This window comes from Bufo gargarizans, chromosome 3 (genome assembly GCF_014858855.1).
Source record: "Bufo gargarizans isolate SCDJY-AF-19 chromosome 3, ASM1485885v1, whole genome shotgun sequence".
NCBI classification, from domain to species: Eukaryota; Metazoa; Chordata; class Amphibia; order Anura; family Bufonidae; genus Bufo; species Bufo gargarizans.
The window spans coordinates 160720320-160864498 of record NC_058082.1 but is presented as its reverse complement, the minus strand read 5'-3'; the positions used below and the strand labels follow the sequence as shown (position 1 = coordinate 160864498).

The 144179-nt window shown below is 44.1% G+C and overlaps 2 protein-coding genes across 5 annotated transcripts; both read left to right on the top strand.

Annotated features, from left to right (window-relative positions):
• The first annotated feature begins 43543 nt into the window (after nucleotides 1-43543).
• On the top strand, nucleotides 43544-63079 carry PRPH (peripherin). 4 transcript variants are annotated; one of them, XM_044286046.1, is made up of 9 exons: nucleotides 43544-44108; nucleotides 48073-48133; nucleotides 50095-50190; nucleotides 52575-52739; nucleotides 53011-53136; nucleotides 54075-54295; nucleotides 58035-58084; nucleotides 59866-59945; nucleotides 61854-63079. In XM_044286046.1, exons 1-9 carry the CDS (start codon nucleotides 43594-43596, stop codon nucleotides 61899-61901), a joined length of 1362 nt encoding a protein of 453 aa, XP_044141981.1. In that variant the 5' UTR covers nucleotides 43544-43593; the 3' UTR covers nucleotides 61902-63079. The 4 variants fall into 4 exon arrangements, with proteins under 4 accessions (XP_044141981.1, XP_044141979.1, XP_044141980.1 ...); XM_044286044.1 differs by having other exon boundaries at nucleotides 61851-63079; XM_044286045.1 differs by having other exon boundaries at nucleotides 59863-59945.
• Nucleotides 63080-68969: 5890 nt separating this feature from the next.
• On the top strand, nucleotides 68970-126250 carry LOC122932811 (trophinin associated protein). Its single transcript, XM_044287436.1, has 17 exons — nucleotides 68970-69094; nucleotides 70449-70762; nucleotides 84838-85030; nucleotides 85119-85273; nucleotides 87658-87751; nucleotides 95194-95306; nucleotides 95405-95562; nucleotides 101884-101948; nucleotides 107943-108088; nucleotides 109404-109488; nucleotides 112810-112910; nucleotides 116545-116661; nucleotides 117090-117173; nucleotides 120012-120071; nucleotides 120804-121104; nucleotides 121596-121777; nucleotides 125838-126250. The coding sequence occupies exons 2-17, from the start codon at nucleotides 70511-70513 to the stop codon at nucleotides 125865-125867; spliced, it is 2136 nt and encodes a 711-aa protein (XP_044143371.1). The 5' UTR covers nucleotides 68970-69094; nucleotides 70449-70510; the 3' UTR covers nucleotides 125868-126250.
• The last annotated feature ends 17929 nt before the right edge of the window (nucleotides 126251-144179 follow it).

Here is a 144179-nt window from a genome sequence, read left to right as displayed (position 1 = left end):
TTTGTAATGACCTCTATTGATTACACAAGGCTTGATGGATCATCAGAAGAAACAGCCGCAGTGTGCTGGCGCCACACTCTTCCCCTAAGGGTTAAGTCTGCTAAACATCTCCAGTTTGTCTGGAGAAATCATCAGACTATACAGCAGTGTTCATATAATATCTGATCAAATCATAAGAGGCAATACTGATATTATCCAGTGATGACTGGTCGTTGTTGCTACTGTGACTGTGGGCTGATGTCACCAAGTTCCATGAGACAGAGCCTGACAGCAGTGGTGGTGTTGGGCTGCTGGACCTTGCCTCCTGTATGTGCTGTGTTGGGGTTGCCAAGTTGTGCTGCGCCAAATTACGAAAAAAGAGAGGTTACAGCCAGCTCACCTTCATGTCCTATGTAGCGGTGCACGGGGTGGACTCAAGCCGGTCCTCAGTAACGATCCACAAAAATAGAAAAAAGGCTCCAGCACCAAACATGGAAGTTGCAAATAATCCCGTTCTTTATTCGTCACCAATAGTCAGGTAGATACAATAAACAGTGGCACTGCGCCAAATTACAGTAGGAACCCACTCAACAGAGGACAACTGGACATGAGAGTGGATCTATGCGTTTTCATCAAAATGTGTATGAAAGGCCTCAATGGAGTTAAAAAAAAAATACAAATTATGCATAGAGGCAATATGGATGTGTGACACATAGAAAAAAGAGGAAAAGATATTCACAATACCCAATCTGATTCACGCAAATCAATAAATTAACTAATTCAAAAGTCGTGAGCCTTAAAAAAACACTTTATTGATAATCCTAAAAATAACATACTTCAAAAAAAGTAAGTAAATAAATAAATAACCAAAATTTGTCAGAATTGTATATCATCGCGTGTAATAGGAATAGGTCTACTGGATAAGTGGGTAATGGGATCAACTATCCCTGATTCACCCTATATATCCCTTAGCCCAGATATACGCCCAGATGGTAGGGGCTCCCTGTCCTCATGCCTATCCTAGATACGCCCTATCGATACCCTATATGATGTCACAAATAAAGAACTAATGTCAGTTAGACATTCCCACACCCCGATGCATTTCCCCCAAAACACTGGGTTCATCAGGGGGTTATAAAGGGAAAAACAACAAAGAAAAAGACAGTGGATATAAAAATGATTCAGCAAGATATGCCCATATGTATTGATAATACAACATCTACAGCAAGAGGAAAGAAAGTTCATTAGATACTTATAATCTCTTTCAAATTAAGCAAAGTCTCGCCCAAACAGCAGGTAAGTACAAACCGGATTCCAAAAAAGTTGGGACACTATGCAAATCGTGACTAAATACTGAATGCAATGATGTGGAGGTGCCAACTTCTAATATTTTATTCAGAATAGAACATAAATCACGGAACAAAAGTTTAAACTGAGAAAATGTACCATTTTAAGGGAAAAATATGTTGAATCAGAATTTCATGGTGTCAACAAATCCCCAAAAAGTTGGGACAAGGCCATTTTCACCACTGTGTGGCATCTCCCCTTCTTCTTACAACACTCAACAGACGTCTGGGGACCGAGGAGACCAGTTTCTCAAGTTTAGAAATAGGAATGCTCTCCCATTCTTGTCTAATACAGGCCTCTAACTGTTCAATCGTCTTGGGCCTTCTTTGTTGCACCTTCCTCTTTATGATGCGCCAAATGTTCTCTATAGGTGAAAGATCTGGACTGCAGACTGGCCATTTCAGTACCCGGATCCTTCTCCTACGCAGCCATGATGTTGTGGTTGATGCAGAATGTGGTCTGGCATTATCTTGTTGAAAAATGCAGGGTCTTCCCTGAAAGAGATGACGTCTGGATGGGAGCATATGTTGTTCTAGAACCTGAATATATTTTTCTGCATTGATGGTGCCTTTCCAGACATGCAAGCTGCCCATGCCACACACACTCATGCAACCCCATACCATCAAGAATTGACACCTGAGACAATTGGACGACCCTTTAGAGGGGTAGAGACTATATGGATGTGTGACCCATATCTTTATCTCCACAGTCCAATACTAAAATTGTACTGCATCACACTAAAACACATACCATTCATGCTATTTGCACATAAACTTAGGTACCACAAACAGAGAATACCAGTTAGGCTTAGTTCACATCTGTGTTGTATGGCCAACTTGAAGATCACTCACAAACTTCAACTTGTTGTTCAGCAGGTATATCAGAAATGGTGGCTAATACAGTTCTAAGATTTTGCAAAAAGGCTTGAGACTTCAGCTATATCGCTTCCACTGTTTTAAATTATAATGCATACAAGACATTATTTTGGATTGAAATCTAAAATGCACATGCCTTTAAGTGCTCTGCAGTTCAACCCGCTAAAGTTAGCTGGATGCCATAATTTGGAAATTGTATTCTAGATGAGTATGAAAATGTCTTATTGATCTATGACATCTTCCCTGTAGATGTAGGAGCTTTTATTAATACGTTTATGGCTTCTAAGCTCCACAGTCTGGCGATGATGCCCTTGCCCTGATTATATATTGTATGCACTCTAAATGGCTCGGATCCTTGATGACGATCACATCCAAGGGTGGACTGGAAACTTAAAGGGGACTTTTCACTGGTCCTGACATTACAATATTAGTACTTGGCAGTGTAGGGCATGATCAGTAGATGTTCGTGTACAATTTATTTTTTTCTGATACACTGCTCCGTTCCCCTGCTTTGACCCTTGTTCTCTTTTGCTGCCCTGTATGCTAATTAATAGCATTGGTACAGGGAGGAGGAGACGGCCCTGTTTCTTAAGGGGCATCTCCTTCTCCCTGGCTGTGAGATGCCCAATCGCAGCAGAGCGCGTCATGGCCGGGAAGAAGTTGAGCTGTTTTTCACAAACAATTGAACCGGACCCGGCTAGAGAACTATAAGACTTGAGTTATTACAAGTAACCAGTCTAGCCACTTTGGGGGTCATTTATCAATCTGAAATATGCTTACATTTCAGGCGCAGATTGCGGCGCAACAGCAACATCTGCGACTTCTCCCCATTTACGCCAGGTCTAAAATTGTAGGCATGGCGTAGGCGGGGCGTAGAAAAAGGTCTAAATTTAAGACAACTTTAGAAGTGGTGGAGGATCCACTGAAGTTATGACGAGGCCAGTGTCTTTTCATAACTTTGGCGGAACTACCACCAGCGTCTAAAACGCCGGTCTTAATAAATGTGCCCCTATGTTTTTTTACTGCGTTACCCATTACCCACAGAATAATTTACCAGATAAACACCATGCACCAAAGTCCTGAGGCCAGCAGAGTACCAAGAAGAGAAGTGAATCAGATAAAGATGCAATTATAATTCTCTGTTATCCAAAGTTTTTACGTTGCCTAATTATATAATGATACACAGCAGTGAGGTGAAAGGAATCATACTTTAACACTACCCTAAAATACTCTAATACAGGGGTGCACAACCTGCGGCCCGGGGGCCACATGCGGCCCTTGATACCATTTTGTGCGGCCCCCAGCCATCTGGTAACAGACATGTATGCCTATGTCTTGTGGCTGCTCACATGCATTTTTCATGTATTCTTCCATTAGATGGGAGTCCTGGAGGTGTAACTAGACATTTATGATATATAACTGTGTGTACAATAAGCAATAAATACAGTATTTCACTTGTTAATACCCCTTTAACTTTTATTTTCGGCCCTTGTTATTCCTTCAGTCTGACAATGTGGCCCCCACCCAGAAAACGTTGTGCACCCCTGCTCTAATATATAATGTTAACCCCCTCAGGACCCTGCCATTTTTCACTTTGAGGACCAGGCCATTTTTTGCAAATCTGACATGTGTTGTGGTGATAACTTTAAAACGATTTTACTTATCCAAGCCATTCTGAGACTGTTTTCTCATCACATATTGTACTTCATGACAGTGGCAAATTTGAGTCAAAATATTTCATTTTTATCTATAAAAAATACAAAATTTACCAAAAATTTGAAAAAATGCACAATTTTCAAAATATCAATTTCTCTGCTTTTAAAACAGATAGTGATACCTCCTAAAATAGTTATTACTTTACATTTCCCATATGTCTACTTCATGTTTGGATAATTTTGTAAATTACATTTTCTTTTTTTGGGACGTTAGAAGGCTTAGAAGTTTAGAAGCAAATCTTAACGTTTTTAAGAAAATTTCTAAAACCCAATTTTCAAGGACCAGTTCAGGTCTGAATACTGTGTAATGAAGTCAGGCGGCACAGCGTACTAGTTAAGGGGTGCTCGGTTTGTGTGGACGTAATCCCAAAATCAGAAAAATTAAAGAAAACTCTTGCTGGTGATAGATTTATTGGTCACTAGTGTTGAGCGCGAATATTCGAATTGCGATTTTTTTTCTCGAATATCGTAACTTCGAGATTTCGCGAATATTTAGAATATAGTTCTATATATTCGCGAAATCGAATATTCTTTTTTTTTTTTTTTTTTTTAAATTGTTATATTTTTTTCTTTCCCACTTCCCTAAAGTTGTTCTTTCCTGTCCTAAGGATTCCTGGCTTCCTGGCTGCTCCAGTCAGTGCCCGTTGCCGCTTCTGCCGACTTCCGTTCTCATGGAGCGTCCCCATCACCATGGGAACGTCTCCATATACTAGAATGTACTGTCGGATTTGAGAATTACGTTGAAATCGCAATTCGATTAATTCAAGTTATAATAATCGAATTGCGATTTCAACTTGGACCTGGTTTACTATGGTTGGCTTGGTAGAATTAGCGAATATGACGAATGTATTCGTCATATTCCACAAAACGAAGATAACAAAGTATTCTCCATCTTCGTTTTAGCTACCTATTCATCAACTTCGCTAATTCTAGAAATCATATAGGAAAGTTTACTATAGAGACAGCTAAGTTTAATTCGCTATGTGATTATATTACTTAGCTTTTTTTTTTATAAATAGAATCATTATAATAATCAAGTATTTAACTTCAGGTTTTTTTTTTAAAAAAAAGCAAAGTAATATAATCGCATAGCGAATTAAACGTAGCTGTCTCTATAGTCAACTTTCCTATTTGATTGCTAGAATTAGCGAAGTTGATGAATAGGTAGCTAAAAATGAAGATGGAGAATACTTTGTTATCTTCGTTTTGAGGAATATGACGAAAACATTCGTCATATTCGTCATCTTTGCTAATTCTAGATATCAAACCAATAGGAAAGTACTAGCCTTAAGTTAAAAATCGCAATACGCGATTATTTAAATTGCATATTATTCGCGATAAATGAAATAATTACGAATATTCGATTTCGACTAATATAATACGAATATTCAATCGAATATTCGAGAAATATCGCGAAATCGAATATGGCACCTCCCGCTCATCACTATTGGTCACTCATATTAGGGCGACATCACCCTAATATGAGTGACCAATAAATCTATCACCAGCAAAGATTTTTGGGAGTGCCGTTTTTTTTTTCATTTTTCAGTTCAGGTCTGAAGTCACTTTGTGAGGCTTACATAATAGAAACCACCCATAAATGGCCCCATTTCAGAAACTACACCCCTCAAAGTATTCAAAACTGATGTTACAAACTTTGTAAACCATTTAGGTGTTCCACAATAATTAAATGAAAATGTAGATGACATTTCAGAATTTCACTTTTTTCCATTTGAATCAATTTTTTCCTGTAGCAAAGCAAGGGTTAACAGCCAAACAAAACTCAATATTAATTGCCCTGATTCTTTAGTTTACAGAAACACCCCATATGTGGTCATAATCTGCTGTATGGGCACACGGCAGGGCGCAGAAGGAAAGGAGCGCCATATGGTTTTTGGAAGGCAGATTTCACTGGAATAATTTTAAGTTGCCATGTCGCATTTGAAGACGCCCTGATGCACCCCTAGAGTAGAAACTCCCAAAAAGTTTAGAAACTACACCCTCAAGGTATTCAAAACGGATTTGACAAACTTTGTTAAAATTTTAGGTGTTCCACAAGAACTAATGGAAAATGTCAGAATTTAACTTTTTGGCAGATTTTCCATTTTAATCCATTTTTTTCCGCTAACAAAGCAAGGGTTAACAGCCAAACAAAACTCAATATTTATTACCCTGATTCTGTATTTGTGATCGTAAACTACTGTACGGGCCCATGGCAGGACGAAGAAGGAAAGGAGCACCATGTGGTTTTTGGAGTGCAGATTTTTCACTGGGATAATTTTCAGTTGCCATGTCACATTTGAAGACCCCCAGATGCACCTGTAGAGTAGAAACTCCAAAAAAGTGACCCCATTTTGGAAACTACGGGTTAAGGGGGTAGTTTGTTGGGTACTATTTTAGGGTACATATGATTTTTGGTTGCTCTATATTACATTTTTTGTGAGGTAAGGTAACAAAACATACCTGTTTTGGCACCATCTTTATTTTTAGTTTTTTACAGTGTTCATCTGACAGGTTAGATCATGTTCTATTTTTATACAGCAGGTTGTTACGGATGCCACAATACCAAATATGACTGTTTTTGGTTGTTTGTTTAAGTTTTACATAATAAAGCATTTTTGAAAAATCCTGTATTGTAATACATTGCATGTCAGCTTGTATGCTGACAGCCTAGGCATCAGGCTTGCCTTCTCTGCCATTGGGTCCCCACCACTGCAGCGCGGGGACCCGATGCAGATGTGGAGGGCACCCATACACTCCGCAAACCCTCTGTATGCCGCGATCAGCTTTGGCCGTGGCATACAAGGGGTTAATACGCCGGCATCGGTGTCTTTACTGATGCCGGCGTATGCAGCAGGGGCCCGGCTGTCAGTGACTGCCGGGTCCGTGCCGCTGATCAGGCGGGTGCAGGCCATGTACGGCGCTGGTCCTTAAGGGGTGATGTATACCTTTGGAGTAATTTTTTATTATTAATTTACATGCGTTTTAGGCTACTTTCACACTCACGTTTGGCACGGATCCATCATGGATCTGCACAAATGCATCCGTTCAGATAATACAACCACACGCATCCGTTCAGAATGGATCCGTTTGTATTATCTTTAACATAGCCAAAACGGATCTGTCTTGAACACAACTGAAAGTCAATGGGGGACGGATCCGTTTTCTATTTGCCATATTGTGTCCGTGAAAATGGATCCGTCCCCATTGACTTACATTGTGTGCCAGGACGGATCCGTTTGGCTCAGTTTCGTCAGGCGGACACCAAAACGCCGCAAGCAGCATTTTGGTGTCCGCCTCCAAAAGTGGAATGGAGGCGGAACGGAGCCAAACTGATGGATTCTGAGCAGATCCTTATCCATTCAGAATGCATTAAAGGCAAACTGATCCGTTTTGGACCGCTTGTGAGATTCCTGAACGGATCTCACAAACGGAAACCAAAACACCAGTGAGAAAGTATGATGGGGGGGGATTTTAATTAGGGGGGGGAGAGGAGGGCCGCACTGGCCACCAATGAATTTAATACTGGGGAGGGAGTGGGGGCCGCACTGGCCACCAATGAATTTAATACTGGGGAGGGAGGGGGGCCCGCACTGGCCACCAATGAATTTAATACAGGAGAGGGAGGGAGGGGGGGGCCGCACTGGCCACCAATGAATTTAATACAGGGGAGGGAGGGGGGCCGGACTGGCCACTAATGAATTTAATACTGGGGGGGAGGGGGGTCTTGCCCCTGCTGCCTGGCAGCACCCGATCAGGGGGCTGAGATCCGCACAATTAACCCTCAGGAGCGGCATCCTGAGGGGTTAATTGTGCGGATCACAGCCCCCTGTAAGAGATCGGGTGTTGCCAGGTAGCAGGGGGCAGTTATGTACCCAGTTCTTAGTATATTCTAACTTGAAGCATCCCCATCACCATGGGAATGCCTCTGTGTTAGAATATACTGTCGGATCTGAGTTTTCACGACGTGAAAACTCAGATCTGAAAAAGATGTTATGCAGACGGATCCGTTCTGAACGGATGCAAGCGTTTGCATTATAGGTGCGGATCCGTCTGTTCAGATACCAGACGGATCCGCACCGAACGCAAGTGTGAAAGTAGCCTTGCACGGTTTAGCTTTTGAGAGAGGGCTAGAGAACAAGAAATCAGACAGCCGGTCTGATTGGTTTATCAAAAACTGTCTTTCTGCAGCTGGCAATGTAGTGTAAAACATAAAAGCTGTAGAAGCCAAACACTGCAAAATATTTAATAAAAACCTATTTCAAATGTTTTAGCCCAGAATACAGATACATCAATAATACAAAAATGGCTTCAAACATGTCCATACCTTTAACTTCTAATTTCCTATAAAGAAGAAGAAATTCCATTAGGAACTCTTTATTCCTGATTGCTTCACTATGTCACTGTTAGGTCTTCATATCCTGCTGTTCCCTTTGAGCGTAGACGCCGCCCCACTTACCATGTCATCCGGTGTCCTATTCACAGACGTACTCTCCATGCTGCTGCCTCCTAGCTCCTGCCTGATGCTCACTTAGGGCGTGGACTCTTAAAGGACCCATGATGTACCGGTACGGCATGGATCCCGAGTCCTTAAGGACCCATGACGTACCGGTACGTCATGAGTTTAAAGTGAGATTGCGGCGCCCCAGGGGTTAATCCGCACAGGATGCCGGCTGAAATAATTCAGCCGGCATCCTGTCACAACCCTGGGGGGGTCATACGACCCCCCCCGTATCGGCGATCGCAGCAAACCTGTTATAAACAGCTGACATCTGTGAATGGATGTCAGCCGTTTAACCCTTTCCATACAGCGGTCCGGAAAGAGTTAACAGTAAGATGCGGCTCCCTCCCTCTCCCATCGGGGGGCTGCTGTGCCTTTGCAGCCCCCCGACAGGATGGGGTGACAGAGGGAGGGAACCTCTGTCCTTACCCTTCCCCGTCTGCGAAGTTGTGGCCACAACTTTGCAGACAGGGAAGGTTCCCATGGCAACAGGACGCCTTCTCAGGCGTCCTGCTGTCCATGGTGCTGAACAGATCTGTGCTAAAGGCATAGATCTGTTCCGACAAAGTGTAAGTAAAATACAGTACAGTGCAATATATATATTGTACTGTACTGTATTATACAGACATCAGACCCACTGGATCTTCAAGAACCAAGTGGGTCTGGGTAAAAAAAAAAGTAAAAAAAAGTTAAAATCAAAAAACACATTTATCACTGATTAAAAAATAAATAAAAAAAATTCCCTACACATGTTTGGTATTGCCGCGTCTGTAACGACCTGATATATAAAACGGTCATATTACTTTCCCCGCACGGTGAACGCCATAAATAAAAAAATAAAAACTATGAGAAAATTGAAATTTTGCCCACCTTACTTCCCAAAAAAGGTAATAAAAGTGATGAAAAAAGTTGCATGTACGCCAAAATAGTGCCAATCAAACCGTCATCTCATCCCGCAAAAAATGAGACCCTACCCAAGATAATCGCCCAAAAACTGAAAAAACTATGGCTCTTAGACTATGGAAACACTAAAACATGATTTTATTTGTTTCAAAAATGAAATCATTGTGTAAAACTTACATAAATAAAAAAATGTATACATATTAGGTATCACCGTGTCCGTATCGACCGGCTCTATAAAAATATCACATGAGTTAACCCCTCAGGTGACCACCGTAAAAAAATTAAAATGGTTTAAAAAAAGATATTTTTTGTCATCTTACGTCACAAAAAGTGCAATAGCAAGCAATCAAAAAGTCATATGCGACCCAAAATAGTGCCATCTCATCCCGCAAAAAATGAGACCCTAGTTAAGATAATCGCCCAAAAACTGAAAAAACTATGGCTCTTAGGCTATGGAGACACTAAAACTTTTTTTGTTTTAAAAATGAAATCATTGTATAAAACTTACATAAATAAAAAAAATTGTATACATATTAGGTAACGCCGCGTCCGTGACAACCTGCTCTATAAAATTACCACATGATCTAACCTTTCAGATGAATGTTGTAAATAACAAAGAAAATAAACTGTGCCAAAAAAGCGATTTCTTGTTACCTTGCCGCACAAAAAGTGTAATATAGAGCAACCAAAAATCATATGTACCCTAAACTAGTACCAACAAAACTGCCACCCTATCCCGTAGTTTCTAAAATGGGGTCACTTTTTTGGAGTTTCTACTCTAGGGGTGCATCAGGGGGGCTTCAAATGGGACATGGTGTCAAAAAAACCAGTCCAGCAAAATCTGCCTTCCAAAAACCGTATGGCATTCCTTTCCTTCTGCGCCCTGCCGTGTGCCCGTACAGCGGTTTACAACCACATATGAGGTGTTTCTGTAAACTACAGAATCAGGGCCATAAATATTGAGTTTTGTTTGGCTGTTAACCCTTGCTTTGTTACTTGAAAAAAAATATTAAAATGGAAAATCTGCCAAAAAAGTGAAATTTTGAAATTGTATCTCTATTTTCCATTAAATCTTGTGCAACACCTAAAGGGTTAACAAAGTTTGTAAAATCAGTTTTGAATACCTTGAGGGGTGTAGTTTCTTAGATGGGGTCACTTTTAGGGAGTTTCTACTCTAGGGGTGCATCAGGGGGCTTTAAATGGGACATGGTGTAAATAAACCAGTCCAGCAAAATCTGCCTTCCAAAAACCAAACGGTACGGTACAGTAGTTTACGGCCACATATGGGGTGTTTCTGTAAACGGCAGAGTCAGGGCAATAAAGATACAGTCTTGTTTGGCTGTTAACCCTTGCTTTGTTAGTGAAAAAAATGGGTTAAAATGGAAAATTAGGCAAAAAAATGAAATTCTCAAATTTCATCCCCATTTGCCAATAACTCTTGTGCAACACCTAAAGGGTTAACGAAGTTTGTAAAATCAGTTTTGAATACCTTGAGGGGTGTAGTTTATAGAATGGGGTCATTTTTGGGTGGTTTCTATTATATAAGCCTCGCAAAGTGACTTCAGAGCTGTAGTGGTCCCTAAAAATTGGGTTTTTGTAAATTTCGGAAAAATTTCAATATTTGCTTCTAAAGTTCTAAACCTTGTAACATCCCCAAAAAATAAAATATCATTCCCAAAATAATTCAAACATGAAGTAGACATATGGGGAATGTAAAGTCATCACAATTGTTGGGGGTATTACTTTGTATTACAGAAGTAGAGAAACTGAAACTTTGAAATTTGCAAATTTTTTGTAAATTAGGTATTTTTTTAATGCAAAAAAAAAATATTTTTGACTTCATTTTACCAGTGTCATGAAGTACAATATGTGATGAAAAAACTATCTCAGAATGGCCTGGATAAGTCAAAGCGTTTTAAAGTTGTCACCACTTAAAGTGACACTGGTCAGATTTGCAAAAAATGGCCAAGTCCTTAAGGTGAAATAGGGCTGAGTCCTTAAGGGGTTAAAGGCACGCTCTCCAGCAGTTTTTTTTTTCTTTTTCTAATGCTATTGTTATTTACCTGCATTTATTCTGCATTATCTCCTGCCTGTATTCCTGACGTGTTTCAAGAGTGTGTCATTCTCCTGTGTGCCCCTGCACTTTCAAGTTCAGTTTGTGTTTAAGTTAACCCAGTCTGTCTACCATCTCTGTGCTTCAGTCTAGTCCACAGCCTGCCTGTCTTGTGTTTACCTGTTTACTACTCCATCTGCAAGCCTTTCCTGTGTCTGCATTAACTGCGCTGCCTGGATCTCTAAAAACCAGCATTCTAGTCTTGGTGACTGTTCAGACTATACCTGTGTTTTCGAGCATTCTTGGTGCATTTTCTGTACCCTGAGCTTGTTGGGGCTTGCACCAGAGTCCCTGTGTCACAAACAGGTAGGGATAAGTGCGGCCCTAACTCCACCCACACCTCTATCCCTACCTACTTGCACGGTCCGTCCTAACCGACGGGGCACAACTGGGCGGCAGTCTCTAGCTTACGTACGTGCAGGGGCCTAAGGAAGGGGAGACACAACACAGGGAGGAAACTATAAACAAAGACAGACAACACGAAAGCGAGAGCTTCCCAGGCCAGCACCAAAATAGCAATAGAATCAATGGCGCTGAGATCAAGAGGCAGGAGATCACGCAGGCACAAAGGGGTAATACAAGATCGAAGTCAAATACAAGCCGAAGTCAGGAGCCAAGATATCGCGTCAGTACAAGGTCGAAGTCAAATACAGTGCCAGAATAACGCCCTTAGGCTTCAGCCCAAAGCCAAACCAGTTAGTTGGCACAGTTGGTTCAGACTCACTGATTCGTAACAGTCACTCTTCATGTCTCTTTTTCACATTACTATGCTGTCCATTGGAAAGGTAGACAATCTAGCAAATGTAAGTGTAAATGTAGTGCAATAATTGTTCAGCTCTCATGGGAGATGGCTATGCAACATCTGACTCATTTACTACAACACTACTTATTGAAAAAACACTAAAGTGCCTTCCTTTCTGCTTCAAGTTCAGCTAAGTGGATCCATTGTATTTTATTTTCGACATGGGAACTTCCATGAGTTTCACAAAGCTCTAATTACAATTAAGTCATTACCTATTAACCATTACCTATCACACAGGGGAGCCGCTTCACTTTAATGTGAAATGACTAAAGTGGGAATAATATATTGGCTCCAGGGGAATATCCTTTAAAAGATGAGGCTCATCCCCAATATTTTAGTGAAGCGTGTTATAAATGGAGAGGTTCCTCTATAAAACTTTGGATCCTATAAAGAATAGCATACCTCCATAAAATTGTAGCTCAGTATCCTGTAATGACAGGATTCTTCCATATTCCTGTAGTGGAGCTCCTCCAAAAAGCATTAGATGAGAGGATCCTGTAAAAGGGCAGGTTTCTTCCTAATCATGTTATGGAGTATACTATTAGGGTACATCCTCAAGGGCCTTAGTTTGCTACAGAAAATATCCATTGCAGATTTGCAATGGAATCTGCAGCAAAATCTGCTGGTTTTACAGGAGCATTGCATTGTGGATTTGCATTGGATTCTTCATATGCATTGCAAATCTGCAGTGAAAATCTGCAAAATAGATTGGCATGCTGATCAACTTCCACTTATTTTTCCTGCAGCTCGTGGACGAGATCTCATGCACTTTGCCGTTACTGTAAATGCTGTGTTTTTCTGGCCCATGTGCACATACCCTAAAGGAGTCTCCATAAAACCATAGATTAGGATTCTGTAAAAGATGAGGTTTCTTTATGATGCTGCTGTGAAGAATACTATAAAGTTTTTTTCCCCCCATGATACTGTGATTGAATGTCCTGTAAAGGACAAAGGTTCTCCATAAAACTGTAAAGTATCCTGTACTGGATGAGTATTTTCCTTATTACTGCAGGAGGATATCCTGTAAAAGTAGTGTTCACTCTGTGGCAGAGTATCATGAAAAGGAAAAGGTCCCTACACAATACTATGGTGGATTATACCATATAGGATAAGGTTCAACCATATTATTGTAGTGGTGTATCCTGTAAATAAAGAGCTTTATTCACAATACTGTGGTGGATTATGATTTAAATAGGGAGGTTCCTCCATAACACTGTATGGAAGCATCCTGTAGATATGGCTACATATTCTTCGGTAATAAGTTATGGTGTATGATAAACATGTTTTTTGGATCATTCTCACAGTAGTCTTTCTAAGCCTTCTCTAAGTCTTGTATGCCTGACAAATGGGCAAACTTATAACTTTTCCTGGCCCTTTTTTCCACATCATGCTACTAGTCTATGCAAATGAGATAGAGGGACCTTTTGGGACTTCTCAGGCTCCAATACCAGATGGTACTGTGACCTATGTGTCCCTTATAGTTACGCCACTGCTTAAAGGGAGTCTCTCACCAGAGAATTCATTGTTAAACTAGGCACAATGTCCTGTAGGCCTACCTCAGCTGAATGCAATAATACCTTTCACTTAGCTTTCATCTTGGAGAAAAAGTACCCTGAAAATCAATCGAGAAAGGGGCAGGAGGGTCTGGAACAGGAAGCAGGAGGAGCCCTCAGTGCACTTAATTGCTCATTTGCATATGGAATAAAAGTACTTTTTGTCTAGAATGCAGCAACAGATCAATTAAAGGGGTTGTCCGGGATCAAATATATATATCTTTTTTAAAGTGTACTCACTATTAACGGTTGATTAAAGTTCCCCCCATATGTGTTGAGGTATTTTCGCCACTTCTACATGGCTCCGATGGTCCCCCACGCATTGTTTACATATATGTTTATCTTTGCCTAACTTCCTGCCGCACTGCACTGTGGGTTCCAGCGCAGCGCGGCATCATGTGGTTACAGCTAACTATCATCTCCTCCGTAACCCCTCATTAATATTCCGCCTCCTTCATTCATTAGAAAGTGCCATGCCTGGTGACGTCACCGGGCTGGAGGGGAGTGGCTTAGCGCAATGTCTTCCAGCCTAGTTACCTCCCCTCCCTGCGATCTGAATAATTGCAGAGGCTGTTGGTGACGTCATCGGGCTCCCTGCGAAGCGGAAGAAGAGGCTTCGCTCTGCAGCAAGGGACCCGGTAAGTCACTGACTATGAGAAAATAGGCACTTCCGGCTGAGAATTTGCAATATGAAAACGGGGCATCAGACATGTGTGGCAAAGGTAAGATAGTCATGCGTGTAATATTTGTTTTACTGTTGTACATTTAGAACAATGTACCCAATCCCGGACAACCACTTTAAAAATATATTATTACATTCAGCTGAGCTAGCCCTACAAAGCATTGTACCTGCTTCCCTTAAAAGTGGTTGTCTCATCTGAGACCAATGTCAGATAGATGAGTTTCCCGTTGTGCTTATAAATGGGTAAGAAAGGTGATCTTGCTCCATACAGATAGACAACATATTGTTTCTTTGACCTTTGAGTTAAAGGCGTAGTCTCAAATGAAACATTGGTGGCCTATTGCTAGGAAAAGCCACCTATGTCAGATAGGTGCGAGTTCCACCTCTGGGACCTGCACCTATCTCCAGAACAGGAACCCTGAAATGAGTGGAGAGCAGCCCGTCTGCGCCGCCACCCTACATTCATTCCTATGGGACTGCAAAAAATAGCCGGGCGCTGGCTTGGCTGTCTCCAGCATTCCCATTGAAATAAATGGAGTGGTGCCCTGGAGATAGGTAAAGGACTCATAGTTGGGACTCACACATATCTGACTAGTGTTGATCGCGAATATTCTAATCGCGAATTTTTATTGCGAATATCGGCACTTTGAAAATTCAAGAAGATGTAGAATATAGTGCTATATATTGGTAATCGCGAATATTCTCAAATTTTTTTTTTCCATCAGTAACCTTTCTTCTTGCTTGTGGGCCAATGAGAAGGCTGCAATATCTTTGTCAGAGCTTAGCAACATCCCTAGCAACCAATAGGAAAGTTGCCTACCCCCTTACTATATAAGAACCAGCAGCCATTTTCTGCAGTTTTTTTTTTTTTTTTTTGCAGTTCTGAGAGAGAGCAGTGACATTGCTGTGCTCTGTGCTTTCATCTGGATCCTATTCCTTATCCAATTACATTAGATAGTTAGTTAGTTAGCTTATATATATAATACAGATAGTTAGTGGGAGATAGTCAGTGTAGGTTAGAGAGTGATATAGTGTAGCTGATAGGTTCCAGTGCAGGGTGTTAGGTAGTGTGATAGGGATTACTGTTTCTCTGCTGTCCATACATACAGTACATGCTACAGACATAGTGCTGTGATGTCACAACAATATTTAGTGCACCAATCAGTAATATCTACTCATACCTGATAAAATGTGAAGTTGCATGTATTGCGCAAAAAATATGCGCATCATTAGTGCCAATTTGCGCAATCGTGAAAATAATGACGTGATCACAAATTCTAGAATTCGCAAATTTATTGCGAATATTATGCGAACAATTGGCTAAATATTGTGAAAACGAATATTGCCTATGCCGCTCATCACTATATCTGATATTGGTGGTATATCCTAGCAATATGCCACCAATGTCTTAAATGAGACAATCCTTCTAAGGCCGAATGCACACGGCCGTTTTTCACGGCCGTGAGCGGTCCGTGGAACCGCGGCCTGGATTCCTGCTGAGAACAGGAGCGCACGGCGTCATTGGTTGCTATGACGCCGTGCGCTCCCTGCTGCCGCCACAGTACAGTAGTACGCTGGTATAGATCATACCAGTGTATTACTGTACTGTGGCGGCAGCAGGGAGCGCACGGCGTCATAGCAACCAATGACGCCGTGCGCTCCTGTTCTCAGCAGGAATCCAGGCTGCGGTTCCACGGACCGCTCACAGCCGTGAAAAAAGTCTGTGTGCATTCGGCCTAACTCAAAGGTCACAGAAACAACATGTTGTCTATCTTTATAGAGCGAGTACACCTGCTTACCCATTTGTAAGCAGTACAGTCTAACAATTCTTACCATTTAAAGAACTAGTCAAACATTTAAAAAACAAAAACCCTTACCAAAAGTTTTACTCTTACCACCTTCAAACCAATGTATGAAAAAGGAAGTTTCTTAGGACTGCAAGATTAACTTCTAACGTTGGCATAGGCTTCTTAACTATCGTCAGCCACAGTATAAGAAATAGTCTTTTCTACTTCTCTTCCTACAAGACAAAGCCACCAAATCACCTTGGAACCCTCTAGTTATTAATTCACTGTGGCCACTGAGTGAGCACAAAAGGGGCCGTTCAGCACACAAGATTTCATTCACTGGGGAGACAAGCTTGAAGAGGATGAAGGATTTCTACTGTCTCCCAGTACATCCATAGAGAGTTCCCATCACTGTTTACTGGGGTCAGGCGAGAAATCCTGGCTCCGTTCTTGTACTTGGTCCTTCCTGAATTAGCACTGGGTCTTTGTTTCTGTCCTCAGCATCACTGCAAATAAATCTTCACAGGGTGCGTATTTGCAGAGGTCTTTAGATCTGCTACTCAGTGATCAGAGGTGGCAAAGTTTCCTGGCAACTGACACAATGCTTGCTCTTTTCTCTTCTCTGTTGTACCCTCATGCACCCATATATCTTACTATTACATTTTATTGGTAAGCCTTGCCTTTCCACACGCCTCATTTACTTTATTAACCCAAAACAGCAGTTATTTTAATTTGGTAATAAGCTGGCTCAAAAACATCAATAATTAAAAATGTGCTTACCATCAAGGGATAGGTATTAGGGTGCAGAGAGGACAGTTTCACCTGACCCTGATGCCCTAGGGGGCCCAAAGTCCTCTCTGACACATAAGAAAACACCAGAATCATAAATTGCACATGGTAAGTTGTGCTCCCCATCTTAGTAGCTTTAGTTTAAGTCTCTACTTGTTATCCACTTCTATTTGCCATCCGGCCTCAGCGGTGGCAGTGGTCTCACTACAACTACAAAAAAAAAGGGGGTCAGTCAGCACTTCTCAATGCGCAGGTCCACGTTGCCATGGCTAGAAACATACAGAAAAAAAAGACAATGCAAAAGCACTCTGCAAACTAAAATAAAGTACAATAATACCATAATTATAGAAAACATTTTGGTGCTAATGCTAAGCTTATTTTGCTAATTTAAGATTCTTGGCAAATACATTTTGTACACATTTATTTGGGCCCATCTGTCAAACGTCAAGGGGATCTCTATAAGACGGGAACCTAACACTAAATACTACCTGTTATGTGCCATAATGGCCACTATAAAATTCAGGGAGTGCAAGTTCCACATGCATGCTGGGTCCACTCTGCTTTTTACCATTTTTGGTGCCATAACAGCCTCCATTAAATCCAGGGATGCAGGTACCAACATGCATGCTGAGCCCACTCTACTTCTCCTGGTGCCAAATGGCTTCAAATAAATACAATGAGAGCAGGCTACAGTTTTATACTTGCTCTAATTAAAATCAGCCTATGGGGCAGACAGGCTAGTCAGGGGTGCAAGACCAACAGGAGTCAGCAGAGTGGACCCAACATGCATGTGGAACCTGCACTCCCTGAACTTTATGGTGGCCATTATGGCACATAACAGTAACAGGTAGTATTTAGTGTTAGGTTCCCATCTTATAGAGATTACCTTGATGTTTGGCAGACGGGCCCAATTAATTTTGTGCAAAATGTATTTGCCAAGAATCTCAAATTTGCAAAATAAGCATAGCATTAGCATCAGAATGTTTTCTATAATTATGGCATTATTGTACTTTATTTGTGTTTGCAGAGTGCTGTGGCAGTGGTCTCACTACATCTCTGCACATGTCACGTCTGAGGCCACTAATTAGTTATGCAGAAGAGTTGAACGGCACACCTCTAGAGTGAAGGCGGTGCTCAGTGGTACTTTAAGTCTTCATAAATTCAGAATAAACCATGGCACTCTAAGTTCTGTTGCATTTACTTTTTATTTTATTTCGTTATAATTTTTAATCCATCCAGAAGAAGAAATATTAGATATAGTAATATAGATATAGACACGAGAGAAATCATAAGTAAAGATTTTTTTCGAAAGACATATAGGGTGTATTAACAATGGATAATATAGAATGTTACATGATGCCATAGCGGAGAAAGTAACATAATCGTATTTAGAGAAAAACTTTATTGTTAATGCTCTATATTATCCATTGTTAATACACCCATATGTCTTTCGAAAAAATCTTTACTTATGATTTGTCTGTTGTCTATATCTATACCATGCCGTGAACAAGGTCCAGGGTGGACCGAAACGTTGGCCAGTGACTAAATATTATTTCTTCTGGATGGATTAAAAATTATAACTAAATAAAATAAAAAGTTCTTGCAACAGAACTTAGAGTGCCGTGGTGTCACGATCCCTCCCGTGAAAAAGGTTAGAAGATCTGAGAGACTGGCTGCACGTGAGGTTATCTGACAGCCTCTCAATTTTCACTTGTTGCGGTGTTGTTGGTAAAGACCACACCTCTTGTCTCAGGTGCAGCTTGTGGTTATTACTGCTCCTCTATTTAGTCTGGACTCACACTTATTACCATGCGGTTGATATTATCTGCCTGGAGTTGGAAAAGCTGGTGTGTGGTTCTCATCTGAGTTCCAGCTTATCCATTTTTTATTGAAGATAAGTGTACTTCTCATTGTATTTTGTTGTTCCCATTTGCTCGTTGTTTACTAAGCCTCAGGGAGATGCTGGTTCGTTCATCTGGGAAGGAACCAATAGTCTCAGACCCTGTCACTACTCCTAGGGCTATTCAGGGTTACTAGGGCCTAGGTTTCCATGTATGAATATTCCCACCTTCAGGGTCTATTCATACTTACAGGAGTCAGGGCTAGGTTTAAGGTTTCCTAGGTGGTTATCATTTCCCTTTCCCTAGCCTTGAGGCCTAGTTCCTGGTAATTTTCTTTTTGTTGTCATTCTGGTGTTCATCCCCTTGCCCTACATTGTGACACGTGGTTTCTTCTGAATTTATGAGGCCACTGATTGACCAGCAGTGGTAACTTGCATGTAGAACGCTTGTCACACTTCATAGAAACATAGAAACATAGAATGTGTCGGCAGATAAGAACCATTTGGCCCATCTAGTCTTCCCAATATACTGAATACTATGAATAGCCCTTGGCCCTTCCGGTTTAGCAGGAATCGGTAATAGAGAAGAAGGGAGCTCAGTGCTTGAACCAGAGCGCCGATGACAGGTGAGTCTTTTTTCAACCTCTATACCATCTAGAAAGGGGTTTCTGGTCTTGGAAAGCCCCTTTAAAGACTCTCTTGTAGACGAATATGCAATGAGTGAGCAGATTACACTTCCTACATTGTACCATCTTACATCACTGTGAGGCAATAAAAATGGACACAATATGAATCAGTTTCTACGGAGAAACGAAATCATACCATGGGAATATCTGTTTTTGGTGACGTCATCGGGCTCACCATTAATGGCTGTCAGTGAAACATAGGCCCTGCTGTGCTGGTCACGCTTGCATTGCAGATGGGTGTCACACCGAGATTTACCCAAAAAAAATTTAAACAATGACTACTGACTAAAATTGTTAAAAACGTACATTCTTGGTCCCCTGCTTGGCCCAATTCTCGGCTTAATTATTGTATCAGGCAGTTATGAAGACTGTGTTAATTGATGTTGCGTAATGTGGTCAAATTTAGAGTTTTGCTACTTGATTGGCAAATGAGAAGAACATTAGCAGCCTTCCATTTGTGTTGCTCAGAACTGACTGTCTGATGTATTTAGTCTAGAAATTAATAAAGCAAACTCATCTTGGCCCACTTTTGGCAGTATGCCCGGGTGTTGCCAGTGCAGAGACATATTATTGCTGAGAATGAATCAGCATCCTGAAAATCTACCCATAATCCTTTAGGAGTGCTTTCTGCAAATCATCTTAACCCTTACTGGAAAAAAAATATTCTGCATTGCGGTCATATATTGTAAGCATGGCAGGAAGAGACGACATCAAAGTGACCAACATCTAGATAATTACATATTTCCTTTCAATTACTGTAAAACAACTAGCGCTAGTTTTTAATTGCCATTTTTCATTCTAAAATGAGTAACTTCAAAATGTAGCGACAGTCAAGTTTGCTCATCATTAAAGGGAACGTCCAGGCACACTCTCCCTCTTGATCTGACATCAAGTATAGAGAGGTGGTCAAGCTGTTGCACAATTGTCCGACATCCAGCGAGTACAATGCACGAGTTGAGTTAGTAGCACACTGTTGCTCAGTTCATATCTGGGGATCAGATGGTTGCCTCGAAAAAACGTGACCATGGTTCATCTTTGTGAGCAAAAAAAACTCCGGTTTGTTCCATTTCGATGACCGGACACAAAACCGCAGCTTGCATCAGTTTTGTGTCTGGTCACAAAATGAAACGCTGCCGGAATGGAAGACATCCTGATACATCCTGAACGGATCTCTTTCCAGTCAGAATGCATGGGGACAAAACTGAACCATTTTGGTCCGGTTTCAGATCCTCTGCCGGATCTCAAAACTGGACAGCCAAAATGCAAATGTGCCTTATTTCTACACAGGGATCGCTTATCTTGGAGGATCAGTTAGATAAAAATCCAATCTATTGTAGCACATTTTGACTGTCCCCATTGACAAAAATTTTTGTAGATCCCATTGTAATTGGTTGGATCCACCAAGAATATTTGATTTTCCTCCATTTTTAAGAGATCCGAAGAGGCTGAATACAAACTTGAATGAATGTACTGTGTTTCTACTATAGACCAAGGGATCTGTATGCAAACTGTAGCTGGCCACAGGGACATAAAAGAACAATTTGCACGTCTGTCCATTGCACTTATATGACTTGCTTTGTTTGTGCGTTGTGCAATGGGAATGAGCTATGCAAATGTTTTTTGGAAGATGCTGGAAGGCTACTTCCACACGTTTTTCCGCCCTGATTCTTGTGCGCAAAAACCACAGCATATTACAGAACCAGCAAAGTGTATGAATTTAGATAAATCTCATGTACACTTTGCTTTTTTTTTTCTTCCGTGCGGAAATTGCACATTTAGAAATCCGTATCATGTGAATTGTTTGTGGAATGTATGGTGTGGATTTCACTGTTTTCAATGGAAGGGTGAGATCTGCAACAAAACTGCATTAAATCTGCAATAAAATCTGCAAGTAACATGTGGATTTTGGTGCGGATTTGGTGCGGAAACACACAGGAATCCGCACTGTAATTCATGCACAATTGTGCAAGTCTTGCCCACACCTGTGTGCAGGTAGCCTAACTACAACAGACAAGCTTCTTTTAGGCAAATGTACAGTAGATAGCAGGTTAACGGGATATTCCTGATGGTACTGTCATGGAGCAAGTTTTTTGGTGGGATAAATAAAAAATGGTAACATAAAATGAGTATAAATACAGTATATAAAATTATGGGGCACATTTATTAAGACCTACGTTTTAGACGCTGGTCTTAATAAAATCCTAAGCTCGTGATGGACAGTGATGGTCAGTTTGCAGTGTTCGCCAGCGAACACATGCGGGCTGCCATCTTTAGTAAGGTAGACTCACCCGTCCGGCGATGCACCGGTAAGCCCTTACCTGTGCCTGTGCCGGGAGCCGGTCTGAAATCAAATGCAGTCACCGGGAGCAGGCAGTTCCGAGAACAGCCGCCGGGGGCCTTCATCGGGCTGTTCCCTGCTCGCACTATTCCTGCAATTTTAAATCTGGCGTGAGTGGGGAAAGGTCGCAAATAGTGGCGCAACTAACCGTTGCGCCTCCATCTGTGCCTGAAATACGCCTAATGTAGTAGTACTTTTTATATTCTATATTTTTTAGTTATAGCAATGTCTAATGCACTAAACTGTTCCACCACAAAATAATGTAATGTAATTCCTTATTTCATTTAATCTAGTTCTATGCAGAATGAAGATTCAGATATCACAGAGGTCTATACTAGTGACAGTGACCCCTTTTATCCCACTCCTCTCATTAACAAGCACAGCTGTTACAGCTCCCTGCTCTCCCCTTTTTTGGTTTCAGGCTTCTGATCAATGGCCATTTAGCAGGGTGACAGATGTGCTCGTGCCATTAGAAAGCTCCCAGGAGGAATCTATGAGGAAAGAATCACTTATGTGATGGCCAAAATGCCATTGAAGAAAAATGGTTAATTTTTAAGATGGTGTTTTTATAGAACACTACAATATAACCTTGAAACCAAAGGAGAGTAGCAAAACATCAAATTAAATAAATGGATGGAGCTTTTGGCAAATGAATTGTCTGTAATGTTTGTGATATGAAATTTCAAGTGTAATATTAAATGTGAAGATGTAGCTGAGGTTTCCTGCACACAGAGTCTGAACAGCGGCGGGTCCCGATGTCTCTGCAGCACAAAGCCATAATAACCTTATAATAGAAATGTTCTCCTCTCTAATCCCTACCCAATAATATGCCATCTGATGGAGCATGAACAACCTTGTGTATGCCCCCACCGCTGTGGATTCTAAAGGCAAGACAAGATAATCGCTTAAAAAAAATCATATAATTGAGGGCAAGTGATCAATTGCCGAGTAGGGTAAAAGCATTGAACTATCGGACGACTATCGATTATTGTTTAGTTTGTTGTTCTTGGAATCTCTGATGTAGACACCGAAATTTTAGTTTGTCATCCAGAATTCCACAAGTGTAAACTGGTATCATTGACGGCACAGACAATTCCACAGAGGGTGTGGAATCGTTACACCACTCATGTCATGTTAATTACTTCAGCTGGAAATACATGCGTAAACCACAAAAGGGTGCGGATTCAAAATGTGTTCACTCCTTCTTCAAGTGTGCTCTTATTGGACAAATTGAAGTGGGAGGAAACACTTCAAATGTTTGTTTTTAATTTTCTCGCTTCTTAACTCCGAGCAAATATTCACTCGCCACTGAACACCACAGTCCTCCAACGAACGAACATTTCAAATCCAATATTTCCTTGGCAAGGCAACGTTTTTGCCCACAAGCTCATCTTGCAACCACATGGTCTCAACTGAAGACAAAATAGAGATTGCATACAGGAGAGAAGGTGGTCGTTGGTGGTAAGGAAGATGGAATAAAGTGTCTTAACGCACCTTTTTAACACACCCTTTTCACACCTTTAAGGGTATAACACAATCGCCATTTTTCACAAACACCACCCACACAGTCAATTGTCTTTTCGTGTAAATGCTACTGCTTGCCTGACAAGCGATCTACTACATGATCGCACATACACAATACTCTGCGCATCTAAAGTTTTCTCGTTCGATTGTTAATGACTTGAATAATGAATCACTCATCGCTGGATTGAATCAATTATTCACTTGTTTAGGTTTGCATTGAGATGAATCATCAAATAAGTGAACAAATGGGTTGAATTTTAACCAGTGTAGAACATTTGGAAGAATGAGGATACATATAAAATCCATTTATTTGGTAATTTGTGATCACTCTTATTTTTTTCTATTTGTATCTGTTTACATTGCTTCTAAGTGACACTCATGTTAGTATGGTGGGAAATAGATACCTGTGTGGAACTCCAAGGAGCAACGAGGGTGTTGCCGTTACTCCTAGAGGCTCAGCTCTCTCTGCAACTGCTGTCCCCTCTGCACTTTGATTGACTGGGCTAGGCATGAAAGTGGAGAGGACGCACCAGTTGCAGAGAGAGCTGAGCCTCTAGGTGTAATGGCAACACCCCCGTTGCTCCTAACAGTTCATCTGCATATGTAAAAACTTTTCTCAGCAATGTGGACACACATGAACATGGCAGCAACACAGATGCCTTCAGCTGCCAAGTGCACATGAAACAGGTCACCCAGTTTCATAGGTACAAATCTGCTGACATATGCCTTTTAAGCTTATCCTTGATAATACAATGATCCAAATGTGTGAGTTTTTGTGTTACCCACCAGAAGAAGGAAGATATTTCCAACCCAGGGGACACAAGAATTAGACAGTGTGGGGGCAGGAGGTCATTGGAGAAACCAAAGATTGCAGTTTGAATTTGAATCTGGCTTTTCTTCATAGAATAGCAGAACAGTATCTACAGTATCTCACAGAAGTGAGTACACCCCTCACATTTTTGTAAATATTTTATTATATCTTTTCATGGGACAACACTGAAGATCTGACACTTTGACACAATGTAAAGTAGTCAGTGTACAGCTTGTATAACAGTGTAAATTTGGTGTGCCCTCAAAATAACTCAACACACAGACTTTAATGTCTAAACCGCTGGCAACAATAGTGAGTACACCCCTAAGTGAAAATGGCCAAATTGTGACCAATTAGCCATTTTCCCTCCCCGGTGTCATGTGAGTCATTAGTGTTACAAGGTGTCAGGTGTGAATGGGGAGCAGGTGTGGTAAATTTGGTGTTATCGCTCTCACACTCTCTCACTGGTCACTGGAAGTTCAACATGGCACCTTATGGCAAAGAACTCTCTGAGGATCTGAAAAAAAGAATTGTTGCTCTACATAAAGATGTCCGAGGCTATAAGAAGATTGCCAACACCCTGAAACTGAGCTGCAGCATGGTGGCCAAGACCATATGGCGGTTTAACAAGACCTCGCTACGGTCGACCAAAGAAGTGGAGTGCACATTCTCAGTGTCATATGCAGAGGTTGACTTGTCAAAATAGATGTATGAGTGCTGCCAGCATTGCTGCAGAGGTTAAAGGGGTGGGGGGTCAGCCTGTCAGTGCTCAGAACATACGCCACACACTATATCAAATTGGTCTCCATGGCTGTCATCTCAGAAGAAAGCCTCTTCTATGTTGCACAAGAAAGCCTGCAAACAGTTTTCTGAAAACAAGAAGACTAAGGACATGGATTACTGGATCCATGTCCTGTGGTCTGATGAGACCAAAATAAACTTATTTGGTTCAGATGGTGTCAAGCGTGTGTGGCAGCAACCAGGTGAGGAGTATAAAGACAAATGTATGTTGCCTACAGTCAAGCATGGTGGTGGGAGTGTCATGGTTTGGGGCTGCATGAGTGCTGCTGGCTGTGGGGAGCTACAGTTCATTGAGGGATCCATGAATGCCAACATGTACTGTTACATACTGAAGCAGAGAATAATCCCCTCCCTTCAGAAACCGTCCCGCAGGGAAGTATTCCAACATGATAATGACCCAAAACACACCTCCAAGACGACCACTGCCTTGCTAAAGAAACTGAGGGTAAAGGCCAAGCATGTCTTCAGACCTAAACCCTATTCAGCATCTGTGGGGCATCCTCAAATGGAAGGTGGAGGAGCACAAGGTCTCTAACATCCAACAGCTCCGTGATGTCACCATGGAGGAGTGGAAGAAGATTCCAGTGGCAACTTGTGAAGCTCTAGTGAACTCCATGCCCAAAAGAGTTAAGGCAGTGCTGGAAAATAATGGCGGACACAAAAAATATTGACATTTTGGGAACAATTTGGTCATTTTCACTTTTGTTGCCAGTGGTTTAGACATTGATGAATTATTTTGAGGGCACACCAAATTTACACTGTTATACAAGCTGTACACTGACTACTTTACATTGTATCAAAGTGTTATACCTTCAGTGTTGTCTCATGAAAAGATATAATAAAATATTTACAAAAATGTGAGGGGTGTACTCACTTCTGTGAGATACTGTAAGTAATGATTTACATTTGATGTTTTGTTCGGATTTGATCTTTGTTCCAAAAAGGGTTTGTCCAGGAAATAGGGGAGAATATCTCAGCCTCCACATGGACCCAAAATTGTGCTGTTAAAGGTTTGCGTATTAACAGAAGCTGAGATAATCTAGTCAATCATTATTATTTGATAAAGTTCAGGAAGGAGAGGTTCCCAATTCTCTTAGGCTCCATTCATGCATCTGCAAGTGTGGTCCGCATCTGTTCCACAATTGTGCGGAACGGGTGCTGACCCATTCATTCTCTATGGAGACGGAATGGATGCTGAGAGCACACTATGTGCTCTCCGCATCCGCATTTCTGGAGCGCGGCCCCGATCTTCCGGTTCGCAGGTCCACAAGAAAATAGAGGATGTCTTATTCTTGTCCGCAGCTGCGGACAAGAATAGTACTTCTCTATTTAGTGTCAGCCATGTGCGGCCCGGTGTATTGCGGATCCGCAATTTGCAGATCCGCAATACACCATGGATGTGTGAATGGACCCTTAGGCAGAACATGATGGAGTTTTTAACATCTCCCTAACTAGATAGAATGAGTGAGATCTTAACAAGCTTCCCAAGTTTGGATAGGGGAACTGGAATTGGTAGTGATGAAATAAGTAGAGTAGGTGAGAAAGGACCACTATTTGTATGGCATGGATTTTAACTAGCCATGATAGAAAGGCGAGTCCAATTTCTTCAGGTTGTCTGTAATGGACTTTAACATTGGAGGGTTGTTAGTCTAGTAGAGACTGTCTATAGGTGCTGTTATGGAAAATTCTAAATATAACAGGGGACAAATGGCATAACAAAAATCCAATGGGTTTTTGTGAGCATTGGAGGAAAATTACTGACAATATTTGGTGCTATTGATATTTAGAACCTGAAACCCTGGAAAACTATTCCAGTAATCTAATAATGTTTGGGACAGCAGTACCGGTAAGTGATTTAATGAGAGATAACATTAGGTCGTCAACAAGTAGGCTGACTTTGTATTCTTCGTACCCAATGTGAGCACTGGAGATAATGAACATACTTTTTAAAGGCTAAGACATCATTCATTATTTTTTAATTCCCACTGATGCAAATAAATTGTACATAAAATGCAATGAATAATGTAGACATATATATTATGAAGTGAAGGACATTGAATGAAGGACATTACATGAGTTATCCCTTTCTGATAGCACCTTTCTTTTAGAAGGTCCTTCTCCAAAGCATCACTGTAAATGACATAGGATGCGTAAGATATCATTTTCTTTTGACAAAATAAGATTGAGTGAAATTAATTAGTATCACTTCAAGGAGTATTGAAATACATGTACATAGATGTAAAGTAATTTTAACCCCCGCTCCTCCCCCAACCATCATAGAGATAAAGGCCAAAAGGCAGCATTATTAGTTCCTATTTTTTTGTTTACTAAAAGGGGGTTCTTTAAAGGGAACCTGTGACCTGCAGTATGCTGCCCTGCCTGAGGGCAGCATATTGTAGTGACAGACCCGCTAATTTCAGTGGTCTGTCACTGCAGTGAGGGCAGTCAATACTTTTAGAGTGCTGACCTGCCAACCCCAATAGCGAGCGCCATCTGGTCAAATGCTGCTTGCTGGTCCGCCCTCCCCCACCTCCGGGGTATGACTGACAGATTTATCTCCTATGTACAACCTTTACTCCCTCTATAAGGGTCCATTCAGACTTCCGTAAGTGTTTTGCAATCCGCAAAACACGTATACCGGCCACGTGCGTTCTGCATTTTGCAGACCGCACATGGCTGACCCTATGCTACAAATGCCTATTCTTGTCTACGATTGCAGACAAGAATAGGACATTCTCTATCTTTTTTTGTGGGGCTGCGGAACGGAACTATGGATGCGGACAGCACACGGTGTGCTGTCCACATTTTTTGAGGCCCCATTGAAATTAATCTGCAAAATAGCGGAACGGTTGCGGAGCCAAAATTAGGGACGTGTGAATGGACCCTAATTAGAACGGGAAGCTCCCATATATAAGTCACTTCTCCCCCTGTAAACGGAAGGGGGGGGGGGCCGAGTGGGTGTTCTTGATAGTCATATTTGGGGGTAATGTCAGTTATTTCATACCCAGCTCTCTGACCCATACATCTTCCTAGCCCTTCTGCCTAATTACAGGGAGTGCAGAATTATTAGGCAAGTTGTATTTTTGAGGATTAATTTTATTATTGAACAACAACCATGTTCTCAATGAACCCAAAAAACTCATTAATATCAAAGCTGAATATTTTTGGAAGTAGTTTTTAGTTTGTTTTTAGTTTTAGCTATTTTAGGGGGATATCTGTGTGTGCAGGTGACTATTACTGTACATAATTATTAGGCAACTTAACAAAAAACAAATATATACCCATTTCAATTATTTATTTTTACCAGTGAAACCAATATAACATCTCAACATTCACAAATATACATTTCTGACATTCAAAAACAAAACAAAAACAAATCAGTGACCAATATAGCCACCTTTCTTTGCAAGGACACTCAAAAGCCTGCCATCCATGGATTCTGTCAGTGTTTTGATCTGTTCACCATCAACATTGCGTGCAGCAGCAACCACAGCCTCCCAGACACTGTTCAGAGAGGTGTACTGTTTTCCCTCCTTGTAAATCTCACATTTGATGATGGACCACAGGTTCTCAATGGGGTTTAGATCAGGTGAACAAGGAGGCCATGTCATTAGATTTTCTTCTTTTATACCCTTTCTTGCCAGCCACGTTGTGGAGTACTTGGACGCGTGTGATGGAGCATTGTCCTGCATGAAAATCATGTTTTTCTTACCTTGCAGACTTCTTCCTGTACCACTGCTTGAAGAAGGTGTCTTCCAGAAACTGGCAGTAGGACTGGGAGTTGAGCTTGACTCCATCCTCAACCCAAAAAGGCCCCACAAGCTCATCTTTGATGATACCAGCCCAAACTAGTACTCCACCTCCACCTTGCTGGCGTCTGAGTCGGACTGGAGCTCTCTGCCCTTTACCAATCCAGCCATCTGGCCCATCAAGACTCACTCTCATTTCATCAGTCCATAAAACCTTAGAAAAATCAGTCTTGAGATATTTCTTGGCCCAGTCTTGACGTTTCAGCTTGTGTGTCTTGTTCAGTGGTGGTCGTCTTTCAGCCTTTCTTACGTTGGCCATGTCTCTGAGTATTGCACACCTTGTGCTTATGGGCACTCCAGTGATGTTGCAGCTCTGAAATATGGCCAAACTGGTGGCAAGTGGCATCTTGGCAGCTGCACGCTTGACTTTTCTCAGTTCATGGGCAGTTATTTTGCGCCTTGGTTTTTCCACACGCTTCTTGCGACCCTGTTGACTATTTTGAATGAAACGCTTGATTGTTCGATGATCACGCTTCAGAAGCTTTGCAATTTTAAGAGTGCTGCATCCCTCTGCAAGATATCTCACTATTTTTGACTTTTCTGAGCCTGTCAAGTCCTTCTTTTGACCCATTTTGCCAAAGAAAAGGAAGTTGCCTAATAATTATGCACACCTGATATAGGGTGTTGATGTCATTAGACCACACCCCTTCTCATTACAGAGATGCACATCACCTAATATGCTTAATTGGTAGTAGGTTTTCGAGCCTATACAGCTTGGAGTAAGACAACATGCATAAAGAGGATGATGTGGTCAAAATACTCATTTGCCTAATAATTCTGCACGTAGTGTATAAAACATAATTAATATTAGCTAATACACAAGCTTATTTGCTCTTTCAAAGCTCAAAATGGAATATGAATTTTTTATTTTAATTATTGGCATTTTTTAGTTTGTTGCTGGAACTTTATGTTTTATGATGTGTAAAAGTGGATGTATTGCAATTGGTTCAAAGATCAATGCGAGGGGGTGGAATAAATAGCAGAGTCTAACAGGAAGGGATATGGTCCATTACCAGTAAGCAGCAGCTGTCTGTGCCTCTCCATTAGCTGTAATTGCAATGGTCTGGCATGGATGTTCCCTGAGGAGGATGTAATGCATTTATTCTGGCATCAGTTTAGCCATTTTTCTTCTCCTCTTTTATTCTTTTCTTTGAGCCAGCTCCTCTACTAATATCTGTTCCCTGATAGAAATGACAGTAATAAATGTCCAATAATCTTATCCAAGTAATGGTTTTAAACGAGGCACATGTCTATTATACAATCTAATCCTACATTCTCTATCGATATACACAGCTCCTTTCAAAATCCTGCTGGTACATTGACTGGAAAAGTCAGACACATGGTGATCCTTTTATTATTATTTTTTTTAAACAAACAGCTGCCCTTATGATACAAACCCTTTAAGTGGGTTCCCCCATTCATCCTTTTATACCAAAAATCCAAAAAGGCAGCTGTTTTAGTAATTTTTCAATGTTTCTAGCATAAAAACAGTATTTCTCTCATATTTTCTCACATTTTTTATTTCCATGTGTCTATCTTGATGCTGTTACTGGAGGGCTCTGGGCAGAATCAGTCTCCTTCCTCCTCTGACAGCTGACAATATTTTGCTGAAGGAGCTTTTAACAACAAATGGCGGTATTGCCCACTCCAACCAATCAGATGACTTATTTCATTTTATAACATGTGCTGGAAAAATGACGTTCGAGTGACTCATAAGGATATTCTGCAGAGAATATCTGGAATCAGCCTTTATTACAAGGGGACCAATAGGCGTGTAGTTTCCCTTCCCCAGCCCAGTAAAATACCCATACCATAGGGGAAGGTGGTCTTTGTAGCAGCTCTGTAGCCTAGTAAACAAAGGGGATCCTTACTGGGGTACTACCCTCTATTACAGCCATATGCTCTAAGGTTGACCACAACTTAAAATAAAATACAATTTAGCACGTTTACAGTCAGATGTGAACATGGACTGGCACAGGCTGTGAATTTTACAAGTAGTCACCAGTAATGCTTAGTATAAAGTGTTCCATTAACATCCTACATCCTACAACGTGAACAGGATTTATCTTCATGGTGCAGTGTTCTGTTTACTGTTCCTTACTATTGTAAGGCCCCTTTCACACGAGCGAGTATTCCGCGCAGATGCGATGCGTGAGTTGAACGCATTGCACCCGCACTGAATCCTGACCCATTCATTTCTATGGGGCTGTTCACATGAGCGGTGATTTTCACGCATCACTTATGCGTTGCGTGAAAATCGCAGCATGCTCCTCTTTGTGCGTTGCAGTGCGATAATCCACGCAACGCAGGCCCCATAGAAGTGAATGGGGTTGCGTGAAAATCGCAAGCATCCGCAAGCAAGTGCGGATGCGGTGCGATTTTCACGCCTGGGTTCTAGGTGACAGTCTATTCACTGTATTATTTTCCCTTATAACATGGTTATAAGGGAAAATAATAGCATTCTGACTACAGAATGCATAGTATAATAGTGCTGGAAGGGTTAAAAAAATAAAAAAGTTAACTCACCTTATCCCCTTGTTCGCGTAGTTTGTTCCCGGTCTGTTCTTTGCTAGCTGTGGGCTTGGGCTGAATGACCTGTGGTGATGTCAGATCACATGCTCCATCACCACGGTGATGGACCATGTGATTGGAGCATGTGATCTGACATCACCACAGGTCATTCAGCCCAAGCCCACAGCTAGTAAAGAACAGACCGGGAACGAACTACGCGAACAAGAGGATAAGGTGAGTTAACTTTTTTATTTTTTTAACCCTTCCAGCACTATTATACTATGCATTCTGTAGTCAGAATGCTATTATTTTCCCTTATAACCATGTTATAGGGGAAAATAATGCAATCTTCAGAACATCAATACCAAGCCCGAACTTCTGTGAAGAAGTTCGGGTCTGGGTACCAAACATGCGCAATTTTTCTCACGCGAGTGCAAAACGCATGACAATGTTTTGCACTCGCGCGGAAAAATCGCGCATTTTCCTGCAATGCACCCGCCTCTTATCCGGGCAAAAAACATGACGCCCGTGTGAATGAGGTCTAAGACTACAGTCCCCAGCATGTCCTGATGATGTTAGAACATGCTGGACATAGTAGTTGTAGAACCATTGTATCTTCTTAGGCGGTAAAGGGGTACTTGGGCACCCTCAGACACTGGGACATGGGTATGACTGCTCCCTGTAGCCTCATAGCTACATGTTGGACTAAAAAATATACTTGTTTGCAAATCTAAGTACGTATGACTATGAAATAGTTCACTCAGGGTACTTTCACACTTGCGGAGGAGGATTCCGGCAGGCTGTTCCGTCGCCTGAACTGCAATCCGGACGCAAACTGATGGCATTTGTCAGACGCATCCGGATATGTCTGACAAATGCATTGCAATACCGTATCCGTCTATCCAGTGTCATCTGGAAAAACGGATCCGGTATAAATTTTGTTTTGCATTTTTTTAAGGTCTGCGTTTTGCCAGATCCGGCACTAATACATTTCAATGTAAATGAATGCCGGATTCGGCATTCCGGCAAGTGTTCAGTATTTTTGGCCAGAGATAAAACTGCAGCATGCTGCGGTATTTTCTCCATCCAAAAAACGTAAAAGGGACTGAACTGATGCATCCTGAACGGAATGCTCTCCATTCAGAATGTATTAGGGCAAAACTGATCAGTTATTTTCCGGTATTGAGCTCCTCAATACCGGAAAACAAAAACGCTAGTGTGGAGGTACCCTTATATGACTATGAAAAAAATCTGGTGCTGGATTTTTAAATTGCAACCATTCTGAGTATTCCGAAACAATTTAAATTATATTTGATTCTCTTTATGTCTAAAGAATGCTTTATAAAGTGACAGCATTTGTGTAGTTTTGATACAAGTGCTTTTTTTAAGGACTGCTGGATGACAAACAAAGCAGCTGCTGTCCCTGGACTGGAGTTGCGCTATAGTCTGCATTTACCATGTTGACCACAGGTCATCAATATCAGATGGGTGGGGGTCTGAATCCCTCTCCCATCCCCTATCCAACCGGCTGTTTGAAGAGGCTGAAAATGGGATGAGCAGTTGTAATTACACTGCATTGCCGCTAAAAGCTAGACGTGCCGTTAAATAATGGAACGGTATGAGCGAGCAGCCTCTTTAAACAGAGGGAGTCGGGAGTCGGACCCATGCAGATCTTATATTGGTGACTTAGGGCTCATGCACACGACCGTATTTTCTTTCTGTGTCTGTTCCGTTTTTTTTGCAGCCCGTATGTGGAACCATTCACTTCAATGGGTGTCTCAAAAAAAAAACTGAAATGACTCAGTGTGCATTCTGTTTCCATATGTCCGCAAGTCTGTTCCGCAAAAAAAATACAACATGTCCTATTCTTGTCGTTTTGCAGACAAGGACAGGCATTGTTACAATGGATCCTCCAAAAAACGGATGTCATGTGTTTTTTTTTTTTGCGGATCCGTGTTTTGCGGACTGCAAAATACATACGGTCGTGTGCATGAGCCCTTAGGCCCCTTGCAGACGAGCGTGTCCGGATTATGTCCGGATGCACTGTGGATGCATTCAGTGACAACTGTGCGATTTCGCAAACAAAGCCATTTAGTTTTGTTTGCAATCGCGTTCAGTTGTTCAGTTTTTATCGCGCGGGTGCAATGCGATTTACAGCATTTTGCACGCGCGTGATAAAAAACGGAATGTTTGCCAGCAACATCTCTTAACAACCATCCGTGAAAATCGCATCGCATCCTCACTTTTTTCACGCAGCCCCATTCACTTCTATGGGGCCATTGTTGCGTGAAAGTATAGAGCATGCTGCGATTTTCACGCAACGCAAAAGTGATGCGTGAAAACCACCGCTCATGTACACAGACCCATTTAAATGAATGGGTCCGGATTCCTTGCGGGCGCAATGTGTTCGCATCACGCATTGCGCCCACACGGAATTCTCGCTTGTGTGAAAGGGGCCTTATACTGAGGATAGGTGATCAATTTACTAGCACTGCGAAACTCCTTTAACCTCTCAAGGACACAGGGCGTACCTGTACGTCCTGTGTAGTTCTGATCACCACTGCGGGCACCCTGAGACAATGCGCCTGTGGGTCCTGTGACCCCCCCCCCCCCCGTGTCAGCGATCGCAGCAAACCCCAGGTCAATTCAGACCTGCGATTTGCTGCGTTTCTGGGTTATTCGGGTCTCTGGGGACCCGATAATCCGGAACAGGATGGTGATCGGTGGTGTGATAATACACCACCAATCACCATCCTGTGATCCTGAGAGGTGATAGTGACATCACCTCTCAGGATCGGCTCTGATTGGTTGCAGGGGCAGGCGCTTCAAATTATTGCAGCGCTCCTCTACTCCTCGTTTTGTGGCTGGGAGCTGAGGAGAGATCCCCAGAGCCAGCACCCCCATCTGTGCCCCAGCACCCCCTTCTGACCATTCACAGTAAAAGGTATTTAGGGAAAGGCTAGGGACAGGTTAGGTTAGGCAGGGATATTCAGGGAAAGTTAGTAAAAAAAAAAAAAAAAAAAAAAGACGTGTTTGATTGCATCACCCTAAGGCTACTTTCACACTAGCGTTCGATCGGATCCGTTCTGAACGGATCCGATCATAATAATGCAGACGGAGGCTCCGTTCAGAACGGATCCGTCTGCATTATTTTTAGCATATAACAGCTAAGTGTGAAAATAGCCTCGTACGGATCCGTCCAGACTTTCAATGTAAAGTCAATGGGGGACGGATCCGCCTGAAGATTGAGCCATATTGTGGCATCTTCAAACGGATCCGTCCCCATTGACTTACATTGTAAGTCTGGACGGATCCGCACGGATCCGCACGCCTCCGCACGGCCAGGCGGACACCCGAACGCTGCAAGCAGCGTTCAGCTGTCCGCCTGTCCGTGCGGAGGCGAGCGGAGCGGAGGCTGAACGCCGCCAGACTGATGCAGTCTGAGCGGATCCGCTCCATTCAGACTGCATCAGGGCTGGACGGCTGCGTTCGGGTCCGCTCGTGAGCTCCTTCAAACGGAGCTCACGAGCGGACCGACGAACGCTAGTGTGAAAGTAGCCTAAATCGGGTGTCTGGACTGTGTGACGCTAGACCCCCCCCAGGGGTGCTGCAGCTTCCACCGCCCTAGGTCTAGGGCCGGTGGCTGGACTCCGGTCAGTGCAGCTGAGATTAGGACATTTTGGGGCCTCGTGCAGCATGTCCCCCCTAAGGTGATCCTGCCTATGACCGCCTGTACGAAATCAGGCCGGTCATCGATCTCTTTGGGGCCAAATTTGTGCAGGCCTATGTACCTGGAAGGGAGGTTGTGGTTGATGAGTCTCTTATTGCTTTGAAGGGGAGACTAATTTTCCGCCAGTACTGTATGTTCTCTCTAAGCGGGCGAGGTATGGCGTGAAGCTGTACAAACTTTGTGAGAGTACCTCAGGGTACACTTACAAGTTTAGTGTGTACGAGGGGCGAGATTCCCGTATTGAACCCCCAGAATGGCCCCCCACTCTGGGTGTTAGTGGGAAACTTGTGTGGGACCTTATGCACCCACTGCTAGATAAGGGTTACCAGTGTACGTGGATAACTTTTATACTAGTATCCCCTTGTTCCGGTCCCTCGCCGCCAGATCCACGTCCGCTTGTTGGACCGTGCGGAAAAATCAACGCGGCCTCCCTACCCACCCCCCTCCAGGTACCTATCCCCAGGGGTGAGACCCATGCCCTTACCAGTGGAAACCTGTTGCTGGTCAGATATAAGGACGAGAGGGATGTCCTTGTACTGTCCACAATTCATGGTAACGGCATCACCCCTGTCCCTGTGCGAGGTACCGCGGCAACGGTCCTCAAGCCCGATTGTATCGTCGACTACAATTGGTATATGGGAGGAGTTGATCTCTCTGATCAAGTCCTCAAGCCATATAATGCCATGCGCAAAACCCGGACATGGTACAAATAAGTTGCGTTCTACTTGGTACAGGTTGCCTTGTACAACTCTTTTGTACTGTCCCGGAGCGCTGGAAACACAGGGAAATTCCTTCAGTTCTATGAGGCGGTCCTCAAGGTCCTGATCTTTTCTGACCGGGAAAGAGCAGGACGGAGTACCTCGGGAACTGGAGGCGCCCCCGGATCGTCCCTGGCCAACACTTTCCAGGTGTGGTCCCCCATACTGGAAAGAAGGGACGGACCCAAAAAAAGTGCAGAGTGTGTCACAGGAGGGGGGATACGGAAGGACACCACCACTCAGTGTGACACATGCCTCGATCATCCGGGCCTCTGCATTTACGGTTGCTTCAGGGAGTACCACACTTTCATGGAGTACTAAATTTATAGTTCCCTTCGCCAATTTTAGCCACTGGCAATCGGAAAAAAAACTATGGTTCTCAGACTTGAGACACTAAAACAAAAACAAAAAATATCAAACATATTATTTAGTAAAACTAAAATAAATTAAAAAAGTAGACATATTAGGTATCGCCGCGTCCGTAAGAATCTTCTCTATAAAAATACCCCATGACCTAACCCCTCAGATGAACACGGTCAAAAAAATAAAATAAAAACGGTGCAAAAAAAGGTATTTTTTTATCACATTACACTGCAGAAAATTGTAATAGCAAGCGATCAAAAAGTCATATGCCAATAAACCGTCCTCTTATCCCGCAAAAAATGAGCCCCTACCCAAGAAAATCGGCTAAAAACTGACTATATAGACTATGGAGATACTAAAATGTATTTTTTTTTGTTTATAAAAAGATAATATAGTGTAAATTGAGACTTCCGGTTCCGGCGCGCGCATGGAGAGACGCGAGTAAAAGGCGCTCCGCTCGGCAGGCCCGATTATCTAGTGAACTGCCGCATATCGGGACCGTAAGGTACCCCCAGAACCCCCTAACAGTGTCGGGGGCATCTATGGAGAAATTCATTGTCAGAGGCGGTTCACAGAAGGAGTTGCGGGCAACACTCCCTACAGGTGACGACCTGAAAGCGAAGGGCAAGATGGCGCCGGTGGCCGAGAAAAGACACAGGCTTACCCGCTCAACATCGCAGTCGACCCAGAAAAGCACGGAGGCATCGGGTTCCGATGAAGAAGAAGGGGAGTGTGGGCTCACCGCGGCGGAAGAGTTGACAGCCTCCTGCAAAACTATGGCCATAGAAGTGGCTAAACTCCTTGCGCCGGATATCAAAGCTTCCCTGGAAGCCAAGGTCTCTTTGGCCCTGCAACAACTGCAGTCAGAGGTGGCGCAGCATACTCAGATTGCTGATGTGGAGCAAAGGGTGGTAATAGTGGAGGAAGAGCTGGAGAAGGCCCAGAGTAACATTAGAGACCTCCTGCGCAACAATCAGTACCTGAAAGAGAAGATGGACGATTTGGAGAATCGCTCCAGGAGGAATAACCTGCGAATTATCGGCCCTCCAGAATCGATCCCTTCGAATCAGCTGGCGGATATTTGCGAGGTGGAAATCCCGCAAGCCCTGGGGCTGCGAGGCACTTGTACCGTTGAGAGAGCGCACCGCCGCTACCTGCAGGGTCTCAATCAAACAGCGTGAGGCCGAGAGCTGCGATAGTTAAATACGCAAACATACGCAAAGATAGAGTACCGACAATGCGAGTAGCCACGTGGAACGTTAAGGGCCTACGGTCCCCGGCCAAACGCATGGCGGTGCTACGCCATCTCAGAAAACTCAAGATAGATGTGGCATTCTTGCAGGAGACCCATTTAGAGGAGGCAGATTTCTGTAGGATGCAAAGATTGTGGGTGGGGCAGGTGGTAGGTTCACCCTCAGTGGGCAGGAAGGCAGGCATCATGGTCCTGTTTCATAAACGTTTACGCTACGAGATTTTTTCTGTATCTACTGACAAACAGGGGAGATGGATGCGACTAAGCTTAGATTCTCCGGTGGGACAGATAGTTCTACATAATGTCTATGCGCCCAACACCTCCCAGACGGACTTTTACAGATCCTTGGAGAAGGACATCCTAGGGGAAGACTCGTAGATGCTATTAGTCGTGGGGGATTTTAATAGGGTGCACAACGAACAGGAGGATAGGAAGAGGGGGCCTTCGATATTATTTCTCAGTAGAATAGGGCTCAGACGTTGCTCCCCCTGATACAGAACACGGGCCTATGCAATACCTGGCGTTACCATCACCCAGTGGATCGCGAGTATACTCATTATTCTCATGCCCAGGGGTCATGGTCCCAGATGGACTACTTCTTGACATCACCGAGGGTGCTGTCCAGAGTCAAACTGGTAGATATTTCAGACTTTAATCTCGGACCATGCCCCAGTGGTTATGGAAATTATGGACACAGTTCCCAGAGGTCAAGATTTTACATGGAAAATGCCTCAGCACTTGTCCAAGGACAAGGATTTTATAGACAAGCTAAAAGGGTGGTGGTGGGAATACTCGCAGGATAATGCGGATCAAGCGCCAAACCAGAATTTATTCTGGGATGCGGCCAAAGCGGTTCTTAGGGGCCGGATAATGTCCTATTCAATAGGGAAAAAGAGGGAAGCGAAAAAAAAAGTTTGAAGAGGCCACCCAGAAGGTACGAGAGGCGTACACTGAATTCATACAAAATCCCACAACCCACAACAAAGTTCTATGGGTCACGGCCAAACACAGTTTTGACTACTGTCAGGAAAGACAGGAGAAGTGGTTTGGGGATTACCAAAAGGCTAAGTTTTTCCGGGTAGGCAATAAGGCGGGGCGGCTGTTGGCAAATTTAACGCGCCCATTCGTTAAACAAACGGCCCTATACCCCCTAAAAGACTAATCGGGTAAGTTATGCTCTCAACCAAAGGATATTGTTGAGATACTGGGCGACTATTTTCAAACATTATACACGAGGGATCCTCCCAGACCTCAGGAAGCAAGGAATCTCTTAGACATGGTGGACCTGCCACGTCTATCCACTGAGGCGTTGGAATCACTGAGTCGTGACGTTAGCGACGAGGAATTATGGATGACAATCAAAGCCCTATCGAACTGTAAAGCCCCGGGACCGGATGGATTCCCGGCGGAATTCTATAAGGCCATGATCCCAGAACTATCCCCGACGTTGACTGGTCTGTTCAATAACATCATAGCTGGGGGAAACTTACCTGAGTCGGGTAGGATGGCTTACATTAAGATTCTTCCAAAGCCGGGAAGAGACTTGACGCAGCCCAGCGCATACAGACCAATCTCCCTGATCAATCAGGACGTGAAGATCCTGTCCAAAATTTTGGCCAATAGATTAGCCGACTGTGTACCCAATCTAATTGGTTCGCACCAGGTAGGGTTCATGAAGGGTAGATCTGCAGTAACTAATATACGCAAAGTTTTAGCAGCTTTGGACAGTTATAGGGGCCCCAATAATGAACCTTCTCCAGCGTTGTTGGCAGTAGATGCCGAGAAGGCATTCGACAACGTCAACTGGCAATGGTTGGACATGGTGCTGGATAGGGTTAATATCACGGGACGCTTCAGAAATTTCCTGAGGGAAATTCTATGATAACCCCCAGGCACGAGTGAATTTACTGGGCTTTTTATCCAAACCAATCACGCTGGAAAAGGGTACGCGGCAGGGATGCCCCTTGTCCCCTTTACTCTTCAACCTGGCGATGGAGCCCTTGGCGAGATGGTTGATTAAGTCTGACACCTTTGAGGGCATAAAGATAGGGGCCAAAGTGCTGAAAGTTAGTTGTTTTGCAGATGACATCCTGTTATATCTTAGATCCCCGGAGCTTCAGCTAGGGAGGACGCTAGAGGCTTTGAACCTCTATGGAAGTGCCACAGGCTATAGGGTCAATGCGGAAAAAAGTCAGCTACTCTTCCTAGATCACAGGGCCCCCGTAGCAAGTAATTTACAAAACAGGGTAACAATTCGGAGGGACTATTTGACCTACTTGGGCATTAAAATTGGACGTACCCCAAAGTCAATATACACTCTGAATTACCCCCCTCTCTTCCTCAAAATAGAAAATGAACTAGAGAGATGGCAGGATCTTCCCCTGTCGGTGTGGGAGGGCACATTTAATTAAAATGGTAAGCTTCCCGAAGCTACTCTATCCGCTCCAGACAATTCCACTGCTGCCCAAACACACAGATGTAGTTAGGATGCAGAGAGCTTTCAACTGCTTCCTCTGGAAAACTAAGATGCCACGCATTGCCTATGCCAAATTAACGATGCTGAAAGATGAGGGGGACTGCAATTACCGAATATTCGCCACTACAACCTGGCGTCGCTATTTAGACATGTACGAGACTGGGTGTGGGGCACGGGATACTATTCAGCGATTGTTTTTGAAAGAGAATTAGCTGAGGGGGAGAATCTTGAGGCTTTGCTTCATTCCAGGCTGAAAGACATTCCGGTGTCAATAAGACAGTGCATACTATTGAAAGATACCATAATGGCGTGGAAGGTGATTAGGAAAATTTATGGCCTTCCCTACTATTTGTCACCCAGATTACCATTATGGTCGCTACCGGCGTTCCCCCAGGGTAGAGAGAACACTATGTTCCAGTCGTGGAGGGAAAAAAACATTATGCGGCTCAAGGACTTGCTACACACTTCCGGTCTCCACTGGCTACCTTGGGAACAGGTAAAAACGCAGTTTGACTTCCAGGATGCCCACTATCTCCCCTATTTACAAATTAGAAGTTATTGTAGGGCCCAGGCGTTCTCTGTAGGAGACTCAGAGAAGCTAGCATGGTTTGCGGCCTTGCTGGGCAGGGATGGCTCCCATATGCCCCTCTCTGAATTACATAGGCGGCTCCACAGCATTCATGAATAAGAGGGTTGGGGAGGGAGAGGGGTATAAAATTGTAAAATTGTGATTTGAGGAATCAAGCCTTCACAACTGCTTGTACAATATGCTTTGATGCAATTCTTGTATGCTGTACTGTGTTCATGACTTTGCTTGTGATTTCTCATTTCAATAAAGAGATCTTTAAAAAAAAAAATATAGTGTAAATTATTTTTTTAAAGTAGACATATTAGGTATCGCCGCATCCGTAAGAATCTTCTCTACAAAAATACCCCATGACCTAACCCCTCAGATGAACATGGTCCAAAAAAATTGATAAAAACTGTGCCAAAAAAGCAATTTTAATCAGTTTTTTTTCCAGTAACAAAGCAAGGGTTAACATCCAAACAAAACTTTATATTTATTACCCTGATTCTGCAGTTTACAGAAACACCCTATATGTGGTCATAAACTGCTGTATGACCAAATGGCAGGGCGCAGAAGGAAAGGAACGCTGTATGGTTTCTGGAAGGCAGATTTTGATGACCTTTTTTTGGCACCATGTCCCATTTGAAGCCCCCCTGATGCACCCCTAGAGTAGAAACTCCATAAAAGCGACCCCATCTAAGAAACTACACCCCTCAAGGTATTCAAAACTGATTTTACAAACTTTATTAACCCTTAGGTGTTCCTCAACAGTTTATTGCAAATGGAGATGAAATTTCAGAATTTCTATTTTTGGTAACCTTGCCTCACAAAAATGTAATATAGAGAAACCAAAAATCATATGTACCCTAAAAATAGTCCCAACAAAACTGCCACCTTATCCCGTAGTTTGCAAAATGGGGTCACTTTTATGGAGTTTCTACTCTAGGGGTGCATCAGGGGGGCTTCAAATGGGACATGGTGTAAATAAACCAGTCCAGCAAAATCTGCCTTCCAAAAACCACAAGGTGCACCTTTCCCTTTATGCCCTACTGTGTGCCCGTATAGTAGTTTAGGGCCATATATGGGGTGTTTCTGCAAACTACAGAATCGGGGAAATAAATATAGCATTTTGTTTGGCTGTTAACCCTTGCTTTTTACTGGAAAAAATTGATTAAAATGGAAAATTTGTAAAAAAAATTAAATTCTCAAATTTCATCTCTATTTGCTAATAACTCTTGTGCAACACCTAAAGGGTTAACAAAGTTTGTAAAATCAGTTTTGAATACCTTGAGGGGTGTAGTTTCTTAGATGGGTTCACTTTTATGGAGTTTCTACTCTAGGGGTGCATCAGGGGGGCTTTAAATGGGACATGGTGTAAATAAACCAGTCCAGCAAAATCTGCCTTCCAAAAACCACACGGCGCACCTTTCCCTCTACGCCCTACTGTGTGCCCGTACAGTAGTTTACGGCCACATATGGGGTTAAAATGGAAAATTTTCCCAAAAATCTAAATTCTGAAATTTTATCTCCATTTGCCATTAACTCTTGTGGAACACCTAAAGGTTTAACCACGTTTGTAAAATCAGTTTTGAATACCTTGTGGGGTGATGTTTCTAGAATTGAGTAATTTTTGGGTGGTTTCTATTATGTAAGCCTCACAAAGTGACTTCAGACCTGAACTGGTCCTTAAAAAGTGGGTTTTTGAAAATTTCTGGAAAATTTCAAGATTTGCTTCTAAAGTTTTAAGCCTTGTAACATCCCCAAAAAATAAAATGTAATTCCCAAAATGATCCAAACATGAAGTAGACATATGTGGAATGTAAAGTAATAACTATTTTTGTAGGTATTACTATGTATTATAGAAGTAGAGAAATTGAAACTTGGAAATTTGCTAATTTTTTCCAAATTCTTTGCAAAAGAATTTGGTATTTTTTTTATAAATAAAAATGAATTATTTGACTCCATTTTACCAGTGTCATGAAGTACAACATGTGATGAAAAAACTGTCTCAGAATGGCCTGGATAAGTAAAATTGTTTTAAAGTTATTCACACATAAAGTGACACTGGTCAGATTTGCAAAAAAATGGCCTGGCCCTTATGGTGAAATATGGCCGTGTCCTTAAGGGGTTAAATTAAAATGATGCTCGATAACAATTATGCAGCCTGGAATATAATTTTGCGCCATCATTTTGGCTCCTTTAAACGTACATATAAAGGGGGGACATTTATGAAGGCTGTTACTCCAGTTTTGTGGCATTAAAATGTCATGTATTAGCTGACGCAACAATTGGCTTCCCATGACACTTTCAGTTGTGGAGTAAAAAGTTGGTCTTTTTCGGAATATATATCACATTTAAGGTGCATTTATGAGGTGTGGCACTATTAAATGCCCCCTGGCATACAATCACTTAAAAATGAGAAACCACATTGCATGTGCGCCGAAATTAAAACCGTTGCACCATCTCATCAATTTGGCACAGCACAAGAAACCAAAGGCAGACTTAAAATTAACGGAAAAAATAGTGCAATTTTTTAAATGCCCCCTTATGTGTATAGATTGGAACTTTTCATGTTTCAATGTGAACAAAATAGATTATAAGCTACTGAAGATTTGCCACATCTGACCCCAAACTAAACAAATCTGTTCTGATATTTTTATTACATTTTGGTTTCCTTACAAATAATATTTAGAGATGTTAAGTGCTGGTCTTCAAAAAACAGTTCCTAAATTTATTGCAGGATGTTATATGAAGATGCAGAAATCTGCAACATCATCGGCTACTTTTCTGTAAAATGGCTTGAACAAAGTCCCAAAGTTGCATCTCAGCAGCACTGGCAAGCAGAATGTGCAGAGATGCCAGTAGCAGACAGTGTGGGTGTGGTGGGATGGAGAAGCAGGCCCCCTCCTCCCTGAGGCCAGGATAATAGATCCATGTGGTCCCACAGGGAGGGGCACAATGATGCTTCCAGCAGTCTTATAAAGCAGCGTGCTTGAGACACAGACTCTCTTCACAGCTTCTCAGCAGACCAAGTGTACAGCATCGCTGAAGCAACTTGGAGCGGCAATATCTCACTCATCATGAGTCACTCTGGACTAAGGAACACTTCTACTTCTTACAGACGCACTTTTGGGGCTCCTCTTCTATCCCCAATGTCTTACTCCTCTTCTTCTAGATATTCAACCTCAAGGCACTTGGGGAGCCCCTCCCCAGGCCCCTCCAGTCGTTCCTCATCAGCCTACCGGGTGAGGTCCAGCACCCCAATCCGGGTCACAGACAGGGTGGACTTCTCAGTGGCTGAGGCCCTCAACCAGGAGTTCCTGACCACACGTAGTAATGAAAAGGCAGAAATGCAAGAACTCAATGATCGCTTTGCCAGTTTCATTGAGAAAGTCCGTTATTTGGAGCAGCAAAATGCTGTGCTGGTGACTGAGATCAATCAAGCCAGGTCTAAGGAGCCCACAAGGGCTGCAGACCTGTGCCAACAAGAGCTGAGAGAATTGAGAAGACAGCTGGATGCCCTGGGCAAGGACAAGGACCGTATCCAGGTAGAAAGAGACAACTTGGCTGAGGATCTCAGTTTTCTCAAGCAGAGGTGAGAGGCTGGGGACAGGGGTGGCAAGAGTCTCAGCAAGAGCTACAAAAATATTCATATCATAAAATTGGTACTCTTCAACAGATGGATGATGGGGAACATGTGTTAGACTTTGGTAGAGTGATGGTATTAAAAACTCAGTGATAACATACTGTAGCTTGAAGCATAAAAGTGATATGTGTCATGTCACCTAGTTGTAATACATTCTGCAAAACATTCATGTGATTTGCCATGCGGCAAAGACATTTTTCAAACAATTTTTTTGTGTCACGAACACAAAACTTTATATACATGAAACCAGTTGAATTACTGATATTGGCTAATCACTTATTCTAATAGACCCTGTAACATGTAGCATGCATAAAACAGCATTAATCTTTCTTAAGATACATCATACCACAGAAGGATGAGCATTGCCAACAGGTAACAATATCTAGAACACATGGGGTGTGGTTCTCCGTAAAGATAGAAATACAGCATTAGACCTGTCTGTCAGCCCATCCAGTATAATTTGTATTCTAGCAACTAGGGAATAAAAAAATAGAATAGAATAAGATATAGAATAAAAAAATATATACCTAATAGTATATGTATTACCACAGAGGGATGAGCGCCGCCAACAGGTAGCCATTGCTAGAACACATGGGGTGTGGTTCTCTGTAAAGATGGAAATGTAGCATTTGACCTGTCTATCAGCCCCTCCAGCTAAGTTTGTATTCTAGAAACTAGGGAATAAGAATATAAAATATAGAATACAAATTTTTATATTCCTAATAGTATATGTATTGCCAAAGAGGGATGAGCGCTACCAACATGTAGCCATCCCTAGAACACTCGGGGTGTGGTTCTCCATAAAGATGGAAATTTAGCATTGGACCTGTCTATCAGCCCCTCCAGTATAGTTTATATTCTCACAACTAAGGAATAAAAAAGAGAATTAAATAAAATATTGAATAAAATAATAAAATATCCCTAATAGTATAGGTATGGCCCATTAGAGTTGTTTGTGCAGTTATTATAGATGTTTTGACATAATTTTACTCAAGTTTATTTTGTCCTTAATTTCATTTTTGCGTTAGTGTCAGATTCTAATAACTTTTTGAGTCCTAACTTTTCCTAGTAAGTTCCAATTAGAGTTCTTAAGAATGTAGCCTGAAGGTGTATTCATTAATAGGAAATAACTAATGTGGAAACATTGATTTGTTAAAGATGTCCCATACTTTTGGTGTCTCAGGTACTCATACTTGTGAATGTATTACCATAACATTAAGGAAGCATTTGTGCTTTTGTTCTCTTACTTTTCCCATGGAATATCTCACCCACCAGGTCACTGAGAAGAAAGGGACATGTTTAGTATGCACTTTAGTAAAAGCTGACTCCACGACATAGATCTGCCATTATTGATGCCATGGAGATTGGTATTTTTTCCACTGAATTAAGTAAGAAAGCTGATTTATCATTTTAGCCTCGCATGGGGCACTAAACCTTCAGTCTACCTTTTCTCTGCAGTTGAGGGTTAGCACTTTCTGCCTAGACCAACCACTTAGGCTGAAGAGCTTCTTAAAGCTTGCTTAAAGGGGTATTCCTATCTCAGACACTGATGTCATATGACTAGTATATACTATCAATGTCAGATAGGTGGGTTTTCCACCTCTGGGACTTGTTCCTATATCCAGAACGGCCCCCCAAAGGTAATGGAGACGCACGGACTTGGCTATTTCCGGTAGTCCCATGGGACTTCTTAAAAACACCTTTTGCAAGAAAATGGGGTGGGGTGGGGTGGGGATGCCATCCAGAACCTTCACCACTCCTGAAAACGAGACTGTCCTCAAATTATTTTTAGTATAGTAGTGACTGTGCATGAGCTGTTATTAAAGTCAGATTACCCCTTTATAGTGCTAGATCTGGTTAATATTATTAATTACTTTTGTATAATAACCTACTGCAGTACAGTATACGCCATGTTTTATATTATATGGTGCATCATATCTACTGATGCCAGGGGCGTAGCCATAGGGGAAGAAGGGGAAGCGGCTGCTTTGAGGCCGGAACTCAGAAGGGACACACCCAGGAAGAGAACTAAAAGATTTTATTGTCAAGACCCCCTCTACAATATTATAAAATTACATTATATGCCGAGACACTGTAGGAAACGGACGGAGCGGCTGCCAAGCCTTCTCTGAGAGAGCGATCTTGACCAGCCGCAGGAGTGGGGGTTGCACGGGAAGAGAGGGGTTGCAAACAAGTTGATGGGGAGGCGTCCAATTCAAGAATTTGCTGTGGGGCCCAGTCATTTCTCGTTACGCCACTGACTAATGCTTTGTATTGGCCAAAAGGACTTCATTTATGCAAGATGGCACGCAGAGCATTGTGCTAGATCCCGTCGGACAGCAGACAGAAGAAAAGCCTCAACACGACGTCACCTAACATGACACAATGTCACCTAATCATAATAATGATTTGAGTTAGTAATGAGAGATCTCTTAAAGGGGACCTTTTACCACTCCTTACGTGTCTGTTTTCCTAAATAATTTTATTTCCCATGCAATAATGATTCTGGGGCATTTTTTCACATAACTAGTAGTCCCGTTCCTCTGTTATTGCTACTAGAAGTTTATTAATGAATTTGCAAACAAGTGTTACTTGGGTAACATCCTGTGGCAGATTAATTAATAAACGTCTAGTAGCTAAGGAATGAAACATAGAGTTATATGAAAAATGCTCCAGAATTATTGCACAAGGAATACAATTATTTAGTGAAACAAACATGCTGGAAGAGGTGACAGGGCCTGTCTAAGGCCTCATGCACACGGCCGTTGTTTGGGTCCGCATCCGAGCCACCGCTTTGGCTGCTCAGATGCGGACCCATTCATTTCAATGGAGCCGCAAAAAGCGCTCAGTGTGCTGTCCGCATCCGTGGCTCCGTTCTGCGGCACCGCCAAAAATATATAACATGTCCTATTCTTGTCCGCAAAACGGACAAGAATAGGCAGTTATATCAATGGCCGCCGGTTCCGCAAATTGCAGAAGGCACACGGGCGGCTTCCGTTTTTTGCGGATCCGCAGTTTGCGGACCGCAAAAAACAGCACGGTCGTGTGCATGTAGCCTAAAGGGAATGTGTCAATGAATATTTATTCCCTTAGCTAAAGGGAATTTTGTAATTCTACTTTCTGAACATGATTATGGGGTGGCATCTTGCCTGAGATGTTCTTTACAGCATTTAGACATGCTTTACAGCAGCCACCATTGGCCATAGACACAATGGAGGAGATTTATAAAAAAAACTGGTGCAAAGGAAAACTGGCTTAGTTTCCCATAGCAACCAATCAGAGTCCACCTTTCATTTTTCAGAGTTCCTATGGAAAATGAAAGGTGAAGTCCTGTTGGTTACTATGGGCAACTAAGCAAGTTTTCCTTTGCACCAGATTTGATAAATCTCCCCCAATGTCTTATTTCCAAAATCACAGCATTCTGGAGCTATTGGTGTTTTGTCATATCACATCACCTTCTCTATAGGGGAAAAATGGCATTCAAAATTCATGTGTATAAGGACCTTAAAACACTTAATAAACGTGCCTCATGGTATGTGTTCCAGAATTCTGACTCAATTTGAATCTTAATTCTGGAGCATTTTGCCCCATTTTGTTTGCACCATTGTGTTGAGTCAATCAACTGTAAAAACTAGTGGTCTATACTGTAGTATGACAGTAACCAGTCTGACCAGTGACATAGCATGGTGTGCTCATCTATCGCTGCGTTTTGTCTTTTTTTATGGGCAGATTGATCATTACTGATCACTTTCAGGGTGTGGCAGAGGGTTTCTCCTTGAAGATCTGGCAGATGTCCAGCCAAACTGTCTGTGCTAGACATAATAGTCGGCCAAAGGACCATTAGCATATAAGAACAAAAATAAAATAAAATTAGATATATACATTTCTCACTGTCCATTTACATTTTCTGTAGACTAGATGAAGAAGTCCACAAGAGAGAAGATGCTGAGAACAATTTAGTTCTGTTCAGGAAGGTAAGTGATCATCGGTGCAAAAATCCCAAATGAGCCTTCCAATAATGACTGTAATATCGATACATATTTTATCATGTATTTACTATGTATAAGTCACTGATGGCATACCGCTCAAACAAGTTCCCATGTTCTTCCATTTAATTACCATAGACATAACAATTGTCATAGACAAGTAATTTAGTAATGAAGAGATTTAAAGCATTTTGAATCCACTAATATTAAAGGGGTTGTCCAAGTTATATTTATTGATGACCTATCTTCAGGATAGGTCATCAATATCAGATCGGCTGGGGTCTGACAGCCGGCACCCCCGCCGATCAGTTGTTTGAAGAGAAGGCGTGCGCCGTGCCAGCGCTGCCTCCCCTTCACTGTTTACCTTCTCGCCGTTGCATCTGCAGCGGTGAACAGGTGTAATTACACCCAAGCCGTCTCATTCATTTCAATGGTATGGATTGTTTCCATACACTTGTAGAGGAGCGATCCATACCATTGAAAAGAATGGGACGGCTTGGGTGTAATTACACCTGTTCACTGCTGCAGATGCAACGGCGAGCAGGTAAACAATGAAGGGGAGGGAGTGCTGGCACTGCGACCGTCTTCTCTTCAAACAGCTGATCGGCGGGGGTGCCGGGTGTCATCAATAAACATAACTTGGACAACCCCTTTAAGCATACATGATGATTATAAAGCTATGTTCCTTCTATTTCTGGTGCATGTTTGACATATACACAGTATATGCCAAATGTGTAGGTGTTACGGCTGAACACATTGCCCATTGACCCCATAATGCTTGCTATAGTTTTTTGGGTGGATTCTCTTGTATTAGAAAACATAGTTGTCTATGCCCCACCATACAGTGAGATAAAAGCTGTGTGTGCTTATCTTCCCTTTTAGCCTGAGTTCACCATATCCAGCATATTTGGATACTGTCATTCACCATTGACTATGATGAGATTTGGACAGTTTTTGGCATGAGTGCCGGGTTTCAGCCAGACACAAACTAGTGCATGCACTGTTTTTTGTCCGCCCAAAACCCAGCACTCATACCGGAAACTGGCCAGATGCCATTATAGCCAATGGGGTCTGGTGGTGAGTGGCAGTATCCAGCTATGTCGAATACGATGAACTTCAACTGATAAATCCCACCTGGACCTTCATTGCAAACTGCTAACAATTCATTCTTAACTTCTAGTAGCAATAATAACGAAAAGCCACATTAGCGAGTTATAAGAATAGATACTTCAAAATTATTATTACATGGGGTGATGCAAGTAGTTACTAAAACAGACTTGTCAGGAGAGGTGACAGGTCCTCTTTATTTAAATTCCTTTTTTTTCCTGACAATACTTAGTGGACTTGTTTGATTTTGTGTAATGCTTGGAATTTCTCCATGTCCATCAGCATCTCTCCCATAGGGCATGTGTGCTTTCTCCACTCCGCACCTACACAGACTAATCTGTCCCCAGCCTATTACAATGGTTCCCTGGGGTATATATTGCACTCCTATGCAGGGGGGGGGGGGGGGTGCCTGAGCAATAAGCTTCCTACTTTGGTTCCTGCAAAAGTTAGCGTACACCTTTGCAGGAACTAGACAAGCTAGGATTCTAATTGCTCAGGCACCTACTCCTCCATGTAACGGCCTGGTGGCTCCTGCAGTGAGCCCCAGATACCTGTACAGGGGTAAAAGGGTGAACACTAGTGGACCACTTGGATAACCCCTCAGGAGTCAAATCCTTTTAGAGCACAGTGGATCCACAGACACTTTGTTACATTTTGTCAATCCCTTGTTATTTATGGCTCCTAGCTTTGCAGGACCAATTTACTAATTCTCCATGTTCTCTACAGTATAGATAAATGTTAAATAACCCATTTTAGAACTGGAAAGTATGTGGCCACAGTGACAGTGTATTACATTCTCATTTAATATATTTCTAATTACTAATGTCCCTATTATCTGGCAGGATGTAGATGATGCAACCCTCTCCCGCTTGGAGCTTGAAAGAAAGATTGAATCTCTGATGGATGAAATAGAATTTCTAAAGAAACTTCATGATGAGGTATATCTGTAACACTCATAGTCACCTAATTATTAGTTTTGCTACAGCTCTGTCTTGCAAAAATTGCTACAATATCATGGCCAATGGTCTTTCAATATCGTGGTCTTGCGCTAATATAAAAAGGGGCGTCACTATAGGGGAAGCAGGGGAAGCGGCTGCTTTGGGGCCCTGACCCAGAAGGGGCCCAACCAGGAGGAGGAGGACTAAAATATTTTGTCAGAGCCCCTCAACAGTATTACACAATGAAATAATATACAGTGACAGTATAGACAGTGTACAAAATAGATGGAACAGCTGCCGGGCCTGGTCTAAGAGAGCGATCTTTACTAGCCACAGGAATGGGGGCGGCATGAAAGGAAGGGGTTGCGAAAAAATTACTGGGGGAGGGGGGCCCCATTCAAAAATATGCTCTGGGGCCCAGTAATTTCTAGTTACGCCACTGAATATAAAAAAACATCAACTTTATGTAGTTAAAAAGTTCTGGACACGGCTGTCTCCTTCAGTTGCTTATACTTTAAATGAAGTCGCAGCAAGTATGCTCAAATTCCATTCTATTCAAATATCATCTATTCTGTGGACAGGTGATGAATATTTGTTCCAGGGAATCTCATTTAAACTCCAGATCCCGTGCTTTGACATAGCATTGAAGAGGTACTCCATCAAACTTTTTGCCTGCCCTGACCTCTGACTATTTACTGGTGTGCACAATCTCTGTCTGCCCTGACCTTGGCTTGTCCCCGACTACAGTTTTGCCTCATCATCCCAGTGGGTCAGCAGTCACTTAAACAGAGACTACTTCAAGATAACGACCTGGTGTTTCTCCTGCTACCAAGTCCAGATCCCTGTATAGGGGTTAAAGGGTGAAGACCTGGGGATTGCACTTGGAAGTAGCTATGTGCCAAATCTGTTTGTGACAAAGTGGGTCCACACTCACTGTATTACATTTGCATCCATACATTTTGAACCCTTTCATTATGGGCAGTTGTGTCATGCCATCCCCAGTCTGACTTCCAGCCCAGTGCACGCTCTTCTATGTAGACAGCAGGTCAGTCTCCCCTGTGTGGCTGACTTCCTGTGAACTACAGGATCACATCTTCATCTATGAAATCCCTTCTTGCCTCTCTGATGCACCTCCTCTCCCACTTCTTGTTCCTCTGTATATCTGCCTAGACGGCTGCATTTAAGCCTTATCTAGGGCACTAGACGTGCAGTGGTATGGTAGGTTATAAGTTGCGTTTTTTACCGCAACATGTAAACGCACAGCTTGAGGGTATTTATACCTAAAGGGCTTTTAGACAAGCCGATGCACAAACAATTATTATGATCAAAGTAAATGCCCCTGATCATTTCCATGATTGTATGGGGATATATGATTATTGTTCATCTCCATACGAAGTGGCTGTGCATGCCCAGCTGTCAGGGTCACAAGAGTACCGGAGGATCCTTCAGTGGGCCCAAACTCAAATACCATAGCTCTAATACTATAGCGGGCCTCAAAGGTCCAGGGAAAAATAAAATAATTCTTTGGAGTCAGTCACTTGTCTCTAGAGTCAATTTCTTTGACTTAAAATTTATTAGACTTTATTGATAATAAAGGGGTTGGGCCACGAGAATAATTTCCTCCTGTTGGCCCAAGGAACCTCAGTCTGACACTGGCTCCATTCACTTTAGTAGAGCTGACTAGAAGTGAATTTAAAGAGCCACAGCCATGGATAACCACATCTCCATTGCCAGCCGGATGCGTCAGGGCCCTGTTCTAGAGATAGGAGATGGTCCCAGTGGATATGCCATAAATGTCCTAGATTGAAATTCCCCGTTAAGTGGTGAATAGGTGAGCAGTTGCACATGTAATCGCCATCTACATATAACCAGACCACTTGTCTGCTCCATGACTCAAATGTTCACTGGCATCTTGAGATTTTTAAATCCTCATTTATAATTTTTCTAGGCATACATTTTTGTAGGCATACATTGGATATTTGAAGTCTGCACAACTTTTTATTTTTATTTTAGAGGGAGTTGTGCAAATGTATTTATTATTTATTTTATGCACTTATATAGCGCTACTATATTCTGCAGCGCTTTACAGACATTAGCATACAACTGTCACAATCTAAGGTCCCTATCAGTATGACTTTGGAGTGTGGAAGGAAACCGGAGAATCCGGAGGAAACCCACGCAAACACGGGGAGAACATACAAACTCCATGCAGATGTTGTCCTTGGTCGGATTCGAACCCAGGACCCCAGCGCTGCAAGGCACCAGTGCCAAACACTGTGCTGCCCTTCTATGAATATTTATACGTTTTTTTTTTTTACAAATTGTGTGCGCTGTTTGGCATATACTATTAGTATACTGAAGTTTGTAATGTCATCCCAAAACAGGAAATCCAAGATGTGCAAGTCTCTGTAAATGTACAAACCGTTCATACAGAAATTGAAGCAGCCAAGCAACCTGACTTGACTTCTGCTCTTCGAGATATTCGCAGCCAATATGAGAGCATTGCTACCAAGAATCTGCAAGAGTCTGAGGAGTGGTATAAATCCAAGGTAAATGGAAAATGTGGACAAGCTATTCTAATAGCCCATTAATAGACCAAGTATCTGTCTTTGTCTGGGGAATGGAAGGGGGGGGGGGGTAAATGTGATTTAAACTGATGTGATACCATTCATGGTAATGTCACTTACAACATTACCTTTTAATTTTTAATCATCCCAGTCAGCCTAATGTATAAGCTATGATGTAATATACGGTAGAGAAGTAAGTTATCGATGGGCATTACATATACAAAAGTAATTTCTTCTGTTATCTGTCGTATAGTTTGCTGACTTGTCTGATGCTGCAAACCGCAATAATGAGGCATTGCGTCAAGCCAAGCAGGAGATGAACGAATCCCGACGACAGATCCACAGCTTGACCAGTGAAATTGATGGACTTAAAGGGACAGTGAGTATTTTCTTCTCATCACGCCTACTTTTATGTGTTTCTGCCTCTATACCCATTGTTCTGCGTTTTAAAGCAATAAGCAGACAGTGGTCCTGACAACTAATGTAAAAAGCTACCCCCAAATCTTCATAATAGAAAAGCAAACCATAGTCCTACTGACATGCAGTAGATACAGAATCTACATAGTATACATCACACCTTTCAGCTTATTTTCCTGAAATCCTGTTCCTGAAATGAAAACAAGGCATTTTCATACAGCTGCCATTAGGGGGAGTTCAGTGCAAAGAGATTTTCACAGCTTCAGTTGCATGGTAACTGTGAATTCCAATGCACTGAGCTCCCCCTAGTGGTGGCAGCAGGCAGCCGGATTTCTAATACGTGGGAAGCAGGAGCGTTATCAGTGTGTTTATGCCAGTTCTCTTGCAGTTCTCCAGTACATTGAGAAATATGCTGTTCAGAATGAGGACGATATTTATAAAGCACCTGTTCCACTGTTTCTAACATAGAAGTTAATTAAAGTGGGTGAGGCGGAGGACATGTTTTTATTATTACATTTTACAATTTTTCTTATAAAAATTTTCTTCCACTTAATAGAAAAATCAATTAATCAGAAATCTGGCTATTCACACTTTGCATTTCACATTGCCTGACAATGTTTGATGCACACGTACTGGGAAACTGGGTGGGGCAAGGGGGGACCAAATTAAGTTTTGCTATTGGGCTCTATAACACCTTTGTATGCCCCTGGCTGGTATACATGGTTTAGCTTTTTTATGTAGTATGGAATAGTGCAATCTTCTGTGGTGTGCCATACAGAGGCATCTAGTAATACAAATATAACTGCACAGTATGCATTTGTGACTATGGCAGCCTATTGGCAAAATATGCCATTGTATGTCATATGTTTATGTGGAGGCCTGTTTTATTGTCCTGTATAGAATGAAGGTCTGATCCGTCAGATGAAGGAGATGGAAGAACAATTTGGGTTAGAAGCATCGAATTATCATGATACCATTGGACGTCTGGAACAGGAAGTGCACCATATGAAAGAGGAAATGGCTCGTCACTTGAGAGAATACCAAGACCTCCTCAATGTCAAGATGGCATTGGATATTGAGATTGCAACTTACAGGAAACTCCTGGAAGGCGAAGAAAGCAGGTAAAGATTGACAAGTTGGTGCAAGATAGTCTATGCTAACCCAATGTAGCCTAATATAACAATGTATACATGCATACTGTGCATATATACGGATATGCGGAATGTATCTTGTTATGTCAGAGGACAAGGAACACAGCTGTATCTGTATTTATAACTTAAAGGGGTTCTCTGGAGCTTTACCTAAATTCTCTGTTTGAGCTAACTTGTGGAAGGAGCAGAGTTTCAACAGTACTTACCCTTCTGTCATCAGATGTGATTGTTTCTTCCTGTTGAGCCACATGTACATTACACAGCTAATCAGGAAGACATAGGAGGACTTCCAGTTAGTACTTGAGGGGAAGACCCTGCAGCCATTCAGGTGGTCACGTGATCCCATTGGAGATTGCAGAATCATCAATGTGACAGAAGGGTAAAGGCCCCTTTACACGGGACGATATTACAGCAGACTGTCTGCTGATCACAAGCGGAGGAGACTGTTGAATTTACATGCCGTCGCTCTTCCCCATAAGGACTTACACCACATTAAGGGCTGTTTCACACGAGCGGATGCCGTGCGTGACATCCACTACGTGAATGACAGCCAAGACCCGATGCGGACAGCAGAAGCACGGAGCATTAACATGATTGATAACGCTCTTTGCCTCTCTTTTGTAGTAAAGAGATCATAGAGAGGCACGGAGCATTATCAATCATGTTAATGCTCCGTGCTTCTTCTGTCCGCAGCAGGTCTTGGCTGTCATTCACGCAGTGGATGTCACGCACGGCATCCGCTCGTGTGAAACAGCCTTAAATTTACACCACCCGATCATCACTAATGATTGTTACTATGATTCTCAGCCAGTGTAAGGGGCCCTTAAAGGGGTTGTCTCATCATGGACAATAGGGGCATATTGCTAGGATATGCCCCCATTGTCTTATAGGTGCGGGTCCCACCACTGGGACCCGCACCTATATCGAGAACGGAATCCGGCAAGGTGGTGGCTGGATGACTCCGGTCCGGCCACCAGCGAGCCGGCTCCCCGTAGAAGTGAATGGGGCTCCGTTCTCGATATAGGTGTGGGTCCCAGTGGTGGGGGTACCACCTAAAAGACAATGGGGGCATATCCTAGCAATGTGCCTCCATTGTCCATGATGAGTCAACCCCTTTAAGTAATGCTGAAACTCTCTTCCTTTCACAGGTTAGCTGAAAGAGAGAATTTGAGTTAAAAAAAAAAAAAAAGGAGAAATCCTTTAAGGATATTTTTTTAGCTTATTACTTAAAGGGAACCTGTCACCGGGATTTTGTGTATAGAGCTGAGGACATGGGCTGCTAGATGGCCGCTAGCACATCTGCAATACCCAGTCCCCATAGCTCTGTGTGCTTTTATTGTGTAAAAAAACTGATTTGATACATATGCAAATTAACCTGAGATGAGTCCTGTCCCTGACTCATCTCACGTACAGGACTAATCTCAGGGTAATTTGCATATGTATCGAATTGTTTTTTTTACACAATGAAAGCACACAGAGCTATGGGAACTGGATATTGCGGATGTGCTAGCGGCCATCTAGCAACCCATGTCCTCAGCTCTATACACAAAATCCAGATGACAGGTTCCCTTAAAGATATTTTGATAAAATATCATTAGGATTATGTCACCCTTCTAAATGTGTGTCCAGAGTACAGCAGTTGTAGATTTTAATATGTTTAATATTACATAGAATTATTGTAATCTGAATAATATCATGTAATGAGGGTAAATAATTAAAGTCCTACTCAAGTTTTCTAGTGGGTAGATGTCTAAAATTTTCCCATTTTGGGCCAAAATCTGCAACTTTCCCCCCTTTTTATGTTAAATTCTCCACTTTTCTAAAAGGAGGTCAGAGTATGGGTGGAAAAGGCAGGTAGTGGGTGAGACCTATATGGCCAGACACATTTAACATGGTGATGTACATTGCAGCAGAAATCTACATAAGCTCTTTGCCAGTGCAGATTTCATTGTCTGGCACACATGCCTCCTGAAAATGTGCCAAAATTATTAAAATGTATGTGCCCTTTAATAAATTTGAAACATCATGCATCATATCTTTCTATTAAGACTAGTGTAAAAAATGCCAGGCCTAATTAATTCTCCCTAGTGTTTCTCTACAATAAGATGATTTATACCATTGTTATCCAATATCCAATATTATACATAAAATCATCCCTCAAGTTACAATATTAACTGGTTCTAGGACAACTATTATATGCAAAAAATGTTGTAAATTGACACCATATCTCTATTGAAAACTAGTCATTCCAAAAAAAGGTAAAATGAAAATGTAGGTAAAAGGACTCATGCACACGACCGTTGTGTATTTTGCGATCCGCAAAACACGGATGGCGTCCGTGCGTGTTCCGCAATTTGCGGAACGGCACGGACAGCCTTCAATATAAATGCCTATTCTTGTAGGACATGTTATATATGTTTTAGCGGGGCCACGGAACGGAGCAAACAACAAGGTAAAAGAGGAGAGAATATTTAAAAGAAAAACTGCTACAAGAGGACATAGTTTTAAATTAGAGGGGCAAAGGTTTAAAAGTAATATCAGGAAGTATTACTTTACTGAGAGAGTAGTGGATGCATGGAATAGCCTTCCTGCAGAAGTGGTAGCTGCAAATACAGTGAAGGAGTTTAGGTATGCATGGGATAGGCATAAGGCCATCCTTCATATAAGATAGGGCCAAGGGCTATTCATAGTATTCAGTATATTGGGCAGACTAGATGGGCCAAATGGTTCTTATCTGCCGACACGGAGTGCTGTCCGCATCTTTTTCAGTCCCATTAAAGTGAATGGGTCCGCATCCGAGCCGCCAAAACGGCAGCTCGGATGCGGACCAAAACAACGTCCGTGTGCATGAGGCCAAAGTAAGCAGAAAAACAATGCATTTAATGAAAGCCCTTGCATACAGTATAAAATAAAAAGACAGGAGCTTCCTTTGAGTCTTGTACAGTACACAAAGTGTACCAGGGGTAACATGGAGCCGCCTCTACCAGGTGCCCGAAATGTAAGCACCCTAAAAAGTTCTGTACTTTTTGGGGACATAGGGGACACGTCAGTCTCAAGTTCCTCTGCACTGCTTGAGGAAGCACAGGCCTCTACATAAGTTGAGCTCTTCATCGATGTGCGACAGACTTTATTCTACTCCAACCCTCTTGCTGGCATAGATTTAAAGGGTAACTGTCATGTTTTCATCAAAAAATAAATTTTAGCATATGTTACTGCTGCAGCAACATTATGCATAAAGCAATCTTTAGTTTCTGCACATTCCTTGAGTTTTTCCCTTAGTTACAGCTGATTAAGCATTTACAATATGAGGACCTTCTCAAGATGGCTCCTCTGTCCGTTCTCTGAGGCCAAAACTGCTTTCCCTCACTTCCCATACACACTTGCTGTAGCCAGCAGCTCCCTGCCAGCCAATCAGATTAGATTACTGAGAGACACGCCCTTCTCACTCTGAAGCCTAATGCAGGCATGCAGTGAGAAGGACTCCCCCTCCGTCTTCCTGTCTTCTAACCGGAGACAGAAAAGCCATAGAAACGTTTAAGAGAGCAGTGGAAAGGGACAGATGACATTAATGAAAGTCATTTACCACACAAATGGCATGCAACAAAATTACCAACCTATTTACGCCACAAGAGTGACGTAAATAGATCAGTAAATGCCCCCCATATTCTTTTTAAATCTGATTTCTCATGCAAGCTTTGTTCTTTTTCAGGATTGTTGTACCGATTCATTCCATGACCTCTTACAGTATCAAAAGCCCAGGTAGGTGATTCTCCTCCACAGTTGTACTTGAAAGCCATATTGTAAAAGGTAACACCTTATGGAGAGTGAAAAAGCGTTCACCTCAATATATCTCATAAATCTAAAAAAAATCTGTGTTTTACTGTGTTCTTAAGGGCGTTATTATGGAAATCCCCTGGTTTTTACCCTCTAACCCCTATACAGGGATCTAGACTTCACTGCAGGTGAACAACCAGGCTGCCAACTCCTAGAGTAGTCTATGTGTGATTGACAGCTGACACATGGGGTCAAGAGACACTGGTGCAAAGCACCGAGGGATCCGGCTGAACTGTAGTCAGTCTGAGATCAGGGCAGGCAGTGAAGGTTCAATACAGAGGTCAGGCACAGGTTAGGCAGCAGAGGGTCAGAATCCAGTAAATGGGCCTATCGTAAAGGGAGCAGAGGAAGGCCGGTACTCATGCCCACCTGGGAGAGTGGGTCGGCAACAGGCACAGGCTACCAATATAACACTGTGGTTAATATATTCATATTCTTGCTTTGAAGTTTACTCATTCTGTAAAGATAATTCAGTACAGAGGGTAAGAGTTGGTATTGAAGGTGTCCCGCAGCCATTTACAATACAGACAGACTAAACATTGCGGCTGAACTGCAAGTACCACACGACTATGCCGTGTGGTCGTAACTTAAAGTCTGCCACATGCGATTTGGCCGACCAGTCGTTTAGTCATGAGTTTATTCGTACAAAAGATCCCACCAGCAACAGGAGAGACTAAACTGGCCAATTAGGGAGCCAGCTTCAGTCACACAACATAACCATAACAATACTAATGTAATAAAAGTAGTCCCTATTCTTATGTACAGTATTTCTTTAGCTAGTCATGCAAATCAAATAGAAATAGGCCAAAATCATAGATTTTAATTGAATCAGCCAACAATTTTTTTAAACTGAGTGTGCTATATCAGACAATATCAATTGTTGCCATAAAGTAAAAAAAAAAGGGGGTAATAATACAAGCCTAACAGGTACATATTGACATAAAAGTTACAGCCAACAACGTAGATATCATAGGAGAGAAGGACTGGGCATAATAGATTTCCGCAGAAGATACTAAAAGGGTCTTGCAGCTCTCCTTCTCTCATGTCTATGGCCGCCTTCAAAGGTGATAATTGTCCCATAAAAAGGTATCACCGATCACCCAATTAGCGAGCCAAACGATTGTTCATCAGGTGAATTGCCTATGCAGCACATTAAGTCATCATTTCTGGGCAGCAAATCATGCTGTGTAAATAGCAATCTGCTACCCAGAAACAAATATTCTGTATGAGTACGAGTGATTGCAGTATCTATCACTTGTCACCATACAGTGGAGGTGATTGATGAATGTAAATGCAGCTCTTAACACCAATGACGAGCAGACATTCCCTGATTGCCTATTCAGTCGGCACGTGTAAATGCGCCCTGAGGTAGGTTCACTTCTGCAACACGAACAGAGTAGTGGAACTTACAGTGTCCGCCATAGCCAGATACTGCTGCACACCACTGTGGGATTTCGGCAGGATAAATACCGCGCCATGCTGTAGTATTTCTCCCACTGAATACTGCCATTTATGCCGGAAAGCTGCCCTGGGGATCCAGCGATACCATAAACTTCAGTAGTCCGTTCCTCTACCAGAACAGACTACCACAGTTTGTGCCGGATATGTGGACATGGCCATAACTGATCTTCTAAATACTTTTTTTTGTTGGTTCTCAACCATGTTACTACTGAAATGAATCATGCTTTCATGTTATCTTTCAGCAGCTCATGAAATAGACCATAGCTCTGAAGTTCACACCAGGAAAACTGTTGTGATTAAAACTATAGAGACTCGAGATGGAGAGGTGAGCTCTAATGTCTACATGTCAATGCCAAAATAATGTGTTTATTAACCCAACATGCCATAAAGTTCCTTAGCGGTTTTTCAAATGTAAATTAATGAAAATGACTACTATTCCCATATAGAAATGTTGGATTGCTGAAAAACTAGGCGTACAGTTCTTGCAAATATGTAAATGATTACAGATGAGGTCTGATTAGACACTGGGTGTAAAAGCGCTTTCCCCAATCTCCTAGAGGAACTCTCTCTGAGGCTACTTTTGGGTAGTGTACCTCTTGGTGAGAGATCATTGTCTGCTAGACATGGCTCTATGATGCACTTAAAGAGGACCTTTCACTAGAATAAAACATCTAAACTAACTATACAGACATGGAGAGTGGTGCCCAGGGATCTCCCTGCACTTACTGTTATACCTGGGCGCCGCTCCGTTCTCCCGGTATAGCCTCCGGTATCTTCATAGTTAGGCTCCACCCAGTGGAACCTGCCAGCGTCTCATTCTCCCATGCTGTAGCGCTGGCCAATTGCAGCGCTCAGCTCATAGCCTGAGAGAAAAAAAAAGCCTCTCTATGAGCTGAGCACTGCGATTGGCCAGCACTACAGCATGGGAGAAGGAGGCGCCGGCAGGTTCACCTGGGTGGAGCCCAACATATGAAGATACCGGAGGCTATACCGGGAGAACGGAGCGGCACCCAGGTATAACAGTAAGTCCAGGGAGATCCCTGGGCGCCGCTCTCCATGTCTGTATAGTTAGTTTAGATGTTTTATTCTAGTGAAAGGTCCTCTTTAAAGACATTTTGCCCAGTTGACTTTGAGAGGGGGTGCATGATTGGACTGAGAGAAGCAAAATGGTCATTTTGACGAACTGCTGCTATCTAGGACGTTCTGACCTAGCTTTTGGGAGCAGCGACTGGACCCGCCAGGAAGACGGCAACAGGAGGTGAGGCTGGGCCATGAGTGGAGGAGAGTGTTGCAGAGATGGCTAACAGCCGCCACTGCAATAACAGATTGCAGAAGAAGCTTCAATTCTGGGACCATGGAATGGGGACTGAAATTATGTCATCTGTAAAGTTTACAGAATTAAAGGCAATATCTGCCTTTTTGTTACTAATGATCTATCCTTTGGATGGGTCATCAGCACCTGATCAGCAGGGGTTTAACCCCCAGGACCCCACCGATCAGCTGTTTGAGAAGGCACTCGCAATTGAAGTGAATAGGGCTTAGCTGCGCCCAAGCCATGTGACCTATAGTCGTGACATCACTGGCCTGCAGGAAGCAGCGAAAAGGCTGCAGCATTACTGGAAGTGCAGATGCCTTCTCAAGCTTCTGATCTGCAGGAGTCAGATGCTGATGACCTATCCAAAGGATAGATCATCAGAAAGAAAGTAAGAAAAAGGTGAATAACCTCCTTAAATTGTATTAGTACATTTTATTTGAGAAACCACTCAGGAACTTTTTGTGTCATTGTATAACCCCTTTAATGTCATAATTTCAGAAAGTGGCCTAATTTAGATTACTAGAAGCAGTGCTGTTTATTTTGCCCAATTTTGGAGAATTTTAGGATTAATTGCATATTATGGAAAGTTTTAGAACACTTTCCTTTACAACATTCTATGGCCTTAATGCATAGGGTGAAGGCACCTGCCAACTAGCTGGTCACTGCAGTACAGGTCGCCCAGCAATTGACTTTTATCAATGGCATTTGACATTGAAAATGTTGCATTACATTGCACTTATTGGATACCATGTAGCACTTACTGTATTTGCATTGAGTTGCTTTTTGCAGCAGATGTCCACTTTGCCTCATAATATGAGGGGTTGATGTCCATATGCTTTTCATAACAACTTTAAAGCATCTTTTCTTATAAAGTGATATGTTATAAAACAATATTTCATCTGTCTTTGCATCTAGCAGGTTGTGACTGAATCCAGGAAGGAGAAGTCTTCTGAAGGGGAGAAGTAAAATACCCATGTAACACCCCTAAATAGTCCACGGAGCAGCTTGTGCTACACTAAATTAGAGACCTTTTTAATTTTGAATGTCATTTATGTGGCATTCTGGTGTCACCAATATTTGTTTCGGTCATGGTAAAACATCTCTAAAGTGCCTATGTCCCATAATTGTGTATGTCTATATAGTCTAATGATTTCTCAGACTATGAATATATGTACATGTGTTTACCCATTCATCTTCTCACCTCCTGAGAACATTTCACCAAGTTTTAAATGTAACTGTTATTTAATACATGGGTGTACAGTGGACGCAAATACTGGATATATTACATTAGTGTATTCTATGAGAGGAAGGTAAATATCACAGCTATAGCAGTATGGCCTCACTTACCTGACTAGTTGATTTTAAGCTGCTTTCAATGGGACAGCGTCTCATTTAGACCGGAGTGAGACAGTGCCACAGACATGGAAAATATAACTAAAAAGTGGCCCCTTGTTGTAGATGGGCCCAAATTGACAGAAGACGGAGCAAATCAAGTAGGCAAAGCCAGCAATACCGTAGTGCAGAACAATATACTACTCCAGCAGAACCAAATGCCACAGTACAGCACACAATACTGCCACTTGTGCTACAGTATTCAACCTTATTGCCATCCTGAGGACAGTAATACAGTTGAATTCAGGAGGGCACCTGCTGCTGTTGGCTAGGTGCATAGGAGAGAATCAGATCGTAATGTACCCGGCTGGCAGCCCTCTAGGCAACAGGGAAATTTCCTTGTGGGATCTATGGCCAGCCTGCCTTTGGCCACAGAACTCTTCTGTGCGGTGGTGTCTCTCTTTGGTCTCAGGAAGACACTGTCCTGTTGGAAACTATGATGCAGCCTGGTCTCGTGGGAAGTCTAAGTTCTTGCGAGATCACGCTGCAACAGGAGTCACTTCAGATTAACATAAGTGGCAACAGGAGTCTCGGGGGACATTACTCCAAAACAGGTGTAATGGGAAGCATGGCCAACTAGAAAATACAAATAGCTCCCTTTTTTGGATTGGTGACAGGTCCTGTTTAAATACAGCTGTAAAGCAACTTTGGTGCTATATATTTCCTTCCTGTCTGTACTGAATGGGACACTACCCTTTAGCATTATAGTAATGTGCATTACATGTGCCATGTCTGCTTAACCAGCTAATAAAACATTTGCAGCAACTAAGTAAAAGGAGTCAAATCACTTTATTCTTCTGGATGTGTGTATATTGTCCTGAAAGGTTTTTTTTCTATTCAGGTGAAGCAAAATAGGGTTTATGCTGACCAGCAATCCATACATTTAGTGGGGAAATTATAGAAGAAACTTTCCTCCATCTGCCGTAATTAATAAAACTAAAAATATAACCCTATTGTAAGTTAAATGGTATATGGCATGTTTTACTTTTACATGTATGACAATATTGCACAAAAACGTATGCCAAAATGTTTTACTATGCCTGTGTCTTTATTTTAACAAAAAGAAACACATGTAGTGTAAAGGGGGACAAATACTGTTTTTAGTACTTTTATTTAAGGGATTTACCAATATTTTTACATTGATGACTTATCCTTAGCATAGGCCATCAATATCTGATTGGCAGCGATCGAACACCCCACATCCCCACCAATCAACTGTTGTACAGTAGCTTTGGGCATAAATTCACTTGAATGGATACAGAGCAGCAGTAACCGGCTCTGTCCGCTGTACAAAGGATGGAGCTTGTGTAGTTCCAGCCCCAAACCTATTCCCACACAGCTGGATGATGGGGGGTGGGAAAAACGACTGGAAAACTCCTTTAAATAAATCTAATGATGCCACTGTGTCCATTAACATCCGGCAAATATTTAGGGTTTATTATATGCAACATATACATTTTTTAAATGGAAGCCAAAGGACATATGAAGAGATATGTGCAGTGAGCCTCTGTGGGAGCTGGTGTAGAGGATGGGAGTAGTAGCGGCCCTGATGTGCGGTTGTTGTGTTATGGTGTCCTACCTCTGGCCGTTGCTCCCTGGAGTCAGTTGCAGTAAAAGTTATAGTACTGAAGCATGAGGCCAGAGTTAAACGTAACAAGGTCCTTTACTAAGCGCAACATAGAACTTGAGACACATAAAGTAGCAGCAGGCTTTACTGCAATTCTTCTCTGGCACCAGCTATGGTGGCAGGTTGGAAGGCTTCAGTTCTGCATTTAGATAATACTGGCCTAGTGGTTGCTTGGTGATGAGTGGCGAGTTCTATTCCCTCACTTCACAGCAGTATCTTCAGTATGAGTCTTGAGAGTGGGTGCTCTACAAACTGCTTCCCAACTCTCTACCAGCTACATCCAAACTCTCTGGCAGGAGATCCTGGCCCCCGTATATGGTTCCTAGGAGTTGGTGCTCTATGAGCTACTTCCCAACTGCCCCACTATCAGGATATGACCTCTCACATCCTCTCTCCGCCTTGCCCTCCTCTAGACTGACCCACTGCTCTCTAGACTTTCCTCCTAGCAGAAAGTCGGACCAGCCTACTATCCCAGGAGGGGTGGAGGAGGGAGGTTAACCCTGTTACAGCCAGCCATTGACAACCAGTACCTCCCCTGCTGAATAAAATGACATGATACAAATTATATTACATAGCATTGCATTGAAATACATATAAGAATGCAGCAATGCAGACCCCTAGTCTGGTGTGCTACATATGTGTATTTCTTAACATAGGTCAATGTTCCAAGTTGTGAACTCTTAAGCGTAAATTATTAATGAAGGGAGAATAAGAGCTCATGCACATGACCATATGCCCTCCGAGACATACGCACCTTGAACAGGCCATATGTCCCGGAGCGGCATACATCGTGCGCATGGGAGTGCACAGCATCATAGGTTACTTACTATGATGCTGTGCGCATCAGGCCGCCCGCGGGACTATTGTCCCGCACTCATATGATCTTATGAGTGCAGGACAATAGCCCCGTGGGTTGCCCTATGCGCACAGCATCATAGTAGCCTATGATGCTGTGCACTCCCGTGCTCATGATGTATGCCCCTCTGGGACATATGGCACGCTTACGGACCGTATGTCTCAGAGGGCATACAGTCGTGTGCATGAGCCCTAAGGCTAGGTTACATGGTGAGTTTGGCTGTGACAAGTGTTGCACCACCAAAAAACACTGCCACAACTGAAACCTCAGAATCCCCCCCCAAAAAAAACAGCAGTGTATTTTTAGGTGATATGTTTTTAACCACACAGTCAAAACTGCATGAAAAAGGTGTTTAAAACCGCACTCAGTTCCCAGGTTTGCTGCAGTTTTGTATTCTGGTTATTTGACATGCATTTTTTCCAGGTTAAAAATATAAGATAAAAGATTTCACTTATATAAACTGCATGGCCAATAACCACATCACAGAACCACTGTATTTATGGTGAAACCAAGTGAGTTTTCAACAGCATTTTTTACTGCATGGTCAAAATAATTTTATTTAGCCACAATTAATAGGCAGCTTTAGCCAAACTAATAGGGGGTGTGAGCATTAAAGGGGCTGTCCGAGTTATGAAAAAAAAAAATATAGCACTGTAAGGCCCCATGCACACGGCCGTGTTTCACGGCCGTGTGCGGGCCGTGGAACTGCGGCCTGGATCCCTCCTGAGAGCAGGAGCGCACGGCGTCACTGGTTGCTATGACGCCGTGCGCACCCTGCTGCCGCCGCAATAGAGTAATACACTGGTATGATCTATACCAGTGTATTACTGTACTGTGCCGGCAGCAGGGAGCGCACGGCGTCATAGCAACCAGTGACGCCGTGCGCTCCTGCTCTCAGGAGAGATCCAGGCCGCGGTTCCACGGTCCGCACACGGCCGTGAAACACGGCAGTGTGCATGGGGCCTAAATCTGATGGGCAGAAATATATAACTAAGCTAAGCAAGTTTTAGGCAAAAAAAATATACATTTCCTGATTTCCCTGGTTCTCTTCTGGCCGTTTGTTTACCTACAATAACAACAATCTCTGCCCCTCCCCCTGTTCTGCAAAGGGAGTGGGTAAATCTGCCCTGAGTGACATGTCTGCCTGTTGGCATACTCAGCAGCATGTTGTATTTGTAGGACTACAAGTCCCAGCTGTACAATGACACTGTGTACAATTACAATTGTGCAATGCTCTGCAGAACGCCTTTGTCAGCTCCTGTGACCAGCATTTGTCTTCTCACTGCCTGCAGCTACTCAGTAAAGCCTTCAGCCCTGAGTCTATGCAGCTGAAGGGGGTTAATGTTTTTCCTTAAAGGGATTCTGTAATGACATTTGAGGCCTATAACCTAAACATATGGCCAGGTCCCTACTAATAACCTGAATCCGAAACTGTCATTAAATGTGCTTGTGGCTCTATTAGCACATAAAACAGGTTTCTATAACCTGTCATTCACCTACCTAAGGTGCCCAAGGGGACGTTGCTTCATACAGGGTGCCCGGCTGCAGCCATCTCCGTCTGGTGCCCAGCGCCGCCCTCCCTTTCTATAGAGCCGCCTTCCTCACCTCAGCGCCGCCTCCGAAATCGTCCGCTCCCTCAGCCAGATCCCGCACACTAGGTATAACCTGATGCGCCCGTGTGGACTCCTGGCAGCGGCCTCGTTGAGCGAAGTGCGCATGCGCCGTCCTTCGCTCAAACCTGCCTTGACCGCCTTATTGCAGCCATCCTCTCACAGCCGCATGGGATCTGGCTGAGGGAGCGGACGATTTCGGAGGCGGCGCTGAGGTGAGGAAGGCGGCTCTATAGACAGGGAGGGCGGCGATTTCTAGTGGGAAGGCGGCGCTGGGCACCAGACGGAGATGGCTGCAGCCGGGCACCCTGTATGAAGCAACGTCCCCTTGGGCACCTTAGGTAGGTGAATGACAGGTTATAAAAACGCATAAAAGTGCGCACTTTCGGTTGTGCTCCGGCTCCTCCATGTGGCGATCGGAGAAGCCAGAGTGCGTATGCAGTAGCCCCTGTCTTTATGAATGACAGGAGGCTGCTGCACAGTATTTCCTATGGAGCCCTTGCCTGTAATAGGGCTCCATCGGAAAGTAGTAAGTGCATTGGAGTCTAATAGCAATCAGATGATTGATTGTTATAGTTCCCTATAAAAAAAAAGTGTAAAAAAAAAATATATATATATAAAAATTCAAATCACCCCCCCTTTACCAAAATACTAAAAATACACATCATGGGTGTCACGGTGTGATTAAACGCCCATAGTATAAAAATATATTTCCCATACGGCAAACAGCAAAATGGAAAAAAGCATCCAAATGGGCGATTCACCGTTTTTGGTCGCTTCATTTTCTACAAAAAAATAAATAAAAAGTGATCAAAAAGTCATACACACCCGAGAATGGTATCAATGTAAAGTTCAGATCGCCCCGCCAAAATGAGCCTGCATACAGCTCCGTACACATAATTCCCAAAAAGTTATAGGGGGGCAAAATATGGCAAAAAATAAAAATAAAAAAATTTCCACATTTTTTTTTTTTTATCACTATCAAAACGCAAGATAAACTATATATATATATAAAGTATCGCCAGATTCGTACTGACGTGTAGAATAAAAGTAACCGGTCAGTTTTATCGCACATCGAATGTCGTAAATGAAAAACCAGCAAAACTGTGGTGGAATTTTTTTTTTTTTGCAATTTCACCCCATTTTTTCCTGCTTCCCACTACATCATATGCAATATTAAAGGGCTTCTGTCACCCCACTAAACAGTTTTTTTTTTGTGTACTTATAATCCCTATACTGCGATTTATCCATACATAATGTAATTAATCATTTTGGTCCAGTAGATTCTGCTAAAAACGTACTTTTATAATATGCTAATTACCTGTCTACCAGCAAGTAGGGCGGCTACTTGCTGGTAGCAGCCGCATCCTCCTATCCTAAAGACGCCCCCTCCGCATGTTGATTGACAGGGCCAGCGAACGCGATTGTCCTCTGGCTGGCCCTGTCTGCTATCAAGATCTCGCGCCTGCGCTGTAACGGTATTCAGTCGGCGCAGGCGCACTGAGAGGCGAATGCTAGCTCGGCCGCTCCATCCTCAATGCGCCTATGACGTCATCAAGTACACCCGGAAGTGAAGATGCCGGCATCTTCTCTTCCGGGTGTACTTGATGACGTCATCGGCGCAGGCGCATTGAGGATGGAGCGGCCGCCTCTCAGTGCGCCTGCGCCGACTGAATACAGTTACAGTGCAGGCGCGAGATCTTGTTAGCAGACAGGGCCAGCCAGAGGACAATCATGTTCGCTGGCCCTGTCAATTAACATGCGGAGGGGGCGCAAACAAACAAAAAAAACTCAGGGCCTTAACCCTTCGAGGACCATAAGATTGCAGTCATCAATATAAAAATAATTATATTTTTTTCCCTTTAAGAATGTATTTGAACATTAAATAAAGCTAGATTAATCAGATGATACAGGCAATTAAAAACATGGGACAAATACGTCCCTTGGTCGGTCCTCAAAAGGTTAAAACAGCTGTGTGAATAGGGGCTTAGCCTAGGACAGCATAAACTATACAGCTCTGCTCGCATGTATAAGATTACTGTCTAGGGCCTTTTGCTAAATGTACATAAACAGTGGCCAACCTCTACGTTCATTAAATACGTATCTTAAAACAATTATATATATAGCAAGCAAGCACAGATCGTGCTGCAAATAGTGAGAAATTAAAGTACAAAGTCGGCTAGAAATTCTTCATTTTTTAAGGAACACACCACACAAATACACGTGCTCGACTATATAAAAAAACGGAAAGTCTAAAACTTTATTGAAAACCACGCGGAGAAAACAGGAAGTACTACGCGGCGCACAATCCTGTCGAGAGTTGGAGTACAGTCATGTCGTTCCTCGGCTTCACAATTTACACTGCGCCTGCGTACACCGCCCAGCACTGCCTGTAACGGTTTCCAGAGTGATCAGTTTTTCCCAGGCAGCGGCCAATAAACATATGGTCACGTGATCTTCGTACGCCCTTCGTCACAGTCTTTTCTGGATGCCGATTGGTCGTAAGCGACGTGACGTTATAAAGTTTTTTTTTCTTTCTTCAACCAATCAGAGAGCGCAGCTTTTTACAAATTGTGAGACGTGCTGTGGGTCTGAGTTCTGAGACTCGGTGTACGGCAGGGCCGGTACCGATGCTGGAGCCGGTTGGTGCCTGCAGGAGAGGCGGTTGGATTAGGTTTGTATGAACGTTAGTGGTTTTCTTCTGCCTTGTGCACGTCCCATATAGTGGTCATCAGCCGTATATAGTCACCCCCCCCCCCTTTTAAATGCCCAGCTGGTGCCTTCTGAACTGACCCCCACACATGAGAGAGGATGGCAGCAGCTCTTGCTGTGAATGACCCAGAACCTGTGGTGCCCTTGTACTTCTAGTGCACGGTCATAGCTTTGGGGGTCCTCGCATGTAATTCATGTGTGTAGAGGGCACTTGTCTCTGATTGCCATGCATGTGTGTTGTGCATGTGGGTCCAGTGTCCTATGTCGGAAGTGTGTGTTGCAGGTATGCATTGGGGAGTTCTTCCTACTGAAAGCAAATGGCATTGATCATGTAGAGCAAGGCGTTTACTAATGTATTGTGATTATCCGTATTGCCTCCTTTGCTGGCTGGATTTATTTTTCCATTGCATTATACATATGCTGATTGTTTCCAGCGGTTATGACCACCCTACAGTGCAGTAGCGGTGGACGTGCTTGCACACTATGGTAAAAAATAATAATTTTGGTCGATGTGCACTCCTGGCCATCAGAGAGGCTGGCGCCTTTTCTTAGTGTGCAAGCACGGCCACTGCTGCTATTGCAGGGTGGTTGTAACCATGGAAACAAGCAGTGTATAATATGATTGAAAAATGAATACAGCCAGCAAAGGAGGCAATATGGACAGTCACAATACAGTACTAACTGGCTTTTATTAAAGAGGACCTTTCATCGGTCCAAACATTGTGAACTAAGTATCATGACATATACAGCGGCGCCCAGGGATCTTACTGCACTTACTATTATCCCTGGGCGCCGCTCCGTTCTCCCCTTATGTCCTCCAGTATGTTCGGGGACTTTGTTATAGTAGGAGAGGAGACTGCCCTTGTTCTGCTGGGTGTGTCCTGTGCGAGCGGGCGCCATGTTTGGGGATCAGACTTCTGCTGTACATGTACGGCGGAGGTCCTTAAAGGGTTAAGGGAAAGTATAGTGAATGTAGGCAGTGGGATTGCACCAGGGGGAAAAAGAAACCAATTGGGTTAAAGGTCTCATCCTAGACCAGGAAATCTAAAATGCAGGATGATGTGCCCTACTGATAGAGTATACAAAATACTTGGGTGGCTAATTGGAGTATATCCAAAACTACACCGCTAGATAAGTCAGATGTACAAGCAGTAGTACCTACTAGTACTCTGTGTTAATGATTTATTTTTTATTCTTTTTATGTACACATAAATGCTCTGCAGTATATCTTGAGACAGCATTATGCGCTTATTTCATACTTTCATTAGCGTGTTAGGTATTTTATGAACCTTTTTTTTTTTTCATTATCCTCACAGATATTTTGCAGGTTGATTTGAGCCTTCATGTGAAAAGTACATGAGGTGTCTACAGGTTGGAAATGCAATCCTACAATGAAGCTACACTGGGTATTGACTGGACGTCCTGTGTTCTTCAGAAAAACGCCAGGATGAAAGGAAAGGAAAATGGGTTAAACGCCCCAACATGTCTACAGCCGGGTATACAAAAACCAACATCGGAGAAGCTTGTGCCGCAGGACACTTTGACAAGCAGACTGCCACTTCTCTCAAAATCAAAGAACCCACCAGATTTCCAAAAGCTGCATCAGTCCTGGCAGGACCAGTTTCAGAAGGTATGAAAGGGCAACACTCAAATTTAAGTCTTTTAATTGTCCCTTCCATCCCGCTGAGATTGCTTGTGTTTTTCCTGTCCCTACTGGATGGGGCGAAGGCATTAAAAAGTTCCTTCTCACTCCAAAAAAGAGGATCCTTTTGGAGATTCTGGGTGAAAAACAGGAAGTTGGTAGCTCCCTACCCTCTTTATGGAGCTTTGTTTTAGGACTGCAATACTTTCCTTGCCCCTCTGGTCCTGCTGCGGTGCTCCAGAGTGATTTATGTAGTCAGGCTCAAGGTCTACTTGGTCCTAGGCTTTGATCCCAAACACCACGATTGTTTGGTGTAGTAAGGTCTCGGAATGTAGCTTTTGATCTCCCATTCTGGTTGGCTTAGGTGGAGCATATATCTAATCCTGGCCTGTTGTAAGATGTTTGAGTTTAGCATTTGAGTCTGTGAAGGTTTGCTCTGGTGGATACAGTCAGATTAGACCTGTGTATGGGACCACACCCATGGCTGCAAGTTGTTAAAGCAGTTGTCCTGTTTCAATTACTGATTACCTGTCCACAGGCATGAGTCCGGATCCCAGTTCTTTGAAGAGAAAGTGGTGCATAGGCCTCTTTCACACTTGCGTTGTCCGGATCCGGCGTGTACTCCACTTGCTGGAATTACACGCCGAATCCAGAAAAACGCAAGTGTACTGAAAGCATTTGAAGACGGATCAGTCTTCAAAATGCTTTCAGTGTTACTATGGCACCCAGGACGCTATCAAAGTCCTGGTTGCCATAGTAGGAGCGGAGGAGCGGTATACTTACCATCCGTGTGGCTCCCGGGGCGCTCCAGAATGATGTCAGAGCGCCCCATGCGCATGGATGACGTGCCATGCGATCACGTCATCCATGCGCCTGGGGCGCCCTGACGTCACTCTGGAGCGCCCCGGGAGCCGCACGGATGGTAAGTATGCTGCTCCCCGCTACACTTTACCATGGCTGCCAGGACTTTAGCGTCCCGGCAGCCATGGTAACCACTCTAAAAAAGCTAAACGTCGTATCCGGCAATGCGCCGAAACGACGTTTAGCTTAAGGCCGGATCCGGATCAATGCCTTTTCAATGGGCATTCATTCCGGATCCGGCCTTGCGGCAAGTCTTCAGTTTTTTGGGCCGGAGCAAAAAGCGCAGCATGCTGCGCTATTTTCTCCGGCCAAAAAACGTTCCGTTCCGGAACTGAAGACATCCTGATGCATCCTGAACGGATTTCACTCCATTCAGAATGCATTAGGATAATCCTGATCAGGATTCTTCCGGCATAGAGCCCCGACGACGGAACTCTATGCCGGATGACCATAACGCAGGTGTGAAAGCCCTTATATGAGCTCTGCATTCTCGTTACTGTTACCTTGGGCTGAGGAAGGTCTGGGTCTAATAAACTGTAGGAGGACCTATTCCTTTGGGGGATAAAGCTTATATTACACCTGCTGATCTTCAAGCTTCCTTCCCAGCAATGGTGCAGGAGACCACTGCTGTTACATGCAGCGATCTCCTCCTCAGTATGGGGGGGGGGGGGGGGGGGGGAACCAGTGATCACTTATGCCATCGCTTGTCTTCATATTGAATCGCTGTTTTCCAGCAGCAGATTGTCATTAGGCAGCAGCATGATCTGCTCCTAGAGGCTCCATTCTCCCACCTTTTGTCTCCTCCCTCCAAGTCCTGATTGACAGGGCCAGGCAGCGCTTGCATCTGTCTGCCAGCCCTGTGCTCTGGAGAAATCTCAGCGCGGTGAGGGAAAGATGCTCGAAGGCTGCCAGCTTCCTCACTGCGCTAAATACTAAACAGCGCAAGATTTCTCCAGAGCACAGGGCTGGCAGACAGATGTGAGTGCTGCCTGGCCCTGTCAATCAGGACATGGAGGGAGGCGACAAAAGGTGGGAGAACAGAGCCTCTATTGGCAGGAACAATGCCCCCCCCCCTTGCTCCTAGAGGCTAATTATCATATTATAAAAGTTAGATTTCTGGCGTAACGGGTGCATAGATAAAAGTAGGAATAGGCTAGTTGCGTTTAGCTGACATTAGCACATCACTTATGTCAGCTGGCTTAATAGGGTTAAATCTATGTCGGATCCGTCCTGCGGCTATTTCGCCTTGCCGCCGCACCGTCCCCATCGACTATAATGAGGGTGGAGCTCTGGCGCAGCACGGCGAAAGGCTGCCAGACTAAAATTACTGCATGTCAGGCTTTTTAGTCCGGCGGCTTTCGCCGTGCACTGCCATGCTGTGCCGGAGCTCTGCCCCCGTACCAATTATTGTCAATGGGGACGGTCCAGCGGCACGGCGAAATAGCTGCAGGATGGATCCGACATGGTGAACAGCCTGTCGGATCCGTCCTGGCGCAAGTGTGAAAGTAGCCTTAGACAGACTCTGGGGAAGCGGGCACAGCGGAAGTTTTACCGATTTTTGTTCCCATTGATAAGCAACCCAGATTGCCTACCAAACTCAGAAATTATGGATCTAATGGGCTCAATTGATGAGGCTAGATCACTCACATACAACAACATATCGTCTGCCTTGTTGAGATTCGTTCCTCCACCTCGCCTCTTCTGAACCCCTACATGAGCAGCGTGGTTCTTAACAAGCATGCCTCTATAGCCAGGGTAAACAGACAGAGGAAACGGGGCACCCCGTCCTGTCTCTCTCCAAGGCTATTGCAGGGGACAGACCTCCATTAACCCGAATTTTAGCCCTGGGACCATTGTACAGCAATTTCACCCATCCCAAGAACCCTGGTCCAAACCCTATCTTAGTCATGACCGCCCACAAGTATTCCCACTCGATGCTGTCAAAAGCTTTGGCAGTGTCGAGCGAGAGCACAGCACCGCACCTATGTTCCCCACCCCCTCCCAACTGAAGGTTAAGAAATGGGTGGAAAATAATAACTGATGCTACAGATAATGGGCACATAGTAATTAAATTAATGTAAGTGAGGCAGAGAAGTGAACGTGCTTCTAAAATTACCTTGATATATTCTGGGTAACAGGACAAACCTCATAATAGCCAAGATGTGGAAAACTGGCACTTGCGTAACACTAAAAGATGTATGGAACAGATAGACCAACAGGGATGGTGCAGGTATTTTAAGGTATCTCTGGGGTGACAGAGGTTGGGAGGCTGGGTAGATAGAAAATCTAACCCTAATGGTAATCTCTGCCCAGGGATGCCCCCTGATGGTGGAGTCACCCTGGACCCTGAAAAACACCTTGTTATGGGGTCTTTCACACTTGCGTTCTTTTGTTCCGGCAGACAGTTCCGTCGTCGGGGCTCTATGCCGGAAGAATCCTGATCAGGATTATCCCCATGCATTCTGAATGGAGAGAAATCCGTTCAGGATGTCTTCAGTTCCGGACCGGAACGTTTTTTGTCCGGAGAAAATACTGCAGCATGCTGCGCTTTTTGCTCCGGCCAAAAATCCTGAACACTTGCCGCAAGGCCGGATCCGGAATTAATGCCCATTGAAAGGCATTAATCCGGATCTGGCCTTAAGCTAAACATTGTTTCGGCGCATTGCCGGATCCGACGTTTAGCTTTTTCTGAATGGTTACCATGGCTGCCGGGACGCTAAAGTCCTGGCAGCCATGGTAAAGTGTAGTGGGGAGCAGTACACTTGCCATCCGTGCGGCTCCCGGGGCGCTCCAGAATTACGTCAGAGCGCCCCATGCACATGGGAGCCGCACGGATGGCAAGTATACTGCTCCCCACTACAACTATGGCAACCAGGACTTTAATAACGTCCTAGTTGCCATAGTAACACTGAACGCATTTTGAAGACTGATTCGTCTTCAAATGCTTTCAGTTTACTTGCGTTTTTCCGGATCCGGCGTGTAATTCCGGCAAATGGAGTACATGACGGATGCGGACAACGCAAGTGTGGAAGAGCCCTAAGACCCTACATAAAAGTACATGTGTATAAACTACATAACGTATTTAAATATACAGATAATCTGGGATATAACTACCTGACGCGGTTCATCAGGGGGTGATCAATAAAGAAATTCGTAGGAATAAAGCAATAGATAGATTATAATATTTAGCTCTCTGGAGTCACTTGTGGGGTTAAGATGAAGAACACCATGTCAGTGGATACACAAAGCTGAAAAAAATGCATTTAGAGAGATGTCACCATCTAATTATATGGTGTAACAAGAGTTGTATCGCACATAGCTATACTCACTGGCATGGGTAACCCACAGCACCTGGCACACCGATATTCGGGGGGGGGGGGGGGCTTATGTACGTAGTGACAGATGCCTGTGCTCGAAATTTAAGCGCAGGCGCCACTAGTAACTTCCGGAGGAAGAACTTCCGTCCAATGGAGCGCATAGGTAAAGCGCAAACACATGACTTCTGGTATTTGGAACGCAAAGCTCCGATTAGGGAGAAAAAGTGCAAAGGTTGGAAAATGAGGGCCAATGGGAGTATATACTATACGCCCCCAGAAGTATTTTTGTGTGTATTTAGTAGTTGTATGATTGGTGTATACAGATTTATCGCTAACTACTGATTATTGAAAGGGGAGAGAAACAAATGGGGGATAAACAGATACTGGTGAAAGTGAGAGGGACCTCACACTGTAGTGGGGTAACACCAGTCACTAACAGGCAGATAAGGGGACCCAGATAAAGAGGGTCACCATAAAAAATCCTGGTGCTTCTCGCACCAAAACGGACCAGATGGGGGCAATGATAAAGTTACTTGAGGCAGTCCATGGGGCAGGAGGAACTGTTGAAATAAAACGCGTATAAGTCAATCTCTCATTGAGACTGCCCGGTGACTGGGAACGGAAGCGATATATCCATTCAGTTACCTTCTGGAGAATCTTCCGATCCCAGTCACCCTAAGTGCTGAAAAAAATGATGGCATTAAGGTTACCGCCTTGATGTTGATTAACGTGATTAGCAATGGGGGTATCTTTACGTTTAATAATTTCATTAGTATGTTCACATACTCGGTCTGAATTCTCTAAGTCTTCCTGATATAGTCCTTGGGGTAGGAGCATTGGCATATGTAAACAACTCCTTTAGTCTTGCAATTAAGAAAATCTCTATAGTATGAATATTTAGTTACTGAACAGGTTATAGTCTTTGATGTTCGTATGAACTTACAAGCCTTGCAGGTGCCACAGCTGAAGATCTTCTATCGAGCCAAGTACCCTGATGTTTTGGGCCAGTATAATGACTGTGTACCGAACAGTCTTTAAGACTTATCCCCTTACGGTATGTAATCTATGGAAAGGGTGAAATGGCTTTAGAGCGGTCCTTATCCATGGCTAAAATTGGCCAGTAGGTTTTTAGAATGGTCACAATTTCCTTATTGGCTACATCAAATGTCGCAATCAGACGGATCATATTATCTTTGACCCTCGGTACAAGGAGATCACTACTCCTACTTTCCTCTGCTATCTGGAAGGCTTCTTTCAGGGTAGAATTGGGGTAGCCTCTCTGAGAGGGTCTGTTTTTTTTTTTTTTTTTTTTTTTTTTTGACTCCTGATTTTCATTATTGGAGCAATTCCTGCATATACGTAAGTATTGCCCCTTAGGGATACCTCTTTTTACTGTGGCTGGGTGATGACTATTCCAATGTAAGATGCTATTCGTAGCTGTAGCTTTACGAAACGCTGAAGTTGTCAGGTTCCCTTAGGGCAGGCATCCTCAAACTGCGGCCCTCCAGCTGTTGCAAAACTACAACTCCCAGCATGCCCAAACAGCCTATAGGTATCAGCCTACAGCAGGTAAGGAGTTGTAGTTTTAGAACAGCTGGAGGGCCGCAGTTTGAGGATGCCTGCCTTAGGGTAAGTCTTACCTCTACATCAAGAAAAGTGATGCATTCAGGTTGTGTTTCATATGTGACACTTAAGCCAATATCATTATCGTTAAGAGTAACTGAGTTCATTAACCACTTGCCGCCGCGCTAACGCCGAAAGGCGTCATTGCGGCGGCTCTCCCAGGCTACGCTAACGCCAATAGGCGTCATCTCGCGTGAGCCGAGATTTCCTGTGACCGCGCGCACACAGGCGCGCGCGCGCTCACAGGAACGGAAGGTAAGCGAGTGGATCTCCAGCCTGCCAGCGGCGATCGCTCGCTGGCAGGCTGGAGATGTTATTTTTTTAACCCCTAACAGGTATATTAGACGCTGTTTTGATAACAGCGTCTAATATACCTGCTACCTGGTCCTCTGGTGGTCCCTTTTGTTAGGCTCTACCACCAGAGGACACAGGCAGCTCAGTAAAGTAGCACCAAACACCACTACACTACACCCCCCTGTCACTTATTAACCGTTTATAAACCACTGATCATCCATATAGACTCCCTGATCACCTCCGTCATTGATCACCCCCCTGTAAGGCTCCATTCAGACGTCCGTATGATTTTTACGGATCCACTGATGCATGGATCGGATCCGCAAAACACATGCGGACGTCTGAATGGAGCCTTACAGGGGGGTGATCAATGACAGAGGAGTGATCATCCATATAGACTCCCTGATCATCTCCGTCATTGATCACCCCCCTGTAAGGCTCCATTCAGACGTCCATATGATTTTTACGGATACATGGATCGGATCCGCAAAACACATACGGACGTCTGAATGGAGCCTTACAGGGGGTGATCAGTGACAGGAGGGTGATCAACCCATATACACTCCCTGATCACCCCCCTGTCATTGATCACCCCCCCTGTAAGGCTCCATTCAGATGTCCGTATGTGTTTTACGGATCCACGCATCCATGGATCGGATCCGCAAAACACATACGGACGTCTGAATGGAGCCTTACAGGGGGGTGATCAATGACAGGGGGGTGATCACCCCATATACACTCCCTGATCACCCCCATGTAAGGCTCCATTCAGACGTCCGTATGTGTTTTTGCGGTTCCGATCTATGTATCCGTGGATCCGTAAAAAACATAGACGTCTGAATGGAGCCTTTCAGAGGGGTGATCAGGGACAGAGGGGTGATCAGGGACAGAGGGGTGATCAGGGACAGAGGGGTGATCAGGGACAGAGGGGTGATCAGGGACAGAGGGGTGATCAGGGACAGAGGGGTGATCAGGGACAGAGGGGTGATCAGGGACAGAGGGGTGATCAGGGACAGAGGGGTGATCAGGGACAGAGGGGTGATCAGGGACAGAGGGGTGATCAGGGACAGAGGGGTGATCAGGGACAGAGGGGTGATCAGGGACAGAGGGGTGATCAGGGACAGAGGGGTGATCAGGGACAGAGGGGTGATCAGGGACAGAGGGGTGATCACCCCATATACACTCCCTGATCACCCCCCTGTCATTGATCGCCCCCCTGTAAGGCTCCATTCAGAATTTTTTTTGGCCCAAGTTAGCGGAAATATATATATATTTTTTTTTTTCTTACAAAGTCTCATATTCCACTAACGTGTCAAAAAATAAAATTTTACATGAACTCGCCATACCCCTCACTGAATCCAAATGCGTAAAATTTTTTAGACCTTTATATTCCAGACTTCTTCTCACTCTTTAGGGCCCCTAAAATGCCAGGGCAGTATAAATACCCCACATGTGACCCCATTTCGGAAAGAAGACACCCCAAGGTATTCCGTGAGGGGCATATTGAGTCCATGAAAGATTGACATTTTTGTCCCAAGTTAGCGGAAAGGGAGACTTTGTGAGGGGAAAAAATAAAATTTCCGCTAACTTGTGCCCCCAAATTTTTTTTTCTATGAACTCGCCATGCCCCTCATTGAATACCTTGGGGTGTCTTCTTTCCAAAATGGGGTCACATGTGGGGTATTTATACTGCCCTGGCATTTTAGGGGCCTGAAACCGTGAGAAGAAGTCTGGGATCCAAATGTCTAAAAATGCCCCCCTAAAAGGAATTTGGGCCCCTCTGCGCATCTAGGCTGCAAAAAAGTGTCACACATCTGGTATTGCCGTACTCGGGAGAAGTTGGGCAATGTGTTTTGGGGTGTCATTTTACATATACCCATGCTGGGTGAGATAAATATTTTGGTCAAATGCAAACTTTGTATAAAAAAAATGGGAAAGTTGTCTTTTGCCAAGATATTTCTCTCACCCAGCATGGGTATATGTAAAATGACCCCCCCCCCCAAAACACATTCCCCAACTTCTCCTGAGTACGGCGATACCAGATGTGTCACTTTTTTGCCGCCTAGGTGGGCAAAGGGGCACCTTTCGGATTTCACAGGCCATTTTTTACATTTTGATTTCAAACTACTAACCACACATTAGGGGCCCTAGAATGCCAGGGCAGTATAACTTTCCCACAAGTGACCCCATTTTGGAAAGAAGACACCCCAAGGTATTTCGTGATGGGCATAGTGAGTTAATGGAAGTTTTTATTTTTTGTCACAAGTTAGTGGAATATGAGACTTTGTAAGAAAAAAAAAAAAATAATAATCATAATTTTCCGCTAACTTGTGACAAAAAATAAAAAGTTCTATGAACTCACTATGCCCATCAGCGAATACCTTAGGGTGTCTACTTTCCAAAATGGGGTCATTTGTGGGGGGTTTCTACTGTCTGGGCATTGTAGAACCTCAGGAAACATGACAGGTGCTCAGAAAGTCAGAGCTGCTTCAAAAAGCGGAAATTCACATTTTTGTACCATAGTTTGTAAACGCTATAACTTTTACCCAAACCATTTTTTTTTATCAAAGACATGTAGAACAATAAATTTAGCGAAAAATGTCATTTTTTTGCAAAAAAATCGTTAAATTTCGATTAATAACAAAAAAGTAAAAATGTCAGCAGCAATGAAATACCACCAAATGAAAGCTCTATTAGTGAGAAGAAAAGGAGGTAAAATTAATTTGGGTGGTAAGTTGCATGACCGAGCAATAAACCGCTAAAGTTGTGGAGTGCCGATTTGTAAAAAAGGGTCTGGTCACTAGGGGGGTATAAACCTGTGGTCCTTAAGTGGTTAAACTCTTCCCTGACACCACTCCAGACGAGGAAAACATCATCAATGTAATGCATCCTGAAAAGGATCGTATCGCTCTACCAGACATGATGGCCTGGGAAACCGTATTTGTCTTCCCACCAGCCTAGGAGGAGATTAGCATAATTGGGTGCACAGGGGCTCTCCATAGCTGTCCTCCCTGAGCTGGTGGTAAAACGATCCATTAAATAAAAATAAATTGTGGGTGAGTGTATTCTAGGAGGCGTATAATAAATTGATTTATGGTTCTCAAAAGGAGTACCTCTGGTCATGAGATGCCTTTAAATACCTGTTCCATACATTATTTTATTTTTTTATTTTTAGGCAAGTGCCAATTTTTCACATCTTGGTTATCAGGTTTGTCCTGTTAACCATAACTCATAAATAAAGGTAATTTTAGAAGCGCATTCACTTCTCTTCCTCACTTGCGTTAAGATATAGGTGCCTGAGATTTAGAGATGTGCATTTGCCAGGCATAAAGCCAGACTGATCTTCATGAATAACAGTATGAATTACCTTCTCATTAGGGAAGGATTTCAACACTATTTCTAGTTCTTCTAATGAGATTGTCTCCTCAAGTAGCTGTCTATGTTCCATGGAAAGGGTAGGCATTGATATGTCTAGTAAGTAGTTGGTTCTATCTCGGTAACCGTCATCCTAGATTGATATACATCTTTAAAGTAAGTGTAAAATGCCCCTAAAATATCCTCCTGTCTTGTAACAAAGTTTCCGTGCACATCCCTAATAGAGGTCACACAAGACCAGTCTTTCCTTGTTAATAGTGGCCAGTAAATGGCCTGCGCTTCCCCCTCTGTGTAAAGAACTTTTGGGTTCTAAAAAAAGCTGCTTATCCCCAGCCCTAACTTGTAGCTGGTCCTTCAACAGTCCTTGGGCTTCCTTCCAATTAGCTGAGTTTTCTGGTGATGGGTTTTCAATATATTAAAATTCTGTATACAAAACTTTTTTTTTTTTTTTTTTTTTTTTGTCAGAGCCCTACTTTTTGTCTTATGCACATTAATGTTTTTAATATAAAGCCCTCTAGCATACACCTTCCTTGCATCCCATACCATGGCTGACAAAGCAGATCCCACATTATGATCAAATGTCTTTTATGGCCCTGGAAATCACAGTACCTGTATCCACCAGATTAAGCCAGGATGGGTTCAGGCGCCATATAGGCCTTGACGTATGTGCTACGTTCCCCAATTTCAGCTCTACCAAAAGTGGAGACTGGTCGGAAATACTCTGGGGGAGATAGGAGACCTGAGTCACAGCCAGTAAAGACTGAGAACCAATTGTCAAATCTATCCTGGACAATGAGTTGTGTGAGGAGTAGTAGCAAGAGTATTGCCGCTCTCCTGGATGCTGGGTCCTCCAAAGGTCACATGGGTCGACCTCTAAGAACAATCTAGCCATGGAAGTTGGAACTACTCGTTTTTGTGGCATCTGCATGAAACTTATTGAGGGCTCCGTCTAAGGACATTGAAATCTCCATCATCAAAGTGGGAGTACCAGGGAATTTGGCAGTAACTGTTAGAGTGAAATTCTGAAAAGAATCCTAATATGTTGGGGGGGGGAATATATACTGCGACCAGTATCAATCATATACGGAGCAGTCAATACATGTGTCCCTAGCTGCAAAGGGAAGGGTTCTGTGTACCAGGATACTAAATCCTTGTGCATGTGTGGAATAGGTAGAGTGAAACTAATGCGCCATCCACGCTCTATGGATAAGATGTGTTTCCCAGAGACAAACGATTGCTGGCTGATGTATTTGCAGAGTATGGAAGAAAGCATGCCATTTGGTGGCCTGGCCCTATCCCCTTACATTCCGGGCAATAATTTTTAAGGGTACCGATCATAATACAATCTCTAGGAAAAAAAGCTGACCCAGTGCTGCCTGCCTCAAGGGAGCCACCACATATCTCAACAGCAAACATACATTGTGTCTTGTTTCCCACCCCAACATTCCCGTTAACAAAGCAGACATATTCCCCTACACTGGAGAACCGGGGGGTATTGGCACACAATGCTTTCTTTTCAATAGCAAGAAGTGGGGACTGTTTCTCTCCCAGTTTTATTAGCAAGCCATTTTTCCATAAATGCAACAGCCTCAGTTCCTTCAGCATGCTCGGGCACACCAATTATTTGGACATTATTATGTCTCAGACGGTTTTCAAGATCAACAGAAATTAGAAATGAGCAGTGAGACCTTATGGATTACATGTTGCCGATCCCTTTTTACTGGTGGTACCTGGTCTTCCACTGCTCTGACGACCCTCTAACTCGCCAACTCTTTGACTTGCCTCCTATCTTGTCTTATGAGAGAAATATCTTCCTTCAGTCCCCCCCATATGCGTATTTAGTGAGGCCAGCGCCACCCCACACTGCTACTGCTTTATACACATCCTTAGGCCCTTTTCACACGGGCGAGATTTCCACGTGGGTGCAATGCGTGAGGTGAACGCACTGCACCCACACTGAATCTGGACCCATTCATTTCTATAGGGCTGTGCAGATGAGCGATGATTTTTCACGCATCACTTGTGCTTTGCGTAAAAATTGCAGCATGCTCTATTTTTATTTATTCCCCCCCCCCCCCCCCACGCAACGCAGGCCCCATAGAAGTGAATGGGGCTGCGTGAAAATCGCAAGCAAGTGCGGATGCAGTGCGATTATTATATATCATTTTTTATTTTATTTTTTTCTCCCATGCATGGTTCCTAGGAGATGATCAGGATGGAGACCCGATCATTATTTTCCCTTGTAGCATGGTTATAAGGGAAAATGGCATTCTTAATACAGAATGCATAGTACAATAGGGGTGGAGGGATTAATAACAGAGTATTTTCAGGAGATTTGGCCAGGAGCTCCACAGCGTGTGTCTGCCTACATGCCTGGTCAGGCCATGCTCCCCGGGAGTTTTAGTTTTAAAACTGCTGGAGAGCCGCAGGTTGGCCCTCCCTGAATAATAGCATTATAAATCAGTGTAATCCCCTTTAAGAACAGCTCAGGCAAGATGGCGGCCTCCATAAACTTGTTCAGGAAATAGAATAAAAAATATAATCTGTAATCTGAAAATAAAGATTGTATCTGACTTTAACTGGCAGATAACATTTTGGGTGACTTTTTTTTTTTTTTTTTTTTTTTTTCCTTTTAAAGGGTATTCCGGATTTAGAATGCGCACTACTGCGCTATTCGTCTCAATGTAACCTGCTGGCAGTAGCTGAGTGCTTGTACTTGGCTGTGGCCGGCAGTCTTGTAGTGATGAATGGAGCAGCACTGCACATGCTCAACTGCAGCGCCGCTCACTTTGTGTGCCCTGCGGGGTACAGAGCCGCCATTCTTACGACTGGCAGTGGTCCCCACCAATTTAACATGAAATTACTGGAATAGCCCTTTTAATGTGTAAAAATTATACAGTAAAATAGTATTCCCAAATGCCCATGGGCTTTTCATCCGCCATGATGCAAGCACTTGCAGACACTGGTACTTGCTCTTTCAACTAATCCTAAAAGGCGATGAATAAATACAAAAAGTTTAATTTTAAGTATAAATATATCAGGGGTCAGTACAGAGATCTTTCCCATCTATTTATCCCCAGGACGGTGGTGAGACATCCTGTGTCTGGAGGAAATAAGGTTTGTACACCCAGGCAGAGTGTTCTTTACTGTAAGAGCAGTGAGACTATGGAACTTAAATATTACAAGTTATAATAACTCAGTTACTTGGGATGTGATTCTTATCTAGATTTGAATTGGGAAAGGATTTTTATTTTTTCTAAGATGCAGTTTCTTCCGCATAGGGGTGTTTCCCTCCTCTATATCAGGTTTGAAGTATAATGGGCAAGATGGACTTGTCTGGTTTTAGCCTAACAAACTGTTCTGCTTGCCTAACTGTATTTTAAAGGGTGTTTTTTTTCAGGAGTAAAATATTCATGTCCTTGCCTCAGGATAGGCTCAGTATCTAATCCAGCTGTTTTAGGACGCCACAACGCTCTGCAGCCGCTTTCTGGGCCACTGAGGTAATGTTCATTGGTCACATGGCTTAGGCGCAGCTCAGCCCCGTCAGCAGCTGCTATACATTGTACAGCGCTGTGCATGATGTAAGGAGGCTGCAGCACTCATCCTGCAAACAGCTGATTGTCGGGGGTCCAGGAGTCAGACCCCCAACAAACTGACAGAGTATAGGTCATCAATATTGCGCTCCCAGAAATCTCCTTTAGGGCACATACAATAATAGGGCATGAGAATAATATTTATATATATATTTTTTTTTAAATATATTTTGTGCGGACCTATTGAAATGAATGGTTCTGCATACGGACACAGAAAGAATGCGTTTGTGCCTGAGACATTACACTGGGTTCACACCTGAGCGTTTTACAGCGCGTTCCTACGCGCTGTAAAACGCTCAACAAGGAGAAACCAATGATTCCCTATGGGAATGGTTCACACCTGGGCGTTTTACAGCGCGTACAATCGCGCTGTAAAACGCCCTACGCTCAAAAAAGTACATGAGCTTCTTTGGGGCGTTTTGTCGCGCGTTCCCGTACATAAACATTCGGGAACGCGCAACAATGGGCGTTCGCTTGTCTCTGTATGCGCGATTGCAAACCCCGGTACAATCGCGCATACAGAGCACTCCTTTCAGAACCCTCAGGTGTGAACCCAGGGTTAAAGTGCTCATAGACATTTGGGAGTTTTTGCTTTTGTCCTGTTTGCAGTTTTTGGTCTGGAGTCTGGCAGTAGAAAACTTGCAATATGTAGTAAGGCCACATGCATGGGGCCAAATTGCATCTCGTATTTTGTATACAACCATAATGGGGTCCTGTTCTATTGCATGGGGTCTCTACTATACTCCACTTTTATAGAGTGGGATTCTTCATGAAACTTATTGGATCTGTACATGTGGCTCCATAATAAGGAGCCTTATGGCCTTGGGGCACATGGCACTACACAGACCGTTTGTACCATCCCAGTACGCTGGGCATAAAGGCTATACTTATTTTTTTTATTTTTTTTGTTTGTTTTTGACAGCCCCCCCTTGCTAGATACAGTTAATTATGTAACGTATATGAATGATTTAACTTATCTCCTGTTACTCTTTATTTTTAGGGTAAAGCAGTGAAAAAAAAATCTTGCACTCGTCCCCAGCCTTTCAACTTTTCTCAGAGGAGAGATCGGTCTCAAGTAACTACAGATATAGGACACTCTGGGAATCCTCCAGTAAGTTACAGAAGAAGGGAACCATTAGCTGAGGTCACTGTTACTCAGAAAAATCAAGAGTCCAAGGATGGTGACGGCAAAGGTAATTACAATCGCTCGTTCATTGACTAGTGGCAGAAATGTATAGCGTCTGTTAATTTTTAATTTTTTTTTTTTTTTTTTTTTTATAGGTGGCTCTGAGGAGTTTAAAGCCGATCCAGCAGCCTTGGACAGTATTCTGTCTAATGTTGGGGTACCAGTTGCTACTGGTAAAGTAAGCTTGGCTCAGAGGGTGCCCATGAGAGTGTCATCAATTGCTCAATCAACCAATAGCTGCAAAAACATGGTAAATGTGAATAGATACGTCTGCTTTATCTGGCTGCACGTTGTTTTACCCACATGGCAAGGCATTTTTTTTAAGGCCTTTACCAAGCTATGTAATGTTAAAGGGGTTGTCGGAGTGCTCTGGAAAGGTAATTAAAGGGGTATTCCGGTTAAGTTATCCCTTATCCCCCAGCAGCCCCCTGAAATGACCAGAGCGGCTAGTTGGGCATGCACATGGTCAATCCATTCATCTCTATGGGAATTCCGGAGATAGTGGAGTAAAGCTCTCCACTATCTCTGGAACTCCCCTAGAACTGAATAGCGCGGCCACATGCATATGAGTGGCGGCTCCATTCTTTTCAGAGGGGAGGCAGGAGGTACGGTGCAACCGTTCTCGTAATCAATGGGGGTCCCAGCGGTAGGACCCCCACCAATCTGATAGTTATCCCCTATCCTGTGGGGGTCAGACTCGTGGCACCCCAACCGATCATTTCTTTGAAAAGATCGCAATTCTTTGGTGGTTTTCCTGACCTCTGACGTCATGTAACCTAGATGAAACCCAGTCACACAAGTAAATGGGGCTAAGCTGCAATGCCAAGTACTTGGTAATCTGTGAGGAACCTCCTCAATCAGCTGATCAGCAGGGGGCCAGGAATCTGACCCCTGCTGATCTGATTAATAATCTATCCTGAGGATAGGTCACAGAATCTCAAAGCCCCTTTAAAGGTTTGACTTGTTGGACTAATACACCATACATTTTTCACGAGATAAGTGAGGATGAGAAGAGCATCTATAACAGGAATGGCCAACCTGAGGCTCTCCACATGTTGCAAAACTACAACTCCCAGACTGCCTACAGCAGGGCATGGTGGGAGTTGTAGTTTTACAACAGCTAGAGAGCCACAGGTTGGCCATGCCTGATCTATAACCTAGGTAGATCCCATAAACCAGGAACTACTGGTTGTGAACCACTCAAAGGCCAGAGGTTTATCAGTAGATCCTGATCTATGGGGTTCACAATGTCGTACAACAGTGATTCCAGCTTTCTGGACAACTAGTCTTTTGTGGTGCTTCTAAAAGATGCCATGACAATTTGACCAGAGCTTTTCCTTATCTGCTGCAAATCTCTTCCTAGGCACAAAACAAGCTATATGTATTACTATGTTAGAAGGACTGCGTGTGACAATGACTGAAAAAGTCCAAGAGATCAGATTTTTCAGATCTGTGTTGTGGTCGGTCTCTAGCACAGTCTTAGTTCAGCTAGGAGGATTTACTGCTGACTTTTTTTTTTTTTATCAAACTGACTTGGCCCATCCTTTGCTCCAATGAATGTTCTCCTGTGATAAAATGTAATGTTGCATCTTTGCTCCTTTCTTGGAATATATATTTGAGAAAAATAGGCAAAATTCCCCATGTGAGACATTGTTTCTTGTGGCGAGCACCTTGTGCTGTGGGACCTAAACATGTTCGCTTCTGTATTTTATCTTGAAAGATCTTTGTAACCTCTATTACAGTAGGGCTCTAACTTTCTAAAGTTGCCTACTGCTGATCTAGAAGATGCTCTTTTAAAAGTGATCAGTGCACATGGCACAAATTGGGCTGGGAGGTACCATATTATAGTACAGCACCTGCCACCTCAAGACATATCTTTTTAGTGATTGCTTGATTCTGTGCTGTACCATTCCTTTATTACTCAGTTATGAATGAATTTCTAGCAGTTTTGCTTTAATGGTCCAGATGAGTGTTACCAGTTGGGGTTGTGTCCCTGCACAATCTGACACAGGCAGCACTGATTGGATTATGTCAGACTGTGCAAGGACACCACTGGTAGCACCTATCTGGATTTGCTAGTAGAAATAATGAAAGGCATGGCACATCATGGAGTCATGAGAATATATGCTCCAGAAACAATAGGTTCACTTTGTTTTGTGTAGATGAGTATATTTTGATGCCTGGGATGCACTGCTAATGGCCCCTGATCTCTATTTACTTTTGCCCCCCCCCCCCAATTCCCATGTCTTGTGTGTATTGACAATGAACAACAAATTAAAGGGTTTTTCAAGGGCTTGGGTACTGATGAGCTATGCTCTTGGTAGGTTATCAATATTAGGTTGGCCTCCTGGCACCCCATTGATCAGCTGCATACTACAGCCCAGCTCCCGTTCACTTGACTGGTTCCTGAGGCACTGCCAACACAGTGGATGGAGCTTTCTGCTTGTATGGTGTCTGGCTGCCCAAATGGATGATTGTGTTATGGTTGTGGGGTGCTGGAAATCGGATCCTCACTCATCTCATATTGGTCAATATCAATAAGTCCTGGAAAACTCAATAATTATCGAATATATATTATACACTGTCTCTTGCATTTTTATTTCTTATTGTATATATTTTTTTCTTTCTTTGAAGATGGTTAGAAGTTCAATGTATGCTGTACTAAGAAGCCAGTCGGCATCCTCCAATTTAGACAGGATGTCTTGTTTCTCCAAGATGCAGACTAAAGGTATAATGCAAGCACTGTCTTTTAAAAAAAAAAACTATAGCTTTTTGGTGTCTTTACTGTGACCCCATTCATGTTTTTTTACTTGGTAATAGTGTTGGAACTGATATTGGATATTGAGCACTACGGCTGCATGCTTTTCTGCACCTGTAGAGGGTGGCATAAAAACATTGAAAAGTCAGAATTTAGTTAATCACTTTTTTATTTTTATCCCCCCCCCATCTACCTCCATGAGAGCACTTGTGCCGAGATGATGACGAGAAGAATAAATTTGACCCTCCTCTCGCTCCTCCTCAGTGTCATCCTGTTCCCTTTCAAGTGAGAAGAGGTTCTCCTAGTTCCACAAGCATTAGCTGTGGCTCCGTTCATGTGAAGGCAGACGGGTTTGGTGTCTGCCTACCATTTGTGAGGATGGCAGGAGAAGGCTTGTAGTGCGCCTTCCTGGAGGTTAACTGTGGCAGTGACTTCAGGATGCCCAGGCCTGAATGCTGGTGTTCCGGAGTCTTCTCTTCAGCCCATCCATTGCTTTTAGGCAGTGGGTGGTGCATGGCGACCGGGCACTCATGGACTCCTTCCGGAACTTCTCAAACCTTTTGATATGTCTGGATGACTTCAAAGGCGGGCTTGAGCAGAGTAGCTGTGTGAGTACTTGACTCTGGCACAGGACCCCTTCCGGGGTGGTGCTGCATGCATGGCTTTGGCTTGCAGATTTGGTCCTAAGAATCAAGGTGGATTTGGTAATAAACATTTAAAGGGAACCTGTCACCGGGATTTTGTGTTTAGAGCTGTATAAAAACCGATTTGATACATATGCAAATTAACCTGAGATGAGTCAAAGCTTTGAAAAATGACTTCTCTGGTCACACAAGTAAGATATCGCTCTTATGTTAATTTGCATATGTATAAAATCTGTTTATTTTACACAATAAAAGCACACAGACCTATGGGGACTGGGTATTGCGGATGTGCTAGCGGCCATCTAGCAACCCATGTCCTCAGCTCTATACACAAAACCCCAGTGACAGGTTCCCTTTAAGGGGGTCAATGTATGTAAGCATAGAAACTGCTTGGGCCTGTGGAGCCGAGTCATTGTTCAGTAAATGTTAGTTTGGTTTACAGACTTGTGAACTTTTTACTGTGTTTTTACTCCTTTCCTCTGTGTAGTAGGGTGACGGGCAGTTCTTGGTAAACTATCGTCATCAAAAACAGGAGGATGTATCTAATCCAGGCCTGTTGTGGGATGCTTGAGGTGACCATTCTGGGATCACCATATGAGTTGGGCTGCCGATAAGGAATGGAACTGAATGAGGGAAGAAATAATTGTCCCCACCCCATCCAGCTTACTTCAGCCTATGTAATCGCCGTGCGGCCAGAGCAAGCGCCATAGCATATCAAGCAGTGTAATTTAGCCTTTAGACCTAAACATGGGACCACACCCATGCCGTTAAGGGCTCATGCACATGATGGATGTTTTGCAGTCTGCAAATTGAGGATATGCAAAACATGGATACTGGCCATGTGCATTCTGCCCCTAATAGAACAGTCCTATGCTTGTCTATAATGCGGACATAATTGGACATGTTCTATTTATTTTTGCAGTCCCATTGACGTGAGTGGTTCCGCAAACAAAAATGGAAGGGACAAATGTAAATAAAAATCATGTGTGCATGAGCCCTAAGGGTGTATTTCCTTGCTCTGAAGATTGGTTGGACTAGGGATCAGCACCCTTCGGCAATCCAGCTGTGGTGAAACAATAACTCCCAGCATGCGTACTTCCTTAGCTGTTTTCAGACCTCCCCTAGAAGTGATTGGAGCATGCTGGGAGTTGTAGTTTCACCACATCTGGAGTGCTGAAGGTTTCTGACCACTAGGTTAGTCCTTTCTTGGCTTTTCCTCAGTGTCTTCTCGGCAATGGGATGTTTGTATGACATGGTTAAGTTTTTGTTTAATGTGGTAGCCTGTTATTCTTGGACATGTGATTTTAGTTTGGCACTGTCTGCCTACTGGCTTGCACTGTTTGCATGGTCATGGCTGGGTTGGCTGTGACGCACAGATTGGTAATGTTGCTTCTCATGGCAGAAGCAGTAAAGCCATACAAATACTTGCTGGTGTGATTTGGTCAAAAAATGCAAATCTGCCCAAATTGTATTCTGAGGGGTATGGTAGTAAATGCTTTGACTCATGTGTAGAATTCTGCTGGGTTGCCAGTCTCCTAACTGGGGTTCAGAGGGGAGAGGGAAATTGCACTTTGTTCTGCCAGAAGGGTCTTTCTACCAGGGCCGTGTCAGCTTCTTCGGCTGGGCATGATATTTCCACGGAGCAGATTTGTAAGGCTGCATCTGATATATTTCATACATAACACTTATGTCTACTACATTTTGTTATTGGATAGTCATGAATGTGAAGCAGGATTTCTTTTAGTGAAAAGGTCTTGCAAGCTGTGGTCCCACCCTATATGATTTTAATCTGGTAGACGTCCGCACAATTGCCGTCGTGGAGGACTACAGGGGAAAAAACTGGATTACACTTGCCAGTAATTCCCTTTTCAGGAGTCCTTCACAATGGCATGGCCTATATCTCACCCTAAAAAATCACAATGTGAAAATAAAAAATAAAAATTAGGTCCAGTGTGTGGTACTGAACTCTCGTAAGCTGTCCTGTTCCATTAAGACACTGAGGAGTGTCAAATGTATTCTCGCTGTCGCTATCTGCTTGGAGGGTCATCTCAACACAAGTGCGGTTGTGGAGGACTCCTGAAAGGGAGTTACTGGTAAGTGTAACTTTTTTTTTTTTTCTAACATTTAAAGGGGATATCTCAAGCGTTTAGTTTTAGTTTCCTTTATTAGATTTAAAAGGGTTTCCTAAGATTTAAATACTGATGCCCTATCCTCTGGATAGGCTGTCTGTACTTGATCAGTGGGGGACCGACATCTGGGCCCCCCGTCGATCAGATGTTTGAGAAGGAAATGGCCTTCTCTATGCTCACCAGGTAGCACCATACATTGTATAGCAGTTGTGCTTGGTATTGCAACTCAGCCCCATTCACTTCAATGGGGCTGAGCTATGCCTAGGCCATGTGACCAATAAACGTGTTGTCACTTGGCCTAGGAAAAGCTGAGACTGTCACGGCAGTACTGCGAGTGCCTTCTCAAACAGCTCATCGGCAGGGGTCCCCCACCAGACCCCTATAAGTCTGTCGAAGGGAAATTATGTGTTCTAATTTATAATGGCAGTAGGATTTAAAGGCTGTGGACACCTTTTGCCCTGATTCTTCATAGTTCAGTTGCTTAACAAAATTGCAAAAAATTGTCTACAGTTTTCCTTCTGTAAAGTGCGTGGAAGCTCCTCATCTAGCTGCTGCTGCTGAATCGGGCATAAATCTGTTAGAACTGTCGTTTCCGACGCCAACTTACAGCACTGGGGATACTGCAGATCAGCAGGGTTAAAGGATGTTGGACAACCACCGGCCAGATGTTGATGGCCTACCCTGAAGACAATAGTAAAATCCTGGATAACTCTTCAAAAGTTATTCTAGCAAAATAAAGACTTGCAGTGGGATTCTATCGTTAACAAATATACTGGTCTCCCTGATTCTCCCCCCCCCCCCCCCCCCCACCATTGCCATTCTAAAGCCTATATTACATTGCAGAATCTAGCAGGAGATTGTCAGGAGGGAAGCGCTCCTTCCTGGCAATTGCCTGCTTGTTAGTGGAGGTGACCACTGCTATTATATGCAGCGATCTCCTCCGCAGCATGGGGATTAGTGATTGCTATGCCATCGCTCGTCCCCATGCTGTCTAGTTTGCCGGTAGCAGATCGCTATTAGAAAGATCTGCCGCCAGCAACCAAGGATTTTTAAGCAAGCTGAAAGTTTCCGATTGCCCGATGAAACTCTCGTCTTGGGGTCCTTGTTGCACTCGTTCTGTTCCTAGTCAGAACAGGAGCAGAAAGTGCAGCACTACACGGACCCCGGCAGATGTGGGCAATTGGGGAGGTTAGTGTAAGGCTACTTTCACACTAGCGCTTGATCGGATCCGTTCTGAACGGATCCGATCATATTAATGCAGACGGAGGCTCCGTCCAGTACGGATCCGTCTGCATTAATAACTTAGAAAAATTTCTAAGTGCGCCAGATGCCTGAGCGGATCCGTTCAGACTTTCAATGTAAAGTCAATGGGGGACGGATCCGCTTGAAGATTGAGCCATATGGTGTCATCTTCAAGCGGATCCGTTCCCATTGACTTACATTGTAAGTCTGAACGGATCCGCTCGTCTCCGCACAGCCAGGCGGACAGCTGTCCGCCTGGCCGTGCGGAGGCGAGCGGAGGCTGAACGCCGCCAGACTGATGCAGTCTGAGCGGATCCGCTCCATTCAGACTGCATCAGGGCTGGACGGAGGCGTTCGGGTCCGCTCGTGAGCTCCTTCAAACGGAGCTCACGAGCGGACTGACTAACGCTAGTGTGAAAGTAGACTAAGCTGGTTTATTTTCTGCAATTATAGGATTTCACTGTAAGGCTTTTATATTTTGCAGGAATACCTCTTTAATGTCATAAATGCATCACTTGACTAATACAGTCAAGTTGCAGTACAGCCTCTTCTGAAGGCCATGGCGTGACAAGAAAATGCAAGCATCTTCCTTATCGGTGTCTTTAGTATATTGTATGGTGTAATTATCTTATCTGGGCCTCCAGCAGTATAGCAGAGCTGTCGTTTAACCCTTTAGCTGCCATAAGGGTTTGGACATCTTGCACCTCTCGTAGCCGGGACTGTTTTTGCAGTTTTTGATATGTGCAAGTAAAACCTAAATTATGAAATCAAATCGTACAAGCCCCCTCCCCAATACTTGTATATTTTCTGAATGTAAGACATCGTTCACATTGTCAAAATGCTGCTCAGCACGTTGTACACGCAGGGACCTTCATGGGATTTAGCATAATAATTTTTATTTATTAATAGAATGTGCATAAAGGTTTATTAATGGATGAAAATAACTACAAATAAAAGCTCAACATGTGCATATTTCCATAAAATCACATTTAATTTTTTTCTTCCCTCCCCTTGATTTGGCCCCTTTATGGTGGCACTATAACCCCCGCTCTGTTCTGGCATCTTAAATGCTAATAGTAAAGATACCGCGAGGAGGAGACCTCGGCTCTCCTTCTCCCTGCCTGGGCACTGTCCAATCGCTGTGAACATAGTACTCACTTACATGGCCTTTTCTCGTACGTTATACCAGATCTTATGAGAACAGCTTGTCTTTTTCCCGGCTGTAAAGTGGTCCAATGCTTTTAGACAGCGTCACAGCCAGGGAGAAGGAAACTCACTCTGAGGAGAGCTCTCCTCCACCCTGTACCTTTGCCACTTGTTGGCTCATTAGGCGCCAGAACAGGGGGCTTAGTGCTGCAATGGAGGGGACAAAACAAACCAATGGCATCTGCTGGAGAAGGACTAAAGTTGAAGGTATTAGTTTTAGAAAACAATCCGCGGAGGTCTTTAAGCTGAAAAAAAAGGAACCTATAAAATAAAGGGATTGCACTCCGTAAAAAGTGAACCCCCAAAACCTATGTTTTTCCTAAAATAGACTGAATGCAGTTGCCTTGACGGACTGTTGACAACGGTGTCCACCTTCATGAAACTTTGACCAAACAGGAATTGCTTACTTACATGATTACACAAGTTGAAAAAAAAGACGCAGGTCCATCAACTTGAACTTTAAAAAAAAAAAGTATCAAAACAAACCTTACCCCTAAAATTCCCATTCAAGCAGAGGTTTACCCACAAAACCAATGTAAAAATGTGTGCCAAAGTCCAAATATACCAGAAGTGCATGCCTCAACAAGAGCCTGTGCTCTTAAACGTGAAAACAGCAAACTACTGCCATGTTGCCAAAATCTACATTTTCTGAGAGTACACAGCATACAGCGTTATTAAAGGGGAACCTAACACCTCTACTATGCCGCCCTCGCTGTGTGCAGCGTGATCTGTTAACGGACCAGAATTCAGCACGCTGTCACTTCTGGGCTAGAAGTCAATACTTTTACAGTTCTAACAGGACAATCCCCGCAGCATGCTCCAGCGCTGCAATAAGGAGGAGTCCGATAAGAGTTGTGGGCCTGAACTCCCCCCAGCCTGTGACTGGCAGGGGTTTTTCTTGTTGTGCATAGGAAAGAAACTTGCCAGTCTGGGGCAGGAAGCGGAGGAGAGCAGGCCTCAAGTCTCATTGGGCTAGTCTCTCTCGCAGTCCTGTAAAAGTAGCCAATACTAGCCCAGAAGTGACAGCCCGCTGAAATCGGCCGGCTGTCACTATGCCATGCTGCCCGCAGCAAAGTAGAGGTGACTGATTCCCTAAATGACATAATCTGCAAAAAACTGTAAGATGTGAGCCGTTCATACATGACACACATCTACATTTAATGCTGTTTGTTAAAGTAATGCATAAACCGCAGGAATGTAGGAACGGTTTCATGGCAGTATTGTAAATTAAATGGTGTATAATTTTCCATCCCTGATACAAACTGTAATCCCAAATAAAAATTAAAAATTTCTAAACCTAATAAGATGCATTAAAGGGGTTTTCTGGGTTAAGAGCTGAACCTGGACATAGCCATAATTTCACCCAGGCAGCCCCACTGATGAGAGCATCAGGCTTTATTTGCCATAAAACACCGCTACGTGGAAGCTTCCGCCCCGTAGTGTATTCGGTAACATCACCGGCTCTTATGGGCCGGCTTTAGCGCTGCCCTAGCCGTTTTACAGGCTAGGGCAGTGCTGGAGCCTGCCCGTTAGTGGTGGTGACTTCGTCCATACTGCTAGGCAGAAGCCTCTGCCTGGCAGCCCTAATCAGAGCCCTGTACGTCACTGGATCCCCTTAAAATGCCTTTGGCCTGCTCCAATGTTCAAGTCAGGGGGGCTGCCTGGATGAAAATGGGGATATGTCCGGGTTCAGCTCTGAACCAGGACAACCCCTTTTAACTAAGGCCTCTTTCTATAATATGGGTCTTTATTGCTCCAGTATTATGCATAAAATATCTGAACCGCCTGTAGTTATCAGAAAATGTGCTGTGGCCTTCTCGGCTTTCCCTAGGCCTTTGATGACATGTCTGAAGACATCATCAGTTAGTCCCGGAAAACCCCTTTTTAAAGCTTAGATTATCAGCTTTAAAACTAGATTTGGGTTACAGCTCTAGCTGCTGCAGTTTGAGATCCAGCTATGAATAATGACATGAGATGCGCCCTTGGCAGGTAATGGGTTAGCTCTGACCACCAGCTTGCCAGTCACGTTCAAGCACGCTTCAGAATATAGGAATTCTCATTGGTTGATGTGAGAATCTCAGTATTTTATTTTTCAAATAGACATAGAATAAAAAAATAAACATTTTTACTGAATTTTCATATTCTACATTCTCTCATCTGTACCATGTTTATTTTCTCTTTTCTACTTTAGCGATTGATCAAAAACCAGTGTTTAAGCAAAATCAGCTTTTGAAGAGCTGTGTCCCTGACAGTTGCTTGGAGGGATTTTTAGCTTCCAACCTGGATGATAAGCTACAGTCACAGGTTAGCAGTAAATCTAACATCTCATTGTTAAAAATATCTGGAAATATGAAATAAATTTTTTTATATATTTTTATTTTTTTCTTTAATGGTTTGTGTAGGAGAATCCAGTATTACAGCAGATGAATCAAGCTTCCCACACACAAGTCTCCAGTGTGACTTCACTACCTCTCAAGAGTCAGGAGGTCACCACTGTGAAGTCCACTCCAGTGCCTCCAGTCACTGAAGATGCAGAAGGCTCTGTATTGCCAGAAGAGAAGTATGTGTTTTAGTTTACAGGAATTTATTTATTTTTATTTTTTTACATTATTTTTTTTGAGTGGAAACTACATGGTATGCAGACCTAGAGCTTCTGCTGTTTTTGGAAAGGGCTGTTGTCGGTGTAGGGGGAGGGGAGACAGGCAGACAGAGGAGAGAGGTCCCATAGCAGAGATTCAGGCTTCATGTCACCCACCACTGGAACAGGCCATCGTCAGATATTTAGGCCCCGGCACCCAGACAGAGGAGACGTTCATTCAACTTTGGGTTGCCTCGCAATATAATGGTAAAATTAAAAAAAGAGGATTGAATGAAGTGCCCTGGAGTACAAAAATATATTAAGGGGAGGTAGTTATAAATGTCTAATCTGCACAAGGGATGGACAGGTCCTGTGGGATCCATGCCTGGTTCATTTTTATGAACGTCAGCTTGTCCACATTGGCTGTAGACAGGCGGCTGCGTTTGCTGAATACACGTTCAGACAAAACGCTGGCCGCCGGGCAGGCCAGCACCTCCAAGGCATAAAAGGCTAGCTCTGGCCACGTGGACAATTTGGAGACCCAGAAGTTGAATGGGGCCGAACCATCAGTCAGTACGTGGAGGGGTGTGCACACGTACTGTTCCACCATGTTGGTGACATGCTGCCTCCTGCTGACACGTTCCGTATCAGGTGGTGGTGCAGTTAGCTGTGGCGTGGTGACAAAACTTTTCCACATCTCTGCCATGCTAACCCTGCCCTCAGAGGAGCTGGCTGTGACACAGCTGCGTTGGCAACCTCTTGCTCCTCCTCTGCCTTCGCCTTGGGCTTTCACTTGTTCCCCTGTGATATTTGGGAATGCTCTCAGTAGCGCGTCTACCAACGTGCGCTTGTACTCGCGCATCTTCCTATCACGCTCCAGTGCAGGAAGTAAGGTGGGCACATTGTCTTTGTACCGGGGATCCAGCAGAGTGGCAATCCAGTAGTCCGCACACGTTAAAATGTGGGCAACTCTGTTGTTGCACATGCACTGCAGCCTGTAGTCGCTCATGTGTGCCAGGCTGCCCAGAGGTAAGGACAAGCTGTCCTCTGTGGGAGGCGTATCGTCATAGTCCTCTGTTTCCCCCCAGCCACGCACCAGTGATGGGCCCGAGCTGTGTTGGGTGCCACCCCGCTGTAAACATGCTTCAGCCTCATCCTCCTCCTAGTCCTCCAGTAGTGGGTCCTGTCTGGCCACATTTGTACCTGGCCTCTGCTAGTGCAAAAAAAAAACTCCCTCTGAGTCACTTCTAAGACTGGCCTGAAAGTGCTAAAAATGACCCCTCTTCCTCCTCTTCCATCATCGCCCTAAGTGTTTTCTCAAGGAGACATAGAAGTGGTATTGTAACGCTGATAACGGCATCGTCGCCACTGGCCATGTTGGTGGAGTACTCGAAACAGGGCACACAGGTCTCGCATGGAGGCCCAGTCATTGGTGGTGAAGTGGTGCTGTTCCGCAGTGCGACTGACCCGTGCGTGCTGCAGCTGAAACTCCACTATGGCCTGCTGCTCCTCGCACAGTCTGTCCAGCATGTGCAAGGTGGAGTTCCACCTGGTGGGCACATCTCATATGAGGCGGTGAGCGGGAAGGCCGAAGTTACGCTGTAGTGCAGACAGGCGAGCAGCGGCAGGATGTGAACGCCGGAAGCGCGCACATACGGCCCGCACTTTATGCGGCAGCTCTGACATGTCAGGGTAGTTGTGAATGAACTTCTGCACCACCAAATTCAGCACATGCGCCAGGCAAGGGATGTGTGTAAAACCGGCTAGTCCCAGAGCTGCAACAAGATTTTGCCCATTATCGCACACCACCAGGCTGGGCTTTAGGCTCACCGGCAGCAACCGCTCGTCGGTCTGTTGTTCAATACCCGGCCACAACTCCTGTGCGGTGTGGGACCTGTCCCCCAAACATGAGTTTCAGAATGGCCTGCTGACGTTTACCCCGGGCTGTGCTGAAGTTGGTGGTGAAGGTGTGTGCCTGACTGGATGAGCAGGTGGAAGAAGAGGAGGAGGAAGCCGAGTAGGAGGTGGCGGCAACAGGAGGCAAAGAATGTTGCCCTGCGATCCTTGGCGGCGGAAGGACGTGCGCCAAACGGCTCTCCGCCTGTGGCCCAGCCGCCACTACATTCACCCTGTGTGCAGTTAGGGAGATATAGCGTCCCTGGCTGTGCTTACTGGTCCATGTATCTGTGGTTAGGTGGACCTTGCCACAGATGGCGTTGCGCAGTGCACACTTGATTTTATTGGATACTTGGTTGTGCAGGGAAGGCACATGCTGTAGGACAGCAAGCGACATGAGCTGTTTGAAGCTGTCTGTGTCCACCAGCCTAAATGACAGCATTTCATAGGCCAGTAGTTTAGAAATGCTGGCATTCAGGGCCAGGGATCGAGGGTGGCTAGGTGGGAATTTACGCTTTCTCACAAATGTTTGTGAGATGGAGAGCTGAACGCTGCCGTGTGACATGGTTGAGATGCTTGGTGACGGAGGTGGTGGTGTTGGTGGTACATCCCCTGTTTGCTGGGCGGCAGGTGCCAACATTCCTCCAGAGGCAGCAGAAGAGGCCGAGGCAGCAGCAGAAGAGGTAGCAGGGGGAGCCTGAGTGAGTTCCTTGTTTTTAAGGTGTTTACTCCACTTCAGTTCATGCTTTGCATGCAGGTGCCTGGTCATGCAGTTTGTGCTAAGGTTCAGAACGTTAATGCCTCGCTTCAGGCTCTGATGGCACAGTGTGCAAACCACTCGGGTCTTGTCGTCAGCACATTTGTTTGAAGAACTGCCATGCCAGGGAACTCCTTGAAGCTGCCTTTGGGGTGCTCTGTTCCAGATGGCGGTGGCCAGTAGCAGGCGGACTCTTGGCGGCGGGTGTTCTGCTTTTGCCCACTGCTCTTTTGCTACGCTGTTGGCTCGGTCTCACCACTGCCTCTTCCTCCGAACTCTGAAAGTCAGAGGCACAACCTTCATGCCATGTGGGGTCTAGGACCTCATCGTCCCCTGCATCGTCTTCCACCCAGTCTTGATCCCTGACCTCCTGTTCAGTCTGCACACTGCAGAAAGAAGCAGCAGTTGGCACCTGTGTTTCATCATCAGAGACTTGCTGAGGTGGTATTCCCATGTCCTCATCATCAGGAAACATAAGTCAGTGCATTCTGTCTTCCACCGCTGGGGAAGGGCTAGGTGGATGCCCTTGGGAAACCCTGCCAGCAGAGTCTTCAAACAGCATAAGAGACTGCTGCATAACTTGAGGCTCTGACAGTTTCCCTGATATGCATGGGGGTGATGTGACAGACTGATGGGCTTGGTTTTCAGGCGCTTTCTGTAGAAGACTGGGTGGGAGATAATGTGAACGTGCTGGATCCACTGTTGGCCACCTAATTGACTAATGCCTGTACCTGCTCAGGCCTAACCATCCTTAGAATGGCACTGGGTCCCACCAAATATCGCTGTAAATTCTGGCGTCTACCGGGACCTGAGGTAGTTGGTACACTAGGACGTGTGGCAGAACGGCCACGTCCTCTCCCAGCACCAGAGGGTCCACTAACACCACCACGACCATGTCCGCGTCCCTTACTAGATGTTTTCCTCATTGTTACCGTTCACCACAATAAGAAAAAAATTATTTGGCCCAATGTATTGTATTCAAATTCAGGCCTTTTTTATCTATTTAGGTACCGTATTACACTAATACAGGCACAGCAGTAACCACAGATTTAGCTGAATAAAAATTGTAGGCCTAGTATTTAGGCCCTGGATGACAGGTTTCCCTTTTACGGACAGAATTAGACTTGGAAATGCACGGTAGCGTGTGAAGTTGAGGATGGCCCTATCCGCACCTTCAATCTAATATACCCTTTTATGGATAGATTTAAACTTGGCCTGATACAGCAGAAACCACTGTTCTAGGGAATTGCTAATTTGGGAATTGTATTTCAACCCAGAACAAAATATATCCTTTGCCAGACAGCAGACAGTATTACAATTGGCTGGCCACAGCTGAAACACCAGATTTAGGGTACTGCTATTTTGGCAATTGTATTTCACCCCTCAATAAAATACATATATATATCCAAGCCCCTGATTGTAGGATATAGCCAAAAAAACAAAACACACTGTTGATGGTTAAATGGACTTGGTGGCAGCTTGTGCTGGCGTACCACAAGACACGAAATGGCCGCCGATCACCCCAGAAAAAAGTGACAGAAAAACGCTCTGGGTAGCCTAAAAACAATGAGCAATTAAATAGCAGAGGTTGAATGATTCACAGCTGTAGATCGATCACTTCAGTGTTTTTGAAGTTAATCACTGCCTAATCTCGCCCTAACAGCAGCAGCTGTATCCTATCCCTACACTGATCTGAGCAGAGTGACGTGCGGCGCTACGTGACTCCAGCTTAAATAGAGGCTGGGTCACGTGCTGCACTGGCCAATCACAGCCATGCAATTAGTAGGCATGGCTGTGATGGCCTCTTGGGGCAAGTAGTATGACGCTTGTTGCTTTCAAAAAGTGCCAAGAAAGCGCCGAGCACCGAACCCAGACTTTTACAAAAAGGTTTGGGTCCGTGTCACGAACACCCCAAAATTCGGTACGAACCCGAACTATACAGTTCGGGTTCGCTCATCCCTATTCAAGACGAAAGGCTACAGGATTAATAATGGCAGATCTTTTATAGACCAATAAACCTTGGCCCCAACTTCCAAGAAGGTACCTTCAACTTAATGTTTCTTGTGGACAGCAACACAGAATTGCCCACTCTCAGGTCCGGACCACTCGCGCGTCTCTTGTCAGCCATATGTTTATGCTTTTTTGCCTTTTCCGCCAAATGGATTGCAAAGGGAAAAATGGCTAAGGTCAAAAATGAAAACCACTCCTGATTCTGAGACAAAACATCTCCAATAAGTCTTCAGATTCGACTGAGGATGAAAGGCCGACGAGAAGGACAATTGTATCCCCCAGGCGAGTACACAACGCCTTCCAGTATCTGGAAACAAATTGATTCCACCTATCAGACACCACATCAGAGGAGATGCTATGTAGCTTCACAATGTGACCGACAAACACTTGTGCGAAAGTTTTAGCATTAGGTAGACCTGGCAATGCTATAAAGTGCGACATCTTGCTGAAGTGTTCAACAACCACCAGAATCGGGTTTTCCCTGAGTAATTCGAAAAGCTGACGCATAGCCCTCAACACATTTACGCAACCCCGGCCACCAGAATCTACGAGAAATGAGATCGACCATGGATCTGCTCCCAGGGTGTCCCGTAAGAACCGTACAGTGATGTTCCTCGAACACCTTGTGCAGTAGTTCCAGGAGGACAGGAATCTGGTGCATCTCCCTGGGCTTCCAACACCTCCACCTCAAGTTTGGGATAAAGTATTTAGCCGGGTTTAGCTTTGGCTATAAATTAGGTTCGATTGTAAGAAGTGTAACTGTAATAGGGCAGTATAAAACTTTGACACCTTCCCTATGTGAACTGTTGCAGTCATTTTACTAAAATCCGTATTGAACCGTCCCCAGCATGAGCTGAGCACTAGTCTGCTCAATACAAGAGCACAAGCTCGGGAGTCTTCAGATTTCATGAGCTCCCCAGATCAAATTGTCTACTCCCCCTGACACCCGATGCAAATGATTTGACCGCTTTCTTCCTATAGCAATAGAGCAATTTTGGGTTAATGACTACCAATTTCGAGTTCTGCATACTGACACACCATGCAAGAATGACAAACTAAACCATTATCTCTTGTGCGGTTGATCAGTTTTATACTACTCCTAATTGCATGCTTGACTTTACACGAGTAGATAAATAAAATAGTAAAGGGACCTTTTAGGCTGCAAAGTTCATGTGGAGTATGGCTGTCTTTGCAATCACTGGCCTCTGTGGAGATGATTACATGAGACTGCTGAGATCAGTGATTGGATGCAGTGGTCACTTAATGTATGTGACATCACTTCAGGACAAGTAAACAAAAATTACAGTATCTTTCGCCCTATAAGACGCACCTAAGGTGTTAGAGGAGAAAAATTAGAAGAAAAATATTTCAGACCCAATGTTAAATGAGACCTCCAGATCAGGCAAAAAAAGCAACTCCACTCTCCGCTCCCATTATGGAAAGGCGATCTTTCTGCCTCCTACATCCTCATACTTTGAGCAGGTCACACCACAGAGAAGACTAGGAAGTGGTGAGTACAGAGCTTGCACATGGAGCACTGTATTCACTGCTCCCTGGTCCTCCTTTACTAATAAGCCCTTCCATAATTGAAGTTTTTAATGGGGTGAAAAATAGTTGTTACATTTTCAGTGTATTTTCAGGTGTGAAAAGAATACTTCAGAAGTGGAGTCTTCTGCAGGGAAAAGAGATCCCATGAAAAAGGCAGGTGAGTAGTATTGTTCCTTTGTGCCTTCTAGAGGTGTGTGTGTGTTTTTCTCGCCCAGTTTCCTTGGGGGACACAGAAGACCTTGGGTATAGCTCATCTCCATAGGAGGCGTGACACTAAGTGAAAACTGTTAAGCCCCTCCTCCACAGCTATACCCTCAGCCTGGAGAGAGAGGCTGCCAGTTTTTGCTTAGTGTCCAAGGAGGCAAGACACTCCCTGCTACTGCAGGGCTGTTTTCTCCTTTGTTGTTTTTTAAAAATTTTTGATTTTTACTTTTTTATTTTCTTCTGTTCCAGAATACGGGACAACAGAGACGCACTAGACCTCTCTGTTTCTCCCGGGGTTGAGCTGCGCCAGTGCCGGTATCCGCACTGCTGCCTCCCCCACAGAAGGCAAGGTGGACCAGGGCAGCCCAGCTCCCCTGCATCCCGCCAGCGTAAGGGTCGCCCGCACGCCAAGTCCCTCTTCCAGCGTCCTGCCACTACGGTGCCAGTAGCTGAAGGGGCGACCCTGCTGGAACGGACCGAGGGTGAAGACGGCTGTGGTGAGAGAGTGGCTTCTCCAGCCCTACGACCCCCTCCCCCCCACCCCGGTCTCCTGCTTGACTGACCCCCATACTGGTCTGGCCACCCTAGTTTGTTTTATTAGTTCCCTCTCCTCCCCTCCACTATAGGTGCATCCACTGAGGGGTTATGCTGGCGTCCCTATCATGCCGCCCAGGGAGCTGCCTCTCTCCTTGCAGGGTCCCCCATCCCCCCCCTATCGCCTTACCGGTGCGCAGGCATCCCTCCTTGAGACGGCTCAGGGCCTGGGCCCTCTCCTGACTGCTGCGGCGTAGGGCCCTTGTTTCCGGTCCGCGGGGTGGGCTCCCGCGGCCGGCATGACTGCGGTGTTCAGCGCACCCCGGCCGACCGCAGGTGCTCGGAGAGGCTGTCTTCCGGTCGGTCGGGCGCCGCAGAAAGGTTCTATCCCGGGCTCCTTCTTCCGGGCCCCCTGATTCTCCGGCCCGCGGCCGGTATTGTGCATGCGCCGCTTCGCTCCCTCCAGATCCCGGCCGGTACCTCCGGGCACCGCAAACTTTAGGCCCCGGCTTCGCGGCCTACTAGGCCGCAATATTCCGGCCTCGATTGGAGGGGGCGGGCATTCGCAGGCGCGAATTCTTCCCGCCGGAGGTCCCCCCGCCCCCAGGGGATCGCTGCACCGCCCTCAGGTCCGATCTGTATTAACCTCTTGGACGCTGACGGCTGCCATCTGGAGGAGACCCTGGGATGGCTAGCCTCTCAGTGAGGCTGTGCTCTTATATGGTGGCCCCTTCCTGCCTAAAAGAGGCTGTGTTTTACAATAATAAATAGAAAAAAAAAAAAAAAAAAAAAAAAAAAAAATTAAAATAAAATAAAAAATATAATATTAATAATGAAGTGTGAATATATATCATATATATGAAATATCTGTATTTTATGTTGGCTGCGCAGGATACTGCAGCCTGACCTTAGAGCGCTGGCCGTATGCCTGCCCCTATTCTATAGGTGGCATGTTGCGCTCCGTGGCACTGGCCAGGTATACATGTTTCCCTTTCTAGGCGGACCCTTGCCCTCTCCTGGGGTACGGCGCTGGCCAGGTGCAGGCCGCCTTTTTCTATAGGCAGAATTAGTCGCCCTCTCCAGTCGCGGTGCTGGCCATGTGCATGACCCCCCATTATAGGCGGCATACTGCACTCTCTCTGGCTGCGGGCTGGCCTTGTGCATGACCCCCTTTCTGTAGGTGGAATACTGCCCTTTTACCGCATACGATGCTGACCATGTGCACGACCCCCTTCCATAGGCGGAACGCTGCACTCTCGCTGGATTTGCTACGGCCATATGCGTGACCCCCTTCCATAGGCGGAACGCTGCACTCTCGCTGGATTCGCTACGGCCATATGCATGACCTCCTTCCATAGGCGGAACGCTGCACTCTCGCTGGATTCGCTACGGCCATATGCATGACCTCCTTCCATAGGCGGAACGCTGCACTCTCGCTGGGTTCGCTACGGCCATATGCATGACCTCCTTCCATAGGCGGAACGCTGCACTCTCGCTGGGTTCGCTACGGCCTTATGCATGACCTCCTTCCATAGGCGGAATGCTGCACTCTCGCTGGGTTCGCTACGGCCTTATGCATGACCTCCTTCCATAGGTGGAATGTTGCACTCTCTCTGGCTTCGCTGCTGGTCATACGCATGACCTCCGTCCAAAGGAGGACTGCTGCGCTCTCTCTCTCTGGATTCGCTGCCGGCCATATGCATGACCTCCGTCCATAGGCAGAACGCTGCACTCTCGCTGGATTCGCTGCCGGCCATATGCATGAACCGGCCATGGGCATGACCTCCTTCCATAGGCGGAATGCTGCACTTTCCGGATTCGTTGCCGGCCATACGCATGACCTCCGTCCATAGGCGGAATGCTGCACTCTCTCTGGATTTGCTGCCGGCCATGTGCATGAACTCCTTCCATAGGTGGATTGCTGCACTATCATTGGATTCGCTGCCGGCCATGTGCACGACCCCTTCCTTGGGTGGTGTGCTGCACTCACTGGAATCGCTGCCAGCAATGAGCATGTATCCTTTCCTCAGGCGGCATACGCACAACACCGCTGACTGTGGTTGTTTTCTCGCCAGTGCGTTGCTGGCCATGTGCATGTCCCGCATCCTTGGCGGGGTGCTTGCATTTTTGCTGGATGCGGTGACGGCCGTGTGCATTACCCCGCCCCTTTCTGGGTGGAATACTGCTCTTTCGCCGGATGTGTTGCGGGCCATACACGGCCCTCCTCATCCATGGGCGAAAAATTTGCACCCTCACGTGACCCATGGCTGTCCGTGATATGCTGTGCGGGATTCTTGCATGTTCTCCTTCATTGTGGAGTAGTTGCACTCTCACAGTATTCGGTGTTAGGTGGGTTATTGCGCACTCGCTTAATGGTTGGATAACCCCGTGCATGTCCCCCTTTCACTGGGCGGACCTCCCTCCTGCGTTCCCGCTGGGTACTGTGCGGCCATGTGATTGGTCACCTTCTGGGCAGACTATGGTATGTTCTACTTCTCTGAAGTTGTTACTGGCCTTGGGCATCCCCCCTTTGGGACGGGCCTTTGCATTCTTACCAGCTGCAGTGTTGCCAGATACGTTTCCCCCTTTTCTGGGGGGCCTGCCTGCATTTCCATCGCATGCCATACTGATGTCTTGTGCATAACTCTCTTTCAGGTTGCACTTTGCACTTCCGTTGATACTGTTGGACTCTGTGGCTGATCCCCTTCACTGGGTGTCTATTTTTTTGCGGTGAGCGGTATTTCTGGTGCACTCTGTCCGTTGTTTGGGCCGTGTATGCCTTCTCCTCCCATAGGTGGGTTGGCCTTCTCACTGCTTGCGGGGCTGCTCGTACGTATGCCTCACTTCCTCCTGCGACATTCCCTCTTTTTCTCTTGGGATGTGGTGCTTGTCACGGGCCTTGCGCTCTTCTCTAAAGAGATCATTCTGTCCACCTGTGTAACCCTTGGGTGCTGTCATACAAGCATTAAAAGAATGCCATTGTATTCAAAGGTGTATTCCTTAGATATAGTAGATGGGCTCTACTGCTCTCTACTTCGCCGAGCTGGGTGGTGCTCGTTCTCTGGTTTGGCCTGTATATTGTGGTCCCGTTGGTCGGCATCCACCATGTCCGTTGGCCTTTCCACCTGGGGAGTGTTCGTGGTTCTTTGATAGGTGCCCTTTCGTTCTCCCGTGCACTCGCTTCCCGGCGCAAGTGGTCACTGGGTCGAGAGTGCCGTTTGCAGTGCCACTCGTTTTCGGCGTTGGCTCTGGCGGGGCTGCTGTTCCCTCGCCTGCTACTGTTTCCTCCTCTTCGGGTGTCGTGCAGTATGAGTCTTTTCTTTTGGCGCCCCTCCGCGCTTCAGGCTGGTCCGCTACCGGGTTCGGGCCGCTTTTCTCGGGATGGTCACCCAGCTTCTCTTGGGTGCTCGCTTACCCAGGTCCGTAGGACCTCCACCTTGGGTTCTTCAGGGTACTCGCCTTCTGCGTGGCAGTGAACCGGGCGTCTCAGTGAGCGGGGTTCTGCCTTTGAGCTGTCCTATGGCTTCCCTGTTGCCCACTCCTCCTTTCGGTTGGAGGGTGTTATGCCGGCCTCTGTCTCGACTGCCTTTTCTCGCCGGCTCTGCTTGGCTCCCGCTCGGTTCGGCTCGGCTCCCTCCGGTGTGGCTTTTGCCCCGGCCGCGCTTCAGTGGCGGTTCCTTCACTGCCCTCCCATCTGGGGAGAGCTTGGTTGTTCATGTGGATGGTTCTGATGTTCCTCTTGGCCTCGTACTGTCTCCCTTGTTCACTCTGGCTGTAACTTGGGAGGAACCCCCATTCGGTCGAGATTGTCATTAGATCTCCCACACCGGGACTGTAGGACGTCTTCCTGTGGTGGCTACATCGACATGGACTTTAGCCTGTCTTGTCCTGGCGGTTACTGGGCGGACCCTTCGGTTCCTTTCCGTCTGTCCTTCTGCTCCCCCACTCCGGGTGGTTACAGGACAACGTTGCTCGGGGGCCGACGGGACCAGTTTTTGCCGACCGTACTGCCCGTGTTTCGGGTCTGCGCCTGTTCGCATTGGGTTTTCACCCGCTTGCCCAGGCGACTCTTGCGTGCTCGCTAGTGTTCGCTCCTAATGGTTCTGTCTTTCTCCAGTCCGACCTAGATCTGGGACTGGGACTCTGTTGCTTGAAGTGTCAAGTGTCGGCGCTGTCCTTCCCCTTTCAGCGTTCCCCGGCCCTCTGGGCCTGTCAGGACCCTCTTCCATGGAGCGGCTTTGGGGTTCCCTTGTACTGCCCCTGGGTACCGCCCTGGGCATTGCATACTGGGCTCTTGGCACTCCAGTCTTTCCCTTGGAGCCGTTACAGAAGCTCTCTCTACTCCTTCTGTCCTGTACGGTTATGTTTCCGTAGCCGTCGTGTCTCTGGCGGGTGCCTGGGTGGCGGCCCTTCTTGTTCCGGGCCTTCTCTTTCCTCAGGACAGGGCTGTTCTCCATCCCGTCTCTTCCTTCCTTCTGAAGGTGGTGTTTGTCTTTCATTTTGACGAGGCTTTCGTCCTCCCCTTTCCACCCCCGGGAACGGACTCTTCTTCAGATTTGGGAGTTGTTTGGGCCTTGCGGTTTTTACTTGGAGATCTCCGGCTCTTGTCGACGTTGGGTCACTTGGTTTTCTAGGAGGTCCGCGCAACGGGTTGGTGGCCTCCGGGGTGGCTTTCCTCCGCTTTCTCACTGTGGTTATTGCTGTGGTTACCGCACCAAGGGCAGGGTTCTGCTTTTGGTGTCTCCGTTCATTTCACCAGAGTTGTCGGTGCCTCCTGGGCCGGAGGCATTTGGCTTCGGCCATGCGTCTGTGCGAGGCGGTCACTGGTCTGCCTTACAGCGTTCTACAGGGTGCCTACTCTGGCTTCGGCAGGTGCTGCCTTGGGCCGCCTGGTCTGCGGGCGGCGGTTTCTTGATGCCTTCGGGTGCTTCGCCTTGGTGCTGTGGTCCCTCCCCCTTTTGGACTGCTTTTGAACGTCCCAAGGTCTTCTGTGTCCCCCAAGGAAACTGGGCGAGAAAACGAGATTTTTGTATAACTTACCAGTAAAATCTCTTTCTCGCTCTTTCCTTGGGGGACACAGCACCCACCCATTCTTTGTTTTTCTCTACACGGTTTCCGAGTTGTTTTACCCGTTGGGTAGTTGGCTTGTTGGTTCCACTTTTGGACTTTGCCTTTTTTCACTACTTGGACACGCAACTGGCAGCCTCTCTCTCCAGGCTGAGGGTATAGCTGTGGAGGAGGGGCTTAACAGTTTTCACTTAGTGTCACGCCTCCTATGGAGATGAGCTATACCCAAGGTCTTCTGTGTCCCCCAAGGAAAGAGCGAGAAAGAGATTTTACTGGTAAGTTATACAAAAATCTCGTTTTTTGGGTCATAGGTTTTGTGATTTATAGTCATGTATTTGTATTTCAGGAACTTCTGTAGAATTTGTTGCAGATCCACAGGCATTATCCAGCATACTGTCTCACACTGGAGTGACCCTTGGGAATTGTGGAAAACTGAGCTTGGCACGGAGGGTCCCTGTACAGGCTAAAAATGTTTCGTCAAAAAGTGGCATGGTAAGCTAATTTTAGGCTAAGAGGAAACTTAAAAGGAATCTGTCAACAGTGTTGACCTTGCAAAACTGATGACGGCGCTGGGGAGAGAAGGACAAGTATACCTTTTAAGGGAGCTTTTATCGTTCATTTGAATAAGCACTTTTATTCTGCTAGGTGTGGCTCCTGCAAGTGTGCTGGAGGCAGAGCTTTACTGTGAAGTGCTTTCTGCATTGATCTGCTTTGCAGCCCCTCCCCTCTACTAAGTGACAACTGTAGCAACCAACCCGGAGACCACTACTGCTGTCACTGAGGCAGCCCAATGCAGAGAGCACTTCAGTGTGGCACCGCCTCCATGACACTTGCAGGAACAGTGCCTAGCAGAATAAAGCTTCATAGTCATACTACTCCTAATAATAAAATCACTGTAAAGGTTAATTTTGTACTGCTGCCCCTACTATGTAAACCAGTGTAGGTGAATAATACTACTTACTAATATAGATTTAAGTTGTTGTGTCCCTTCTTGTTCTGCGTTGGAGGGGCATGTGACCAGACCCAGGCTGAATAACTGGTTGTAAATGGGAGCGCTGTTTGTGCTGGACAGAAAGGTGGCCGACCAAAGGCCTGTGGTTTCAGTAACATAGAAAAGCTGGACACAACTTCTAAAACGCATATATTAGTAAGCAGTATATAATTACATTTACCCTGCATTAATTTACATTAGCATTGAAGTGGCTAAACCACTTTCAGAATAATCATAAAAGTACACAACATATATCATTCTGTGAGAAGGTGGCCCTCCTGAATTTTCTGTATACCTTTAATCAAAATGACTGCTTATGAATATCCGTTAGGGGTTCTCCCTATTTTGGAATACATAGTTTAGCAGCTTCCACTACAAGGGGTTCATCTTTAGGATCTTTACAGATCCCACAGCATGGCTGAACCTGCGGTGGTGGTAATATTTACCTGAGCCCCCTCTGCTGGGTTCTTGCTCCATCTCTACCCCCACCGGGTCTGCAGGTCCTAGGTCTCCCCACCTCAACATCCTGATTTGACATGGGGCACGTGGCCACTGCTGCCAATCACTGAATGCAGTTGGTGTTTCGTCCATGTGGCACATCGCTAGTTTATGTTCTCCGCATGTAACCAGATGGCCCATGGAGCCAGATAAGATCATCACTGTGGGTTCAGCCACACTGCCGGAGTCTGTTTAAGGAAAATAAAATTTAAAAAAAGGGGTTGTTCCCCCTTTACGATTTTAACGCTTAATACAGCAACAGATTCTCAAACAAACAAATTTTCTGGACTACTTATGTAGATATTCATGTGTTTTCAGACCTCCTCGGGTCCTGTCGCAATGCAGGCTACTACACCAAAGCCTTGCTTTGGGCGCATTTCTACCATGGCAATTCCAATTAAAGGTATTTTTCTTTACGTGTGTTTTGTTGTTTTTTTATTTTTTTTTGTGTTTTTTTTTTGTTTGCCAATACTTGAGTGTTTTAAATGATAAAATGTATCTGTATTGTTAGCAGCTAAGATATTGTCTGGGTAGACTGACATATCGGGGCACTTAAACTGAGTCTGTCAGCAGTTGTGTTAATGCAGAACTGCTGATGGACAGGTAAAACCTACTACTGTACCTGCATTTAATCACCATAGGGCTCAAACCTGAAGTTTGAATTCATCAGGGTTAGGCCCTTAGGTTGTGGTGCATCAGGCCCAGTGTATGAGCGGTCCCATAGCCACTCCTCTCTGCCGTGAGTGACGGCTGTAGCATCCAACCAGGAGATCACTACAGCAGCAAAGTGGAGACAAAGGTATGTATTAACTACTGTACCCTACCCCTGCTTATGTCTGCATCAACAAAACTGCTGACAGACTCCCATTAAAAGTAACCTAGCAGTGAAAGCAAACCTCAATAAGCAAGAGCAGAAAGCTGCTGTGAAGAGCAGTTATCACTCTGCAGGACTCGGCTCTGTTGATCTATTGACGATGCATTCGTATTAATAGGATGCCATGTAACACTGCCTGTACCATTTCACTGATGCTGGTCCTGAGGGTAGGTCACCAATATCTAGAACCCATACAACTCTCAATGGCAGTTCACTTATTCAGCTTGCTTAATATCTGTCACTTCTGCTTTCAGTGGGGAGAAAACTAAAAAGTAAGCTGGAGCAATTCAGAATATTAAAGGGGTGATCCAGGAATTGATAATGATGACCTGTCCTCAGGATAGAACATCCTTATCACATCGGCAGGAATTGGAGTCGCGGAACACCTGACCTATATATAAGCTGTTCCAAGATGCCGGGAGACAGCCCGCTCACCTGAGCAATTCACCAAGCACTGATTGGGTAGACTGACATATCAACCACCAGCTGAAGCTCAACAGAAGATGGGTGTTGCAACAGGACAACGACCCAAAGCATAGAAGTAAAGCATAGTATAGCTGTTCAACACCATTCACTTTAAATGGGGCCGAGGTGAAACTAGGCTATGTGACCAGTGTACGGTGATGTCACTTGACCTAGCAAGAGGCTGCAGTGCTCATGGAGCACCCAACTCCTCCTAATAACTGATCGGCGGGGGTCCCGTTATCAGACACCTACTGATTTTGATATTTACTACCTACCTGAGTTGCAAGAAAAGTATGTGAACCCTTTGGAATGATATGGATTTCTGCACAAATTGCTAAAAAAATGTGATCTGATCTTCATCGAAGTCACAACAATAGACAATCAGTCTGCTTAAACTGATAACACACAAAGAATTAAATGTTACCATGTTTTTATTGAACACACCATGTAAACATTCACAGTGCAGGTGGAAAAAGTATGTGAACCCTTGGGTTTAATAACTGGTTGAACCTCCTTTGGCAGCAATAACTTCAACCAAACGTTTCCTGTAGTTGCAGATCAGATGTGCACAACGGTCAGGAGTAATTCTTGACCATTCCTCTTTACAGAACTGTTTCAGTTCAGCAATATTCTTGGGATGTCTGGTGTGAATCGCTTTCTTGAGGTCATGCCACAGCATCTCAATCGGGTTGAGGTCAGGACTCTGACTGGGCCACTCCAAAAAGCGTATTTTCTTCTGTTTAAGCCATTCTGTGACCCTGGGTTCACACCTGAGCGTTTTACAGCGCGTTCAAACGCGCTGTAAAACGCTTAAGACATGAAAACCAATGCTTCCCTATGGGAAGGGTTCACACCTGGGCGTTTTACAGCGCGTACGAACGCGCTGTAAAACGCCCGACGCTCAAACAAGTACTTGAGCTTCTTTGGGGCGTTTTGACGCGCGTTTGTGGCCATAGGACACTGCAGTCAATGACACAAACGCGCGTCAAACGCGCGTTTACTATTACAAAAAACGCGCATAAAAACGCACGACAAACGCGTGTAAAACGCGCGTTTGAGGAACGCTTAGGTGTGAACCCAGGGTTATTGATTTTCTTCTATGCTTTGGATCGTTGTCCTGTTGCAACACCCATCTTCTGTTGAGCTTCAGCTTTACAGATGGCCTTAAGTTCTCCTGCAAAATGTCTTTATAAACTTGGAAATCCATTTTTCCTTTGATGGCAATCTGTCCAGGCCCTGGTGCCGCAAAGCAGCCCCAAACCATGATGCCCCCACCACCATACTTCACAGTTGGGATGAGGTTTTGATGTTGGTCTGCTGTTCCTCCTTTTTCTCCACACATAATGTTGTGTGTTTCTTCCAAACAACTCAACTTTGGTTTCATCTGTCCACAGAATATTTTGCCAGTACTGCTGTGGAACATCCAGGTGCTCTTGTGTAAACTGTAAATGTGCAGATATCATGAAATCCATTCTTGTTTAGTGTTTTACGTATCGTAGATTCGCTAACAGGGATGTTGGCATATGCCAGAGACTTTTGTAAGTCTTTAGCTGACACTCTAGGATTCTTCTTCACCTCATTGAGCAGTCTGCGCTGTGCTCTTGCAGTCATCTTTACAGGACGGCCACTCCTTGGGAGAGTAGCAGCAGTGCTGAACTTTCTCCATTTATAGACAATTTGTCTTACCGTGGACTGATGAACAGCAAGGCTTTTGGAGATACTTTTATAACTCTTTCCAGCTTTATGCATGTCAACAATTCTTAATCGTAGGTCTTCTGAGAGCTGTTTTGTGCGAGGCATCATTCACATCAGGCAATGCTGCTTGTGAAAAGCAAACTGTGTGTGTTATAGGGCAGCTGTAACCAACACCTCTCATCTCATTGATTGGACTTCAGTTGGCTGACACCTTAGTCTAGGGGTTCACATACTTTTTTTTTTAACCTGCACTGTGAATGTTTACATGGTAACACTTAATTCTTTGTGTTATTAGTTTAAGCATACTGTGATTGTCTATTGTGACTTGGATGAAGAGCAGATCAAAATTTATGACAAATTTGTGCAGAAATCCATATCATTCCAAAGGGTTCACATACTTTTCTTGCAACTGTATATCAATATTTCCAGGATAACCCATTTTAAAAGGTTGGTATCTGAACTTTTTGCCCATTCAAAAGATCCCATGAACTAGGGTCTTGTTCCCCCTTTATGAATGCAGTACATTTTTATGTATTTGTTATTTTTTGTGTTCTTTCCACCTCATGCAGCAAATCTATCCCAATGTACATCATTGTTTTATCATGACTGCTGCCTGTTAAGCTTGGATGTATTAATGCAAGTGTCTAATGTATTCCAGATTATGATTTAACCTTGTTTTTCATTTACCAGATATAGCATTCAGCCCTTGTCGAGTTCCTAAGACACTGCTGTCTGACATGTCCCCTAGTGGATCGGCTAAGAGAGTAAATCAGTTAAACTCTTCTGCCATGGTTTGTATTGTGTCAGGCTTTTTCAAATTTTTATTTTATTTTTTACATCTTTAAATTGTTTGTGTATAGTGCTGCCTTTCCCTACCTCTGTTCCTAACAGGGCAGTAGAGGTGTCATTAATTCCCCAGGCCTCAAATGATAAGATGACTCTGGGCAATCTGTCCTAGTCTATATGGCAAGGTGACAGCTGAGCTGCCGAAAGGTGTTTTCTTGATCTGCAATATATCAGGGCCGGAATAAAAAAACTGAATAAAATACTCTGATTTATACATTCCTTGCCTGTGGCTCGATATTACATTTGAATAGAACTCGGTTTTCAGAAAACTTGTGATATGTTAGAGCAGGGGTCGGCAACCTCTGGCACTCCAGCTATTCAGAAACGACAACTCTCAGAATGCTTCATTCACTTCTATGGGAGTTAGAAGAACAGCAGAACATGTTTGCATGCTGAGAGTTGTAGTTTCACTGCAGCTGGAGTAAATTTAAATTGAGGTAGAAATCAGGACTTTGGGTGCCAGTTTCTTTAGTAAGAAGGCAAAATTTGCAAAAGTATATTAGAATATTTTTTTTTTTTGTGAATTTGGGACGTTAAAGAAAGTTAAATGTTTACTTTTTAAAGGGGTTTTCCCATCTCAGACAATGGAGGCATATCGCTGGCTCCACCTATGGAACCTACACTGAGAATTGAAAGTTATGGAGGGCGCATGCGCAGCCACCCTCCATTCATTTCTATGGGGCCGTGGAAAAGGGCCGAGCGCTGGCTCCACTATTTCCGTCGACCGACCCCCCCCCCCCATAGAAATGAATGGGAGCAGTGGCTGTGCAAGCGTGGTGCGCTCCCGTTAATTACTACAGGGAGAGCACTTGGTGGTGGCTGGCCCCTGGGGTCCTCCACCCACCACCTTCCCCACTCAGTTCTTGGTGCAGGTCCTTGATGTGGGACCCACACCTATCAGACAATGGGCACATATCATAGCGCTATTCCCCTATTATCTCCAATGGGAATACCCTTAATGTACACTTGAATATACGGTTTTCAGATACCTGTAGATTTCTAATTGTACACACTAAATCACAAGATGATGCAAAGGATCAATGCTGCAATATAACATTTAAATAGAAACATAAATGCTGAAGAAGTTTTATGCTCCTTTGCCCTTTTTCCTAAGTGTATAATGAAAGTTTTGGATTGTGAGCCATGTGTTAATTTTCTGAGTTCCTCTAAAGACTAATTGAAACCTCATTAGTAAATAATTATTCATCACCATTAATCAATATGAAGTTAAGCCTCTGACGGGGCCTGAAGGTCTTCTGTTTTCTACTGTGACGCCACTGCTGGCTTGCAGCTGCTGTGTGCTTTGGAACTTTGTCCTCTTCAAAGACTAACTGCCTCAGCAGTTTAAGAAGGCAAGAGTTGTAGGTTTTAAGACTTTTCACAACTGTGCACCACTGTTAGGCCTCATGCACACGACCGTTGTGTGCATCCGTGGCCATTGTGCCGTTTTCAGTTTTTTTTCGCGGACCCATTGACTTTCAATGGGTCCGTGGAAAAATCGGAAAATGCACCGTCTTGCAGCCGAGGCCGTGATCCGTGTATCCTGTCTGTCAAAAAAATATGACGTCCTATTTTTTGGACGGACAACGGTTCACGGACCCATTCAAGTCAATGGGTCCGTGAAAGGAACACGGATGCACACAAGATTGGGATCCGTGGCCGTAGGTTGCTTTCATACAGACGGATCCGAAGATCCATCTGCATAAAAGCTTTTTCTGATCTAAGTTTTCACTTCGTGAAAACTCATTTCCGACATTATATTCTAACACAAAAGCGTTCCCATGGTGATGGGGACGCTTCTAGTTAGAATACACTGCAAACTTTGTACAAGACTGCCCCCTACTGCCTGGCACCACCCGATCTCTTACAGGGGGATATGATAGTACAATTAACCCCCTTTAGGTGACGCACCTGAAGGGGTTAATTGTGCTATCATATTCCCCTGTAAGAGATCAGGGCTGCCAGGCAGCAGGGGGCAGACCCCCCCCCCCCCTCCCCAGTTTGAATATCGTTGGTGGCACAGTGTGCGCCCACCATCGCCCCCCCTTCCCTCCCTCTATTGTAATAAATCGTTGGTGGCACAGTGTGCGCCCACCATTGGCCCCCCCTCTCTCTATAGTAGTAACAACTATTGGTGGCAGTGTGCGGCCTCCCATTCCCTCCCCCCCCCCACCCCCATCATTGGTGGCAGCGGAGTTCCGATCGGAGTCCCAGTTTAATCGCTGGGGCTCCGATCGGTAACCATGGCAACCAGCCCTGATCTCTTACAGGGGGATATGATAGTACAATTAACCCCTTCAGGTGCGGCACCTGAGGAGTTAATTGTGCTAATCACGGCCCCCTGTAAGAGATCGGGTGCTGCCAGGCAGCAGGGGGCAGTCATGTACACAGTTTTTCAGTATATTCTAACCTGAAGCGTCCCCATCACCATGGGAACGCCTCTGTTAGAATATACTGTCGGAAATGAGTTTCACGATGTAGCTCATATCCGACAGTATATTCTAACGTAGAGGCGTTCCCATGGTGATGGGGACGCTTCAAGTTATGTTCGGGTGTCCGCCTGGCCGTGCGGAGGCAAGCGGATCCGTCCAGACTTATAATGTAAGTCAATGGGGACGGATCCGTTTGAAGATGACACACTGGGGCTCAATTTTCAAACGGATCCGTCCCCCATTGACTTTCAATGTAAAGTCTGGACGGATCCGTCTGAGGCTATTTTCACACTTTAGAAATGTTTTAACAATATAATGCAGACGGATCCGCTCTGAACGGAGCCACCGTCTGCATTATGAACACAAGTGTGAAAGTAAAGGGACTCCTGACTTTACATTGAAAGTCAATGGGGACGGATCCGTTTGCAATTGCACCATATTGTGTCAATGTCAAACGGATCCATCCTCATTGACTTGCATTGTAATTCAGGACGGATCCGTTTGGCTCCGCACGGCCAGGCGGACGCCAAAACTACTTTTTTTCATGTCCGTGGATCCTCCAAAAATCAAGGAAGACCCACGGACGAAAAAACGGTCACGGATCACGGACCCACGGACCCCGTTTTTGCGGACCGTGAAAAAAAACTGTTGTGTGCATGAGGCCATAATCTTATTCATTTTGCGTTCCTCACAAATTTGCCTTTAGAAAAATCTGATTTTACAGCCACAGGAGGTACTCTGAAGCAGGTGATTGTCAGGGGTGCAGGGTGTCAGACCCCTGCTTATCTGCTATTGATGGCCTATTGGGAGGATAGGCCCTCAGTAGTAAATTTCTGCTAGTTAAAACAAGACAGTATTATCATTTTATTTTTTTTATTTTTTTGTTGTCTGATTATGGGGGCGGCCATTTTGCCTGAGTTCTTAACCGCATTTACAAATTATAAAAAAAAAAAATGCTTTAAGGCAGGCCCATAGGCCATAGACACAATGGACAGTAGGGGGACATCATTGATTTTCGGAGACTTTTCTAGGCGTGCTCTGACCAGTGCAGAGGTAATTGTACAGGGAAAGAATGGCTAAGCTGTGTCAGTCACCTATAGTTCTGTTTTACTGATTGTTGTGTGTGTTTGTTTATTTCCCTTTGTAGAAGTCCTCCCAGCGATACTTTTCCATGTCAAAACAGACATTCCTCTCCAAAACACCCCGTGCCTTGGCACTTGAGATGGCAAATAAGAAACTAGAGGCTAAGCTTTCAGATACCAGGGTATGTGACAGCATTACAATTTACTAGGTGTAAGTCGTCGTTAGGCTACTTTCACACTAGTGGCAGGACTGATCCGACAGGCTGTTCACCCTGTCGGATCTGTCCTGCTGCTATTTTTGCCATGCTGCTGCTCCGTCCCCATGGACTATAATGTGGGCGGAGCTCTGGCGCAACACAGCAGTTTGCGGTGAGAGGCTGCCGGACTAAAGTCAGACATGCAGTACTTTTAGTCCACTGGCTTTTCGCCGTGCTGCGCCGGAGCCCCGCTCAGTCCCCATTATAGTCAATGGGGACGGAGCGGCGGCACGACTGATCCGACAGGGTGGACAGCCTGTCAGATCCGTCCTGCCGCTAGTGTGAAAATAGCCTTATACTAACTGTTCTCCTACAAACTACCTGATTTGTTGTTTTATTTTTCTTTAACTTAGCCTTCAGCAAGGTCAACGGTGAAGTGGGCTGATGAGCTATCCCCTTCTGAGTCCGAGGCTCTCTGTGAAAATGAGCTCAGCATAGTAAGTATAATAGTGAAAATTGTGGTGTTTGCGGTGCGGAGGCACAGAGAAACCCCATTGAACTCTGTAGTGCTTCCATTACTCCATTCCGGATTGTGGATCCATTCAAGTTAATGGGTTCGCATCTGAGAATCGGTGCAAAAATGGCCGGGCCCCATATATTGCGGACCCGCTGTTTGTTTGTATGCATGAGCCTTTAGGTGTGAGCAACCACCCTAGCCATACAGTGGACAGAGCCTTTTTATGGTGTCGGAGCTCCTGCAGAACAGCTAAAAAAAAAGTGCCAGGAGTCAGATCCCTGCCAATCTGATAGTGATCTCTTTTCCCAAGGATAGGTCATCAATAAGTAAAGTTTATCGTTAAATCGAGCGAGACTGTAAGATTACTGAGCAGTGTAAGGCTACTTTCACACTGGCGTTTTGGTTTTCCGTTTGAGATCTGTTCAGGGCTCTCACAAGCGCTCCAAAACGGATCAGTTTTGCCCTAATGCATTCTGAATCAATAAGGATCTGCTCAGAATGCATCAGTTTGCATCAGTTCAGTCTCGCTTCCGCTTTGGAGGCGGACACCAAAACGCTGCTTGCTGCGTTTTGGTGTCCGTCTAACGAAACTGAGCCAAACGGATCCGTCCTGACACACAATGTAAGTCAATGGGGACGGATCTGTTTTCTCTGACATAATAGAAAACGGATCTGTCCTCCATTGACTTTCAATGGTGTTCAAGACAGATCCATCTTGGCCATGTAGAAGATAATACTAATGGATCCGTTCTGAACGGATGCAGACCGTTGTATTATCTGAATGAATCAGTCTGTGCCGATCCATGACGGATCTGCACCAAACGCGAGTGTGAAAGTAGCCTAAAGCAATGAACTATAGTGTGACAACCAACAATCCAGTAGATTTCTCATTGGTTCGATTTGTTTGTGTGGGCACAAAAATCATTGTTGGATGTTTACTATTTCATATATGTAAACGGGAATCTTTTACTGCATGCAACTCAAATGATTGCTTTGTGTAAATGCAACTGTCTGCTTTGCAAACGATAGCATATGCAATCGAAATTACGATTTTTGTGAACTATAATCGGCGCATCTATCATTTTAAGTGAATTTTCAGGTAGCCCCAATTTTTCCCCACCCAGTGGCTGGCAACCTGGGGTTCTTAAGACTTTCCCCCGTGAAAAGGTGCCTGAGCAACAGTCTTCCTAGCTTTCTAGTGTCCTATGAAGGTGTACTGTTTGCTCATGTACTGACTTTCTGGTGGGTTACTGGATTCTGACCCTCCGCTGCTCCTTTGACTGGTTTTGTCTGATCATTCAGTACTGCATCGGTGTCTCTGACCTTCTGTAGGTCTGCTGTCAATTATACAGATGATACTCCAGGAGGTAGTGTCTGGTTGTTCCCCTGATGCAAAGTCCAGATCCCTGTGCAGGGGTTAAAGGGTGAAAACCAGGTGACTGTCAGGATAACAGTTAGGAGTAGCCCTTCACACGGGTATATTAATCTATTTCATTTTATGTTTCCATGTGTCGTATAAAGATATCGCCCCAATAATTATATATTTCCCCCATAGCAGTGGCTGTCCCTTTAGCACTAAGATTTGCAGGCTTGTATTGGCTAATGTGGGTCATATTTTTTGGGAATATCTCAGGAATGGTACATCCTAGAGAGACGAGACCCGGTCTAAAACCTTTCTGGACACCTGATGTACCTGTGTGCCAAATTTGGTCCAGTCGTTTGGTCGCGCATAAAGAATGTCTAGACAGAGAAACTCAGTTTTTATATAGATGAGAAAGCTATATCATAGATTTTTTTTTATATTTATTTTTTTAAACCAAGTATAGTAAGCACAGTGACAAAGTTAAACATAGGAGGATATTTATCCACCTGGTGTAAAGTAGGACTGGCTTAGTTGTCCATGACAACCAATCAGAGTTCGCCTTTTATTTTTCACAGCTCCTTTGGAAAATGAAAGGTGGCATCTTAGTTGCTATGTCCAACTAAGCCAGTTTTACTTTACATAGATTTTATAAATCTCCCCCATAAATAAAAGGAGCCAGTGTTGGTGTATGACCATTTGGGTTGCTTACAGTTGATGATTCTGGTAGTTTTTATTGCTTGTAAGATAAATGACACTTGCTTTAAAACTCTATAAAGTTGATTATGTTTTGATGTCCCTTAAAGGATAACTGTCATATTTTCACTCAAAATTAAATTTTCATATATGTTGCTGCTGTGGTGATAATCCATAATCACCAATTATTGTGTTCACATACCACTTGTTTAATAAGATTCTGTCCATAGCAACCGCTCCTCACAAGACTTTTCTGACTATCTTCTCAAGATGGCCGCCAATGCCCTTACCCTGAGGCTAAGACCTGCCTCCCTAACTACCCAGAATTCATTCAGCTCATCTCGGGAACTTGCAGCCTTACCCCAACCAATCAGCTTTTTCCAGACTTAAACACGCCCACTTCCTCCTGAGTAATCGCAAATTTTTATTACGAATATTCTAATCGCTAATTTTTATTGCGAATATCGGCTCTATCCCAGTCCGCCGGGAGCGCGCACGCAGCGTTCAGGACTGCCCACTACTACGTTTTCCGTCTTGTGTATATAGGACACCTAGCAACGCTGTTTCAGCCGCACCACTGAAATGCCTGGGGGATTGCAATTACTAGGTAATTCAACGTCTGTATAAAAGTATTAACTAAGGAACCAAGGTAAACTTAGACCAATCCAATTGCATAAAAAAAAAAGTTACCCTTCAAATAGTCTACAAAAAGAGTAGCAGCAGTGGATCCTTTGTCGTTCATCTATTTAATTTTTTTTATAGGAAGAAGTAGCAGTCCGGTTGTTCTTGGATAGTGAATGTCCAGAAGCAGACAAGAAAAAGGTGGGTCATTGTTTATAATGTGGTGTGTGTAATTTATTTCCCCCCCCCCCCCCCCCCCACTACAAACTCCTTGCAGACTTTTATGGGGTCATTTATCAAACTGGTGTAAAGTAGCCCTCGCCTTGCATCCTAAATCAATGAAATGCTATGTGATCCCCGGCAGTGCTGGGAGGTCACGCTGGGAGCTGCGGACTTGCAGCGTGACAAACGCTCGTCTGCAAGGGGTCTAAGCATCACAGAAGCGGCATAAGGGATGTTATGGAGAAGTACTGAGTTGTAGTAGTGTGACTAAAGCACATAGGGTGAACTATAATACTTCCTATTAGCTGCTGAATCTCTGCTTGCTTTTCTCTGCACTTCCTCTTCCACTCCCAATAGACTTCTATGGGATGATGTAATCCAATCCTTCATTGAGCAGGCAGTCTGTCTTGGTTTTAAAAAGATGGATTTATCACAAATTTGAGTGTTCATTTTAATAAGGGGTGGGGGATAGAAAAGAGCTGATAACTGGAGTGGTTTTTCCTCTGGTAAGATATATTACAATATTTCTTATTTTATGTGAAATGACAGTGACCAGTTAAAGAAAATACGTTTTGGGCTGCTTGCCTTCAAGCAGAGAACTTGCTGTAACTCCATAATAAAACTTGCTGCGGTGTTCTCTCTGCACACAGCCTGAACGTGGCCTTTTATGTATGTAATGTATGAACGTACTATGTATGTGTTTCTGAGCAGGGGGAAGCTGAAGAATCTGATCGCTTAAAAGGTCCTGAAAGCCTTACAACCAGTGTTCAAAAGAGACCTGAGACCACACTGCCTGACAACTCTAAGAATGCTGATGTAGCTGCACCTGCTGGGGTGTCACAGGACTTACCAGTACATACAACCAACGCGCACCTTCCTGCACCGTCATCGCTCACTAATGCCGCTGACCCTCCTGTGCAGTATCCCAGCATTCTGTCTGGTATGAAGACCTCTCTGCCACTCTCCTTTCTCTCCCATCCGGCTGTACAAGCTCTGCAGTCTCGCACTTTGGGTAAGTTTAAGGTCCTAGAGCAGGGATGGCCAACCTGCGGCTCTCCAGCTGTTGCAAAACTACAACTCCCAGCATGCCCAGTCTTAGTACAGCTATCAGCCTACAGCAGGGCATGGTGGGAGTTGTGGGGGGGGGGGGGCAGAATAGCAGGCGGAACATGTTCTTTACAGGTTTTGCCTGTAAAATATTTTTGATGGTGCAGCGCACACACACGTCAGTGTGTAAATTGCTAGTAAAATAATTTTGGAAGAATCGTGTATCCTCCATGTGTGATGGTAGTTAGTCCACCTGTCTGGTAATACTTTCTGTATTGGTGCATTCGCTGTGTGCCCCCAGCTATGAGACAGATTGTTGCCTTGTCCAAAGATGAGGCAATGACAGTGCGTATGACTTAGTTCAATGTTGTGATGCAATATGAGCAGCTCTCTGAATGCTGCTTTAGTGCCTGGTTTTTATAGAATTTTTTTATTTTATTTTTTGTCTTTAATCAGGTCCTTACTCTTTGCCTGAAATTGCACGATTAAGAATACAAGCTGCTGTGTCGGCAAAACAAAGGTTTTGGGAGACTTGTCTTGATGAGGAATGTGCTTTCTATACAGCTCGAGAGACTGGCAGCTCTTATAGGGACTGCAATGATCCTGTATCCAGTTTCCTGGAGAGACAGGAAGATCTGGTAAGTCTAATGCATTATACCATAAAGGGTTCTCCAGAAATGACTTAAAATGGCTGCCAGCAACCTGTTCTAGAATGTGGATAGTACTTGTTGCCTCCACTTGTAAGGCTGCCTATGGAGGTGAGAGGGGCCTTACTACACTCTGGCACTTGGATATGCTTCATATTGGCGAGTGTTCCTGTTGGGCTGCTCAGCCATGATGACATCATAGGTAGGATGACATAATTACCATCTATTGTAGAGCAATGTAATGAGGCCCCACATCCCACTAAGCATCTTCTCACCAGTCCTGCTCACATCCTAGGACAGGTTACTGGTGACCATTTTAACCACTTAAGGACCACAGGTTTATACCGCCCTAGTGACCAGGCCCTTTTTTTTTTACAAATCGGCACTCCACAACTTTAACGGTTTATTGCTCGGTCATGCAACTTGCCACCCAAATTAATTTTACCTCCTTTTCTTCTCACTAATAGAGCTTTCATTTGCTGGTATTTCATTGCTGCTGACATTGTTATTAATCGAAATTTACGGATTTTATTTTTTCACTTTCAGTTGTAAAATTTTTCAAAAAAGACATCCATATATACATTTTTCTCTAAATTTATTGTTCTACATGTCTTTGATTAAAAAAAAAAAAATGTTTGGGTAAAAAAAAAAAATGGTTTGGGTAAAAGCTATAGCGTTTACAAACTATGGTACAAAAATGTGAATTTCCGCATTTTGAAGCAGCTCTGACTTTCTGAGCACCTGTCATGTTTCCTGAGGTTCTACAATGCCCAGACAGTAGAAAACCCCCACAAATGACCCCATTTCGGAAAGTAGACACCCTAAGGTATTCGATGATGGGCATAGTGAGTTCATAGAACTTTTTATTTTGTCACAAGTTAGCAGAATGATTGTGTTTTTTTTTTTTTTTTTTTCTTTTTTTTCCCCCTTAAGTCTCATATTCCACTAACTTGTGACAAAAAATAAAAACTTCCATGAACTCACTATGCCCATCACGGAATACCTTGGGGTGTCTTCATTCCAAAATGGGGTTACTTGTGGGGTAGTTATACTGCCCTGGCAATTTAGGGGACCTAATGTGTGCGAAGTAGTTTGAAATCAAAATGTGTAAAAAATGACCGGTGAAATCCTAAAGGTGCTCAATGACAGGCGGGGTGATCAATGGTTAATAAGTGACGGGGGGTGTGTAGTGGTGTTTGGTGCTACTTTACAGAGCTGCCTGTGTCCTCTGGTGGTCGATCCAAGCAAAAGGGACCACCAGAGGACCAGGTAGCAGGTATAATAGACGCTGTTATCAAAACAGTGTCTAATATACCTGTTAGGGGTTAAAAAAAAATCGCACCTACAGCCTGCCAGCGAACGATCGCTGCTGGCAGGCTGCAGATCCACTTCCGATCCTGTGTGTGCGCGTTCACAGGAAATCTCGGCTCACGCCGCAGCAATCACTCTTTTCGGTGTTAGCGAGACGGGAGGTGGTTAAATAATTCCTGGAGAACCCCTTTAAGGATAAAAAGTTCCTTTTTTATTTTCATCACTAATGCAAGACAGTAAAATTAAAGTGACACTCCAGTCCAAACCTGACCCCATGTGCTGGGCCCCTCACAGGTAATATACTTCCTCTGCCTACTGCGCTGCTCCTGGTTCCCGCACCGCTGCTGCTGCTTCTCCCTGCCGGCAGGGATGGATAACCTCTTTAACTATAAATCACATGTGTAGTCGGCATACCTGGTGGTCTCTGTTCCTCTCATGCTGCCTCAATTCTTCTGTTGTGGTTATCCATTGGATTCCTTTTAAGATAGCTGCCACTATCTTGGACTTTCCCATGAAAAAGTTTAAAGGCCGTTCTACACTGCCTGCTTGTCAGGCAGATTATTGGACAAACATTTCTAAGAACGCCTGTTCCCGATAATCTGCACATGTAAAGGTGCCACCAATCACCTGATAAATTAGTGAATCGCTTGTTCGTCGGGTAAAGGTACTTTCACACTAGCGTTTTTCTTTGCTGGCACAAAGTTCCGTCCTAGGGGCTCAATACCGGAAAAGAACTGATCAGTTGTATCCCCATGCATTCTGAATGGAGAGAAATCTGTACAGGATGCATCAGGTGGTCTTCAGTTCAGTCTCTTTGACTTTTCAGGATCGAGATAATACCGCAGCATGCTGCGGTTTTATCTCCGTCCAAAATTCCAGGAACACTTGGCGGAATGCTGGGTCCGGCGTTAATTTACATTGGAATGTATTAGTGCCGGATCCGTCCTTCCAGTCTGTACATGTGCAGGCCTTTTAAAGATGGGGGGGGGGGGGGGGGGGGGAAGGAAGGAATATATAGAAATGGATCCGTTTGTCCATATGACAGACTGCTCTGTTCTTCCAATGCATTTGTGAGACGTATCAGAATCAATCTACAAATGCTGTCCATTTGCATACAGAACTACTTACCGGGTCACTCTGCCGTAAGTGTGAAAGTAGCCGAATACACTGCCCGATAATGTTCCTGTGGATGCTTGTTCCAACAATCTGCCTGTCATCGCCCGTTCTGTTTGTTTGTTGGGTGATTGTCTTTCGTGCAGGCGCACCAATTATTTCTGGGCAGCAGATCGTGCCATCTAAACAGCGATCTGCTGCCCACAAACAATGATTCTGTATGAGGACAAGGGAATTGCTATACCAATGCCTCATACCATGAAAGATTGCTCCATGTAAATGCAGCAGTCTCCTTTACCTAACTTGCAGCCAACTGTCGGAATGCTTCCTTCCCGACAATCTGCTTTTACATCGTGCATTGTAAACCCGCCTTTAATCATTTCTGGGCAGCAGATCGTGCTGTTTGAACGGCCTCTGCTGTCCCAAAAATTATACTGTATGGAGAGGAGTTATGGCTTTATCGATTTCTCATCCCTGTACTGTGGAGGAGATCACTGCATGTAAAACGCAGCACTCGCCTCCCACTGACGAGCGGGCAGTTGTCTGGAAGAAACGATTGTCGAGAAGTAATCGCCTGCTCCATCAAGCAGTGTAATGGGGCCTTAAGACATGCCAGTTCATCCAGATAAATGACCATGTATTCACTTAACAGTTTCTTAAAGAGGACCTTTCATGGGTCTGAACATTGTAAGATGACTATCTGGACATGGAGAGCGGCGTCCAGGGATCTCACTGCACTTACAATTATCCCTGGCCGCTGCTCCATTCGCCCGCTGTGCCCTACCTTCTCCTGCGCTGTATGGTAAATGCTAGAATATTGAACCTTTTCAAAAAATTTAAATTAATGCAAATTAAAAAGGAATTGCATTACTGAAATAGACATTTGCACGATATTCTAATTTTTCGAGTTTCATCTGTACAGCCTTAGCAGTAAAAAGGTTACAATACTTATGTGGTTTTTGTTAAGTCTAAACCCAGTTCATGCCTCTGAAATTCTTGCATATGTAATAGGCTCATTATTATTTGTAATGGGCAGGGCTGTGACCACCTATGTGAATGCTCATATTATAATTAGAGGGCATTTGTCCAGCAGATCTGTCCCTATGACACTGGCTGACCTGTTACGTGTCACTTGGCAGCTGAAGGCATCTGTGTTGGTCCCATGTTCATATGTGCCTGCATTGCTGGAAAAAAAGTTTTTATATGCAAATGAGCCTATTGGCGCAACGGGGGCGTTACTGTTACTCCTAGAGGCTTAGCTCTCTAACTGCTGCGCCGTCTGCACTTTCAATGACAGGGCCAGGCTGCTTTATCACTTGCACAGCCTGGCCATGTCAAAGTGCAGAGGGCGCAGCAGTTACAGAGAGAGCAGAGCCTCTAGGTGTAATGGCAACGCTGCTGTTCCTCCTAGAGGCTCATTTGTCACTTGCATATATTAAAACCTACTTTTTCTCAGCAATGCAGGCACATATGGACATGGGACCAACACAGATGTCTTCAGCTGCCAAGCGCACATGTAACAGGTCAGCCAGTGTCATGGGGACAAATCTGCTGACAGTTTCCCTTTTTAAGCTTCTTTGTTCATGTGCTTTAAGTCATTTGACATCCTGTTTCTTTTCCCTTTCAGCACTTTACCCCTATTCCTGGAGAACCCTGATTGCTTGTGATCTTTTATAGGAGGTTATTGTATGTTTGCATCCTGCTTGCCGCCTGTACATCGCTTCTTCACAGAGCAAGCAATGGCGTCCCCTGAGGTCATCATGTGCCATATTCAAACATGCCTGTCTTGATAAACAGCTAAACTGGTAGTGGTTCCGCTATAGTTACAAAAAGACACTGGCCTCTTCATAACTTTGCCGGATCCTCCACCAGGTCTAAATGTAAGACTGCTTCCTACACCTGAAACAGGCGGAGAACATAGTAAATGAGACGAGCCTGCCTGCCCATCTCCTTCAATCTTCTCAGCTACTCCTGCTTTGTGGACTATCCCACAAACCCTAGAGCTATATGTATTATAATTTTTTTTTTTCTAATTTCATTTTTGTATTAATGTAAAAGTAAATAAAACACTATTTATATTGCTATTGTGATGCAATGTGTCTTCCATCTCGAATTACTAATTGAAGGATTCCTTCACCTAATTTGTAATCTTCCAATATGGACAAAACCTTTCACCAAATCTGCATGTCTCATATGGTGATTCTGATGCAGAATTGCAGCAAATTTCACTAGTTGCATTGAAAAGGCTGAAATCTTGTGCATCAAAATCTGCTGAAAGCTATTCAGATTTTTATTTATTTTTTTGCCATAGATTAATTCATAGTGGAAAATTATGTATGAAGGATATTTTTAGGGCTACCACTTGCAGCCCCAAGCCTCTAGTACATGTATGCTGCAAAGTTTAGCCCATCATGCGATCTTGCATACAGGTGCACATGACTAGCCTTAGGGGTCTGTTTGGTACACATGTACATCAATAACGTGACACATTTCTATGGGCTACAACTTTGAATTTTTTTTTTTTTTTTTTAAATTCTCCCAGGCCTCCCTGAGCCATTCCCTTTTTTTTCATTTTTCTGTTCACATAACAGCTTAAGTTGTGGGATGAGTTGTACTTTCTAATGGCACCATTTACTGTTGCATACATTGTAGTGGGAAGCTGGGAAAAAAAAATTGCAAATGGGTTAGAATCGAGAAACTCTATTCTGCCACGATTTTTTATGGTTGTGAAGGTTCTCATTTATCCCGGTCATGGTATATATCTGTAAAGAATAATTCAAGGCAACTGGACGTACTGTAGATTTCTTGAAGACGTTTCACTCGTTCTTCCAACGAGCTTTCTCAATTCTGAGTGTCCAAAAATTCTGGGAATAAATATGTAACTGAATCAACATCTGGTAATTATTCCCAGCATTGGGTCAAAGGTGTTGATTCCATTATGCTAATTGTAGTCAGTAGGTGATAAAGACTTCCCAGAAAAAGGTGTCAAGACAGCATTGTATGTGGCAGACAATAGATGTCTAACCACCCCACCTCTATTCAAGCTTGGCTTCTCCATTTTTACGTAGATGGCCTCCTTCACGCCTCGTTTGTACCAATCGGCCTCCTTATCCAAAACACGTACTTGACTGTCTTCAAAGATGTGACCTGTTCCTTTTAGATGTAAGTACACGGCTGAATCTTGACCAGAGGTTTTGGCTCGTCTATGCTGAGCCATACGTGGATGTAGTTATTGTTTTGTTTCGCCGATATACAGTTCTGAGCATTCCTCATTGCACTGGACTGCATACAGAATGTTGTCCATCTTGTGTTTAGGCGTTGGGTCTTTGGGGGGAACCAGTTGTTGCCTCAGTGTGTTGCTGGGTTTAAAGCAAACGGGAATGTGATGTTTGTTAAAAATCCTTTTGAGTTTCTCAGACACCCCAGCTACATATGGGATAACCATATTCTTGCGTCTGTCATGCTTCTCGCCCTCACTGGTAGTCTTGGTGGTCTTTCTTCTCCTTCCTTCTGTTTTGACAAAGGCCCAAACTGGATACCCACAAGTTAAGTGCCCCTCTGAGGTGTTTGAGTTCCTTGGCCTCTGTGCTGGTGGGGATTTTCTCTGCCCGGTGGTGTAGAGTCTGGATGACTCCCAGTTTGTGGTCTAGAGGATGGTTCTGGGAAGTCTTTATCACCTACTGACTCCAATTAGGATAATGGAATCAACACCTTTGACCCAATGCTGGGTATAATTACCAGATGTGGATTCAGTTACATATTTATTCCCAGAATTTTTGTACAATCACTCAGAATTGAGAAGGCTCGTTGGAAGAACGAGTGAAACATCTAAAGTACGTCCATTTGCCTTGAATTATTCTTTACAGATATAGCACTATTTTATGGGTTTTGTCTTTACAGTGTTCCCTTTGCTGTAAAACTGACTTGTGTCCTTGTTTTTCTGGGTCAGTGTGGTTACAATACCAAATTTGTATAGATTTTCTTTTCATACTTTATGTATACTTTCAACTCTACTTACTTTAAAGAGCTGTGTGAGGCTTTTTTTTTTTTTGCAGGGTGCGCTGTAACTTATTTTGGGGTATGTATGGTCACAGACTAACGCATTAGCACTGAAGTCTATCTGAAATGTTCTATGTTCCTTGCTACAGGCACTGTCACTAGGAGCGTAGCTGCGGCAGCCTCAGATCCTTCAAGGGGACCAAAGCGGCCTCTCGAATGAATGTCTTCCCCGATCACCACTGAGGGGAGCTGTTCCAGCACCTAGAGCACAGCACTCTCTCAAGTTTTCATTTCATTTGACCACAGCATTTGAGGGATTAAATGTTTTAACGACTGTTGCAGACATTAGCCCCAGATGTCTGCTGTGATACAACAGGCACACAGTGCTCTCTGACATACAACGGATGTTATCAAAGTTTTAACAAGTACTATAAAAGCTGACAATCCAGACAAGAGGATTCATGTTTGTACAAGTGCTCATGGAGAAGTAGGGGTTTTCCTTCCCCCCTTTTTTTTTTTTTTTTTTTTTTTTTCTCTTCAATTTGCTGCCCACACAGCAGTAACTCTGGAAAAATTCATATTCACCTGCTGCCCATCACTCTATTCGAGCTCCCTAGCATTCTTCACAGGTCTTCAAATCCTTACCTGTAAACTAACGGATGGGTAGTGTGCCACTGACTAGCCTCAGCAGTAATGTGTCCCAAATGGCATGTGACCAAGCTGTGAAGTGCCAATCAACACTGCCAATCATTGTCTGCAGTGACGCACTTGACCTGTCTATGCAGAAGTTGACAGACAGACAGGGATGAAAGTCCAGTGAATAGAGCCAGGGAGCTGGAATGGAGCGGTGGAGAGCAGGTGAGTAAGTATTTTCCCCTTGCCCATGACTGCACCCATGCGAGAAAGACCTCTCATCCAGGACTTCTCATTCCTGAGAAGATAGAAAGGTTTAAATCTCCAAACCTCAGTTCAAGTTTCCTGTCCAGAGCCACTTATCTAAGTCTGGCTCTCTTTCACTCTCATCCCTAGTCCCTCACCATTTTTGGTGGGAGCTGTGGTGGCTCCAGTCTAGTCCTGCTCACAGGCCTGGCTTCTGTTGCTTGGGGCTGTGGTTCCAGGGTCAGGGCAATTCTGGGATGGATTGGGGAACTAGATCCTTTTTGGACTGTTTGGAGCCTTTGCTGAAGATTAGGGGGCGCTGGGTGTGTTGTAATTTGGCGGTGGAGGGAGTTAGGCAGGCTTTTAATTTTATAATTTTTTTGACATTTTTATGGGGAAGAAAAGTCAGATAAAACTTGGTTCACAGTATTATTTAGGGGGAATTTTATTTATTTTTAAAAACAATGATATGGAAAAAAACAGCAGTTTCTATGGACAGAGCAGATTTTTGTGTGTATAGGAGACCTAAAGGTGGGTATCGTGCATATGTTACGATTGTGGTTTTATAGGTGACATGTTGAATCTGTGTTTAACCTGCAAAAACTACATAACCAATTAGCACATTGCAAAACAGTGTTTTGTGTGTGTATATTTGTCAGAAAAAAACTGTGTAAACCTGGCCTAAAAATCCTTCTTTGTTTCATTCACACATCAGTGTTTGATTAGGGTTTTGCACTAGTGATTGTTATCCAAAATCAGGTTTGGTTAAAAAAAAAAAAATCTTTCTATTTATACATTATCTATGTGTAGGCTTTTAGTCACTGATGCAAATCACTGATCAAATACTGACTGAGGCATAAAACAGTATTATTGGATGTGTAATTAATATACAGACCAGCAGGGGGCAGTTGTGTATTGGTAACCAAAACAAGCAAGACAGGATAACGGAAACCCCTACAGTAAGTCAGTTGCAGATTTCAGTATCAGTGAGTGGTATAAGAATGGCTAGTGGGTAATCAAGCAGCCTAATGATATCAGCTAATTGCTTATAACAAGCTTTAAACAGTTCAACTACAGGAAGTGTTGTAGAACCCAGACAGTGTACAGTATGGACAGATGTCTGACTTTTTAGAACAAATGATAGATAGATCTCTATATAGAGAGAGATAGAGAGATAGAGAGAGATATAGAGAGAGAGATAGAGATAGAGATAGAGAGAGATAGAGATATAGAGAGAGATATAGAGAGAGATATAGAGAGAGAGAGAGAGAGAGAGAGAGAGAGATATAGAGAGAGAGAGATATAGAGAGAGAGATATAGAGAGAGAGAGATATAGAGAGAGAGAGAGATATAGAGAGAGAGAGAGATATAGAGAGAGAGAGATATAGAGAGAGAGAGAGATATAGAGAGAGAGAGAGATATAGAGAGAGAGAGATATAGAGAGAGAGAGAGATATAGAGAGAGAGAGAGAGATATAGAGAGAGAGAGAGAGATATAGAGAGAGAGAGAGGAGAGATAGAGAGAGAGAGAGAGATAGAGAGAGAGAGATAGAGAGAGATATAGAGAGAGAGAGAGATATAGAGAGAGAGAGAGAGAGATATAGAGAGAGAGAGAGAGATATAGAGAGAGAGAGAGAGATATAGAGAGAGAGAGAGAGATATAGAGAGAGAGATATATATAGAGAGAGATATATATAGAGAGAGAGAGAGATATATATAGAGAGAGATATATATAGAGAGAGAGATATATAGAGAGAGAGAGATACAGAGAGAGAGAGAGATATATATATATATATATATATAGAGAGAGAGATATATATATATAGAGAGAGAGAGATATATATATATATATATATAGAGAGATATATAGAGATATATATATATATATATATATATATATATATATATAGAGAGAGAGATATATATATAGAGATATATATATATATATATATATATATATATATATATATATAGAGAGAGATATATAGAGAGATATATATTATATATATAGAGAGAGATATATATAGAGAGATATATATATATATAGAGAGAGATATATATAGAGAGAGATCTCTATCTTTTATATAATATTTTCAACAGTCATGGCAGAGATCATAATACCAGTCATACTGATGCGGTTGGAAACAGCCAAGTGCGTTGTGCTACACTGGAACATATCCCATAGAAGTAAATGGGAGTTATAGGAGTGCAATATCCCAGAACAGGGGGCATGTGCAATTGTACATGGGTATGTCTTGTATAGGGATCGACCGATATTGATTTTTTTAGGGCCGATACCGATACCGATAATTTGTGAACTTTCAGGCCGATAGCCGATAATTTATACCGATATTCTGGGAATTTTCATTTTTGAAAAAAAAATAAAAAATTCCCACAAATCTGCTGAAAATTAATGTTTATTGTTAATGTGTATTTTTATTTTTTGTAAATCTTTCTTTTTCATTTATATTTAATATTTTGGTGTTTTTATTATTTTTTTGTAACTTTTTTTTTTTTTTAACTAACTTTTAGCCCCCTTAGGGACTAGAACCCTTGTCCTATTCACCCTGATAGAGATCTATCAGGGTGAATAGGAGCTCACACTGGGGCTCCGATCGGAGGAGCAAGGGAGAGGGGATCCTGTGGAGGGGCGCACTGCGACTGGGGTGGGGGGGCCCTATGCGCCACCACTGGGGGGGGGCGCACTGCGCCACCAATGTCTGATACTGGGGGGCGCACTGCACCACCAATGAAGCTTATTCTCTCATTTATTCATATACAGGAGGCGGGAGCTGGCTGCAGGATCACATAGCCGGCTCCCGACCTCTATGAGCAGTAGCTGCGATCCGCGGCACCTGAGGAGTTAACTACCGCAGATCGCAGCTACAGCAACATAGAGGCCGGGAGCCGGCTATGTGATCCTGCAGCTCCCGCCTCCTGTATATGAATGAATGATAGATTAATCTTCATTGGTGGCGCAGTGGCCATAGCTCCTCCCCTCCTCCTGTCCCCTGTCCTTACATTGGCGGCAGCAGCAGCACAGGGGGAGGAGACACTGCTTCCTTCTCCCCTGTGCTGCTAAGGGGAACACGGAGAGCGCTGTCAGCAGCGCGATCTGTGTTCCCCATACACTATCGGAATATCGGCAAAATAAATGCCGATACCGATAGTGTTCAAAATCCTGAATATCGGCCGATAATATCGGTAAATCCGATAATCGGTCGATCCCTAGTCTTGTAATGTTTTGGCTGTTTGTTCCAACAAGCGGAACATATGGTTTGCAGGAACAGGCCTAGCCTGTTCCTCCCTTCTTGGTAGGAATGGGCTGAACCTGGTTCCTGCCAGGGGAGGGGATTCCTGTATAATCAGGAGAGGAAGCACATGTTAGAGCTCCTACTATAAGAAACCAGAGATTCTTCTCTAATAAGACTTACACTCTTGCCTGTTTATGAAACCCTGGCCACTGCGTATGCTAGGTATTCCATTCTTGGCTATGAATGGCTGACCTGGGAATACCCCTTTTAGTTTGCATAGCTGTATCAGCCCAGCATATGAACTTGAATACAGCCAAGCTCGCACCTCCTGATTTTCTTGCAGATTTGTGCTGCGGATTCCATAACACAAATCCGCAGCGAAGTATGATACAATACCAGTCTAAGATCTTTCTATCCAGGTCTACGTGCTGCAGATTTGCTCATGTCCATCATACTGTCGATCTGCAGCATGCCCATTATTTGTGGATTTCTTTCATTAAATTGAACAAAGTTTTAAAGGCTATGTGGGCAATTTTTATTATTGCATTGTACTCATTTTATTTTTTACCAATTGGTTATTAAAAATTTTGATTCACGGTCTTTGTGCAGGCTTGAGTTTATTTAGTAGCAGGATCTGAATTTTCACTGTCCCATCAGGCAGCTCACCTGATGGGCTCCTTTATATCAGACATTATAAACACTCCAGTATAGCTCAGTTCTTATCTTACTGATAATGTGGCTTAAATTAATGTTTGACCTTTTTTTAGTAATTTTAAAGATAAGAGTTATTAGACGAGGGGCACAAAGTGAAAGTAAAAAGTACCATTCACACAGCTAGACAAACAGTAAACCCTTTATTAAAAAATATTGAGCCAATCTGTCATAAAGACCAATTGAAAAAATTATTTTGGCCCAAAATGAGTACAATGCACTAAAAGAGATAAACAAATATTCCCCAGAAGGTGTACATGGCCTCTGAATCTGCACCTGACAATTGTGTTGCAGATTTCATCCATAACAAATCTGCAACATGTGAATTTACGCTTACAGGAAAAAAACCTTTAATCTGGCATTAAAGGGGGTAATCTGTAATCCAGGTGATCTGCTATAAATCAGTGTAGATCTGCTTTTCCTTCTCTTGTCATGTGAATTGAGTTCCTGGATGCAAAGTGTATACACCTCAACCCACTGCACATGTCCAGAGAGAATGGAAATAATATCTACGGCGCATGCGCGAGGCTTAAGATATGTCAAGGAGGGGATGTCCGTTACAATGAGATGTGCGACTTGTGGGGCTGACCCGGACTCTGCCAAGTGAAAGAAAATACGCCCATTGCTCTATGCGCTTAATTTACATATAGGAAGGTACAATTTCATATAAGTTGCTGAATATGACAAACTGTGATGAAAGGTCCCGTTAAGGTGTGTTTTAACAACTTTTGTTGTTCCTCTGACTCTGAGGGTATTTTTAACATTTTTAGTATTGGTTTATATATTTAACCCCTTAGTGACCACCCATATGACTTTTTATGGTGGTTGCCAAGGGTCCCCCGTGCAGCAGAGAGCAGGGGCTCAGCTTTTACATTAAAGTCGTGCTCCTGCTCGAACAGCCCAGACCAGCAGGAGTGCCAATCCTGGTTGTTTAATCCCTCACATGCTATGGACAGTGGTGCCAGACGCATGTAATGGTTGACAGAGGGAGCATACTCCCTCTGTCTCCCATCTGCACCCTGCAAATGCGATTCGCGGAGTGCCAATGTTTGTTTAGGCTGGCAGGGACCTGGTGTAGGCCCCAAGCACACAGTTGGAGATTCAAGAAATTTGCTGTGGGGCTCAGCCTTTTCTAGTTATACCCTTGCTCTACATGCTGATGCTCTTCTATGAGGTGGCTGACACTAGGCATCTTGCAACATGGTGATGATTTAGATCCAGGCCATGCAGTAATAAATTAGTACTGTGCACCCACTGTAGGGAATTTATTTTTTGTACCCTTGTTGGAAGCAACATTCACTAGATCGTCTGCCTATGATAACGGTAGATCTAAGCTGAAGAGTCCTAAATCCTTTCAGGGCAATGAATAGCTTTTGGAGGCTGTTACATTATAGTTTGTGGTAACACTTTCCATGTTTTAAAGGGGTATTCTCACTATAGAAGAAAACCACAGAAATAAGATAATAATGCACTTATTAAAGCAGATGCAAGCACTATATATGGACTAAGTCCTCACTCTGATATGATAATGTCTGAGACACTTAGTCAATATATTTTGATCAAAACACATCTAAGCCCGCCTACCGAGCGTCAAGGTGGTCTCAGGTCAGGCGGGTCCTACGCTAAACCTACCTAAGCCGTTGAGCTTCTATGTTCAGGAGCGCAGACGCCGCACATATGGTGTGCTGCTCCTAGTAACCTCCATGTGCATCAAGCAACCAATGGGAGGAGGAGCAAGCACAGCCATATGTACCACCTAATTAAGGCACTCATTGGATAGGGGAGGGGGGCAAAAGTGCAGAGGAATGCTACTCCCAAGATACTAGGTGCGCATTCACACTTGAAGGTGCCACTCCCTCAAGCAAACACTACATAAACAAAAAAATCACAGAAAAAACTAAGATAAAAACATCCTGCACGATATGATACAAATTTGCGGATGTCCCTGGCCATATTATTGAAGAAAACCACAGAAATAAGATAATAATGCACTTATTAAAGCAGATGCAAGCACTATATATGGACTAAGTGCATTATTATCTTATTTCTGTGGTTTTCTTCAATAATATGGCCAGGGACATCCGCAAATTTGTATCATATCGTGCAGGATGTTTTTATCTTAGTTTTTTCTGTGATATTCTCACTATAGTAAGTGATACCATATGGAAAGGGAATGCCACCTCTGATCACTGGGGCTTTGACTGCCAGGACCTATCCTCATGTGTGGCTGCTCCTTTATAAAGGGGTTATCCAAGACCTATAATGCCCAGGCCCCTCCCATAGATTGTACTTTCCGCACTCCCCGGCACCTGAGTCGCTGGCATGGCTGCTGCATCTCCCCATTGCGCAGACAAAAACATCCGGTGTGGGAGTGCGGCAGCCAATAGCAGGCCAGTGACTGAAACGAGCCTCCCTAGTGTCACCCGCGATGGTAGGGAAGCTCGTCCCTTTCCTGTCCTGCTAGATGCAGCGGCACCGGGGAATAAGGTAAGTACAATCTGTGTGAGGGATGGCCTGGGCATTATAGGTCTTGGATAACCCCTTTTAAAGATGTAGCCCTATTATTCAAGTCTGATATGGGTGAATTTACGTAGCAATAACTAGTTTTTACGCTTTAAGGTTAAATTTTTTTTGTGACCTAGTACTCAGGCCTCTTGCACACCACTGTAGGTGTCCCATAGACCGCATTTGCGGATTCGCAATACACAGGCACCGTTCTGTGATGCAGAATGCACACTGATGTGGACTTATTCACTTCAATGGGTCTGCAAATCCGGAGATGCGGAACAGAAGTACTACGGAGTGCTTCCGTGGGGTTTTGTCCTGTACTTCCGTTCTGCAAAAAGATCGAACATGTCCTATCTTTTTGCGGAACATTACAGTGAATGGGTCCACGATCTGCTGCGGCTGCCCCACGGATGGTGTTCGTACATTGCGGGCCGCAGCACGGCCACAGATTGCACAAGTTCGTGTGCAGGAGGCCTTAGTGGTAAACCCTGGTCAGTGTGTGTTTCTTGTTCTAAGGGTCACTAGACATAAAATTATATATAAACTTTTTTTTTTTTTTTCTGCAGGTCAGTAAGATTAGTGATCATGGGTTTTTATTCCTTTTTTTCACTATGAAATAACTTTTTAAAATAAGTTTTATCTTTTATAAAATTATTATTCTGAAGTTTGTTTTACTTTTTGTTTCATTGTTAGGAGGCATGGTGACCAAAAAAACGAGAGAATATCAGTACAGACCCAAAGTTTGGACACACCTTCTCATTCAAAGAGTTTTTCTTTATTTTCATGACTATGAACATTGTAGATTCACACTGAAGGCATCAAAACTATGAATTAACACATGTGGAATTATATACATAACAAAAGTGTGAAACAACTGAAAATATGTCATATTCTAGGTTCTTCAAAGTAGCCACCTTTTGCTTTGATTACTGCTTTGCACACTCTTGGCATTCTCTTGATGAGCTTCAAGAGGTAGTCACCTGAAATGGTTTTCACTTCACAGGTGTGCCCTGTCGGGTTTAACAAGTGGGATTTCTTGCCTTATAAATGGGGTTGGGACCATCAGTTGCGTTGTGGAGAAGTCAGGGGGATACATAGCTGATAGTCTTACTGAATAGACTGTTAGCTGCTTTTTCTTGCCATAATGCAAATTCTAAGTAAAGAAAAACGAGTGGCCATCATTACTTTAAGAAATGAAGGTCAGTCAGTCCGAATAATTGGGAAAACTTTGAAAGTGTCCCCAAGTGCAGTCACAAAAACCATCAAGCACTACAAAGAAACTGGCTCACATGCGGACCGCCCCAGGAAAGGAAGACCAAGGGTCACCTCTGCTGCGGAGAAAAAGTTCATCCGAGTCACCAGCCTCAGAAATCGCAGGTTAAAAGCGGTTCAGATTAGAGACCAGGTCAATGCCACACAGAGTTCTAGCAGCAGACACATCTCTAGAACAACTGTTAAGAGGAGACTGTGTGAATCAGGCCTGCATGGTAGAATATCTGCTAGGAAACCACTGCTAAGGACAGGCAACAAGCAGAAGAGACTTGTTTGGGCTAAAGAACACAAGGAATGGACATTAGACCAGTGGAAATCTGTGCTTTGGTCAGAGTCCAAATTTGAGATCTTTGGTTCCAACCACCGTGTCTTTGTTCGATGCAGAAAAGGTGAACGGATGGACTCTACATGCCTGGTTCCCACCATGAAGCATGGAGGAGGAGGTGTGATGGTGCTTTGCTGGTGACACTGTTGGGGATATATTCTAAATTGAAGGCATACTGAACCAGCATGGCTACCACAGCATCTTGCAGCGGCATGCTATTCCATCCGGTTTGCGTTTTAGTTGGGCCATCATTTATTTTTCAATGGACAATGACCCCAAACACACCTCCAGGCTGTGTAAGGGCTATTTGACCATGAAGGAGAGTGATGGGGTGCTGCGCCAGATGACCTGGCCTCCACAGTCACCGGACCTGAACCCAATCGAGATGGTTTGGGGTGAGCTGGACCGCAGAGTGAAGGCAAAAGGGCCAACAAGTGCTAAGCATCTCTGGGAATTCCTTCAAGACTGTTGGAAGACCATTTCAGGTGACTACCTCTTGAAGCTCATCAAGAGAATGCCAAGAGTGTGCAAAGCAGTAATCAAAGCAAAAGGTGGCTACTTTGAAGAACCTAAAATATGACATGTTTTCAGTTGTTTCACACTTTTTTGTTATGTATATAATTCCACGTGTTAATTCATAGTTTTGATGCCTTCAGTGTGAATCTACAATTTTCATAGTCATGAAAATAAAGAAAACTTTGAATGAGAAGGTGTCCAAACTTTTTTGGTGTGTGTGTGTGTCTGGATTTCTTGTGACTGCTGTGGCGATCCTAATCATTTCTATGGGGTCTCAGCGACCCTGGCTGCGACAAGTGTCGGCACATAGCCCTAGCCTAAATATATGGGAAAGTTTGCGAGGTCGTTAAAGGGGATTTTCCAGGATGTAATACTGATATCAGTTAGGATAGATCATCAATATCAGATCGGTGGGATTTGGCCTCTAATTTCACCACAATCAGCTGTTTGAATGGACTGCTGCGTTCCTGGTATTGACTAAGTGGTCACGGACTGTTACAGGGCTGAGATTCAGTCCTGTTTTAGTATTTAAATTACACACATTGTTGAGTAACATCACACTGCCATTGGGGGGAGGCAGGTGTTAATATACCTAGCCACTGGGGCATTCCCCGGGCAGACTAGCTTCCTTTTGAGGTCTTAGCCTTAGATGGAGGAAGTGGGGCCACCATACATTCTAAGTAGCTTTTGTCTATATTGTTAGACTATAGGCCAGTTACATGGTGTATGTATACTGATATGACCATGATATTGAAAGCATTTGTATATGTTGTAGTAGATTGTAGTTAAAGGTGTATTTTATATATCTGTAACAGTTTTGTTTTATTTCTGGTGATACCAAGGTAACATACTGTAGCTGTGGTATAAACTTAACAATCCCACGGGCTAGGGGGGGGGAAGGGGGATATTGACTGTTAATATTCTGTCCTTTTTACACTAGTAAGCTCAGATATTGCTGTTGATAACAATTAGTGTTATTAATGAGCAATATCGATCCTCTTTCACAGACCCTTCCTGTTTTGGAATTACAATGCAGCCCCACTCACTTGAATAAGGCTGTGTTGCAGTTCCTGTACAGCAGGTGGCCATGAACAGCACTGTGCAGGGAATAAGCTGAAGGGACCTTCGTTCTTGTGATTGGTGAGAGGTCAGACCTTTAGCTATCAGTGTTATCACATATCCTAGTAATATGCCTTAACATTAAACAATGGGTGTACACATTTAAAGGTTCAGCCGTGCAGGCACAACTTTACTTATGAAGGAAGTTTCACTGAGAGCTCCTGCTCCCACTATTGTCCCTGGTCTGTAAATTTGGAACTTCAGACCTTTTGCTTCCTGGTTTTCATATGACTTACAGTTGTGTTCAAGATAATAGCAGTCCTAAACATAAATGCATAACTGCATAGGCAGGTTTGGCGTAGGACCCGCCTGAACGGAGACCACCTTGTCGCTTGGTAGGTGGGCTTAGATGTGTTTTGATCAAAACGTATTGACAGTGTCAGATTTTATCAAGATAGTAAGGGCTTAGTCCATATGTTATGCTTGCATCTATTATTATAGTGCATTATTTTCTGTGATATATATATATAAATAATTCTGTGATTTGTATCACTAACCTGATCAATCACTGTTTTTGGTAGAAATTATATTTCTACATGGCAAATAATTTACTAGCAGGTGTAGTAGAGTAATAGCTATCCAACAGTCATGACATGCATGCTGCTGATTCTCTGTAATTGAATCACTAATAGAAAGGGGCATGTTCAAAATAATAGCAGTGTGGAGTTCAATGAGTGAGGTTTTTTGTTCTTTGAAAAACAGGCACTTATTGCCCTTTAAGGAAGGAAGGCAGCCATAGGCGTGCGCAGCCTATTGCATTAGGGTGTGCACACTAAAGCACAAACACATTGTGTGTGTGTGTGTGTGTGTGTATATATATATATACACACACACACACACACACACACACACACACACACACACACACACACACACACACACACACACACTAAGGGGTATCGGGGTACATTATTATACAGGGGTAATATAACTTAAGTTATATTACCCCTTCATCACGTCCCCTGAGATAGCCCTGCTCAGTTATATTACCCCTGTATAATAATGTACCCTAATACCCCTTAGTTTTACTTCCTGTATAATTTACCCTGATACTTCAGTTATATTACCCCCTGTAATTTACCCTGATACCACTCAGTTATACGGTATCATATAACTGAGGGGTATCAGGGTACATTATAGAGGGGTGTAATTGAGGAGGGGATAGCAAGCAGCAGGGAACATACCGGGCAGAGTTCCAGTGGCGTAGCGTGGGTTGTCAGCACCCAGGGCAAGCCAAGTATTGCTCCCCCCCAACCTGTAGCAGATGTCACCTGCAGTCCGATGTAATACCACAGATAACAGTGGTAACTCTGAGTACAGATAATGTAGTAGATGGGTGTGAGGCCCCAGAATTCAGAACACGCACAGTGTGACCTGAAGTCTGGGGCCAGGCTTTGGCAGTGTGGGTTAAATCCTATAGCCACCCCCCCCCCCCCCCCAAACAGATATGTGGTTGGACATTACATATAATGGTACGCACTATACAGTAGAGTACAGCAGCACATACCTGTTACATCCAGTGACGTCTCCTGTGATGTAGACCTTCCTCAACGTCTTCATTCAGAGATAAGACCGCCATGATACCTTCTTTCGGCCGTGTCTCTGCAAAGTTTCACAGAAAAATGTTTAGATTTCTCACGTTACTATCATCCTCGGATAACAGACCTCCCCTCCACCCGTAGTGCCCATAACTATAATGCCCTCTGTATAATTATAATATATACTGGCCCCTCTGTTATTATTCTTAATATTATAATGGCCCCCTCTGTATTAGGCTCCATTCACTCGTCCGCAAAATGTGTCCGTATCCATTCCACAATTTTGTGGCACGGGTGCGGGCCCATGCATTCTCTATGGGGACGGAATGCATGCGGAAAGCACACAGTGTGCTCTTTTCGCATCCGTATTGCCGGAGCGGCCTGACGAACTTCCGGTCCGTGGCTCTGGAAAAAAAAAAAAATAGAACATGTCCTATTCTTGTCCGCAGAGGTGGACAAAAACAGGCTGTTCTATGGGGGTGCTGGCCGGGTGTATTGCGGATCCGCAAAACACTGCGTATGTGTGAATGGACCCTAATAGTAATAATTATGGCACTCTTCAGCCCCTCCAGCATACAGTCCCATGTAAAATACATCACTCCTTGCCTTCAGCCCCTCCAACATACAGTCCCATGTAAATATCACCCTTCCTCTCTTCGCTGCCTGCCTTGAGCCCCTTCAGCATACAGTCCCATGTAAAATACATCATGCCCTGCCTTCAGCCCCTTTAACATACAGTCCCATGTAAAATACAAAACTCCCCTGGCCATCAGCTCTTCCAGCATACAGTCCCTATGTAAAATAATATCACCCCTCCTGCCTTCAGCCTCTCCAGCATACAGTTCCCATGTAAATAATATTACTTTGCCCCCCCCCCCCCTCTCTTTGGACCCCTCTAACAGTCTCCAGTGTACAAGGATTATTCCTCCTCCCTTCAGCCCCTGCAACCCCCCCCCCCCCCAAGTACACATAACAGTCAATCTTCTCCTCCAAATACTGACCTGTAGCTTCTGCTCCTCTCTCCAATATCCTGCTCTGTTGAATTTCCTGCATATCTTGAGGCCCTGCCCCCTGTATGACGAGACTGTCTCTTTCCTGTCATCATACCTCCCTAGAGCAAATCCATTCTAGCGCTCTACTGTCTCATAGGCTTCAGACCCCTAGCCTGAAGCCTATGTGAAGGATCGCATCAGGAGTTGGCAGATGGCAGTGCAGCATGGAGGTGATGATTAGGGTGTGCCTAGGCACACCCCATGCGCACGCCTATGAAGGCAGCAAATGTTGTACATGCTGGTTACAGTACATTTATCTCTGAAATTGAGGAAAATGGGTCGTTCCAGACATTGTTCAGAAGAACAGCGTACCCTGATTAAAAAGTTGATAGGAGAGTGGGAAACTTATAAAGAAGTGCAGAAAATGATAGGCTGCTCAGCTAAAATGATCGCAAATGCTTTAAAATGGCAACCAAAACCTGAAAGACGTGGAAGCAAGCAAAAAACTACCATTCAAATGGATTGCAGAATAGCCAAAATGTCAAGGACTCAGCCAACAATCAGCTCCAGGAAGATCAAAGAAGGTCTAAAGTTACCTGTGAGTACTGTTACAATTAGAAGACGCCTATGTGAAGCCAAGCTATCTGCAAGAAGCCCCCGCAAAGTCCCACTGTTGAAAAAGACGTACTGAAGAGGTTACAATTTGCCAAAGAGCACATTGACTGGTCTAAAGAGACATTTGGTGGACTGATGAAAGTAGGATTGTTCTTTTTGGGTCTAGTGGCAGGAGACAGTTTGTCAGACGCCCCCCCAAACACTGAATTCAAGCCACAGTACACTGTGAAGACAGTGAAGCATGGTGGCACAAGCATCATGATATGTGGATGTTTCTCATACTACGGTGCTGGGCCTATTTGTCGCATACCAGGGATCATGGATCAGTATGAATACATCAGAATACTTGAAGAGGTTATGCTGAAGAGGAAATGACCTTGAAATGGGAGTTCCAACAAGACAACGACCCCAAACACACCAGTAAACGTGCAACATCTTGGTTCCAGACTAACTAGATTGACGTTATGGAGTGGTCAGCCCAATCCCCGGATCTTAATCCAATAGAAAACTTGTGGGGTGACATCAAAAATGCAGTTTCTGAGGCAAAACCAAGAAATAGAGAAGAACTGTGCTGAGCTGAGCTTTATTCACTTTTTTAAACCCACTTCTATTATTTTGAACACAACTGTATATCTTAAAGTACAGGAGATCTTAATCTCTACTAGTATCGCAGCTTGGGTGAGGGGTACTAGCTCCATTGCAGAATATACTGATAGACCTCTAAACTGGCTGTTACTGTTGCTTGTAGCCATTGTTATCATAAGCCTATGATTCTGTATACCACACAGTCATCCATCCCATGGTGGTCTTGTGTTAAAGGGCAGATGTATTTAATGTAGATTCTTTAGGAGCAGTATTGTAACCTTTATAGCCACCCCTTCTATAGTTGTACACAGATATCACACGCGGTTGGCAGCATATTCTGTATCTAAAGCCTCATTCTCATGGGGTCTTTGGGTCTGGTCTGACCCTCCCTTCCCTGCTTCCATTTAATCCTCACTCTGTACACTTTCAGATCAATGCTCTGGATGGAAGGATAAGAGCAGAGCCCAGGATTTATGGAGGGGATTGCTGGGACTCCTCAGGGAGAAGATCCAGGCCGAGGATGCTTCCCCCCCCCGCCCCCCTCACCTCATTCCCCACCCTGTGTCTGGTTCACTTTCGGTCTGGTGTGTGGAGCTGACAGCGCCTAGTGCCTTTCGCATCACTCACTGAGCTGGCGTTGTTAGCCATGGTGTGTGTGTGTGTGCGCACTTTAATAAGCTCCCAGGATAAAACCTCCTTCATTACTCCATGCAAAAGGCTATGCTCAGGACATGGACAGCTGAGTCTAGAGCAGGGAGGTAGACATGGTTAATGGTAGCTAGCAGGGCATTCATTATGTATTAACATACCGCAGCCTTAGATTTCTATGTTTTTCCACATACGTAACTTGCAAATGTGTCAAAAGCTTGTATTGTCGTCTTCGCCTAGGCCAGTTGTAAGATATAATGTATACAGCGGCTTGTGTATTTCTACATACAGCTAGAGTGTTGTGTTAGTTATATAAGCCTAGAGTTCTAGGGCCGCATTTAACATGGGTTTTGCCATCTTTGGCGATAAGGTGTTAATAACAGAAGTCCAGCATTTTATTTTTTATTTTTTTCCTGTTCAGACCATTCCCTACGGAGATAAAGAGAGGGCTCTGAACCTGACTGAATGTTGTTGTTTTTTTTTAAACTTCTACCTGAGCAATGATGTGAGAAAAAAATGAGGGGGGAGAATACAGAGAGGTTGAAACATATTCATAGACACGGAGTCACCTCTGTGGCTAGGATGAAGGAACGTACAAGAGTCTGCTGACCACAGCTTGTGTATAAATTGTTTTGTGTGATCAGCTTCAGACATTATATATACAGTACAAATTTCCCGTAGAAGAAACACACGGAGACATTGTCTGTTGTAGGTCTTTGAGGACTTGATTGAGATTTCTCTTTTATGTTGAGGTGCCTTTTAAAAAGTATGCCACCAGTTTTGCCTGTCAAGTAGAAGTAGATAATGAGGTTCCATTTCTTCAATATAGACTGAGCTTTGGTTTGGCCTACCTGCTTTGGAATGCTCAAAATGGTGGTGACTCTTTCTGCATGATCCTTGTTTATACTGTGATACAGTCAAAGTTTTTACAAATCTGTGAAAAATGTGACAAACTCTACAGGCCTTTCTGTATGGACTGTATACAATATAAATGTTCCTGGCAAAGCTA

Bases quoted from the DNA above. Each gene is read 5' to 3' on its own strand.
- PRPH (XM_044286043.1), top strand. From the start codon at position 43,594: ATGAGTCACTCTGGACTAAGGAACACTTCTACTTCTTACAGACGCACT. The intron at 50,191-52,574 runs GTATATCTGTAA...ATCCCAAAACAG, and splicing joins TAAAGAAACTTCATGATGAG to GAAATCCAAGATGTGCAAGT. The intron at 54,296-58,034 runs GTAAAGATTGAC...GTTCTTTTTCAG, and splicing joins CTGGAAGGCGAAGAAAGCAG to GATTGTTGTACCGATTCATT.
- LOC122932811 (XM_044287436.1), top strand. From the start codon at position 70,511: ATGCAATCCTACAATGAAGCTACACTGGGTATTGACTGGACGTCCTGT. The intron at 70,763-84,837 runs GTATGAAAGGGC...CTTTATTTTTAG, and splicing joins GGCAGGACCAGTTTCAGAAG to GGTAAAGCAGTGAAAAAAAA. The intron at 85,274-87,657 runs GTAAATGTGAAT...CTTTCTTTGAAG, and splicing joins CCAATAGCTGCAAAAACATG to ATGGTTAGAAGTTCAATGTA.